Here is a 143,746-nt window from a genome sequence, read left to right on the forward strand (position 1 = left end):
CAGCTATAAAAAGAAGGAAATCTTGCCCTTTGTGACAACAAAAATGGACCCTGAGGGCATTATGCTAAATGAAATGTCAGATAGGAAAATAAATACCATATGATCTCACTTACATGTGGTATCTAAAAGAACAGCAGAACTCATGGATACAGAAAACAGGTAATTGTCAGAGGTAGGTAGTAGAGGGTGGGCAAGATGGGAGAAGGGGGTCAAAAGGTACCAAGATCCAATTATAAAATAAATAGATCATGAGGATGTAGTAAACAGCATGGTGACTATATTTAATAATACTGCATTCTAGGGGTGCCTGGGTGTCTCAGTCGGTTAAGCCTCTGACTTCGGCTCAGGTCATGATCTCAGGGTCCTGGGATGGAGCTGCACATCAGGCTCTCTGCTCAGCAGGGAGTCTGCTTCCTCCTCTCTGCCTACTCGTGATCTCTCTCTCTCTGTCAAATAAAAAAATAAAATCTTTTAAAAAATAATACTGCATTCTATATTTGAAATTTGCTAAAGGAGTATGCCTTAGATGTTTTCATCACAAGTAAAAAAAAAACAAACCTGTGACTAGGTGTGGTAATGTTAAGTACATTGTGGTGATCATTTCACAATCTATGTGAATATCAAATCATTATATTAAACCTCTGAAACTGTTGCATGTCAGTTACATCTCAATTTTAAAAATGTGGTCTGGAAATTAACAAACTGTGAAGGTACAGACACTACCGAAAAGAGTATGTCAGCTTCTTAAACAATTAAACATAGAATTACATACGCTCCAGCAGTTTCGCTTCTTGGGTATATACCAGAAGAATTGAAAGCAGAGAGTTAAACAGATATTCGTACACTTGTGTACATGGCCACATTTCCTATAGCTGAAAGAAGCAATCCAAGTGTCCATTGACAGATGAATAAATAAAATGTGGTAGAAACATAATGAAATATTATTTAGCCTTAAAAAGGAAGGAAAGTGTCATGTGCTACAGTATAGATGAACTCCAAAGACATTATGTTAACTGAAGTAAACCAGCCACCAAAGGATAAATACTGTATAATTCCACATAGATGAAGTACCTAGAAGAGTCAAACTCAGAGGCAGAGAGTAGAATGCTGGTGAGCAGGGAGTGGAGACAAGTGGAAATGGGAGTTGTTTAATGAGTACAGAGTTTCAGTTGGGGAAGATAAAAAAAGTTCTGGAGATGGATGGTGGTGATTACACAATAGAGTGAATGTATTTAATACCACTGAACTGTGCACTTAAAAATGCCAGAAATAATAAATATTATATGTGTATCACTGCAATAAAAAGAATACATAGTGGCAGTAGTGTAGCAAATCCTGGTTCTCAGATCTCCTCCAAGAACACACTGCTGCATACTTCCTAAGGTAGGTGTTCTATCAGGGGTTTGATCCTTCTAAGAGGGACTTCCTTAAGGTTCTCCAAGTGAACAGTGTCGCGATCCTAAGTGTCGTGGTCCTAAGACAAACACAGGGAGAAAAATCAACAAAATCTATAGTTGATTCAAACTAGAGACCAAGTTGGCCTGGTTACTCTGCTGACGACAGTAACTAACACATACAATCCAACTCAGATTCCTCAGATGTATGCATTACAGGGCACAAATTCAACTTAATGCGGTGAAATTCTGCATAATGACTAAATTCTAGGATCTGTAGTGGAATTTTCCAAAATATGTTCTATGGGATATTCTTAGCTGTTACATGAGAAAGAGAATTCTGTTATCAGGTACATTTTGGAAATTCTGGCTTAAACCAGGGTAAACAGCTTCTTTACTGCAAGATTCTAAGAGCCTTTAATATGCGAGCGTGTGACACGGATCTCCAAGGAAGAGGCCTGGAGGATCCTTATACATGTGTCTGCCAAATGGGTTTGGCCACATGTTGCTTTTTCATGATCATATGAGGGACTGACGTTCTATAAACACACTTTGGAAAACTTCCATTTAGAGAAAAGTAATAAAATAGAAGATGAATATAGACTAGACTAAGGGTTGGCAGGCTGTGGTCGTCGGGGCTAATCCACCCAGCTGGGTATTTTTTTCACAGAGCTAAGAATGGTTTGTACGTGTTCAAATGATTACATTTTAAATAGTTATGTAAGTCCTTGCATAACATTCTAGTTTTGACTCTTGGCTCCCAAAGCCTAAAATATTTACTATCTGACTCTTTAAGAAAAGGTTTGCTAACTCCTGTCCTGGGCAATGAAAACATCTGAAGACTGTTCATTCTTTTTACTCTTCATATAAACAATACTACTTAGGATGTGCTATTAGAAGTGCCTACTATGTGGAGGTGTACTTTGTTTCCATTAATCTTCACAGCGGCCTGAGAAAGGCATTGTTGTTCCCATTTTACAGATGAGGATGCTAAGAATCAGAGAGGTCAAGTGCAGATCAGAGCCAGAACTCAAACCTGGGTCTGTTTAACCCCAGAGGCCACGATTGTTCCTTTTTTACAAAACGGGGTCCACCCATCCCAGAGGTGCTTAAAACAAGTCATTGGAGCATAGCTGTATTCAGAACTCTTCTTTTCTACCTGTGTCTCCTGTGTCTCTTTTTCCTATGTGTCTCCTTTACTACTCACACAAAACACTTCCCTTCTGACATTTCTGGTCAGCAAACGTATGGGTTCTTTCCCCACACCAAGCAATTCTCTGCAACACCAGCTGGTGTCCTACAACATAAGTTGATTTTTTTTTTTAAGATTTTATTTATTTATTTGACAGAGAGAGATCACAAGCAGGCAGAGAGGCAGGCAGAGAGAGAGGAGGAAGCAGGCTCCCTGCTGAGCAGAGAGCCCGATGCGGGGCTCGATCCCAGGACTCTGAGATCATGACCTGAGCCAAAGGCAGCGGCTTAACCCACTGAGCCACCCAGGTGCCCCACATAAGTTGATTTTAACACTATCTATCCGGAGATATTATCAGATACCGCGGGTTAAGGATTCAGTCCCACAAGACTATCCCCCACCCCTTCAGAGGCTAACTGCAAGTATTAAGTCCCCAGTTTATCCACGACTTCTGTCTGATTTGGCTACAAATCAGAGGCTTCCACGACCCCCTCCTCAGGTTCAAACAATTTGCTCAAGAGGCTCCCGGAACTCAGGGAAGCACTTACATTGAGCAGTTTACTGTAGGATATGATGAAGGCTACAGAATAACAGCCAGAGGAAGAGACACAGAGGGCGCGAGGTCTGAGCAGGTCCCGAGGGCAGGAGCTCCTGTCCTCTCGGAGTCGGCATGCATTCCCCAAGGGGTGTGAGTGTGTTTGCCAACTTAGAAGCTCTCCGAGCCCCATACTATTGGGATTTTCATGGCCACTGCCTCATGTAGGCACGAACGGTCATGGACTCCATTTTGAGCCGTCTCTCCCGTCTCAAGAGAATGAGGGTGGGCTGGAAATGCCCAGCTTCTGATGGGGGCTTGGTCTTTCTGGTGACCAGCCCCCGCTCCAGGAGCCATCCAGGAGCTCCCCAGAAGCACCTTATTGGAGCAAGAGCTACTCCTGTCACCTAGGAAATTATAGAGGTTTCAGGAGCCTTGTGTCAGGAACTGGGGTCAAAGACCAAATATTAGTACAAAGGATGCTCCTGGAGCTCTTGTCACTCAGGAAATTCTGGACGAGGGTTTCACAAGCTCTGTGCTGGGAACTGGGGGCAGAGACTGATATAAATCCCTTATTATCTCACAGTAGTGAAAAACTACCTTTTTAAATTATGTATTTTTTAGCTTATCTTTCACTTTTAATTATAGTATATATTTTATTATAATATATAAAGACTACTATAATAAATTAGTTAAAATTAGCCTAATCAGTAGCCAATAGGCAGTTTTTAAGGAGCCCAACACAGAGCTTGCCTTTCTCCACACCGGAAGTTAGACCTGAGAGAGACAGAAGGACCTGGGAATTGAAAAACACACTGTCAGCTTTCCTCTTGAGAGAGCATGGGAGAATCTGGCTTAGGTGAGGTGTGGAGCCGTCATGGCTTTCCTCAGCCTGCATCCCAGAATTTGATGTGCTCCCTGAAAAGCACAGGACTCACTCCTTTTGTGGGGGCTCCTTTTACAACTAAGCCTCTCGCTGACTGGGGCCAGGTGGAAGAGGTATTCCCTGAGGACATCTGATCCCAAACTGGAGAGAAGGAGGCATGTGCTATGCTCTACGGTCTCTTGCTCCCCTTGATATCAATCATTGGGGGGAACTGCCTCTTCTCACCTAGGGAGAGAGAAGGCTGGAGTGTTATTCTCGTGGGGCCCCCTTCAAGTAGAAAAGAGCACCAAGCATGGAGGGTAGGAATTTACTACCTAAAAACAGAGTACATGATATATTCATTTAGTAATACGTATGCTTATATACCACATATATCCTACATTTTTAAAAATATTTTTTTATTTATTTGACAGACAGAGATCACAAGTAGACAGAGAGGCAGGCAGAGAGACAGGGGGAAGCAGGCTCCCCACCGAGCAGAGAGCCCGATGTGGGGATTGATCCCAGGACCCTGAGATCATGACCCGAGCGAAAGGCAGAGGCTTTAACCCACTGAGCCACCTAGGCGCCCCGATGCTACATTTTTTTATTGACCAAACTCACTGAAAACTGTTTGATGATGACTATTGTAAACTATACTGTATGAGTGTGGCCAAGTTCCATGCAGTTGAAAGGAAGCCAGATAACATAGTTAATGGTAGGATCTGAGTCTGAATTGGAGGAGAACCTAGGCTTTATTAACTTGCACTGGAATGTTCTGAACACTGCTATTAATTTACAGGTCTCTAAAGGAGAACTTGAGTGGCTCAGTTGGTTATGTGTTCTGCCTTCGGCTCAGGTCATGATCCCAGGGTCCTGGGATCAAGCCCTGCATTGGGCTCCCTGCTCAACAGGGACGTGGTTTCTCTCTCTCCCTCTGCCTTTCACCCCCGCCCCCCGGCTTATGTTCTCCACCCCCCCGCAAAGTCTTTAAAAAATGGTGCTTCATATACTATTATTAGCCATGTCACCATTATTTTTCGGAGCATTTACCGTGTTCCAGGCTACAGACACTCCTATTTCATCCTCAGAATGCTGTAGGTAGATACCTGCATTTTATATATGAAGGCACTATGTACATTTCAGAAAGGTGAAAGCACCACACCAACGTGTCACAGAGCCAGCAGATAGTGTCTGGTCCTAAAGCTGACTCATTTATCCCATACTATGTCCCCTTGCAAATGCTAATCAAAATCTATATCTCATCCTGATATAATTAGCTCCTGGATTCAAAATCTTATTCAAGGGGCGCCTGGGTGGCTCAGTGGGTTAAGCCGCTGCCTTCGGCTCAGGTCATGATCCCAGGGTCCTGGGATCGAGCCCCGCATTGGGCTCTCTGCACAGCAGGGAGCCTGCTTCCCTTCCTCTCTCTGCCTGCCTCTCTGCCTACTTGTGATCTCTGCCTGTCAAATAAATAAATAAAATCTTAAAAAAAAATCTTATTCAAAAAATGATTCCCCTTCCAAACACCTAACTCTATAATTAAGGCAAAAGGTCTAACTTCTGTGGAGTCCAAGCTATCGGTTGGGTACTTAATAGATATTCTCTCTTCAACCTTCACTACAGTTCCAGGTAGGAATTGTTATGCCTGTTTTATGGATGGAAATTAATAGTCTAAGAGATTAAGTTTATCTATAGTCACAGCTAGTAAGAGGTTGAACTTGGATATCTAACTCCAAAACCTGTGACCTTAATAGACCATCACAGCTTCCAAATTTATAATTCCCCCGCCTTTCAGCATTTTTCAAAATGTGTTTTCCAGAACATATATTCATTCATAGATATTCTGAAGTAAGTGTTCTGTGGACACACCGGACATCTCAAAGCTTCACATAATAACATGCAGTGTGAACACCTGAGAGGGGGCTTTTTATAGTGTTCCTCAGACTTGATGGTGAAACCACAGATCATCTAGCAGGAACAGTGTTTCATGTCATAAACTCTGGAAAATGTCAAAGTCTACGATTCAACTCTCCCTTGAATTGTGTCTGAGCCACCATCCTTAGCTGATTCCTTACCCTGATGCCAGCTGTGACTCTGTCCCTCACTGCATATGAAGCACCATTTTGAACACTTAGACTACCCCAGGCAATGTGCTGAGTCTGGCCATTTCTCAAAAGTGGAGTATGCAGACCACTTCCTCACAATGTAGTTTTAAAGGATGCAGATTTTTGCTGATTCTGACTCTCCGGGGTTGCATCCCGAGAGTGTGGACTCTGACAAGCTCCCTGCTAAGTTGTATGGTTACTAAAATTTGAGAGCCGTTGACTGGGAGGCACAGGTTGCAAGATGGTGAGGAACAGCTGGGCCAGATGGATACTAACTAGAGAAGTGATGGACATTAAACACCCTGGGCTAGAAGAGTGGCCCCATGACCTGAGTCTTGGACACACAGATTTACCATGACCCTGGGGTCATGGTAAGGAGAGTGGGAGGGAATGTGTGTGGTGTGTGTGACAGCTGGATTGTGTTCGGCCTGGCATTTCTGAAGCAGTATAATGCGAAAGGCGAACATGTCAGTTCCAACTGAGACCTGAGGGCGATGGGTAAGCAGTCTCTGAGAGTACGTCAGGTTTGGTTCCTGACGGTGGTCCAGTCCCCATCCCTTCCCATCCAGTGAGGGGAGGGGTCAGATGCCCCTGCATGCCTGCCTCACAAATCCCATACCATGACCAGTTGCATTCTTAAGAACGACCACAGTTAGTTTGGAAGATTTGGGAGAAAAGGCTCCCAAGGGATGGGGGGCTGAAGAGAGCATCATGATTCTTCCTTCTTAGGGGACCAGAGATTAATACAGGAATGACCATTATTCTTAAGGTCGGTCAGCTCATTGCATTCTTTGAAAGGGAGGGTGAATATTGAATGTAAATTTCCCCTTTCTATGTTCTTCTGTCCAGAGCCTCTGCTGGTTCTATTCTTCTCTCCCTAGGCAGGTGGGTGGCACTGTCATTTTGTTTAATGATTCACCTGAGGCCAAGGAGGCTCCACATTGGGAGTTGGTGTGGCCTTGCCTCTGCCCTTGGGAAGGTAATAACACATCAGGCAATGCCCTCTAGCTCCCCGGAGCAGATGGTGTGAGCAGTCCCAGCAGCCCAGCCATGGCTGCCCTCCTCCCCCCTACCATATGCTCTAGCCCAGCAGTAGGTAACATCGGTGAGAGGTTCAAGACACCTTAAATGTGTTGTTTTCCATCTTCAGGCACAGAGCTGAGACTATGTGGGAGACACCCCGTGATCTAAGGACGCTTTCCCATAGCTTCTGGATACCGCAATTCAAAGAATCAAGATGCACTAGGACCCAGAGAAGTCACCCCTACTCACCCTGGCTTCTGTTCTTTGAGCCCAAAACTATGCGCCTCTTCTTTAGCCAAACAAATCCATGGACATGGCCTCTTCACAATGAAGCTTGAAACCAGTCAAGCATTTTTATTAAAAAAAAAAAAAAGAAAAAAGAAAAAATCTAATGGTATATAGTCTATACATGCTACAGCTAATCGTTTGCCACCCCTCCCCCCTCACATTATATATCCTCGTGTATTTTTGTGTGTTAACAGGAAACAAAAATCACCACCAGAATTTGCCAGTTTGCCAAGAGGGTATGAGGAGGGCCGTGATATTCGGGGGATCTCCAGCATCACTCTATGAGCAGGCGTGAGGAAGTGGGCCTGTCAGAGCCCCACTGTTATTCCTGGAGGGACACACGAAGTGGCCTAGTGACTTGGTGGTGCTTGGAAGCAGGAAACATAGGGATAGCTAAGGTGACCATAGTTTATCATCTCCCCTGTACAAGTGAAAGGGGCATGATTAACAGTTACAGGGGCACAGAGGCATAGACAGGCACACACAGGGGAAAGAAAATCTATGGACACCTAGTTGTGTCAGAATTGCTTATTGCTCTAACAAGCCTGGTGGTGGCGGTGGGGGGTACCTCTGTCTGTATGTTGACAGAAGGCCTGAAAGTGAAGGCTATTGGCTGTGGCACTGGGTTTGGCCTCCTTGAGGACAACAGAAGTTGAGTCACTTGTCCTGATTTGCGCTGAGAAGCCTACTTTGGAGTAGACGACAGAGACAGGAAGGAAAGAGGGAAAGCCGACACATGATGACAGTAGCACCAGAAACCAGACATTACCCTAAGGAGCTGCATGTTTGAGTCTGTGGGAAGGGTCCTCAGCAGGTGGTCGATGAGCAGGTGAAGACTGTGGAGCCTCTGGGTTTTAACTCTGGGTCTGTCACAGGCTGTGGTCCATCTGTCAGAACCTCAGCCAGGTTAGGAGCAATTCCTCCAGGCTGACGGAGGGCATCCTAAACTCTCAGGTGTCCATGCGAGCCAAGTTCCCACTCCTCCGGGCCAGAGTTTGACACTAGGTCATCTTTGGTCTATCGTACGGTATGGCTGGTTTGCAGCAAAAACTCTGACGGGCCTGGACAACAAAGGGCGAGTGACAAGACTGCTACGCGTGGTTCAGGCTGTTATGTAGCCACTGCCAGTCCAAAGAGAAGGGTGAGACCTCCCAGTGAGCAGCCTGACCCAACCCTGACAGACTTGGGCACAATAAAAGGATGGGAGCCATTCGAAAAATGTTCCTGCTCTTGATGATGTCGAATTATCAGACGATGTCGAGGGCTGGAGCAACTTCTTTATCCCACTCAGTGCTTTGTTCTTGACATAGTCCATGCCTCAGCCTCAGGACCTTCCAAAACGTGGGGAGATTCGGCCCCTGCCCTTTCACGTGGCAAGTCAGTTTTCCTACACTCCACCTGGTACTGAGATCCCCAGTGGGCTCAGACACGTTTTAAGGCCAAAAATTTTGCCTAAGAAATTGGTGACATGGGGAGGCCCTGTGGTGAGGCTTAGAGTGATCACTGGAAACTCGCTAAGGGCTCTAGCAATTCCTCAGTGAGGTAGGGCATTAAAAGTGATTCAAGTCAGAGCCCAGCTCCTCCATCTCAGTCTGGGACAATGATGTAAACCCACGAAAGGGCAGAGATTTTGAGGGAAACATTTTGCGAAGGTCTATTTTGCCAAGTGGTGGATCCTAAAACTCAGATTTTCCAAAGATTTCTTGGCACTATAAGCTGCGGTTTTCACATGCTTACCTTTTGGGCTGGCATTTGGCCTGTGACCTACTGCCATGGGATCATGGGGTGAAGGGAGGAGAAACCTGTCATGGGGGGGGTCACATGCTTCCCTGGAAATGCCATGCACATTTTGCTGCCATTGGCAGAAGAAAAAGCACGGGCACTGGAGAGAAGGCACCCCTGGGTTCAAGTCTCAGCAGAGTCATGATCTGGATGAGACTGGGCACGTGACTTCACTCTGTGAACCTCAACTTTCTCCCCACAGCTCAGGGCTGATCCTAGGCACCTCAGAGGGTTGTCATCAGGGTTAAGTTAGAGGAGGGAGTTGAAACACCAGGGACCTGCCTGGAGCTTGGCATGGGAGTTATAACTGGCCTGGGACATTCTCTGTGGGCATAACCTCAGGGGAGTTTTGTATCGCCTCCATCAGGTTGCTGACAAGATGGCGGCCACAGGGCTGGGTGCTGTGATGCTAAATCATCAGGCCAGGACAGCCAGGGAGAGCCACCGGCCACCAGACACCCATCCCCTTTCTGGTCGCTCGTGCAGGTGCCCACCACGTGGCACACAGAGCCCGAGAGAGGAGTCCTCAGGCCATGGATGCGTCCTGAGCAAAGAACGGTGAACAGAGAGGAATGTGGCTTCAGTACCTTCAGTTCACGTCAGGATAACAATAACAGTAACAATAACAATAATAAAAAGGCAAGTTCTTTCATTTGCAGGAACACTTCTGCCCACAGAAAGGTGGAACTAGTCTATTCCCACTCAGCCGACCTTCAGGAGGAGGGAATGAGGCCAAAGACAAACCCTTTGTGTGGAAGCAGCAAACAAAAACCTCAGCTCGCAGAGCCAGGCAGGGAGCCACACGGGTCCTGGTCTGCCCGGCGCCGAGCACGTGGTAGGTGCTCACAAAATACTTGAAAAGGTCACAGAAAGCAGAGAGTGAATTGCGGGGCGGGGGGGGAGGCTGAGTTCTGTCTTTTTGAAATGTAGTCAAATTCTGCATAACAGTTTCATAAAAGCTGTTTAAGCCAAAGTGGGTCAAAAAACTCTGGAAAACATGCTATGGGCTTCCTTCCAAATGTGGGGATCTTGAAGATGTGGGTGGCCTTCTCCCAGCTTCCATTCTTCCCCCAACTGCCATCCTCCCCCATGGTTCTGGGCACAGGGCCAAGGGGCAAGTGGGCACTGCTAGAGGCACCTCAGGGCCCTGCCCCCCAGGTCCTCAGGGTGGGGTTCACAGACCGACTGAAGGAAGGAATAAAGATGCTCCCATGAAATCAGAGAATGCTCCTCCTCCTGTAGAAGGCTCCAGAGTCCATGTGGCCGTGGGGGGTAGGAAGAGCAGAAAAGGGCTGTGTGCACTGAAATCTTTGGCACTGCAGGCGGACAGTGGGTGTCCAAGGGAAAGCTGGCCCTGTGGTCCCCAAAGCATCATAGCAGATGGTCACTGAATCGGAGATCTCCGAGCTGGGTCCTCTTCTGCAGGGCAGGGTGGGATGAAGAAGAGGTCTGCCCTCTCACCCGCCAGGCAGCCTGGTCCATGGGCAAGAACTCTGGGCTGGGAGCCGGAAACCCTGGGTCCTGATTCTAATTCTGTAATGTCGCTGTGCCTCTATGTGCCTCAGTGAACCGTGTCTGTCCAAATGGAAGCGAGAGGACAGACAGGGAGAGTGCACGCACAAAAAGGAAACAGAGAAAAGTACTCTATGAATGCCAGAGAGCAGGAAGCAGCAAGTCTTTAAGCCATCAGGGCCCCTGGAGGCTGGCATGGGAGACGACCTCAGCTCCACAATTTTATCCTCCAGAGGGGGCACCTGTACAGCAGCAGGAAACAAGGTCCTGTGGCAACCGCCAGAGCTCTGGGCAAACTCCCCCTCTCCCCCCCACCCACCATGGAGGAGAAGCTGTGAAGGGTGCGGGGCAGGCTTCGGTGTGAGCTGCAGTGGGTCGGAGGGGTGGTGGGTGTGGAAGCAGACACTAATGCCCCCTCACCCACACCACAAGCAAGCCATTTGGCCACCTGCTCTTGGCACTTAGCGTCTTCCCTTTCCCTGCCCGGTTAGCCTGCTACTGGAGGAAGGGCACGGGCATGAAAGTCAGGCCAGCTTTAAGTCCTCTTTCCTCTTCTTCCTAATTAGTGTACCCACCCTTGGGCACAGAGTCCGAGGTTCTCTGTCCATCACAGGTGCAATATCCCAAGAGAGGACTGATGTGAGGATGTAATGTCAAGTGCCAAGGACAGAGTCTGGCATCTACTAGCTACCTAGCGAAGGGTTGCTCCCAAGGGGCATGGATTATGAACCGCTCCTTTCAAAGCAACTTTGAGATTCTTGCTCTACAGAGACAAATGTGAAATGGCCCAACGTGGGGTGGAGATTTCTATTTAAAAAGCCCTGTGCAGGACGGTGAAGCATGCTGGGGCTGGAAGCACCCCTCTGGGATCTGTCAGGGTCCCAGAAGATGGGAGGCAGAATGTCTCAGTGGACCTTCGGGCCCACTCCTGGGGCAGCTGCATCTGGCGAACCTGAGAGGCTCATGGGTCCAGAGCCTCAGGGTCCAGAGGAGGACATCTCTCTGGGACTGGCAATGGAGCCAACTTCCAGGGCAGGAATTCTTCCTGGCACCCACCATTTTGGAAACGGAGTAAATAAAGTCCCTGGACTTCTAGAAACATGGAGAAGTTGGAGCCAGCCATCACAGACTGGGTGGGTTACCAGCAATGAGACTGTTTCTGCAGTTTCCAGACAATGGGTTCTGGTCTTGGAGGCCTTGGAGAGTCACGGTCCTGCTGTTAGGTGGCCTACAGAGGGTGGCAATGCCACTGGCCTTAAGGCAGGGATGCTGACTTGGAGAGGAAGCAGGGGGTGTGGCCTCTGAGCCTCCAGGCCATGCTGCAGTGAGGGCGACTGCTCTCCACCCAAGGGAGGGAAGAAACCACAGTGCTCTAGAGTCTTCCTTCCTTTGAAGCTGCATGAAGGGTGATAAATTAAAAACGTGGGTAAAGCCAGCAGAGATGCACGGGATTGCCAGGCAGGGAAGGAGGTGGCTATGGCTTCTTTTTGAGATAGTTGGAAGGAATCCACCCTTCCCAGGAAGGGGCCCCGCTCAGGACTTGGCAGAACCACCAGCCACTGCTGTTCTTTTCCCGGACCTCGAACACCGTCCCCTCCTGGAAGCTGCTGGTATCTCCATCTCCTTCGAAGTTGGCCACCGCCACATATAAAGAGTCCTTCGGGCCATCAGAATTGGGAAAAGGGGTTGCAGCTAGTTTCTCTCTGTTCTCTCCGATCTTGCCCACCATCCGTGGTCCCAGACCACCTCTGCCTCGCATGTCATCTTGGCTGCCTGAGGAGTTAGAAAGAAAAGGTTTGGCTTTAGGAGGGACCAGCAGGGCCCGGCCTGGGGCAGGAGCTGCCTTGCCTTCACTGGCTTCCCGTTGTGGCCCTCTGACCTCTGGGAGGGGCCTGGAGGCTGAAGAGGTTTTCTTAGGGGGTGGTGGTCTCCGGGGCAGGACCACAGGTCTCTGCGGGGGAGCCTCTTGGACAGGGGCGGATGCACTCTTCGGCACCGGATCTGTGGTCTTGGCTGGCCTTGGAGGGGCTCTGCAGGACATCTCCTTTGGGCTGAGCCCATCCTGTCTGCCCGTCCGGTCCTGGGCGTGGCCAGGCCCATCACCTGGGAGGAAACTCCGGCTGAAGGCCACATCTTGGCCCCCGACAGCCTGGGGGCTGCTCTCTCCATCCAGTGAGGGCTTCTCTTGGGACTTGGCGGGCCTCAGCTTGCTCCTGAGGTTGCAGATATCCACTTGGTCTTCGCCCTGAGGTGGCTCTGTCCTCGGGGAAGGAGCTGGCTTGGGCCTAACCTGAGGTTTGGACTTCAAGAAGGGATTCTGGGGCATAACCTCCGGCTTCTCCTCCGGTGGGTCAGCTTTGGACTTGGTGATGGGTCGGAGGTTGGGCTTCTTCACCTCCTTGGCTAAGACCTTGTGGCCACACTCTAGCCCCATCTCATTTTTCAGTTGGAACAACTTGCTTTTGTCAGGTTTGGGCTCTGGCCTCCTGCTGTCCCGGGCCGGGGGCGTGTGTTTGGCTGGAATCATTGGCAAAATCATGCCTGGAGGTTTGGGCGAGGAGCCCCTGAGCTGCTCCATCCTCTGCCGCTCCCTCTCCTGCAGCTCCCCTTCTGACTTGATGATGGATTCTTTCCGGGGAGGGAGGCTGGGCTTCTCCTCCAGGTCGGGGCTTGAGATCTCTTCATAGCCGGCGCATGAGGACATGTCAGAAGACGCCTTCCTCAGGGCCTCCTTGCCGCCCTTCCAGTCTTTGGACCACGGCATCCCGGAGTCCACAGCAGCATGTGGTGCATCGGGCAAGGGCCGGGAGGGGCCGATGGCCTCACTGCCCGTGTTGGTCTCCACGGCTGCTGCATCCCCTGGATGGAGCTGGGTCACCTCGTTGGGCAAGGGAGCCAGAAAGTTGGGTCTTGAGGCATTGCTGGTCTTCTTATACTTGTCAATGAAGGTTGCCGGGGCCCATCCTTCCTTATCTTCAATCTGAATGTACCACCAGCCACTCAAGTTCTTCTCGATTACCTGGAGGGGAGGAAAAAGGAGAACACTTAGTAGCCAAAACCTCAGGGCCAGTGGACCAGAATACTCGGGGAGAACCGAGTATCTAGAATCCTCCTAGAATCTAGAAGTGGGGATTTTTCACTCAGCAGATTCCCAGACAATGGCTGGGGTGGACCATCTCTGAAGACCTTCCCGTGTATTGGAAACAGCTTACGTGGGGGTAGGTTCTTGTCTAATTTTGGATATCCCTCAAAGCAGTCCTGGAGACACAGACTTGGGTACAGGTAATTAATTTGAGAGGTGATTTCAAGAAGCCCAAGTAAGGAAACGGGAAAAGAGAGAGCGAATTCTAAGCTTATTTTCTGACCCATGGGGACTTAATCGACCAGGGACCCTTTAAGACCCAGCAGACTCATCCCAACTGAGGCATTGGGCCATTTACCTCCCAATTCCTAGTCCCTGCCCCTCCACCCCAGGGCTTTTACGCCCCCAGCCTTTCTGGGCAGGTGCCTTCAGGCAGGTGGAGGAGATGATAGGCTGTTGGATGCAGGGACCTGCAGCTGCAGGTCAGCTTGGGTGGGTCGGGATGCAGGGCAGGCCAGCAGCAGGGTCTGCTATGTTTCTAAAGAAGTCCAAGGCAAAATCCACTTAGCCAAAGCTAGCCTTGATCGTGGCTCTTTTGGTTGAGCCCCAGACGACGCATTTGGCTGGTGATCAGAGGCCATGCGGCATGAAAAATGCATACTTTAAAAAAATAATTACTTATTTGAGAGAGAGAGAGAGAGAGATAGCAAGAGATAGCAGGAGCAGGGAGGAGAGGGAGAAGGAAGACTCCCAGCTGAGCAGTGAGCCCAATGTGGGGTTCGATTCCAGGACCCTGGGATCATGAACTGAGCCAAAGACAGACCCTTAACCCACTGAGCCACCCAGGCGCCTCAAAATGCATACCCTTGAACATGGGAGTCACACTCAGCTCGTGTTTAGATAGACAGGAACCCCTGCTGATGAAGGCAGAAGAAATTTTCATCTTCTCTCCTTCTCCCTCTGGGATCTGCCCATTGAATGAACAGTGGGCAGAATCACCCACAAAATTTAAGGTCTCATGTTTCCTGTCTCCTCTTTGTGCCGTACTGTCTGGCTGGATTAACTGAAAGGTGTGTCTGCTGCGTGTTATGGGCTGAACTGTGTCCTCTTCAAATTCCTGTGTTGAAGCCCTAACTCCTATCTTAGAATGTGACGGGATGTGGAGACAGAACCTTTTGAGAGGGAATTAAATCAAAATGAGGTCATATGGGTGGGCCCTTAGCTAACACGACTGATGTGCTTGTAAGAGATCAGGAACCAGAGAACACACACAACAAGAGACGACCACGTGTAAACACAGCAAGAAGGCAGCTGCCTTTAAGCCAAGGACAGAGGTTTCTTGAGAAGATGAACCTGCTGCCACTCTGATCTTGGACTTCCAGCCTCTGAAACTGTGAGGAAATAAATCTGTTGTTTAAACCACCCAGCCTGTGATATTTTGTGATGGCAGCTGGAGCAAACTGATAGGCTGTGATTCCCTGGCAGGCCCTCTGCGTAGGAGATCTTGATGAATGCTTGCTGCCACCTTATGAGATGGGGATTATTGTTCCATTTTATAGATGCAGAACTGAGCCTCAGGACAACTGAGGAACTGGCAGAGGGTCATGAGGAAAGTTAACAGCGGAGGCGGGAGTCAAAGGCAGGTCGGTGGGTTCCAGAGTCTGAGCCTTTACCACTACTCAACTGTGCCTGGGCAAGGGGACCAGCCTGGAGAGGAGCTGTGCTTGAGGTGAGCAAGGGCTGGGGGCGAAGGGGGCCACGGGTGGGGTCCTGCCACCGCCTACCTCTGTCCAGCCCAGCTGGAGAGGGAAGGCAGCAGCAGACCCGGTGCAGGAGACAGAGTCTGGGTTTTGGTTTAGCTCCATCTTTTGTTGCCTGCAGGGCCTTGTGCAAGCCATGGGGCTGAGATTCCGTAGCCAGGGATGGGGAGGCTGGCGAGAACAGTAACACACAGTTGTGGGATTTTCATGATGACCACATAAGCTAATGCAGACAATAGCTCTTGATAAATGCTGCAAGGTAAATGTTCCCTATTATTATATCACAGGGCAGATCAAGGACAAGGCAGGTTGCATGTGACAGGTGTATACTTAATGTGTCCCACTGGTTTCCCAGAAGGGGTGCTGATAAAGGCCAGCCCTTTACGTGACGGTGACCAGTGTCTCACCAACACTCGGTAGCTCCGGTAACAAAGTGATTCTGGGCATACAAGTTACTGTAGGCACAGCCACAAATTCAACAATGCTGTGTATGTGAGAAAACAAAAATAGGACAATAATCACAGTGAAATATATGAAAGGGGATTTGCTGAGCTTACACTCTATGCAAATACTATGGCAGAAGCTCGAAACATTTGTGTTCTTGATCACAATTTCTGGGAGTTTTCGTTTACTACAGAGAAGCCAAGAACGGTTATGAATAAGAGCAAATGCCAAATCATAAGAATGGAGGGGGAAGAAAAGAGCTGGGCTTTAAAACCAGAGACCTGGGTTCAAACTCTAGCTCTACCGCTTACCAGCTGTAGAACCCTGGGCAATGGACCTAACTTCTCTTTGTCTCATGTACATCTGTAAAAGGGGCTAAATGTATCATAGAAGTCTTGGGGCTTCTATGAAGACCAGTTATCAAGCATGTATGGTCCCAGGCACAGAATATCATCATTATCATCAACGTATGTCTGAAACATACAAAGACCAGGCAAGGAGGACCTAAGCTGTTCCTAGTAGCTCCACTGCTAGACCACGGCGGATCCATTAATGAACTCCGAAGGCCAAGATGAGATTGAAATGAACCGGGAATCAAAAGTGGGAAAGAGGAAAATATTAGCAAGTACAGCATGGCTCATGAGAAAAGAATACTTGGTAAAGCCAAAAACTGTAGTGGTAACTACCTCCCATTTGGGTCCCCTGAGCTGCCACTGGCAGAGCCATAGGCTGATGTCATGGAACAATCAGCAGAGAAGTTTCAAGGTTTGGTTAAAAGAATGTTGGGTATGTGAGCTTTTTTATTGGATCAACTTTAGCGAAGAGAGACAGGACACAGAGCTAGAAATAAAAAAAAGGACTGGTTCTCATTGAAGTGGGGAGGGAGCCAGGAGGGAGGCTCAGAAAGCCTCAGGGATCCCCTGAACTCCCTGTGGCATGCAGACTCAGTCCACAGCTTCAGGGCATTGTCCATGACATCCTGGGCTGCCTTGATTTCAGAACATTCTGAGCCAGGGAGTGGTGGTGCCTATCGGCAAATGTTCAGATTGTCAGCATGCATGGAACAATGGTGTGTGTTTGTACAAAATGCTGGAAACTCATTGTCTTAAAGGACAGGGTGGTTTTATTGTGTTTTTCAGTGCTCTGAGGGGGTGGAAAAAAAAACCCAAACCTTCATACTACGCAAACTGGATTTCTGGTTTCAGTGAGAGAGATGGAGTGAACAGCGGCTTCCCCTTTATGAAACACATCCAGGGAAATAAATGAGTACAAAGCCAAGCTCAGAAGGAGGAGGTAGGGTGGGGGGAAGTTAGTGGACCAGGAACTGTGAGGACTCACAGAGGGACAGAAGCAGTAGAGGGAGGCTGTGGCCCACGCCTGTTGCAGGGGTGCCTGCTACAGAAGGTGGAGGAAGGCTGAGGTCCCCCAGACTTTAAAGTGGTGGAACCCGGGGATAGGGAGGTGCAAGACCAAGTGACAGGGAATTAACTGACATACGGCGGCAGAAGCAGCCAGTTGTGGGTGCTCTCATGCACCTGACCCCATTCTTTTGGGACAGGCAGAATAAAGAAGGTGATTTGCTCCCAAGTACATGCAGTGAATATGGGATTATGGATCAGGGACACCCAACCCCGTTCAGTGGCTGGCTCGGAAGTCCCCGCACCTGGTCCTGAGACCCATGGCAGGTGTCCAGCACTTTCCATACATGCCCTGGCTGGGCTGTCTGACTGCTGCCTCGCCTTGCACAGCCCAAGCCGAGTACTAACACCATGAGAAGAACAGAAAGGAACACCAGCACCGTGGCAAAGGACATATAGCTGAGGAAGGAGATAATGGACCCTAATAATAGGAGCTTAAATTCAATGTATTTAGTACAGAAGGTACAGAAGGGCATCGCGTTCCTAAAAGAACAGCTTATGCTGAAACAAGAACAGGCAACCGGAAGAGGAATCGGTAAGAACTCTCAGAAGTGGAAATTACAATTGCGGAGTTAAAATCGGCAACAGACTGAACTGTTAAATGAGCTAGAAGGGGAAGCGGCATGCTCCAGGAATGCAGCACAAAGGCCAAAAGATGGAAAATGTGAAAGGAAAGCTAAGAGATGTGGAGCGCAAGGCCAGAAGGTCGCATAGCCGTGTAATAATAACTGGCCCAGGAGGAAAGAATAGAAAGAGTGAAGGGATGCAATGCTTACAGGGTAAAAGTGGGGAATTATCTGGAAAGATCTCCTGAGGCCAGGATCGTAAAGGCTCACCACATGCCAAGCAGGATAAACAAAAAAGTCACACCGAGACACACTTTAGTGGAATTCCAGCATATTAAAGATAATGAGGAACTCTTGAGAGAATTGGAGAAAGGACAGGTACCGAGCAAGAGAACAAGGATTAGGTAGGTAGCAGCTTTTCAGCCGTGGCACTAGATGTGAGGGGAGAACAGAGGCTGTTCCAAGCGCTGAGGGAAGAGGACTTTCACTTTGGAAGACAAAACCCACAAAGTCACTGAAGAAGGAGGGGAAAACCACACTTACTTCTCATGATGTCAAGAAAGCATGTATGGAGGCACCTGGGTGGCTCAGTCAGTTAAGCATCTGCCTGTGGCTTGGGTCATGATCCCAGGGTTCTGGGACTGAGCCCCACATCGGGCTTCCTGCTCAGTGGGGGGGTCTGCTTCTCCCTCTCCCTCTGCCCTTCCCCTCTATTTGTGCTTTCTCCCTCACTCTCTCTCAAATAAATAAAATCTTATAAAAAAAAAAAAGAAAGAAAGCAAGCATATACAGAAGTCAAGAACTGCCCTCAGGTAAAGACTGAGACATATGGCCCCACACAGAAGCCAGACAGGGCAGGGAAGGGAAACCAGTGTCAATTAGGGGAGGCTTTGCAGAGGAAGCAGGGATTTGAAGAATGAGTTGGATTTTGAGATGCCAAGTTCAGTTCAAAAATTGACCTTGACTGCCTCCTATGAGAAGGTAGGTGGAGTGCTAGGAGCTGGGTTACAGCAAGGTCATTCCTGGCAGGGAGAGTAAGAGAGCTGGGGAAGGGCCAGCTTGACCAGCAGGGATTGCAAAAAAGCAATGGGAACAGGCTTTGGAGGAAGCTCTTCGAGATGAAAAGACATTAAGGAGAAGGCACATGCTTCATGTGAGAATTGGATGTATGAGTTTTACAACAGCAAAATGGGGGACCTGGGTGTAGAATGATCTTATAGCATAAGCAAGATGCCTTGTGAGTTCTCTCTGTAGATTTGAAGTTGGGAAGGTCAGAATGGAAGGAAAATAAAAGGACAAGAGAAACAGATAAGAGGCCTTTTAGAACTTTGTGGGTATTTCTGCTCTCCCCTCAGTCTGTCTACATAGACTGGGATTTGCATTTTATAGAAATTAGTTTGAGAGATTTTTAGCTCAAGCTCTTTAAACATCCCCACAGACAGCCCTCCTTCAATGGGTTGAAAGACAGTTGGCTTGAGGACAAGCTTCTGGAAAGGCCTGGGTGGAATCAGTGGTGGTGAGGCCCAGGATCCGTCTTTAGAAAGCTACCTTCTTCTGGGCTGCCTGCGCTGGTCCCCTGGGGCACGAGGGGAAAGAGAGAGAAAGGCAGGAGGTGTTGGTGCTTTGCAGATCTGGTAGAGAGTGATTCAAGACCCTCAGGGCACACCACATTCACACACTGACACTACTCCTTATTTCCTTCAGTCATACCAACATTTATTCCTACAGCAATGGTTTGCTGAGCGCCTACTGTGGACCGGCCCTGATGCTAGGGCTATGGGTAAGAATGAAGAGGATACTCCCTGGCCTTCTGAATGTTAAGCAGGAGGCTAGCGGGGAGACAGATTTTCATCAGTTCAACAATATTCCTTCCAAACACTGTGCTAGCTGTAAAGATACAGGAGTGAAAACCAGAAATGATCTCTATCCTCCTGGAGCTCCCAAATGTCCGGCAGATAAGTAACAATAGGAATGTGAACATTCCTGGTTCCAAATCTGGAGAAAGACATAGGTTCACATCTTGGCTCTGCCATGTTTTAGCTGTGTGATTTCAGACAGCACCTTTCTTCCTGAGCCAAATCTTCCTCATCCGAAAAATGGGGATTGTCAATGGTCCTGCCTCGCATGAGTAAAAGATTAAGAGAGAGGCTGTGTGTGAAGTGCTGAGTTCACCGTTCCTTACAGGCTCTCCAGGAAACATGGGAGACAGCCTCAAGCTCTAACTCTGTGAGGAAAGAAAAGAACTGGAAGGGCAGGAAGGATTTATGTTGGCCTCTGTGCAGGAACAGAGCAGACGCGCAAAGGAGTGGGAAGAAAAGGAGAGAAAGGAGTACGAAGGGAAGTAGGTGGTGATAAAAACAGAATACGAGGCAGTCACAAAAGATCACATAGTGTAGGATTCCACTTATACGAAATGTCCCAAACAGGCACAGTACTATAGAGACAGAAAGCAGATTAGCAGTTGCCTAGGGCTGGGGCAGGGGGATCGGGAGGGACTGAGGGGAAACAGGAAGTGACAGTAAATGTGTACAGGGTATCTTTTTTGGGCGACAAAAATGTTCTAACACCGAATGTGGTGATGGTTGCACAACTCTGTAAATGTACCAGAAACCACTGGATTGTATAAATCAGTGAATTGTATGGGTGTGAATTATACCTCAGTAAAGCTGTCATAAAGAAGGGAGGGAGGGAGGGAGAGAAGGAAAGTGAGGGAGGGAGGGAGGAAGGAAGGAAGGAAAGAAAGAAAGAGGAAGAAAGAAAGAGAAATAAATAAAGGGAAAGGAAAGAAAAAAGAGAAGAGCAGAGGAGCAGAAAGGAGGGAGGGAGGGAAAGAAGGAAATAAGGAAGGAAGGAAGGAAAGAGAGGAAGGAAGCAAGAAAGAAAAAGAGAAAAGAAAAGGAGGGAGGGGAGAGGAGAGAAAAGGAGAGAAGAGGAAAAAGGAAGAAGGAAGGGATCAGAAGAGAGAAATGAGAGAAGCAGGGATGGTACCACAGCTCGAGAATCACAAGTAGGCAAAGGGACACGAGGTCCACTCACCTCAACCTTCAGACCTGCTTGGAAGCTGATGCCATCAGGGATGGTCGTCTGGAATTCGGCAATGGTGTAATACTCTTCCTCCACTTGGGGTGGAATGGGAGGCTTGGGCAGGTTGAGACCACGAGGCTGGCACAGTTAAACACAGTGCTAAGTCCAGGGTAAATCTGTTACCATTGGCTGAAGGGGGAAGGTGCTAAGGGACTGGGGCACATGAATACCCTTGAGGGGTGCTGCTGGACCCATTTGGATTCTAAGGGACAAAACACAGAGGACTGCTCGGATCCTGATCTCCTGGATGGGTCACTGGCCCGTCAGCTTCAGAGTGAGGAGAACCATGGGACATTTACCTACAGTCATGACAATCTGGGGCAGGCCAAGCGAGGGTTGTGGAAAGAACACAGCTTTGCAGGTCAGACCCATCTGGGCTGGAAATATTGCTTATGTGTGCTGTGCACATTTGGGCAAATCCCTTCCCTTCCGGAGCCTCATTTTCATCTCCTGTAAAATGGAGATCTACTTGGTGGGTCCCTGTAAGCGTTCAGTAAGTCAAGATCATGAAGCACCCAGCACATTGCAGGGTGCCCAGCAGGTGCACAATAAATGGTCAAAGCCTCATTTTTCAATGGTTAGAAAGGTACACGAAGAATTACAAACGGAGTTTGGCAGTAAATGACCAGCATGGTACTACTCACAATATTTGTGCCTCACCCCAGCTTTGGTTTCAAGTCACCCTCTTTGAGAAGACTGATTGACGATAAAGCAAAGTGGGCTCAGGAAGCAGAGAGCACATCCTGAGACTTAACTGTCCCAAAGCCACAGGTAACTTGCGTCCCTCCCCCGCTCCTCTGGGACCCTAGCCTTTCCCCTGTTGCGGGGACCGGCACGTCTATGGCCTGCTTCATGAGGCAGCCATGTGGAGGGGAAAGAGCATCTCTGGAAAGGGCAAGGTGGGAGTGATGGTCCCATTTTAGGTCGGGGGCTGGCTTCCTGGCAGCAACAGTCCACTTACTATGGTCATATCCCGGCGCGGAGGCGGTCTCTGCCTCATCTTGGGTGATCCTACAGAGAGACGAGATTTTATTGCACACACGTGCAGAATGCTATAGCTGTGACTCCTGAGGGGGACACCAGGAGAGATCCGTTCTGTCTTGCAAAGGACCAGGCATCACACTCCGGGCAGGATATTACTGAGCCACTGAGACCCTTCTCATGGGAAGGACCAGCCTGACCGGGAAGGGGCGGCTCAGACTTGGCTCAGGACCCGCAGGACTGCCCATGTGCTGGAGCGATGTGACGCTTTCCAGGGAGGCAGAAAAGCGTAGGCTTCAGTGTAACAAGGGGGTTGGCTTGCCACCAGTCATCTGACTATGACCCACAGGCCCCATTTGTAGAAGGGCGATGATGCTGGCATCCCAGGGTCCGTGGCGGAGGTGAGAGCCAACAGGCACTCGGCACCCAGAGGCTGTGCAATACCAAAAAATTAAACAAATTCGAACTGATGACATCGAGGGTTCTGGAATCGGGCTGCCCTCACTCTGGGTCTCTGGGTCAAGAGGATAACTGCAGTGGTCCAGGATGCCGGCTCAAGGCCGAGCATGGGTCACCCCATGAGCTGGCTCAGCATGGGTCCAGACAGACGGCTAGTTTGGCAGTTGGGATGTGGAGAGGACTACTAATCTCTTAAATGCCTATCTCCTCTGTCTTCTGTTCGAATTCAATAGCAACGGTTCTAGGTGGACACTCTGCTGCCTCCAGAAAGACAGCCTTTCTCAGATTCCCTTGCAGCTGGGTATTGCTAGGTGATGACTCAGTTCTGGCCAGTGGGACATGGCAGAGAGCAAAGTGTGTAGCTTCTGGGTCAAGTCCTCTACTTCTCCCTGCCTTCTTCATTGGCTGGATGAGAGGGGTGCCATCTTGGACCAGAAAGATGACAACACAAGACAGACACCATGTGACAGGACTCCTGCCTGCCGCGGAGGCTCTGCACATAAAGCAGGACCGCTTCGTGAGAAAGACACAAACATCTAAATTATCTGAGCCTCGTTATTGGGGGGGTATGTGTGTGTGGCAGGGGGCGGGGAGTGTCTTTGCCTGAGCATCTGAACCTATATCCTCACAAAGACTTGGGTTTCAGATTCTCATTTGTTCTAGTGTTAATGGGAATCCTCCTGGGTTCTTGCCCATGACAGAACCACAGAGAGCAGGGGCTGGCCAAAATCAACCCCTCCACCCCCATGGCATGTCAATGTTTTTCTTCTGAGAAATCAGCTGAGCAGAGGATTGAGAAATTCTTGAGTTTCAAGAATTCACTGACTTCTAGAAGTTTGCTGAGCCACCAGAAATAGCTGGAGAAGCCTAACCAGGGGGAGGTCAGGGGACTTTCCCAGTAGTCAGATTCCTCCTGGCCCCTGTGACCAGGCCAGGGCCACGTGCCTGAGGCTAGGGTCCTGTGCCGGTCACATACAAAAATAAGGAGCCCGCCTCTTGTGTGTGTCGGGGACATTAAAGAGAAATGTCAACATGGGAAGTGCTAGAAAGGAAGATGGGTAAAGAACTGCGGTTAGAGTGAACTCAACACAAGGTCAACAACTTCTGGCTCTGAAGTGTGTCCATGCAGAGAGGGCACACGTGCTGGAGTCAGGTGGGCCTGGGTTCAAGTCTCAGCCCCACTGTTGACTAGCTGGATGGCCCTGGATAAACCACCTTATGTCTCTGGGGCTAAGGAGACTAATTTTAAGATTCCTGGCACACAGTAGGGCTTGAGGAAAAGTAGCTCCTGCGATCACCATGAGATGGTGGAAAACCATGGTCTAGAATTTCTACCTAAGATGTCTGTGCATGTTTTCCTGTCTACAGGGTGTCGGGCAGCAGGGCTGTTGTGAGGATGAGGGACACCATGTGAAGAGCATGGAGCCTGGCACACAGTAGCCACGCAGCTCCCCGGAGCTTGGCGGGGGGGCAGTCACTCACTCTGTTTGATGTCGCCATCAGGCACTGGGCGGCCTTCAAGCCGGCCGTCCCGTTGGTTGTTGAGCAGCTCCCTGTCCCGGCCCATTGAACTCTGCTGCCGGGAAACGCCATCCAGATCCAGAACGCCGGTGTGGGCGGATGAACCAGGGCCCAGCTTTGGGGGTAAGGGCTCCCCACTGTTCTTCTTCAGGTAGGAGGCTGGGGCCCAGCCCTCTTTGCCCTGGTACCTGGGAGGAGGAAGGATGCTGGACAGGCTGCTCTGCCGGGCCCATGGGAAGAAGCTGTGCTCCAAGTCCCAGATGGCAGGAATGATGGGTCAGAGGCTGGCGCACCCCTTGCTGCCCTCTTGGCATTCAAGGCCTTTCCAACCCGGCCTCTACTGGCATCCTTAGCTTCATCCCTCACAGCAACCTCATGTCCTTCCCACCCCAAAAGGCTTGTAGTCTCCCCAGTACACTACCATCTTTCGTTCCCCCAGCCTCTGCTCTTGGAAATCCTGTGTTTGGAAAGCACCTTCCCTCTCTCCTCCTGCTCTTCTACTTAATGTCATTTCCTTTCTCAAGCCTTTCCTGAGCCTCACAGAGAATGAAGCCCTCCTTCCACGGTGCTCCACTGTCTCCCAAACACACCACCCCCGCCAGCAGCTATGACAAATGGCCACAGTTGGCTATGGCCGTTCTGTGTCCCCAGTGACCTCACACACACACGCTTTGGGCAGAGATGGCACTGGATGGATCACTGTATGGAGAGAGCCTCGGGGCCAGTGAACTGAAGGAAGAAATGAAAGGACGAGTGGACAAAGTCCCCATGGGCCTGGCAAAGGCCAGCAGCCATAAACACCCACTACGCTCACTGTCCAGTTACCGTCACTGTGGTGATGACGACGACGACCATGATAACTGGCACTTAGTGGGCACCTCCTGCGTGCCAGTCTGTTCTAAACACTTTATAGCTGGGACGTATTTCATCCATCCAAGCCTGGCAGGCGGCAGAAATGGATGCAGACCTAGTCTGTGCTCCTAACCTCTGCATGTCACTGCCTCTTCCCAGCAGCCCCAGCTTCCAACACAAAGGCTGGCAAGGGCAGGGCAGACTCCGTTCACACTGGTTAACATGTAGGTTAAATGTGTTCCCTTCACAGGGGAGTGAAGCCTGTCAGGAGCTGGTGCCAGGGCCTGCTCAGAATCAGCTGGCGGTCCCTGAACTGCACAGTGACTGAGACCCTGACACAGGGCTCACTGAATTCCAAAAGGGATTCAGTGAGTGAGATGCTCACTTAATTCTCTGCACGACAGAGCTCAGTGTAACAGCATGACCAGAGGGGTCCATCTGGACCAGAGGAACTCTGGGGCCCACTTGTACCAGCTTGCGATGGTCAGCTGTGTCCATCTCTCCCAAACCCCCAGTTACTGATGCTGCATGGGTGCCCTGAAGTCACCCGATGGGAGCAGTTACGCTATAGAAATTGGCAAACACGCAACTCAAGGGCATCATTCCCTTGGTGTTAACTAGTTACAAGCAACCCACTGGTAGGGCCCACAAAACAGGTGCCCACACCTTTGGGGACGGTTAAGAAGACCTAAATGACTAGAGAGGACATACGGCAAGGCCAAATCTCTTGTCAGGAATCACTTTAAGAATTAAATGACACTGTGTTTCGATAATAAAAAGGTCCTTGATAACTGGAAGCCAATTTCTACGAGAGAAATCTGCAGAATTTGGTGTCTTTCAGTCTTAAAATACCCTCTGAGAGGGAATAAATCTTGTCCTTGCTGGAAACCGTTGTGCTACGTCCCATTCAGGCCCTCAGTACAAGACAGCTGACCATCTGCGGTCATGAAGCTGTAAGCAGAGCTAACACATGGAGGGGAAAGGTCTCTGGGGGAGAAAGGTACTAGTTTAAATCCCGGCTCTGTCCCTTTCTAGCTTCAGTAGAACCTTCAGATGATGGCACGCCTCGGTAACGCCCTACAGCAACCTCATGAGGGACTGGTGAAGCCACACCTGAACTCTAGAGCCACAGAATTCTGGGATAACTAGTTAAGTATCTTATACCATCTATACCTATGTTAGGTGTCACTGTCCCCACTCCTGCTTCAAGCCTCAGTTCCCCAGTTTCCTCTCTCGGGAAGCCTTCCTGACCCCTGGGCTGAGGAGCCCCTCTTCTGGGGTCTGGGTCCCCACACATCCCCATCCTGGAACTAAGCCTGACTTCTGTGCCTCCGCTGTGAACCAGTGTCTTTCTCATCGTTGACTCCCCAACTCCCAGAATAGGGCTTGGCTTGAACACATTCTTGGTGTGTGTGTGTGTGTGTGTGTGTGTTGAATGAACGGACAAAGTGCCACAGGCATGGCCCCCGACAAGAAGTCCTAATGCCCTGCTTCACGTTGCTGACCAGACACCAGGTCTCAGGGACCTCAGGCTTCTTTCCTTGTACTCATTTCTTGCAGCCACAGCCTGCCTACTTAGGGTGACCAAGGAGGGGTGCCCAGGACTTTCATTACCAAAATTGGGAAGTACCATACAGGCCAGAATGAGTTTGCCATCCTACAAACTTGTGGGGTGCTGATTCATCACAGCAGGCAAAAGGGCTGTGACAGAGATCTAGAAAGCTGGTCTCCTGCTTTTACCACCGGACTCCGTGAGGTGAGGGCATGTGATCAGCCCAAGGATGAATTACGGTCCTTGTGGCGTTTCATAATGCACTGGTCTCAGAGCGAGGCTGGGGAGGGAATTACTCACACCGGGCAGCACAGCTTCTCTTTATGAGAATTACGTGGAGGTGGAAACCAGTCTTGGTCAACCAGGTTATGGCCATCTGTGTGTTTGGAGATCTTGCTTATTATAGATTTTTAGAGAAGGATCTGGATAGGGAGGGAGGTCAAAGGACACCAAGAAGCTGGGTGTCTTTTTATGGCTCAGGCGAAAACCTTACCCCATCCATCAGTAATCATTTACAGACCTATGGGCACCCAGAGACCATGTGACCTGAAACCCACCCAGCTGCAGCAGGTACCTGATCTTCCACCAGCCTTCCAGGTTTTTCTGAATGACTTCCACCACGGCCCCTCTCTCTAGATTCATTTCATCCTGGTCACGAGCTGTGTATGGGTAGATAACTGTGTACTTCTCCTCTGTGGGAACAAAGGGATGGGGGGTTAAGTCAAGGATGGTGAGAGTCCTGGGATGCAGATGATCCCAAGGCTGTGATCCACGAGATGCCTTGCGCATCAGAGTTGGATTTCCTCCAGAAATTTCTGGGGACCCTCTAGGCCCTCATTTGGATCTGGACTGCCCTGTCCAAGTAGAACAGGATGCAGGACAAAGGTCAGGTCCCAGTCCTTCTGAAATCCCTCAGTGTCACACATTCATCCTCACCTTCCTCGACCCTGCTTTATGCAGTATTCAGACCCACGGCAACCTCATCCCCTTACCTAGGTTTATTCCCCGCCCCCAACCAGGAATTGCCTTCTAACACAGCATATAATTTCTTATTTATTGTGTTTTGTGTCTGTGTTCCTTGCTAGAATATAAACGCCACGAAGGCAGGGATTTGTGTCTGTCTTGTTCACTCCCCTGCCTCTAGCACTGGGCATGGTCCCAGGAATACTGTGTAACTTCAGTACATTAGTCAATGTTTAGTAAATGAAGGGCCTGGTGAGAGCCACCTTGCTCAAGCCAGAGGGGGTTAACTCATCTGTGGCTGCTCCACAGTTTGGCTGATCGAGGGTCAGGGAGTCAGGGATGAGCCGAATCTCTGGTGGCAGGTTTCAGGCTGAAATCACTATCAAGGAAGCAAGAGCTGGCAATTTTCTTACTTCCTTCTTTCCTCCCTCCCTCCCTCTCTTTCTTTTAAAAAATTTTTAAAAGAAGACTTTATTTATTTGAGAGTAAGAGAGAATGAACAGCGGGAGGAAGAAGCAGACTCCCTGCTGAGCAGGGAGCCTGACATGGGGCTCGATCCCAGGACTCCAAGATCATGACCAGAGATGAAGGCAGATGCTTAACAAACTGAGCCACCCAGGCGCCCCATCTTTATTTTTTAATTAAAAAAAAAATTTATTTATTTATTTATTTGACAGATAGAGATCACAAGTAGTCAGAGAGGCAGGCAGAGAGAGAGAGAGGAGGAAGCAAGCTCCCCAGCGAGCAGAAAGCCCGATGTGGGGCTCGATCCCAGGACCCTGGGATCATGACCTGAGCCGAAGGCAGAGGCTTTAACCCACTGAGCCACCCAGGCGCCCCTTTATTTTTTAATTTTTATAGCAATTTTTGTTACCTAGCTGGTAACTGATCTTCGTTTTTCATTAATTGCTTTCAAGCTCCTGGATCCAACCACGCCTGAAGCTTCAATTTTATTTTTTTAAAGATTTTATTTATTTGACAGACAGAGATCACAAGTAGGCAGAGAGGCAGGCAGAGAGAGAGGAGGAAGCAGGCTCCCCGCTGAGCAGAGAGCCCGATGCGGGGCTCTATCCCAGGACCCTGGGATCATGACCTGAGCCGAAGGCAGAGGCTTTAACCCACTGAGCCACCCAGACGCCCCAAGCTTCAATTTTATTTTTAATGTTTTGGCTTTTTTTGTTGTTGAGATATAATTGACATTTAACACTGTCTTAGTTCTAAGTGTACGACATCATGATTTTATATATGTACATACACACACACGGTAGAATCACTGCCTGCTTCGATTTTCATTAATGTAACTGGGGTCCCTTCTACCTCCCTCTCTGCGGTTCCCGACTCTTTCCCCTCAAAGCCACGGGACCACTGCTCAGGCTCTGCTGGGAGACTGCTCATTGTTACACTGTGGTAGGGCCCTCCAGAGAACAAGAGAAGAGCTCCCGTGCTCCATGCTGTCAGCAGTGGAGAATGAATGAGTGTCCCATGGGACCCTGGTGAGGAGAGAGAAGGGCTTTCCTGTTTTGGTTACATTCTGGCCCCTAGGGAGTGACCGAGCCAGCTGTGGGCTGGCGCTGACGGCCAGTGTGTTGGGGCCGACTCTCCCGCTTTGGGAAAACACCATGGGCTGTCTGTGGCCTGTCCAACTGGTGTCAAGGGAGGCGGTAGACACACAGGGAGTTTATTTATTGATTGATCTAGCCCACTGACCTGCTCTGTGGGGGCCGAGCTGACTCAAGTTACACAGATCCTGTGTACGGCAGTCAGCTGTTTCCCTCACTCATGGTGGCTGCAGGGTAGGGGGTGGGCACTGTGAGGGGTGCCGGGGGGTCATTCAAGCCCGAAGATGCACGGAAGTTCTATTTGGTTGGGTAGGGAAGGGGTGCTGCCTGGATCCGAGACTAAATGCAGGCAGTCCTGTGGGCCCTGGACGCCCGTGGGGCCCGGCCCCATCCTTCATCTGAATTACACAGGGAAAGTCTCTGGCACCAGGAGGCTCTCCCCGGGCTCCATGAAACACTCAGCGGTCCCTAACAAAGCTTAAGGTGGGGGACCAAGCAGACTGCTGGCAGGTGCCTGCTGACGCTGCCTGCTTCTCATCCTCTGCTCTTCCCCTGGCCACTGTGGTGGTGGGTTCCAGGAGAGCATGTGACCCAAGTGGGTCAGTCAGCCCCCGTCCTAGGACTTGTGTTGAGGGAGAAGCACTTCCTTGGGTGGGTATCCCTGAATCCCTGAAAGGGGCCCACAACTGCTGTCATGAGAAAACAGTGTCAGCAAAGCAGAGAGCAGAGCAGAGGTGGGGAGAGTGAGTCCCAGGTGCCGACAATGTTTTCAAGCCTCTGGATCCAGCCATGCCTGAAGCTAGTCCTTCCCCAGACTTTTCAGTGACAAGATGGTGTACTTCCCTTTTTGCTTAAGATAATCTGGCATGGCTTTCTTTCCCTTGTAACGTGTCTGATGAAAGAAAGAGGTCACCGGCTCGGCATTAGATAGGCCCCAGGCATGAGTTTTTCACCTGGGAGACTTTAGAGCCCCAGGCTGAGAAATACTGCCCAGGCCAACATGCCAACACACACACAGTACAGACAAGGTCACTGTTTCTCACATGCAACAGGCACGGGCAGTCCCCAAGCAGGAAGGCACATGCAGATGCAAGGAACCGGCTCCAAACCGACCAGGCAAGAAAGCCCCAAGGTAGGCACCTTGACGCCAGCTGGTAGCATACAAGTCCCCCAGAGTCCGGCGGCGGCCCATGGGCCGGGGCAAAGACCAGTACCTCCATGAGACTGGACAGGCAGCATGTGGAGGTAAAGGACAGAAGGCAGAGGTGAGGACAAAGCACTTCCAGTGTCTGGAGGCAAAAGATACACCGAGTGCACGTTTCCATTTAGGAGTAATTATTTCTGAGCCTATGCCAAGCCCCAGGTGTCTTAAAAGGACCAAGCTCTTGAGTATTAACCTTGGACTTGGGTGTAGAGGCCACCAGTGGACTTAATCCTATTCCTAGCGTGATTTATAAAGAGGCACTAAGAGAAGCCCTTGTGTCAGGGGGAAGAAAAATGTACAGACTCAGGAAAATATAGTATTTCTCCCACCTTCTAGCTGTGTGACCCCAGGCAGGTGTCTCTACCTTTCTGAGCCTATCTCCTCATCTGTAAAATGGGGTTAATCATCAATCCCTTACAGAGTGATGCCTGTAATGATCATCATTAACTGTCTAAGGGAACTAGTTTCCATGTAGTATATCAGAACTCCTGAATCTGAGTTGATTCTTTTAGTTGGCCCAGCCCCTAGTGCCTTGGAGGGCCGCCCCAAAACAGAGCAAATCCACCGACATTTTACTCTGAGGGGTGCTGGCCATAATAAAACTAAATGAAAAACAATTTACACATTTGTTTGCAAACTTTTGGGCACAGAAATATTCCCCTTCTTCTCACCCTCTTTTCTGATAAATACAGACAGTAGTTTTGTGCTTTCCCCAAAACAGTCAGCTAAAAGCCCCAAATGTTCAGCCCTGGGTTAAGACATAGCTATCTATTAACTGTTCCTGGTTATTTATTGCTGAACATTTTGCATGTGGAACCCCATTTAATTAAGAAAAAAAAAAAATCCCATGATATAGATATCATCATCTCCATTTTCAGAGGAGGGGGCTAAGGCAGGGAGAGGTGAAGCTGCTGGTCCACTCTCCCTGCAATGGTGCAGCTGATCCACGTTCAGGTCTGTCTAGCTCTCAAAGCCTTCTGCTTATTAGCTAAGATGAACTTGTCCACTGGTTTCAGGAAAGCTCCTCCTGGGGAAATCAGAGTCGGTCGGGTGATGGTATTTCTGGCATTGCAGGAACCACCCTTTGGGACACCTGGAGGTAAGTTCTCCTGGTAACGGAAGTAAGTGGAAAAGGTCAGCCCTAATCCTGATGCCCAGTCCGGTCACTGAGAAAGCACAGATGTTTCTAGAAAGCTTCAGATGTCTCACAAATGAGATGGAAGGAGCCCCAGCATCTTGGCTATCAGAATAGCTCAAGGGAGGAATGGTGAGGTGCTGACAGTGATCAAGCTGGGGCCCTCCTGGGGTCCCATGGAGGTGTTAGGGTCCCAGCTCCGGCCAGGCTCACCTGGGTTGGCTCCCAAAAACCCTAAGAAAGCGCAGGCTTGCTGTCAGCCCCAAGCCCATGGCCTAGTTTTAGGCCAGCGAGCCACTGAAACTTGGGGGCAGAGGCTGAAGGGCAGGGAGGGTTTGGGTAAGGAGGTCCCCAGGTGGGTGATGACCAGCACAGGTCTCTCTGGCAAGCGCAAGGTTCCAGCTCCTTCCTACCTTCTTCGGGCTGTAGGGAAAACTCATCCTGCACACCATCCTGCCCCTCCAGGCAGGTTGCGGGGACCCAGCCTTGCTCTTCGGCAGTGCTGACAAACCACCAACCTGGGGAAATGAGAGTGCAGACTGAGGTTAGTTGAGCTGGGTGTGAAGCCTGGGGGTCAGAATATAGTAATGTTCAGCCCCTGCATGAGTCAGTGCTCGGGGTAGGGCGAAAGAGACACCATTTTACTGTGGAACACAACTCCCCGTTTTAGCTGCCTGCTAACTGCTCAGGGCAGCCTAAAAGGAAATCCACTCCTGAGTCTGGGACAGGGGACAGAAAGGTCATCCTGAGTGACCAGAGTAAAGAACGTGGCTATCTGCACTAAGGTATGCACTAACTCCTTCACTTGCACTATTTTATCTCATCTTCACATTCTCATCCCCATAGCATAGATGAGGAAACCGAGGCTCCAAGAAGCAAGTAGGCTTGTCCAAGTTCACATGGCTTCGGCAGGAGCTGCAAGGTGCTCTCAGGGCTGTCTGATGTCTGAAGCTGCCGTTCTCATGACTTAGCCGAGACACTGATCTTGCATTTGCTCGTGGCAGGGTCGAGCTGGCTGGAATGTAACTGTTTGAGAAGCCTCTCACCCAGACCCTCAGGCCCTCCTTCTTCTTCTTTTTTTTTTTTTAAGATTTTATTTATTTGACAGACAGAGATCACAAGTAGGCAGTGAGATAGGCAGAGAGAGGGTGGGGGGAAGCAGACTCCTCGCCAAGCAGGGAGCCTGATGCGGGGCTTCATCCCAGGACCCTGGGATCATGACCTGAGCTGAAGGCAGAGGCTTTAACCCACTGAGCCACCCAGGGGCCCCCAGACCGCCCCCAGGCCCTCCTTCTTTTGAGAAAGAGCTTGTACCCCATGGTAGGCAGAATCATGACTTGCCAAAAATGTCCATGTCCTAATCCTCGGAAACTGTGACTATGGTAAATTCTGTGGGACAGAGGAATTAAGGTTGCAGGGGGTGGGATTAAGGTTGTAAAGCAGCCAAGCTAAAATAGGGGGGCTATCTGAGATGACCTGGGTGGGCCCCGTGGAATTAATTACAGGGAGGGCAGAAGAAGAGTCTGGGGAGATGAGGCTGTGGAGGAAAGACAAGAGAGGTGCAGTGCGGCTGGCTCTGAAGACAGAGGCCGGGACCATGAGCCAAGGGGTGCGGTGGCCTCTCGAAACTGGAAAAGGCAAAGAAGCAGATCCTATCCAGAAACCGCAGATGGCAACTCAGCCTTGCCAAAGCCTTGATGTTAGCCCAGTGAGGCCCATTTTGGACTCCTGACCTACAGAACTATAGGATAATTAATTTATGCTGTTTGAAGCCACTAAGTTTGTGGTGACTGGTCACAATGGCAATGGTAAATTGCCACATGGCCCAACAGGTCTGCACGATATCAGTGGAAAAACAGGATCTGGGGGCACCTGGGTGGCTCAGTTGGTTCCTTAGGCACCCGACTCTTGGTTCTGGCTTGGGTTATGTTCTCAGGGTCCTGGGCCTGCACCCCACAGTGGTCTCCACGTTCAGTGGGGAGTCTGCTTGAGATCCTCTCTCTCCCCCTTCTGCCTCTCACCCAGCTCTCATGCATGCATGCTCTCTCTCAAACAAATAAATCTTAAAAAAAAATAGAGAAAAATAGGATCTGCTCCCCAAGATCACACACCTCCAAGACCTAGATACCCCAAAAAAGAAGAGAAGGAAGGGGCAGACTACTGAACAGCCTTCTTGGTCTTAAAGGGAGGCCTTTGCTTTTGACCTCCCTGAGGCAGAAGTCAGCTGCTTTACTCAACTAGATGCTCCTTTGAAATACAAGTTTTGGGAGGGTGCCTGGGGTGGCTCAGCAGGTTAAGCATCTGACTGTCAGTTTCAGTGCAGGTTGTGATCTCAGGGTTGTGGGATCAATCTCTGCCCATGCTCAACAGGGAGTCTGCTTGGGATTCTCTCTCTCTGCTTCTGACCCTGCCCCCAATTCTCTCTCTTTCAAATAAATAAATAAATAAATAAATAAATAAATAAATAAATCTTTAAATAAAATAACAATATAAGATACAAGGTTTGGTGGCTGGGCACCGTGTACGTGTGTATGAGTGAGTGAACAGGGCGGACAAATCAGTGCACATCCAGAAACTGGAAGGTATGTGGTCTGTCTTCCTAAGAACTCCTCTTTGTAGGTATTTGTGTGGGGGTTAAGCAACTGTCGCAATACAACAAAAATGACGGCAGTGTGTGCCACACTGGGTCAGAGCTTCACCCAGACTACTGACCGGCTGGATCCTCCCATAAGCCCTGGGAGGTGCATGTGACCGCCCCATTTTACTGACAAGGAAGCTGAGGCTCTAAAAGAGGCAGGGACTTGATCAAGGTCACAAAGAAAGTGGCAGATCTGGGATTCAGTCCGAGGCTGTCTTAGCCTCCAGGGCTTATTAGCCCTCAACCATCCACACACTAACGCCTCACGGTGCCATGGGGAGGGTCAACTGCCATAGCCAGTTTGGAGGCAGGTCATTAGGCAGTGTCTTCAAATTCAAAATATGTGTGCCTATGGTTCAGTACTGTGTGTCATACCTAACCTAAAGAGGACTCGCCAGTGTGCTCAGATACACTGTTCATGCTACAAAAAAATAAGATTTTTTCAGATCAAAGAATATGCAGATATTGAAGGAAGAAGAGCTAAATGTTGACTAAAAAGCACGTTGCAGACTGAAATGATCAAAATGTACAGAGTGGTACCACTGGGGTTAAAAAAACTACAGAATCCTATCACTACACGCAAACTATCGGGTGTGCATATGGTTATATATCTCTGTATGGGCACACACGTGCACACATGTAGATAGGCCACATACAAACACAGACACATGTAGACATGCATATGCATGAAGACACATACACACATACATATATGTGTATACATTACCAAGAAGGATCCACAGTAAACTGAAAGAAGGTCTACCTGGGGCTTGGAAAGGGGACTAAGGTTGAAGCTAGTGGAAAAAAATAGATTTTAACTTTATCATTAATTTTTTTTAAATTTAATTTTTAAAAAAAGATTTTATTTATTTATTTGAGAGAGTACAAGCTGGAGAGAGAGGCAGAGGGAGAGGAAGAAGCAGACTCCCCGCAGAGCAGAGAGCCCGATGTGGGGCTCAATCCCAGGACCCTGGGATCATGACCTGAGCCGAAGGCAGACGTTTAACTGACCGAGCTGCCCAGGCGCCCCTACCATTAATGTTTTAAGAAGAATGTCCCTACATATTACTTGGATCTGTAAAATATAATTTAAAAAAATTGTTGCCAGTTTGTTGGCCACTGTAAGACATGACCTCCTGCCGGCCCACTTTCCCCCACTGCCTCTGCACATACCAGCCTTATTCTCAACAGCCCATCCTGGCTCCTACTCTTCTCCTGGCAATGTATTCTTCTGGACTTCAGGCTCACAGGCTGCTCAGGGCGGTGGGGGTGACTTCCTTACTAGTCCCTGCGGGGCACCCTAGCCACACCCATAATCTGCATATACTCATTCCCAAGATTTAGATCAGCTGCATATACTTATTCCCAAGAATTAGAGTCACATGGCCTTGGAGCCAGCGGGAACTGGTTTAAAAATTCCAGCTCAGTGGGGAGCCTGGGTGGCTCAGTGGGTTAAAGCCTCTCCCTTCCGCTTGGATCATGATCCCAGGATCCTGGGATCGAGCCCCACATCGGGCTCTCTGCTTGGCAGGGAGCCTGCTTCCTCCTCTCTCTCTCTCTGCCTGATCTCTGCCTGCTTGTGATCTGTCAAATAAATAAATAAAATCTTAAAAAAAAAAAAAAAAAAAAAAAAGAATTCCAGCTCAGTAACTTGTTGTGAGATCTTGGGTGAACGAGCACGGGACCTGGAGTCTTCTTGTTTCTTCAGCTATACAGTGGGGATGGCAGTTGCTATATTAAAGAATTTGGCTGGCTAACGCTGATCTCATGATGAACAGTAACATGATCCAGATGCTGATGCAAACTACTAGCCACTGGGATGTCGCAGAGACTGGCCTGCTAATGATATTATTAGGCAATGTCGCATTTTAGGCACAATAAAGCCAGTGGGTTTTGCTACGTTTTCCTGGAGAGAATCTGCTCATCCCCTACTCCTTGCTCCTTGCCAATGGCTGCTTTGTGGCTAAGGAAGGCAAGAGGAAAGGAAACCCACATTCTTGAGTACCTACTGTGTGCTGGGCCTAGGTGTAGGCACACTCTAGCATCTCATTTAATCCTTGTAACAGCTCTTTGAGGTAGAAGTTTATTCTATTTCTTTAGAAGATTTATTTATTTATTTTTGAGGGAGGAAGGTGGAGGGGCAAAGGGAGAGGGGGAAACAGTCCCAAGCAGACTCCAGGCTGAGCTTGGAGCCTGACGCAGGGCTTGATCCCACAACCGCCAGAGATTGTTCGTTATCTGAGCCAAAACCAAGAGTCAGGCACTCAACCGACGGTGCCCTGAAGCTTCTTCTATTTTGCATACAAGAGAATTGATGGCCAGAGAGAAGCAGCAAGCTGGACTGCTGTGAAATGCAGAGTTCAGATGGAAACGCAGGCTAAGTGTCTGATCATACACCTTCCATCCCAGACCTGGCTGGTGTACATGACCAGGGATCCCTGTGAGGACAGGCGGGCCGAGGAGACAGGCGATGTGTCCGTCCCATCAGAGCCCACAACTGACAGAGCCTTCAGGGCTCCATCCAGGGGAATGCTGGACCCCATGTCTCCAAGTGTTTGGAAACCAGAAGACACGTTCATGCAATGAGACCCTCAGAAAAAAGCAGTAACAGTGAACCCGTAGGGTGCTGGTGCGTTGTGACCAAGTGATGTCCAAGCACTGTGATCCAACGGGGATAGCTTTCTGACAGGGTGTCAGCTGGATCTGTGGAAACTGCCCAGCTCAGACCAGCCATGGCACTTCCTGTGCTTCCACTTTTTGTGTTTCTCTCTTATCCTAGGGGCTCGGTGACCAGGTAGGGCAGGGAGGGAGGTGGCTTTGTTCCCCTACCTGACTCGTTCTTCTCGATGATGTCCACCACCTGCCCCACGCTGAGGCTGATCTCTGAGCTCTCCTGCTTCTGGTAGTCAGCCACTACCACATACTGCTCCAGGACCATGGGGTCCACTGAGGTCAGGTCACCCCCTGTGGATACAAAACCTCATCAGATGTCACCTCTAGCCACCACCCACATGTGAAGGAGCAGGAGCCGGAGGGAGTAGGGTGGGTCAGGAGAACATTTCAAAGACAGAGTTATTACAGGACTTATCTCAAAGGTCCCCTCATCTATTCACTCTTCCTTAATTTGCCCATGCAGCCACCAAAACTGACCACGTGCCTATTCAATGCAGACACTGTGTGAGCCACTGGGGATTCAGAGTTGGTCAAGATTATGGTCCCTGCCCCGAAGCAGCCAACAGCCTAGTAGGAAAATGCTTTCCCTCTTACCAATCTTCCATCCATCCATTCATTCCTCTGCCATTACTCATCCACCAACCAAACATCCACCCATCCCAAGTCACTCATCTATGAATTCAGGATGTCACCAGTGATGCTCCAGACACTCTATTAGATGCTGGGGGCACTAAAGTGAACGGAACAGATGACTCCCAGGCTCAAGTAACTTCACCTCCTTGGGGAGAGAGAAACATGAATAATAATACGTATACAAGATAATGTAAGTATTAGTTTTTGATAGGTGCATTGCTGGAGACAACCAGGATGTTGGACCAAGAACGATCAGGAAAGGGGATGCCACATTCAATGGGGTGGTCAGCAAGACCTGCCTAAGGAGGGGACATGAACAGGAGACATGAGAGAATGCGGAAACAATGATGCAGACCGCCTCTCAGATAGGAAGGGGCCTGGGAGGAGGCCAAGGGGCTGGCGCGAGAGAGGAGAGCAGTCCCGTATGAGGACACACAGGCAGGCATGGTCAGAACAGACAGGTAAGAAGCCTGGATTTTTTTTTTTTTTAAGCCTCGAGTAGAAAGCCACTAGAGGGTGTTAAGAAGGGAATGACAAGTACAGATTTACATCCTCAGAAAGATAATTCTGGCCGCCACATGGAACGCGGATTAGAGGCTGGCAAGTAAGAAAGCAGGAGACTAGATGCAGGTCATGGGGTTGTCAGCTAGGAGATGACGGTGGCTTTGGACCATGGCAGTGGCAGCGGGAAGAGATGGGCATGGACAGGTGCTCCAGGAAAGGCAGTTTCCACGGGATGCGATGTGGATGGTGCCTCCTGGAGTTGTGTGGTCCCAGTGAAACACCAAGACATACCTGATTCATAAAGGAAGATATCCTACGACATAGGTGATGTAAAGGGACATCCGAGTTCAGAAATTCCAAAGAGAAGGAAACAGGCCTTTGAGAGCAGCGGACTGAAGGGGGTGGGAAGGCAGACATTTGTGGCCACAAGGCCCTGGTTTTGTGCAAGTCCTGATTCACAGTATTGCCTCCTATTGTTTCCATAAACAACTGCAATATCCACGAAATCCCACATTTCTGTGTCCAAACAACTCAGTAATGGAGTGGGGTGCCAGGGCCACCTCACCCTGAGCCGATTTTGTGGGTCCCTTCCTGGCTCTGTCGGGTGACGCCTTGTTGGTGGCTTGAACCTGGCCACAGTGGGAGTATTTACACCATCAATATTGGCAAATGCTACAAAGCAGCGCTCTCGATCAGAAAGCTGGTTGTGAAGTTATTTACCAGCACACCAGTGTGCCCCAGCCTCTGGCATCCAGAAGCAGCACAAAAGCCCTTTGTTAGAGCCATGTGCTCTGAATCCCTGATGTGGAAAACCAGAATAGGGCATTGTAGCAGGGTGAAGTGTCACTACTTCTTGGCTCTTCCCAGCTGAGGGTAATGGCGGGAAACAAGAGTCGGGGAGGTCCCAGGGCCACCCTGGGTGCAGAAAGCATGGGAACAGAGAAAGAGAGCAGAGGAGAGTGATGGAGATGTAGACTGAAGGTTTGGGAGCAGGTGGGGAGCGAAGGAGCTTCGCATGAAAGCCATCATACATAACTACACGTCGTACACAAACTATGTCAACACAACCACCCTGGAAGGTGGGTACAGCCACCTCCCTTTTATAGAAGAGAAAAGAGAGGCTCCGAGACATTAAGTGACTTGCCTCGGGTCCCACAGCTGGGTGCTGAGAAAGCTGGACGGGACCCAGGTTCACCCTGAGGTCCGGCTCAGAGGCTCTCCAGTGTGATGGGGGCATGGTGCAGGCAGATGAGGAAAGAAAAGGTGCTAGGGAAGGAAGGGTCGTCTGAGGTCCGCTTTCCTTCCTTCCCTGTGCATCGCCAGGAACATCCTCCTAGGACCAATCAGGCTGGGTCTGATTTCCTTGTGTCGTTCTGGGCTATCTTCTCTCCTCCAGCACTTCCCCCAAGGTCAGGCTGCTAGGCTGACGCCCTCCCGGCCTCCAGCACGACAGTGCGCCCCAGCCAGCCCAGCCGCCGGAGCCTGTCAATAGTAGCCTTTGAGCAGGCTTGTTACTGCCTCTCCCACTGCCACCAGGAGATTGGAAGCTCCCGACAGCAGAAGTCTCGACAGTATCTTGGACCACCGGGCACTCTGCCCACAGAGGTCCTATCAGATGAGGGAGTGGAGACAGACACTGGCTTGCTGGAGGCTCCTGGCCACTGCAAGCTGGGGACAATTTCCCCAGAGGATACAACAGGTAGAGACCAGAGTCCATAGCTTTTATCCCAGGATACAGCCTGCCTTAGGGATCACAACCCCAGGAATGCAGCTACCCTTCCGACCTGGGGCTCAGGTGTGCTGTATCCAGGCAACTGTGCTTCCCTGGCTCTCAACCTGACAGGAAGAACTGGAGAGATGGGAGAAAAGCAGCCACTACACAGTCAGACTGGAACCTGTGCCCGCTGCCCAGGTGAATTCTCAGAGATGTGTCCAAGTCTTCGCCGCAGGAGGTCCGGGAGTGTTGTGCTCCTGCCTGGGGGTTCTCTGCTGCCACTTGGAGGCAGGTCTGGATTCTTTCTCATCCAGCCATAGGTTTGATGGGAGCGTACTTTCTTTTTAGCACCCGGTCCCCTGACTTGACTCACATCCTCATGGAGCTCCATCCTCTGCACCAGGGTCTGAGAGAGGATTCTTCGGGATGGTGATGGTGGGGGAAACGATGCGTGTAACTGGTCTCTATCCTGCCCCTCTGTTTCTGACTCCATAGTGTAGAGTGCTCACTCCAAAAATGCTTCTGTGATCATGCTGCTCACTGCTCAGCATCTGCTATGGCTCCCAATTGCCCTCAGGTTCTCTACAATCAACTCTGCTGGCCTTAATGGCCTTGTCTTTTGGCTACCCCATCCCTGTTGTACCTATAAAACCTCATGAAGGTGCCTTTGCATGGGCTGTTTTCCCTGCTCGGGATGCCTTCTTCTCTCCCCTGCATTCAAATGGGAACCACCTATTCTTAGCCTCCTAACTGGTTTCCTGCCCCAGCCTTGACCACTATAATCTGTTCCTGACACAGCAGCCACAGTGATCCTTTGAAAAGATGTGTTAGATCACATTCCTCAAAGCTCACAACCCTGTAATGGCCTCCACCTCACTCAGGAAAAACCCAGGGGCCTATGGGGTCCTGCCCAATCCCTCTGATTATCTTTTCTACGCTCCCCCGTGTGACACAGGTAAATGCATGGTTTAGGTTCCTGCTCAAATGGCATCTCATCAAGATCTCTGATCACCTTGCACTGCTTCACCTAGTTTTTTTTTTTTTTTTTTTTTTTTTTTTTAAAGATTCACATACGTTTAATGTATATAAAGGCAAGGAAAGGACAGTCCCGAATTCAGGAGCAATATTCTGTACAACTCATATGGTGGGGCTGAGTACCTCACCTAGTTTTATTTCAACACAGTGTTTAAAAAAAATCATAGATTCTGTGTAATTACTTGTTTCCTTTTTGTCTATTTTTCTACTCTAGAACATAAGCCCCATGAATGCAGGGACTCAGTCTCCTGTTTACTGTTGGATTCCCTGTCTAAAGGCTCACGGGCCCACGGTCTGGTTCAGTGCAAGGGGAATTAGGAAAAGATTTTTTTTTTTTTTTAAAGTAGGCTCTATGCCCAGTGTGGAGCCCAATGCGGGACTTGAACTCATGACCCTGAGATCAAGAGTTGGATGCCTAACTGACTGAGCCATCCAGGCACTCCAGGAAACCTTCTGTATTTTTAAAAGGGTTGTAAAGGAGAGAGGCAAAGGAAAAATTATTATTATTGACAGGGCCCGCAAACCCTGAAATATTTACTATCTGGCCCATAAGAGAAAATGTTTGCCACCCCCTGGTCTAGAACGTCATGGTACCTACTAGACTCAATAAATATCTGAAGGAAAAAAAAAAGAATATTCTAAAAGTCACCTTTAAAGGACTTCCTACTCCAGAAATAAACTAAAATGCCTTCCTTTAGAGCACTTACCACATTTTATTTTGTTTACCCATCTATTTCTCCTACCAGACTGTGGGGATACTTGCCACATCTTGTTCAGCTTTGTGTTCCCCAGGGGCTTAGAGAGAGCACTGTCAGGCATACAGTAGGTACTTAATAAACACTTAATCAATAACTGTGTCTGCCTCATTCACTCAGCACTTAGTATACACTCAATGGGTATTTGTGGAGTGAACGGACAAAGGGAAACTTCTAGAAACTCTTCTGCTGTGCACGACTTCAGGACTCCTCCTAAGAGCACACAATGCTGACAGTTATGGCAAGCCTGGTCATCTCACCAGCAATTGAAGACGACGACTCCTTGCCTTTAAGCAGGAACAGAGCTTTGATGGAGTCAGGATCCAGTTAAGTCTGGTGACTTGGTCCAGAAAGCTCACTGTTGCCACGCAGTCGAACAACACTGATGGCAGTACATTTGGACCACAACCAATTTTCAGGATTTTGTTCAATGGACTGATCTATTCATTTCTGTGCCAACTCTCCCAATCAGGCTGCCAAGGGGATGTGGGAGAATGAAGAGCAGTGAAAGAATCAGAAAATCACAGGACTCACTGCAAACGAGACACCAATCCAGGCAAATGCGGAGGTCAGGGAGCAAGGTTTAGCACTCTGGGCCGGCAGGAGCAGATCTGCTACTGGGCACAGGGCTCCGGCTGGCACTTTCTCCAAGACTTGCTAGGGGCCACGCCTGCGTCTAACCTCTCCTCCTTGTTTTTCTAGGACAGCAGCTTTTACACTGGAGTTCCTGTCGTTAAGTGGTTGGAAGAGAGTGCTTGGGGCTGCTTTTCCAGCACCAGTTCTTCTGCCTTCATTTTTCCCAGAGCCCTCAGTTTATGAAAACGTCATTCCTTTGATTGACCAGGATTCTCAAACTAGCTTCAGGCCAGTTAGGTGCTAGGTGGAGACACCTACTGGTGGACTGTGATATTGCGCCCAAGCTCTACAATGCAGAGTAATAGCAACTTAGAAGTTGACACAGATAGCTAAGTACTAGGAGCTGCAAGCTTGAAATCTAAGTGTTCCTCTATAAGGAACGTCATTCTTGTGGTCCAGCAGGAAGGAGAGAAGAAACAGGTCAACATAGAGGTTTGACAGTGGAAGGGTGATTTCAATACCGAGGAAGTGCCGTAAAATATTCTCAGGTACACTGCCCGAGATACCATAGAACTTCCTAACTGGAATGTTTTGATTCATGGTGACATGTCTTGAATTTTAATGGTAACTGCCATGCACTGCATTTTGTCCCTCCAAAATTCATATGCTGAAGGCTTAACTCTCATAGGATGGCATTTGGAGGCAGGCCTCTGGGAGGTAATTAGGTTCAGATGAGGTCAGGAGGGTGGGGCCCCCATGATGGGGACAGTGCCCTTACTAGAAAAGACACCAGAGAGCTTGTTCTTGCTCTCTCTCTTTCTGCCATGGGAGGACACAGTGAGGAGGCAGCAGTCGAGGGCTCTTGGCAGAACCTGATGGTGCTGGCCCTTGATCTCAGACATCCAGGCTCCGTATTTGTGAGGAAATAAGTTTCTGTTGTTTAAGCCACTCAGTCAATAGTATTTTCCTTATGGCAGCCCAAGCCAGACTAATACAGTGAGTAATGGTAAAGTGGGATTTTCTTTCCCAAAATTCACTATACTGCTAGTCTTGCTGAAAAAGCCAGGAAATCAGAGAATATTGCAATAAGGGTAGGAAAATCAAGAAGAAAGATGCTCTTTAAATAATCAGATGACCTCTTAAATTTGGTGGGAGGATTTTTTCCTGCCGGATGAACAGAAGTTGATTCCACATTAGCCAAAGTCTGCAGAGGCCAGCCAGCCGGCCATGACTAGCAAATTCTGGAAAGAGATGAGCTTTCTCCAATTCAGAGTTCTGGCACAGAAATCTCAGAGTTTGGGCTGTCAATCTGAAATCCCTTTCACAGTCAATCAAGAAGACTAGTTCTAACATAAAGGAAGTGTTCAAAGGTCAGATAAGAAACTAAGGCTAATCCCAGCATGGGTCGTTAGCCTAAATGAAGAAAGATGCTATTTTCCATTCAGCTGAACTATAAATAAATCCATCCCCATCATTGCAGGTGAATGATGTAACAGCCGTCACCACAAATTAGAGCCTCTTCTCTTTTCCAGACCAGTCCTCTCATCAAGCCTGTTCTGACCAGACATTTTGGTTTTTGCAAACCAGAGCTGTCTCTCTCCTCTCCTCCTTTAGCCGTTCCCTTCAGGAATGTCTGCACACTCAAAGCCAGAAACTCTGTGACCAGCCCAAGAGTGGCTGTTGCTCTTCTCCTCTCTGTTCTTTTCTAAGAAACATATCATTACGCTCAGAGCTCAAGGACCATCTGCAGCTCTAACAGGATGCCGTGGTTCTGGTCAGTACCTATTAAACCCAGAAGTGGAGCTATAAACAGACTGGTTGGGGAAAGGCGGGCATTCGTTCCAGATGCCAGGCCTTGAGGGAAAGAGACCCAGTTTCTCTCCACTCTTCCTTGCAAGAACGGCCTGGGCCCTGTAAAGCTGACCACAGCCCTTGTACCCAGGGGGCAGTTAAAGGGACCAGAGCCGTTGAATTTGGACAGGGACACCCATGTTGCTTTGAATTAATGGTGGCAGTATAGAGACAGCAGTATACACGGAGCACTTAAAATATGCCAAGCATTGTTCCAAATGCTTTATACATATTACTATAAATCCTACAATGACCCACCAGGACAGGTTACTATTATTATCCCCATTTTACAGATAAGGGAACTGAGGGGCCATGAGAGGAGGCATTCTTTTTCACGTCCGGAATCTCTGCTTGGCCCCTCTCTCCCTATATCGTTATCAATGCCCTCAATCTTCCTAGATGTCCTAGAGGCATAAAAGAACTTAGACTTCTGGAAGCTCTGAAGACCATGCTGGCTCCAGGTGTGGGGGTCATGGGCAGGGGACTCTGCAGATATCGGAGCAGGGGTGAGGTAGGGCAGGTAATCCTGGGTCGCTAGAAGAAATGGTCAGACTGTTGTGAATCTAAAGTTATCAACCCCAGGCCTGCAAGGACTGAGTCACCCCTTTGTGCACACCCGAATCCCCACCTTCTCTTTCTCTAGAGGGAAGAACTGTGACTTCCAGGGAGGAGAAGGGAGGCTGGGAAGGGAGGGAACCGAAGCTCGGCAGAAGGGAGTGAATGCCGGAGGTGCTGGGAAGAGCGGCTGTTTCTGCCCAGAACAGTGTCCAAGTAACAGAAAAACAGAGGCTAGGCCGCCCGCCTGTGCGGCTCTCCTCGACCCCCAACCGTCCTCTCTGGGGAAAGCTCCCGCTCACTCTGCAAGACCCAGCATCCCTTCTTTTTGACCCCTTCTACACCTGGGAAGAATGCTCTCAGGTGTGAGGCACCCTATTTCTGTACTTAACCCCCTATAGGTGGTTGGGGGTGTTGGGCTCCCCTACTCCTCTGAGACAGTTGCAGGGAAAGACAGCAGGTCTTATCCAGTCTGTAACTTTTTGGTATAGGATGTAGCAACCTCCAATTCTTTTCTTTCTTTCTTTCTTTCTTTTTTTTTTTTCCTGGGGTGGGGGTGGGTAAGCAGGGTGGAGTATCAACCAATCAATCAGGCATCAACCCATCCATCCATCCATCCACCCACCCACCCACCAGTCACATGCTGTATCCCTTCGGCAGTGCCCAGGGCCCGGCGATCACAGGTGCTCAGCAGGGGTATGTTGAACATTGAATGAATGAAAATGGAAAATATTCTTACCAGATTTCTTTTTCCCAACATGCTCCCTGCACAGGAAAGAAGGGGGTGGGAGAGAATGATGAGTTAGTACCGACCTGAGTTACTCCATTAGGAACAGGAAATTCTCCATCCCAGAACATCGCCAGTGAATACAATCAGAGGCAGCCTCAGGGACCCAGACTTTGAAAAAGGAAGAATTCCTCTTCATTTGCTCCTTTTGTCCTGTAAGTGTTCTGGTGCCCAGGAGACCAGCCTCTCTACTCTTATTTGCAGAGTAGGGGGCCCTAGGGAGGGGCTGAGGTTGGGGATGCAGTATGAAAACAACGTTAGGCCCCCATGTGGCACTGAGCCAGATGCCACCTCATGAGGCCCAGCAGAGGCCCTGCCCCGCTTCTTAGGGCTGCCCTGTGCTGTACTCATGGAGCAGAAAGCTTTTGGGGGTACGTGGTAAGCAGAACGCAGGAAAACTGGGTAGAAGTCTGGAAATCAATGAAAAAAAAAAACACATCTCTCTTGCGGTGACATAGAGAACACTGCTGTGGGCTAGAATTCATACAGAAGAATGAGTAATGACTCCCTTGTATTTGTCAACCACATTGGAATTTATACATGCAACTGCATTACCGATACAATATTACAGATCAAGGATTACAGAATACTTTCAGGTAAATTATCCCATTAGTAAAAAGGTTTCCTATATCATAAAGGGAAAAGGGAGGCAACAGGATAGTTGGGTTGAGACAGATGTCATGGCAGCAGTAACATCAGCTAATAATTACTAGATGTTATTACCCCGTGCCAGTATCTTGCTAGGTACTTTTAGTTCACTCATTTAATAGTCATAATAACCCTTGGAAATAAGTAGTCTTTTAATGCTCATTTTCTAGATGAGGAAAAGGAGGCCCAGAGAGGTTAGGTAACTTCTCTAAGGCCACACAGCTAGCAAGTAACAACAAGCTGAACCCAGATCCACCTAATTTTTAAAAAATTGAGCTATAATTCACACACCATAAAATTCATTCTTCTGAAGTGTAGAGTTCACTGGTTTTTAAGATATTCACAAGGTTGTGTAATCATCACCATCATCTAATTCCAGAAAATATTCATCATTCCAAAGAGAAACCCTGGACCTATGAACAGTCACTCGCTGTTCCCACTCCTCCCAACTGCTGGCAAATGCGAATTGGTGCTTGCTGTCTCTAGTGACTTGTCTACGCTGGACATTTTATATGAATGGGATCATACAGTACGAGGCTTTTTGTGACTGGCTTTTTTCAGGTGGCCGGTTTTCAAGGGCCTGACACCTTGTACCGTGGATGAGTATTTTATTCCTTCTCATGGCAAATAAAATCCTGGTGTGTGTGTGGGTAAACCACACTTCGCTGATGTGTTCATCAGCTGACAGGCCCTGGGTTGTTTCCATGTTTTGGCTCTTACGAACCATGCTTCTGGGAACATTTGTACACAGCCTTCTGTGTGGACGTATACTTTCATTTCTCTTGGTTCTAAGCTAGAATGGAACGTCAGGTCACATGGTAACTCTAGGTCTCACCGTTTGAGGAACCACCAGGCCGCCCCCCACGGCAGCTGCACCGTCGTACGGGCCCGCCCACAGTGCACACAGATGCCAGTTCCTTCATGTCTTCCACAGCCCTCTCTGCTATCTGCTTTTTGGTTCCAGCCATTCTAGTGGCTGTGGTTTGGATTCGCATTTCCTGGTGACTAAGGATGCTGGGCCGCTTCTCCTCTTCTCTACGTATTGGCCATTTGTGTATCTTCTTAGGAGAAGTGTCAAATTCAATCTGATTTTCCAGTCTGACTTTTTCACCATTGGGTAATGACCCTGTCTCTGTCACTGTGGGCCTTGAAGGAGAGGGTGAGGAGGCTAAGCCAATCCCTGAGAAAGGGGCTGCGCTCCCGTGCATCTGGGAGGAGCAGCAGGGCCTGGCCCCGGAGCTGGGCTGCGCTGCTCCGTCGTGCTGTCCCTGGGCTGCGAGCATGACCTCTCAAGTGCTGAGACCTTGAGTAGGTCATGTCACTCATTCATTCATATCCTTCAAGAACAACTTTACCCTTGTGGGCAAGGCCCCACCCCAAGGGCACCCAGACTCCTGCTTTTAGCACTCTCCACGCGTGCCTGGGAGGTAGAGGCATGTAAGGGATTTCAGTAGTGACCCTGGATCAGCTTCCTTCCTCGGTGAGGGCCACGTGGAGCAAGACCCCACAAGGGCTCAATCAGGATGGTCAAGTTTAATTTTTACTTTACTTTTGCTCCTCCTCTTGGAACCGGCCCAGAAGCAGGCACGGCCATGAGGGCACGTTCTGGGGAAGTCCACACACCAACTTACTCTTTGGGTGGATTCAGGTCCTCGGGTCTTGTCTCAAAGAACTGCAGGACCTCATCACACTGAGAGATGTAGGGGGGCAGCTGGATCAGGGCCTGGAGAAGAGACACGAATGAGTCCAAAGGAAGGAAAGGGGTATCAGGAATGGCATGAGTCAGGACTGCTCAAACCTGGGTATGATCAGAATCACGTGGGGGGCTTGTGACACCAGACAGCTGGGTCCTACCCCCAGATGCTCTGATTCAGTAGATCTGGGGTAGGGTCTGAGAATGTGCTGCTTTGGGGACACACACACATGCATGTGTGCACACACACTGTGTACACACACACACACACACACACATGCACATACATGTTATGGGCATAGCTGAGCAAATAATATGTATACATTTATCTAAAACATGAAACTGGGGACTTCATGCATGTCGTTATTCTGCTATGACTTCACATCGACTTGATGCTGAGTGTATCTACTGCCCAAATGCGTCATACATTACTGACCCAGCTGCCTACTGGTGAACACTAAGCTGGTTTCCAACACGCCTGCACGCGTGTCTTAAGTCACAGATCTGCCGTGTTACAGCGAGGGTGCTGCTTTATGACTTGGGTATAGGTTAGAAGTTCCAGGTTACTGAACATTTGGCATCTGTCATTGCCCCAGTCCATATTAATTTGCCACCCTAGCTCATCAGTTAAAGGAGCCTCAAATGTCTGCCAGCAGGTTGGATAAGGAGCAGGTGGAGGGCACAAAGGGGACCAGGCATTCGTTGTGCCCATTCAGCTCCCAAAGGGTATCCATTCAGTGATTCAACAGACACGATCTCTAGGTCGACATGTCCAATACGAAAGGATGGGACGCACCCCCAACTGGAAAGGATAAGAAACTATGACAACGCTCCATCATGAATAAAGAGCTCAGTGCAACCGATCTTTATTTAAGCCCCTTCTGGCCCAGGTCCCGAGGATGCAGATCGCGGGGCAGGATGTTACATCACGCACACATGCACAGATGTAAACAGCACGTGCAATTCTGCCAGCCATTTCAGCCCACCAGGGCATGTTCCCGAGGGACGCAGGACTCTGCTCCTCTCCACAGAAGGCCTCGTTCCTGCGTGCCTCTCATGTGCCTCCTGCAGATGCTGAGTGAGTTGGGAGTGGAGATAAACACGTCCTCTATTTTCTATATAACAAGCCCCTAAAAGCTCACCTCCCATTCATCCCCTGCAAAGTGATACTCCATCCCTGACACAAGGCTGGGCTGGACTAACGGAGAGACAGATGGGAGTCTCCACTTGTACCTTCCTCTGGGCTTCGGGGGTATTTCGATTTATTTTTCTGATTTTTGAAAAGTTTTAACTGTGGTAAAATACACAAAAAACCTGCCATCTTGATCATTCTTTTTAAGTAGGTTCCATGCCCTACGCGGGGCTCAAACTCATGACCTGGAGACCCAGAGTCCTATGCTCTACCGACTGAGCCAGCTAGATGCACCATCATCTTAAGTATTTTTAAGCGCACCGTTCAGTGGCATTAAGTACATTCGCCTGGTTATGCAACCATCCCCCATCTTCCATCCCCAGAATGCTTTGTTTTGCAGAACTGAAGCCCTGTACCTATTAAGTAGTTCCCCCTTCCTCCAGCTCCTGGCAACCATTCTATTTTCTGTCTGTATGATTCTGATGACTCTAAGCACCTTGTCTAAGTGGTATCATACAGTATTTGTCCTTTTGTGCTGGGCTGCTTTTATTTAGCTAATGGTCTCAAGGTTCATCTATGTCGTAGCAGGTGCTGGACTTTCCTTCCTTTTCAAGGCTGAATAATATTCCACTGTATGGATAGGCCACGTTCTGTTTACTCATTCACCCACTGATGTCACCTGGGTAGCTGACGCTATATAGCCTTTGAGTCCGGCTCAGGCTTTCAGCCAAATGCCTAGGTTTGAGCTGTCTCAGATCTAAAGAAGAAGATGTGAGGTGGGTAGACATGTTTTAGTAGGGTGACCTCCCTAGTCACTGTCCAAGCTCTACCTTCTGGGGTGAAGGGCCTGCTATTGTGTGGCTCGCTGATTTAATTAGCCTCGACGTACCTCCTCTTCTGCAGCCAATCCCCAGGGACTGATCTTTTCCAGGCTGGAGGCAGAGAGCCCAAGAGGGAGAGAGCAGGCACTTCCCTCCCCTGCCTTTGGCTTCTGACCTCCTTCTCTTTCTGGTTTGGAGGATTCATTCTGCTTGGGATGAGCTGCTGTGTTGGGGGGCCCCTTGGGTCTCTCCTTCCTCTGAAATCCCGCAGCTCATACAGTCAGAACCACATAATGAAAGAGCTGATTATATGCTGGACCGTGGTGCGTCCTGGCTGCTTTGTGCGCAGAAATCTTGTGGCTGCCCCCAGACTGCAATAACACCATTCCCTTATGTCGGCTCAGCACTCGACGGCTCCCGAAACGCCCTCGTCTGTGTCATTCCATGTAATGCTGGGAGGGCTGGCCCATTTCAGAGATGGGGAAACAGAAGCTCTGGTGAAGTAGGTAGGATTGGAGAGCCCAGGGCTGGCCGACTCCAGCTCCTCGACCCTGAATCCACAGAGGGCATGGCTATGTGGCTCTTCCCCTGCACCTTCCCTATAGGTCTAGAAAGTGCTGGGGATTCTCTGATAACCTGTTTAGTGTATTCACTGGATCAATACCGTGAGGGAAATGCTAGGTGTGGCCACATGGCCCTTTCTGGGGGGAGCAGAGTAGGCCCTGAGGTGGCCACAGCCTCCACCTATGGTGGGCCTCCCAGGGTGATCCCTGATGAAATGAGCAGAGGCTCTGAAAGAACCAGTGAGGGAAGGGACAACGAGGCCCACGGAAACCTCCTGACAATGCCAAGTTCCCTTCTGGTTTTGAGCAATTCCTAGGAAGTAAAAGCCAAACCCCCAAACCATCAAATACAGCCAAGCTCCTAATAAAAGGCGGCACCCAACACTTTGATGTTTGCCCCTTTCATTTTGGAAGGACAGGCTAACAGTAAAAACGTGACCTGGGGCACAGAAATAATTCTGCTTCTGAAATACTCCAGAATTGTCTTGTGTTCGGTCAGTGAAAACAAAGAACCACAGTTCCAGGAAAACTCATTTCTACCCTGGATAGAATCCTGGCCCTGTGGATAGATGTGGCTGGTCGATAGCAGGGACGAGAGGAGAGGTGAGCAGAACGAGTCCCGTTTGCTGAGAGTCATGATAAAAGGTCAGATGGACCCAGCTCTTGATTCTAGCTCTGGCCATGTCCCATCACCTCTCTGAGCCTCAGTTTGCTCATCTGTAAAATGGAAATCACAAACACCCCCTTGGAAGGTCGTGCTACCGAATGAGTGAGGAAGTGGCTTTAAGGTTTCCATCATACACTAACTGCTTGACAACATTAACTCTCTGCCTCTCAGTATTGTATCAATTAAGTACGGTTGAATGGTAGTTCCCGGTGGTGATTCTAGAGCTAGCAAGACAGACTTGTTAGATAACAATGCCTTGCCTAGTGAGGGGGTTGAGTTTTCTCAGTTCTTTCAGTCCCCTTGAACTTCAAACTGAATGTCCCAGAGAATGACCACTTCTCTCTCTTTCTATTTTTAAAATTTTATTTTGGTGTGATAAGAACACTCACGAGATCTATCCTTGGGACAAATTTTAAGTACGTGATACCGTATGGCTGGGTGTCGTACTGGGGATCTCTAGAGCTTACTCCTTTTGCTTGACTGAAACTTCACGCCCATCAGTTAGTAGCTCTGCATTTTTCTGTCCCTCCATTGCCTGGCAACTACCAATTTGCTCTGTGCTTCTGAGTTGGACGATTTCAGATCACGGAGGTGGAATCATGTAGGATTTTATCTTTTTGCGACTGGCTTATTTCGTTTCCCACGGCATCCTTAGGTTCACCCATACTGTGATGTATGTCTGAATATCCTTTTTGAAGGTGGACTAGTATTCTGTCCTATGTATCTATGACCTTAGGTTGTTTCCACCACTCGGTTCCCACACCAGACTACATTATTACTGTAACTTTGTAACAGGTCTAGTGAAGCAGAAAGTTTCTTCCTGGTGCTGCCACCAGCATGGGAGTGCTAATCTCTCTTCCAGATCCCTGACTTCAATTTCTTTGGCTGTATACCCAGAAGTGGGATTGCCGGATCATATGACAGCACTATTTTTAATTTTTTGAAGAACTTCCATACTGTTTTTCATAGCAGCTGCATTTCGCATTCCCACCAACAGTGTGCAAGTGTTCCAATTTCTCCATATCCTTACCAACACTTGTTTTTTGTTTTTGTTTTGTAATAGCCATCCTGACGTTGTGGTTCTGATATCCATTTCCCTGATGATGAGTGACATTAAGCAGTTTTTCATATACCAGTTGATTATTTGTGTATCTTCTTTGGAGAAATGTCTATTTAAGGTCTTAGCCCATTTTAAAATCAGGTTATTAGCTTTTTTACGATTGAGATATATGGGTTCTTTATATATTTTGAAGATTGACCCCTTGACAGATAGATGAATTGCAAATATTTTCTCCCATTTTGTTTGTTGCTTTTTTTACTCTGTTGATTATTTCCTTTGTTTTGTAGCCTTTTAGTTTGATGTAGTCCCATTTATTTATTTTTATTTTTGTTGCCTCTGCTTTTGGTATTACATCCACAAAATCACTGCCAAGAGCCCTCAAATAAATCCACACATACGGGCAACTGGTCTTTGAAGAAGGCTCCCAGAACATACAATGAGGAAGGGAGAGTTTCTTCAACAGATGGTGCTGGGAGAACAACATCCACATGCAAAAGAATGACACTGGGTCCTTATCTTATACCACATGCAAAAATCCACTCCAAATGGATTAAAGAGTTTAACATAAGACCTAAAACGGGGAAATTCCTGGAAGAAAAAGCTTTCCTTCCTAACTTGCCTCTTAAGAGCAGGACGAGGTTGGGGGGCCTGGGTGGCTCAGTCAGTTGAGCATCCAACTACTGGTTTTGGCTCAGGACATGACTTTATGGGTCATGGGATCGAGCCCCGTGTGGGGCTCCGTGCTCAGAAAAGGATCTGCTTGAAGATTCTTTCCCTCTGCCCCTCCCCCAGCCCTCACTGGCATATGTTCTCTCTAAAATAAATAAATAAATAAGCCTTTAAAAAGAAAAAAGAAAAAAGAAAAAAAAAAGAGCAGGACCAGGCAGTGAGGGGCCTTGGGTAGGCAGGCAACGGCAGCTGGCTAGATTTAAAGACCTATCCTTTGCTGCTATTGTTTCATTGCTCTTACTTTTATCTTTATGGCAAGTTTTAGCAATTTCATATTATGGTGTATTGTAAAATTTCCTCCAAAGAGTATATTTTTAAGAAGTTAAAAAAGTGAGTTAATTTTAAAAATAATAATGATAATAATAATAATAACAACAATACAGGTGGTAGTATACAGTAAAAATCTTGACAGGAGGTGTCTGGTAAACTCTGCCATTAGACTGCCTGTCATTTACTTTAAAATACTACAGTATGGGCAAACACACTCATGTGTTTGTCTGTCTGTGTGTTTATGTGTGTATGTTAGATTTAAGTTACACCCCAATAACGGTTAGTAAAAATCTGAATCTTCATCAAAAATGAACACTTCAGCAAGTAAAGAGCTCTACTCACAAGTCCTCACTCTAGAAAAGGCTACTTCATGGCTTCAGTTTTCTTGACCTCTGACCAACACCACAGCCTTTATTTACCATCACGACAGTTGTTAGAAATGATACTCTTTACTGGCGAAATGAGGGATGCTCTAGAAATATTCTCAGCTACTCTGGTCCTTGCATAAAAAGAATGTGGCAAATCCATCCTCCAAAATAGTGCACTGGGTCTAGGATTCTGAGTCCTCTGTGTTCTGTCTCTTCTAGGGGATTTTACTGTCAGACCAGGGGGGGATTAGCTGATCCTGGCACTGGGCTATCATTCCATTTGTCTTGAGGAAATGTCCATGCAAAGTGGTGTCAGACCGACAGCTGGTATTTCAGTAAGCTTACAGAACAACTTGAGAGGCTGTTTAGGGAGCTGCTTGATAATAAATGCTTGTATATGTGGCAGAATTTGGCCCAGTCCTGTTTTCACTGTGTTCTTCAATGAACAGAGTCTTAAATTTAATGTAGTCAAATAAATCTGTCTTTTTATGGTTGGTACTTTGTATCTTTAAAAATCTCTCTATACCTAGAGATTATAAAGTACCCCCCACCCCGTTTTTATCTTCTAAAACCTTTTATACTATTGCCTCTTACATTTAAGTCTTTAATTTCCTTGGAAATGATTACATGTGTGGTGTGAGGCAGGGGTTAGCTATCTTTTGTTTTGTTTTGTTTTGCTTTGTTTTTTCCCATAAGGATTCCCACTTACTGAGGAATCCACCCTTTCCTCAATGACCTGCAAGGCTGCTTTTGCCAATATTAAAGTGTCCAAAAACACACAGGTCTGTTTCTGGCTTCTCTATTTTGTTCTAATGGTCTGCCTATTGTTGTGCCAACACCATATTATGTTAATTACTGTAACTTTATAACAGATCTAATAGAGTAGAAAGTTTCTTCCTAGTTGGAATTAGATTTGGGATACCCACAGCCTTTGTCTATCTTTACCTATTGGAGATTACCAATTTCTACTAAAATAAAGCTAATAGTTATAGATTAAATTGGCTTAAGTCAGCTCACAACAATGTTAATAACAGATACTCAAATGTTTAGTAAGTCTGTGTAGTCTGTAAAAGATTTTGCAGACTTTGTGAATGATGGTTTCATCTCCTTCCAGGAGGGCAGTTACCTTGAAGCCAGGCTGGGGAATTTGGCCAACCCAAACCCCAAAATATCTGTTCTGCTCCTTATGATGCATTAATAGTAGGGAGTGGTAACTTCCATATGGCTCACATGACATAAGCCATTTCTTCCCTATGGCAAATCCAGAATCCAGGTGAATTCATGATCTCTATACCATTCCAAGCAGCAGCCAGATGCAGGGAGCTGCTATCTCTTTTTATTCCAGGATTTTTTAAAAAAACATTTATTTATTCATTTTGGGCATAGGGAAAGAGAGAGAACTTTGTTGGGCCTCTGTTTCCTCGTCTACACAATGGGAATAATAAAACCTATTTCTTAAGGTTGTTGGAGGGGTGAAATGAGGTCATGTCTGGCAAGAAGACAGGAGTGATCAGGAGTGATTTTTCTGCCCACGTGATGTCTCCTGCCAAGACAAGGGTCATCTATCCCCACACCGCATGCCCCCCTTTATATTTTTTTTAAAGATGTATTGAAGTATAATTTATGTATCATAAAACCCACCCATTAGAAGGATACAATTCAATGACATTTAGTAAATTATAGAGTTGTGCAGCCATCACCGCAATCTAGTTTTAGAACTTTTCCATCACCTCAAAAATTTCCCCCACCTAATGTGTGGTCCATCTCTGCCTGCACTGTCCTCAGGCCTCGGAAACCACTGATCTGCTCTCCGTCTCTATAAAGTTGCCTTTTCTGCACATTTCATGTAGATAGAATCATGCAACACGTCGTCTTTTGTATCTGGCTTCTTTCAGCATCATGGGTTTGAGATTCATCCAACTTGCAGCATTTATCAGGATTTCACTGCATTTTATTGTTGAAAAATATTTCATTGTATGCAGAGTCCACATTTTCTTTATCTATGTACCTGATGATGGACATCTGGATTGCTTCCAGTTTTTGGCTATTATGAACTGGTACTACTACAAACATATACATCCAAGTCTTTGTGTGGACATGTTTTCAATTCTCTGGATACCTAAGAGTGGCCACATGGTCAATTTCACTTGTGGAAGAAAGTGCTTTAGTTTTCCCAAATGGCTTCCTATCATGTATCCCCACCAGAATGTCCTATCATGTGTCCAGGTTCTCCATATCCTCACCAGCTCTTGGTTTTGCTGTCTTGTGGATGGATTATAGCCATTCCCATGGCTTTGCAGATTTCTCATTGCTTAATGATTAATGAAGATGAACACCTTTTCACAGCCTTAATAACCATCATGCATCTTCTTGGGTGAAATTTCTACTCAAATCTTTTTTGTCTATTTTAATTTTTATTTATTTATTTTTTAAAGATTTTATTTATTTATTTGACTGAGAAAGACACAGCGAGAGAGGGAACAGAAATGGGGGTGGGGGAAGGGGGGAAAGCGGGCTTCCTGCTGAGCAGAGAGCCTGATGTGGGGCTTGATCCCAGGACCCTGGGATCATGACCTGAGCTGAAGGCAGATGCTTAACTGACTGAGCCACCCAGACACCCCTTTTGTCTGTTTTAAAACTGGGTCATCTTTATGGTTGAGTTTTAAGAGTTCTTTATATAGGTTCAATACAAGTCCCTTGTCAGAGATATGATTTACAAATATTTTCTCCTAATCTGTGACATATTTTTTCATTTTCTTCATGTGATTTTTTTTAATTTTTTTTTATTTTTTAAAGATTTTATTTATTTATCTGACAGACAGAGATCACAAGTAGGCAGAGAGGCAGGCAGAGAGAGAGGAAGGGAAACAGGCTCCCTGCTGAGCAGAGAGCCCGATGCGGGACTCGATCCCAGGACCCTGAGATCATGACCTGAGCCGAAGGCAACGGCTTAACCCACTGAGCCACCCAGGCGCCCTCATGTGATGTTTTTGAAGTACAGAGTTCAGAAGTTTAATGAAGCCCAGTTGATCAATTTTTCTCTTTTCGTGTCCTGTCTAGGAACTCTCTGCCTAAATCATGATCATGAAGATTTTCGTCTATGTTTTCTTCTAGAAGTTTTATAATTTTAGCTCTTATGTTTAGGTCTGTGATCCATTTTGAGTTGATTTTTGTGCACAGTATGAGGTAGGGATCCAACTTAATTTTTTTCCTTTTGGCGTATGGATGTTCTATTATCCCACACTGTTAAAAAGATTATCCTTTTCTTACTGAATTTCTTGGCACTACTGCTGAAAATCAATTGACCATAAGTTTCACAAAAGTTTATTTCGAGGATCTCATTTCTGTCCCACTGATTTATGTGCCTGCCCTTATGCCAGTTCCACACTGTCTTGATTACCGTAGCTTTTGTAGAAGTTTTGAAATGGGTACTACAAGCTTCTAATTTTATTCTTCTTTTTCATAATTATTTTGGCTATTTTGGGTTCCTTGCATTTCTCCACACAGTTTAGGATCAGCTTGTTAATTTCTACAAAAAAGCTTACTAGGATTTTGACAGAGATTATATAGAGATCAACTGGGGAAAAACTGCCATTTTATTTTATTTTGTATCTTTTTTGTTACTGTTTGTCATTGGGCTTTTTTGTTTGTTTTTGTTTTTTCTTTTTATATTTCCAACCCTGTCCTTTGCCCATTTTCCCTGTATGGTTGTCTTTTTCACATCAATTTCTACAATTTCTACAAATTCCAAGTATATATAATACACACACACACACACACACACACATTTTTCTCATTAAGAAATTAATCCTGACCCCCAAATTCTAATTTATTCTCCTAGATTTTTTAAAGTTTTTCTTTAAGTTCCAGTTAGTGAACATTCAGTGTAATATTAATTTTAGGGTAACATGAGCACTTCCCTATGCAGCACTTCCATACATTACCTGGTGCTCATCGCAGCAAGTGTGCTCCTTAACCCCCATCACTATTTCACCCGTCCCCCAACCTCTTTGCCTTTGGTAACCATCAGTTTGTTCTCTGTAGTTAAGAGTCTGTTTCTTGGTTTGCCTTTCTGTCTCCCCCTCCATTGCTGGTTTGTTTTGTTTTCTTAAATTCCACGTATGAGTGAAATCATACGGTATTTGTCTTTCTCTGACTGACTTGTTTCACTTAGTGTAATACCCTCCAGTTCCATCCGTGTCATTGCAAATGGCAAGATTTCATTCTTGTTGATGGCTGAGTAGTGAGAATTGCCATTTTAACATTGTTGAGTCTTCTAGTCCATGGGTATGGAATGTCTCTCCATTACTTCAGAGCTGGTTTAATTTCTTTCAACCGTGTATTGTAGTTTCAATGTATAAACCTTGTACTTCTCAAATTCATTCCTAAGTATTTTACTCTTTTTGATTTTATTGTGAGTAGAATGATTAATTTCATTTTTGGATTGTTCATGCTTAGTCTTTAGAGGTTCAACTGATTGTTTTTTATAAGGAAAGAGTTTTATTTATTTATCTATTTATTTATTCAAGTAGGCTCCATGCCCAGTATGGGGCTTGAACTCATGACCCTGAGATCAAGAGTCTCACCTTTCACCGAAGGAGCCAGCCAGGTGCCTCCACAGTTGATTTTTTTATATTGATCTTGTATCCTATGATCTTACTAAACTTGTTTATTAGTTCTAGTAGTTTTTTTTTCTTGTGGATCCCTTATGATTTTCTACAACAGAATCATATCATCTGTGAATCAAGGCAGTTTTATTTCTTCCTTTCCAAACTGTATGCCTTTTATTTTCTTTTTTGCCTGCTTACGCTGGCTAGAACCTCCAGGAAAATGTAAGACAGAAGTGAGAAGAACAAATATACTTGCTCTGTTTCCAGTCTCTGGGAGAGAGAGCACTGGCTGCCCCACTGTTAAGGCATTTCTTGCTATTTCCACCCTTTTCAATCAGAACTATTAGTGATTTTAAGTTCAAGAAATAAATACTTAAGATAAGGGAACCTAAACAAAGGAAAAGCATGCTTCTTTCTCAACCACAGCCACAAATCAAAGGAGATCTAAGCAAAAGGCAGGCCCCTTGTGGTTTAGAACATTCAAGGGATTGGAAGCCAGCTGCCCTGTCCAATGACAGGGACTGAGTAACTTCTGGAATATTAACACTCAGCGGAACACTACGCAGTCATTTAAGGTAGGCTCAAGAAGATGTTTTTATACCATTGGGAAATTCTTATATCACAATATTAAAAAAGAAAGAGCCACAAAAATAACACATATGGGGTGGTGTCAACACCATGAAGAAATGCACATAGAGAGAAAAACTAGAAACGTAGAAACCTTAATAATTTTTGCCTCTGAGGACTCATAGGTGGTTGATTTTCTGATTTTACGTTTCTTTTAGCTGCGAATTGCTCACAATGACTATTTCTGTAGCCAGAAAGGGAAAAGAAGAAAAGAAACAACTCAAAGGAAGACACGAGACACAGGGAAGTGTTAGCATTTCTTAGACTTACCTTACAGTACTCATCAATCGGTATGAGGCGTTTGACGGCCACGTCCCGGATATGGCTCCTTCGGAAGAGAATTTTGCCTGAAGAGGAGGAGAGCACACACTGTATTGTAAGGGGGTGATGGTAAGTTCTCAGCAAACCTGGAGGGTGTGGATGTGGCTGCCTGTGGTATGTCTGAGTGGTACCCAAATTCCTGGTTTCCATTAATATCCCCTGCTGGATGGCCACAGGGCCTGGAGGACCCCATGCATGGCCCTCCAAAGACTTGTTCACAGCTCAAGTACAAGGGCTTGAGGGAGTGGAGCCCAGGAGGCAAATTTTGGTGAGATGAGAGAGGCTGGATAAATCCTGGGAAAGGAGGGGGCTCCTACCAGATGAAGAAGAAAGGTTAGATCTGATGATCAAACTCTTGGGTTCTCAGATGGAGTAAGCAGTAGAAGGACAATGATATGTTGCACCTAACAGCTCAACCTCCTTTTCTCCTCTGTCCTATGCCTAGTCTGGTCTTACGTTCCGCAAATACCCCACAGTCTTTCATTATTCTGTGCCTTCCCTCTGTCTGGATTACCTTCTTATCCAGCTTCACCCACCATCCCAGTTGAGAAACTTTGACCTACTTCAAATGGATTAAGAGTTCCTGTCTCTTTCTGATCACACACACTGTCGATTTAGAGCTTCCTCTTTCCTCCTAGTCCGGGGACTCTGTACACACAGGATTTGACCGGACCTTGATCAATTTCGTACCCTCACCACACGGCACTCATACCTGATGCATGTATAAAGGTGGATTTCACTTGCCAAGATGACAAATCCTTCCAATCTCTTCCTCAAATCAGCTGTTTGTAACAGAAGGGATCCAAGACTTCCTCCCTCACTGAAAATTAACCAAGACTGCATCTACTGCTTGCTTGGTGATATCCTGAGCACTGGATGTGGTACCAGAGCTTCCAGTGGAACGTGTGGGCAGGTCACGCACAAAGACAAGTATAAAAACAATGCCACTGATGATCCAAGATGCTAAAATGCTCAGGTTTGTTTAAAGCAGATTGGTAAGCTCCCATGAGTCTAACAGGGGAGAGTCATGGGCAGATGGTGGCCAGGAGGATGCACTGACCAATAAGATAGCTTGGCCTCATCGTTCTGGACCTGTGGCACAGGCAGGGGGCAGGCAAAGTCAGAAATAAGACATGGGGGGGGGGCCAAGGAGGTGGGGGATGGAGGCAAGCCCCTCTGCCAAGCTTATGCAGAGTGCAGGAGGTATCCAGGGGGAGGTCAAAGAGGAGGGCACAGGGAGACCACAGCTTTTCCAATAGCAGAGCATGGAGAGCTATGAAGAGCTTCCCCTACTTCTGCTCAGAGGAGGCAGGTCAAGGAGAGGAATTTCGGTCACAAGCCTGGCAGGGCAAGGAGAGGTCAACCAGTGCTCCTGCATGGCTCTGGGGGGCTGCAATGTCCACAGATAGAGCTTGGGTGAGCAGGAACAGAATGGCAGGAAAGGTCCAAAGGAGTCTGTGTAAGACAGAATTGAAAGGGATGATGGGAAACAGCTTATTGACTCCAAGATTTGCAATGCAAGCTGGTAAGGGAGATTTGCACCCAAAAAGCCAAAGGGGTTAACCTAACGTTTAAAATAATCTGACCACGGGCTCTTGGGCAAAAGGGCACAATTAGGAAATTAGGTAGATATGGTCAACCTAATGTTGAAGTTTTTTTTTTCCTGCTTAACTTCTTCCACTTGAAAGAAAACAATAACCCACAGTGAGATAAAATGCATATTCCTCAAATTCTTTAATAACAGGGAGTCTCCTTTGTTTATTATGGTGCTTGTTTTAATTTTGCTTATAAGTCAGTCAAATTTCTGACACACCATGTTTATTAGAAAATAAAAATCTAGAACAAAATGCATCACAGGTTTCAAAGTGCTTGTCTCCAAGTGGTGGAAGACAGAGCCTTTTTGTTTTCTTCTTTGACTTTCCCCAAATTTCCTACCATAAACATATATTGCTTCTGAAATCAGAAAATGTTCATGCTGTTTCCCATTAAAAAAGCAAATTACGCAGCCTAGTGGGGAGGGTTTACAACCTGGTGTCCTTGCTTTTATTCAGTCGATAGGTGCAGTCTCTCTGTGAGCCCTCAATGGGCCAGGGCAGAGGGCCTGCCCTCTAGGCACGGACAGTCCGTGTTTCCCAACAGGGAGGGACCCTGTTGACGTTCTGGGTGGGGCAGTCCTTCCCTGTGTGGGAGTGTCCCCCACCCTTCAGGATGCTTAGCATCCGTGGCCCATCCCTATCCCACCCCCAGTCATTGTGATAATCAAATTACCACCCTCGTGGGTGGAACCTTTAGCAGTTTAGAACACCGCCCCCCCCCCCCCCCCCCCGCAAGGAGAATCCTGAGGCTTTAGGAAAAATAAGGAATGCCTGCCTGAAGAGAAACCTCCCACAGTAGATGCTTCCTGCCGCTAATCTGTTTCTCAGAACTGGAGAGGAGTCCCTACCAAAACCATTTTGGTCCCATTATGATATAATGTCCCCTTCTCTAAATCAGAGGAAGGGTGGGGAGTGGGGTGTTCAGGCTTCTTACTGGGGAGGTTGTGACCCAACTCTAACAATTCACAATAGGCACGATGCAGGCACCCGCCCGTGGGAACAGTACAGGCTGGTCCTGGAGTCACCACTGACAGAGAGAATTTTCTCAAGGCCCAGCCTGCAGGGGCTGAGAGAGAAGGATGGAGAACTCCCGTACCTTCAAGGTCTCCTGAGGGTGTGACAGGACAACAAAAGCACCACTTTTCTCTCCGCGGGGCCCCAGTGGGAGAGGAGTCTCTGGGCATATGGCAGGTGCCCTGCCAGCAAGGGGGACAGGAAGACTTGTGGTGGCACCTGCTGGGGAGGCCACAGGCGCTGAACTCAGCCAATCCAGGGTGACTGTGCTGCCTTGGGAAATGCATTTACCTCCCAGAGCCTTGGTCTCCTCATCTGTAAAATGGGAGAACAGCCTGTATCTGTTAGAAGTAACTTCCATGACTCATCCAGCACAGGGCTTGGCCCTTCCTAGGTGCTCAAAAAAGAGTAATCACTTAATTTTTGAAACCAGTTAGATGATACTGCCTCATACTCCTCAGTTAAGGGCCCGTGTTCTTTCCTCGGCCTGGCTGGTTTCTTAAGGCCTGCCTCTGATAGGCTAATTCATCACCCGTCGCTGCAGACCTGGAAGCCAGCTCAGGCCCTAGGCTGTTGGGTAGAACCATGCGGCCAGTACCTCCTTGGCCGGGGGCTCTGAATGCAATGCCAATGGGGGCAATGGTCCCTTATCTGAGCCTGATGGGTTTCTGTGTGAGTTGTGGGGAAGGAGGGTGAGCTCCAGCCTTCCTGGAGCAGAAAGGGTGCTTGGTGGAGTGCACAGGCTTTGGTGGGAACGGGCAGGCTTTTGTTTTCCACAGTGGTGGAAGGCCAAACTGTAAGTCTTATTTTTCAAGCCGCATCCTCTGCCAAGTTGGCTTCCCCAGCTTTTGCTGGGATGGAAAATTGTACAGGGCTGTTCCCCCTCCCCCTGCCTTTGTGCTAACAAGAGACTTGCTTTTCTTCTGCTGACGCGGCAGTCTTGGCAGAAAATGGACCCCTAGGAGAGGGGACATGCCGCCTGTGTATCCCTGCCCTTGGCCTTGGCCTCAAGGAAAAGTGAAGTGGTGAGCCACGAAGGGACGCTCCTGGGGTCCTGGGGCCTGACCACACCTCTCTGAGCAGCAAGTGGGTGCCCTAAGCAGGAAAAAATGGGGCTGAGTCTCTGAGAACAGCATTTTCATAAATTTGTGGGTGGAAAAAGGATTCTGTAACGACGAAAGCTTTCAGGGCCTTGGGAGAGGGTCAGCTCAAGTTCTTCCCTGTCCTGGGAAGTTTTTTCACAGCTGGTTGTTGCCTTTCATCCAGTAAAGAGTTATAACTCACTGCTTTCCTTTCCTTCCTGGAAGAAAAAAGCCTACATTTGGAGTCCAGTTCAACTTGAATATTCAGACAGATCATTTATTTAAGTAGGACTCTAAAATATGAATACCAAGAAATTCCCAAGGGACGTCCCACGATCCTGTTTCTGACTTTTGCAGAGAGCCCACTATGTAACCAGGGAGAGCTTTGTAAAGCAGGAGTCATTGTCCCATTTACAGATGGAGAAACTGAGGCTCGGGGGCAGAGGGCTATCATCTGTGTGAAGTCACAGAACTGGGTCCGTTTAACTTCAAATCCCATGCTCTGGAGCACTACGAGTTGGCTGCTGCGTTGGCACACTGGGTTTTCTCCAACTGGAGACAAAAATTCCAGTGTGATTGCACACTTTCTCCGTGGAAGAACTAAAAACATTAGCTTTTTTAGGCAAATGATTCTCCCAGTAGATGAGGCCTGGCAAACACATCTACCCTGTCTCTAAGTCCACTCTGTGATACTAATATCTGGAGGAACCACTTGACTGCTGACTGCAGAACCCTGGAGTAGGGAGGGGAGGGTGGGCTCCTGAGGGACCCAGGGAGTCTCCCTCCTCTCTGGCCTGCTCCCTTGTCTGCAAAATAAAAAAGATCTAAAGGGCCCTTCCAGCTCTAAATATTTGTGGTTTTGGTGACTGTCAATTTGCTGATTATCTGTATATAAAAATAATAGTAAGTGCTTGATTGCTGCTAGTTATGTGCTACTTAGCACTTAGCTAATCCTCACAACAACTTTATTATTTAAGTATCACTATTATCTCCAATTTGTAAATGAAGAATGAAACTCTGTGCTTAAATAATTCACTGAAGGTAACAGTGGATGAACGGAGGCGTTGGCATTTGAACTGGGGCCATTTGACTTCAGGCATGGATTTTGGAGCCAGCCAAAGCTGTGTTTGAAGCCCAGCTCTGCTATTTGTGCAAATGATCATCATTTCTCTGAGCCTCAATTTCCTCACCTGCAAAATGGGCACAGGGTTATTCTGAAGCCTAAACAAGGTGATGAATGTAAAGCACTTAGCCCCATGACTGGCCTACAGTAGACATACTTAATACTATTCCTAAAGGAATTTTTTTTTGGGGGGAAAGGAACACTTCATGTCTAAGGGCAGGGATCAACCATGAGTGTGTTAACTCCTACACAGTGCCTGGAGCTCAGCAGGTGCTTGGTCACTGTGGCAGACAGGTAGGCAGAATTTCTAAAATGGGCCCTCAAAGATGTCCATCCTTATCCCCAGAGCCCCAGAGCCCCAGAGCCTGTGCATATGATGAGATCTCACTCCTAGGCTCTTGTAGAGCATATGCTACAGTTCACTTTAAGAGAGGGAAATTATCCTGGATTAGCTAGGTAGGTATAACATAATGCATGAGTCCTTAAAAGCAAACAGCCTTCTCCAACAGGTGGCAGCAGAAGGGGAAGTCAGAGAGATATCAAAGCATGGGAAAGGTTCAATGCCCCAGTGCCAGCTAGAAGATGGATAAGGAATGCAGGCAGCTTCTGGAAGCTGAGGGGTCCCTGGCTGAGAGCAAGCAAGGAAACCCGTATTCTATTTCCATAGCTGCAAGGAATTGAATTCTGCCAACAACCTGAATGAGGCTGGAAGTGGATTTTTCTCTAATCCTGTAGATAAGAGCCCAGCCTGGCCAAGATGATGACTTCTGCCTTAGGAGACTCTAACCAGAGAACCCAGCAGCACCTGCCTGAACTTCCTGTGAGGTAATAAATGAGGGTAGTTTTAAGTTGCCAAATTGGTGTGAATTCACACCATGCCAATAGCAAAGTCATACTGTAGCCAAACAAAGATGCCACACACTACAAAAGCTTTATGAGCTCTAATTATTCCCACTGTAGAGACAGAAAAACTGAGGATCCTGGAGCTGAAGTATCCTGCCTCAGTAGATGGTGTAGCGTCTAACCCCACAGCCCATATCCTTAGGCACTAATTTCTACAAATGACTGGGACTCTGGTCATTAGGACACTGTCCCAGGAAGCTGAGCTGAGAGATGTGGGGGTTGTCCTGGATCCCCCAGAGCTCCTTCTGACAGCATGTGTCTCACCCACCTGGCAGAAAGGGAATGATCCGCTGTTTGGGATCCTTCTGTCCTCCTTCCATGGGAAATTTGTCCAACATCTGCATCTAAACAGGGGGAGAATAGCAAAAATGGAAGCCTTTAATATGATAAATGCATCTCTGACATTTTAAGGGAATTATGTGAAATACGTGACTTGATATACAAAGGCTTGCTGTGTTCAGCTTTTCAGAAACCCAGACTAATGGGGAAGGCAATGTCAGTGGGATGAAGGATCTCTGTGAAAACAATTCTCTGTCCACAGCCGCCGTATCAGTGAAGGCTCAGAGCTGGGAGAGACCATTCTCAGTTTTCCTGGGGGTCTCCAAATACAGGACCGGAAACGGGAACAACACCCCCAGAGCCACCAGAATTCCACTGACAGCAGGTCAATCTGTTTCCTAAGAATTGCAGGTTTTGTTGGGTAACAAATCACTGAGACTCAGGCTGGTTAGGTCTAGGTCTGTGAGATGATTACACTTCCCTGCCATGCTAAGATTCCGCAGTTGGTCCAAAAGATAGATCTGGGCCCCGTTCTGTGCTAGGCACATGGGGTTCGGAGATGAAAAGACTCGTAGTTCAGAGAGACTGAAAAGGAAACTGATTCTTACAGGGTGGTGTAGGAAGCACCTTCAGAGGTAGGTGTAGGCTGCTGTGGAAGTGAGAAAGGACAGGGGCAGAGTCCCCAGACTGGAAACCTTTACTAGTGTGATAACGCCTCTCTGATTTGATGGACAAAATCCCAAGGACCTGTTGTTTGTGGTCTTGAGGAATTGACAGACCTTGGGTCTCATCTCTAAATAGGCCCTGTGTTCAGGGGAGACCGACGTGCAGTGTTACTTTATGGATTAAAGCAGGACCGTGGCAATGATGGAGGCTGTCATCAGAATTCTGGCTCTTTTCCTGAACACACCGTAGATCTGTACTTCCCCACCTCCTGGCGGTGGGATGGGGCCAGTTACATGTGAGCAGAAGAGATATGTGTGACTTTGGGGTGGGAGAGTCATGAGTGGTGTGTGATTCATTACCTCCACTTCTTTCTGCCATGTGACTGGCCATGGCAGACAGTGGTGTGTCTCTGTGTGTGTGACAGTGTGTGTTCTCCGCCCCTGTGGGTCCAGAGGCCCCAACAAGCTCCGACGGACATGCAGCCCAAGTAAGAGACGGGCTCTTATTGTACAGAGAGGCTCTCTGTCACGGCAGCATAACCACCCTACGGGCACCTAGGCCCGAGATTCCAGCAGAGGGAAAGGGACCCTTGAGCCCCCCGCGAGATGGCTGGAATGTAACAAGCCTGTTCATCATTTCTCCTCCAGGAGAAAGAAATTCAAGATGCCCCTCTGGTAGAAGGAAAGAAAGTCTGAAGCAGCGTGGCTTGTGCGCAGGGAGGGGGAGGAGAGGCTGGAAGGGCAAGAGAAACATGTTATCTGTGCCAGGCACGGACCAGACTCTTTAGACACATGCTCTCACTAAATCTTCTGAATACTCCTTCAAGGTGGACACGATTAGCCAGGAAACTGGAGCCCAGAGAGGGAAGAAATCTGCCATGGGCTTGCAGCCAGCAGGCGATGCGGCCAGGGGTGGAAGCCCGTGCCTTCCCTGCCGTCACACCACCAGCCTTGATGACACAGCAGAGACAATGATAATGGATTGCTCTGTGGGCCTGGGAGGCGAGTTGGGGCTCCTTGCCCCACTGGTGCTGTCCTCTGTGATGCCCCTGCGTAGGCCGGTCTGCCTTGGCCTGCCCGGCACCCTGCAGAGCAGCCCAGAGGTCACGGTCTGATCTGTGGTTTCCTGTTGGCCCTACTCTGTGCTGTGTGGCAATGGGACATGTTTGGGACATCATGGGACATGTTTGGTCCACCATCATTCAGCAACTGGAGAGCCCATAGCAGGCCTGTGGGCAAAGGCAGGCTGCTTTCTTTGCATCCAGGAGCTTTCCGATGCCGGCACAAAGTAGACACTCAGCAAAAACTGACAGAGGCGACGAGTGGAACACTGTGGGGGACAGCTTCACCTGTTTGCTAAGTGCCCTAGTTAATATTATTCGTATCACTAATATTAAACACTAACTAGTCACCACGACTAACAGCTGTTTGGCAGTTTACGGTCAGTACACCTTTCCACGCATGACTTGATCTGACCTTCGCAGTAACTCTGTGATACCAATGTTTGCTCCCCATGTCCCAGAAAGGAGAAACTGGGGAGCAGAGATGGACAGCTGCCTGACGTCGCCCAGCTGAGTGACGGTCCGGCTAGTTCCGGTACCTTGGAAGGCAGCTATGCTTACCACTATACCACCAACGCTAGTTCAGGTACCTTAATTGAGATCCCACTCTCTTTCCCTAAGATCACTCTGAAGGGCGGCTTTGGAGTGTCACGCAAGTGTGAAAAATCAGCCCGAGATGAAGTAAGTGGAATATTTTGTGCACAGGTGAACAGCATGCTTTCTTTAGAAAAGTGGGGTGATCAATCGGTCTCAGCTACAGAGTCTTTCAGAGAGGATAGGTTTTGCCTAACGCCGTCTTTTTTTGGTCCTTCTCAGTTTTATTTGTCAGGACGATGCTGGAACACCGATAAAGGGAACTCTGGAGAAAAGAATGGCATGTGCCAGTAATCCATCCACCCGTTCCCTTCCTGGCTTCCTTCTGTGCCTGTCGGAAGGAGCAACAGGCCTCCCCAGCGCTGCCTGTGGTCTCTGACAGCACGCCTTAGGAAGTTACTCTCTCATCCTTTGTCCTGACTTGCTTTTACCCGGACGAGCGTGGCCCAAAGAGCTGAAGTGTCCCACCCCACAAATGTCATTTATTAATTTGAGGCGGTAGATCTGGGTTTCACGCTGTGAAGTCTAAGCACAGATTGTACCCTGGGGACCAGGCAGTCCCGGAATTACATTCTGATGCTTCCTCGGGCCCGCTGCCATGTCAGGGGCCAGCCTCCCGGCCCAGGGAGCCCAAGTCAGCACTGGGGAAGGAGGACCGCGGACTGCTTTACCATATTGACCATTCTGACCACACAACGAGTGGCATTAAGCACATTCACACTGCTGTGCAACCATCACCACCATCCATCTCCAGAACCTCCTCGTCATCCAAAACTGAAACTGTCCCCATTGAATACGAACTCCTTATTCTCCACCCCAAGCCCCTGGGAACAACCACTGCCCTTTCCATCTGTACAGATCTCCCTGTTCTCGGTGCTGCATGTCACGGAATCGCGCAATGTCCGTCCTTCGGTGTTTGGCTTATTTCGCTCAGTACCATGTCCTCAAGTTTCATCCACGTTGGAGCAGAGGTCAGAATGTCCTTTCTTTTTAAGGCTGAATAACATTCCATCACAAGGCTGTGTTTCAAGGTTAGCAAAGTCCTCAGACTATCCAAGTGCCCTCGGGAGTCAGAGCTTGGCTATCCAACAGAACTTTCTGCAGTAATGGCAGAGCTCTGTGTCCGTATGGCCCTTACTGCAGCCACTAGCCCTAGATGGAGCTCCAAGGCTGAGCGCTTGAAACATGGCTCCAGAGACTGGAGAATCAAACTTTTAATTTCATTTAATTCTTATTAATTTAAATAGCCTCACATGACCAGTGCCATCATCATAGACGGTGCAGGGCTGGACTAGAACACCCACCCTCCTCATTTAGCCATATCCAATTTTAGTTTGCTTTATCACCCTGCCAATGGGAACGACAATCTAAGAGGACTATGGGCAAGCAGAGATCAGAGCCTGTGAGCTAGTTTGCTCTTGGTCTTAGTGTGTCCAGGCTCATAGCCTACAAACTGCTTCTATCCAGAGAGCTGTTGTACTTAGCACCCACAGGCCACATTCCAGACACTCCATGGGAACCCCCAGACCCAGGCGGTCTGCAGCAACAGGAGCAGATGCATGCCGGGCTGAGGCCCAGTGCAGACTGCTCTCCTGGGAAACTAGAAAATCCATGCCCTGCCCCCCAGATAATAAAAGGAAGTGGTGCTCGAGGTGAGGAGGACTGGAAACTGAGGAGGAAAGTGAGTCAGTCTGGGCGATGTGAAGGGAGAGGGAGCCACGTCAAGTGGCCATACTGCAGGCCTCCAAGGGGGAAGAGAGAACACTCCATCAGCAGTTTTCAACACATCAGCTTGTGGCGGAGAGAAAGAAGACACACTGTCCAAGGAAAACAGTGTGGAAGCTGGCGTGGAGGGCCACACGTGGTTTGTGTTAGTGGCAGACTGGACTTGGAGGGGTTTACTCCCTTAGGATCACAAAGCCTCCTGTCCCAGAAGAGCCAGAGCAGGCTGTGGAGACCGCCGTGTGCAGGGTCGCTGGGAAGCCACGTGGTCCTCGAACAGGACACAATGACATACCCGGACCCGCTGGACATGGCTCGCTGTCTTTGGAGATTTTGTCCCCTCGAGGAGCTGGTCTGGCTAAATATTAGCATGGTCTGGAGTCCTGGTGGACATGCCACGTGGGGCCCACCTCCCCACCTTGCTCTTCTTCCTGCGGCCCCTTTTGTCCAGGTCAGCGTTTTCTTAGTCTGACTTCCTTATCAGTCTGCCTGCCCTTTGGCCTGCCCCAGTACCTCCTCACTGGTAGGTGCTGGGTCCCTGGCATAAAACTGTGCAAAGAAAGAATGAATGAATGAGTTAAAAAAAAAAAGTGGTTATCTGGTTTGGTCAGCCATGGAAAGTCCTCCCTTATTCTGTGGTCTAGGAGAGGAGACATTAGGAGAAAGGTTCTAGGGGCAGCGACAGGACCCCTGGCCTGGGATTCAGAGCCAACTGACCAACACAATGTTGTTCCTTTCCATTTCAGAAATAAAAAACTGCTGACCATGTGGGAAAGGGCTGTCTCAGCTACTCGGCACCGGGATGGCCACAGCTTTTCAGATGGCAGAGAAGGATGACTCCATCAAGCGTGTACAACATGTGGGAGGCCCTGCAATTTCAGAAGACAGTATCTGTGTGTCTGAGGACCCAGCCTTTGCTATCCAGTACTTCGATAAATACAGATAAATACAGCTGGTGGATTCTGAGGCCAGTTTTTGCCTAGGATCTTGCTGGGCAGCCTTCCCGGCTAGGCCAGGTCCGCCTGGTGAGTGGGAGCCCTTTAGTTCTGCCACCCCTGTACCTGCCCCCAGAAAAGATGAGGAGACACTTTCCCTTTCCTTTGGCCTCTGGGGTGGAGCATGGGGGCTTTTGGGCAGACATTTGCCAAAGCTCAGAAGGGCAGTTGGGGCCGTCAAACTCCTGGAGAGGGGACAGGTCGGTCACGTCTCAACCCCTGTGGGAAACAAATGACTTCTGCTGTGTGTCTTGGGACAGCCGCTCCCATCTCTGGGATGAGCTGTGCCTCAGAAACAACTCTCCCGGCAAGCCCCTGTCCCTAGGAATAGCCCTCTCTGGGTCCTCACAGATGGAAAGTTCTCCCACTTCTCCTCCGAGCTCCGTGCTGGGCAGTGACCCAGCTGGCTCTGTGTCCCCCACCACGGGAATTCTGCCAGATGCCCAGCTAGAAATCCTGCCTCTATACCTTTGCACACGTGGCTTCCTCTTCAGGTAAAGCCCTCCTCTATCCTGCCAACAGGTCGGCTCCTTACTTTTTGTAAAGGCCCTGCTCAGATGTCAGCTCCTCCAGGAAGCGAGCTCTGCCTAAGGACCCCTGGCTGGGACAGAGGTCCCTCTCTGCACACCTGGGGTCTGGCTCAGGTCTGGCTCAGCACATAGCTAACTTTGCCTTCTGTGAGGGCTTCCTCGGCTCTGCGGAAGACCATGACGCTGGCCTGGGGGGGACACACTGAACCCCCGGGAAAACTCAGAGGGCAAAGGTTGCATGGCGTGGTGTAGAGTGGACCCCTCTCCCATCTGAGGCCTGTTTGTGCCGGGCCTGTGTTGTGCTGGGAGCAGCCCTCTGCAGGACAGGCTCTAGCTGCATCTTAGTGGGAGTGCCAGATAGGCCTCTGAAGGCCAGCTCTAGGCAGAACTCGGAGGCAAACCTGGCTTTGAAAAGACAGATATAAACGCAATACTGGGCCTCAAGGAGGCTGGGGGGCTCAGTGGTTAGGAGCACGGGTTTCAGACTCAGCCACACCTGGGCCTGAATCACAGCCATGCTGCTTCTGGGCACAGGACTGTGCCTCTCTGAGCTTCTGCTTCCTTGTCTGTGACTTCAGGACTAAATGAGATGGCACAGAAAGTGGGCACATGGCGCATTTCAGCAAATGCTCACTGACCCCATCACAGTGTCACTCTACCAAACCCCATTTCCACCAGGCACTGCCCTCAGCGCTCTGCGCGTTTTGGCCATCGCCGTGCCCTGCTCAGATGCTCAGATGCCAGCTCTCTCTGGCACGCTGATGGACTCTCCAGCATGGGCCCCGGCTAGGGCAGAAAGGGAGGTTCAGAGAGGCTGAGTGGCCTGCCCAAAGCTACACAGCTGGTAACACAGCGCTGGGACCAGATACCAGGTCTTGCCATTCCAAGCCCAGGGCTCTATAGCCTGCACCCTAGTATGAATGAGATACGAGGTCAGAGATCCACTAGAAAGTGGCAGGCATGACGATTAGGGTCTGGCTGTTCTAAGCAGAAGAGGGTCAGGAAATCACACTGGAAGGTGGACTGTCATAAAGGGGACCTTCTTGCTGGTGACTGTGAGTCTCTTTTCCCACAAAGGAGCCTGAGTCATGCTCCTCCTTTCTACCCCAGGCAGCCTCTCTGCAGACTGTTTCCTCTACCGGAATGTCCTGCCCCGACCAAGAGGAGCATATGTTGTTTTCTGTCATGTACAGGTTATCCCCCCTCTGTGGCAGCAGCTGTCTGATTCCTTCAGGGGAATCTTCTACTCCTTGGTTAGTCTACACACATTCTACTCCAGTCCCTAGGGTGGCCCTGACCGGTCCAGCCACTGGCCTAAGATGAACCAATGAGACTTGTGCTTAAAGTGTTGGGGGTGTTCTTTTTCCTGAAGCCACTGAGCTGACCTGTGGGATACAGCTTGGAGCTGCGACCACCTCTGAATCACCCATCACCCTGCTTGGGCACGAAGAACGTGGAGAACTGGAGGAAGGCAGGTCCTCACTGACACTTTTGCTCCTAGATCCAGCCACACCTGAAGCCAAGAACACTTAGATGTCTCAGTTACATTCAGCTAATCAATGCTCTTTTTGAGTAATCCATTTTGACTGGGTTTCTGTCATCTGCAACTAAAACAGTACTGACTAAACCAAGATCTCACAGTCAGTAAGTGGCAACATTTGGATGGAAGCCCAGGATCTTAACCACTCTATTAAACTGGCACCGTCTCTTCCTCTAATCTTTACGCTAGTTCCCAGCAGCAACCCACGCCCATCAATAATCCCAACAGCTGACATTTGTTCAGGGCTCGACAGCCCAGAAACTGCTCACACATATCATCACTTTTAAAAAAAAAAAGCAACTGAGATATACCTCAAATACCATAAAATTCACCCTTTTAAACTACACAATCCAGTGGTTTTTAGTATATTCATAAGGCTGTGCAAACATGATCATCAATTCCAGAACATTTTCATCACCCCTAAAAGATACCCAGTACTGACAAAGACCCTCTTTCCCTTTCCCCCTCCTCCCAGCTCCTGGCAATCACTAATCTGCTGTCTCTGTGCTCTACCCCTTCTGGACACACATCACCTCTCTTAAGACCACATAAACCTTGTGAAGGAGCCACTAGAGAGAGGGCACTAGAAGCACAGTGGCTAAGAGTGTGGTATCTCGTATCACCCGCCTAGTTTTAAATCCAAGTTCTGATATTCACTAGCTGTGTGACCTTGTGCAAATGACTTAACTTTTCTGAGCCTAAGATTCTTCATCTATGTAATTTAATAAGTTTAACATGAGGATTAAAGGAGTCAATATATTGAGATGCTGAGCAGTCAGCGGTCCAGAAATGCTGTTGTCATTTCTATTGTCATTACCTCACGTTCCTGATGAGGATAGTCAGGCAACAAAGGGGTTAAGGGGTGTGCCAAAGGCCACACAGCACAGGTGGCTGGGCCCCAAGTCTCCTGACTGAGTCCTCTGCGTTTTCCATTACGCCACACTGGCCTAGCTGTTCCTCCACGAAAGCTTGGCCCTCCCCATACTCTTCTGTGCCAAGATACTTTTGAAAGAGCCGAGGCTACTCTCCAGACAGGAGGAAGGGGAGGGTGGGATCATGAAATCATCTTACTTCAGGGGGTCACAGCCCCATACAGGCGGGCCTCCCGGACTCGTCCTTGGGAACAGCTGACTTTGGCTGGTGGGGTCTGCCCTACTCTCTGCCAGATACCCTCTCTGGGATGTGGGGGGTGGGCAGCCGGCCATTTCTAGGACAGCAGGACCCTCTGGAATTCCGTGACTTTCCCACTCCAGCCACCCATCTGGGACTCTTTAAAGCTGGCTGAACCACTGCCTTTAGACTAGCAGGGAGGGGAGCCTGAGGCAGCTGTTTCTGTGATAGCAAACCCCCAATTATTGCCCATTATGCTGAGTGGGGAAGAAAACCTCACTTTTAAGTTCTGGTAGAAATAAGAAAGTTAAGTCAGAACAGGAGAGTTGAGGGAGGACAGGCTTTGGGCCAGGGAGACTCGCGATCACGCGCTGGCTCAAGCCGTTCCAAATGATGTCACCTCGGGCAAGTCTCATCTGAACAGAGGGACAGCTAGTGACAGCTAATGTGCTTACTGAGTGAGGCACATCTCAATTAACTGTCACCATGAATGCACGAGAAAGTGTTTTCACTTTTAACATGCAGATGGGGAGACTGAGTCTCAGAAACACACAGAGGGGATACCAAGCAGAGATCTGAAAGGCAAGCTGATGTTTGAACCCAGTCTGTCTAGGTCTAAAGCCCTGGATATGCTGCCTCATGGGCTGCAGAATAGCAATTAACATTTCCATATGTGCTTCCAGAAGCTTCTCCCCACCCCGTCCTCGTCCAACCTCCTCCTCCAGATGATGCTATACCAAACGCCCCGACCTCTCTGGCCACAAGCTGACAGGCTCGGAGGTGGACCCAGAACCCTTGGGACAATCAGATTCTCTCTTCTGGAGACTGGACCCAGCACCTAGAAACGCCGGTGTGTTGACGACAGGGAAGGACATTTCAACTTGGGGACTGCGGTGCTGTCCGGGGGATACAGGCTAATGGGTCCGGGGAGGAAGCTGGTCCGGAGAGGCTAGCAGGAAAACAAAGTAGGCTCAGTGGGAGACCCTGGGGCCATAGTGATAGATGGCTGGGGAGCTGCTGGGCCTCTGAGGGCCATTCAGTTGCTAGTTCCTTGGCCCCCAAGAGGCCGGCTGCCTTTCCTGCTCTGGGCTCTGTGGGGCACAGCTGCCTCCTCCCATAAATCTCCCCTACCCCTCTCTTCCTGGGTAAGCTGCTCAGCGGGTGTTTGCTGTGTGATGTCCATAATCTGCAGGCTAGCAATCCTGACTGTAGCAGTTTCACTGTTCTCTGCCCCCTGTTATCCTTCTGGAGGTAACAGGCAGGCAAGAGGCTTCTGGAAGCAAAATACAGGCAGTCCTCCCTACACAGACATGCCGTGTGTGAAAAGTCAGTCTAGTAACTTGTAGAAGTGTTTACCCAACAATCAATCTCTGAACTGAACACCCGCTGTAATAGCTCTGCACAGAGGTAAGAGGGGAGTAGGGCATCTAGGTAAGAGGGTGTCTTGGTCATTCTCAGACAGGGCTATACTTCCTGTTCATGGCATTTAAGGGCACTGGGAGTCTTCTTCCTTGCCTTTCCCCTAGGGTTCAGTCCCTTCCTGGCCCCTAAGCTGCTCCTGCTAAGTCTGTTTTAGATAGTATCTTAGCATCTTTAACATATAGCCTGTGTATGTACATGCTTGCTGTGGACCAGAAGGAAAATGTAATTTACATATGGTACTGTTTGACTTTGTTGCGTTTTGTGAACACAGAATACCACTCACAAGTCCAGCGCATTTTAATGACTAGGTAACTGGTGTTTCAGTTAGTTCCCCTTACGCAGTACCTCTTGGCATCTGGTTCCACAGGCGCTTGAGATTGTTTTACTGATATCGGGGAAACTGGTTAAGAGCACGTTATTATCTCGCCTCCCACTTTAAAATAAGGAAATACAGATTCTGGAAATTCCTTATCCAGCATTTTTAGGAATGGATTAGGTCCCTACGAACAAGGCTGCCTGTGGTTAATATCACCCAAGCTTCCAAGAGAACATGTGAGGCCAAGACATGGGATGGTATGCAGAGGACACTGTGTTCACTGGGACTTCTGGGAAGCGACCTTTCACTTCTTCCCGCTGAGAGTAAGCCCAGAGCATTTTGTAACCCCGTGGGATCTGAGGATAAAGCCAATACCGTGAATGTAGGAATGCAGGATGAGTGGAAGGAGCTGGGTGCAGTGGTACTGTGAAAAACCTGGATCAAGCTATGCCTGAAGCCAGGAAGATTTTTCCCCTCCTGGGATAGTCAAGGGTGTGTTCCACAGTTTTGTGTCATTCTTGCACAAGGATCATGTTAATTTCTACATCATTCTGATTTCAGTACCCGGGCTGCTGAAGTGAGCACACGGACATTTTCAAATCTAAGAAATAAAAAAGAATACTATGTGTCTGCTACAGATGAGGGTCTAGGTTCTGATGTCAAAATGGAAAGTTAGCCCAATTAAACTTCTTCCTACACCACAGCTCACCAAATCCTTACCTGGAGGTCAAAGAACTTGCTGTAGCGCCGGTAAATGGCCTCTGTGGAGCCGCTGGACCAGGTAACCCGGATGATATAGACCTACAGAGGGGGAGAGAGGAGAGGGGCATTAACACCAAGGGAGCCCTCCATCTCCAGGGCTCTGGAGCAAGACAAAGGGTTGAGTCAGAAAGACCTGGGTACCAGCCAAATGGCTTTGGACAAGTCACTCACTCTCTCTGGGCCTTAGTGTCCTCCCCAATAATGTGGGTATAACCGCCACCTCTGAGAGCTATGCAAAGGATTAAGTGAAATCAAGAACGGGAAAGCATTAGCACCCAGCTCATCTCAGGAGATGGTGTTCTTTACAGCACTGTAGAGATTTCTTGCTTTCCACTCAATCCAGAGAGCCCCGGGGCAGGATCTTTTTCCAGTCATTCTTAGAACTCTGCCTTGTGTCAGAAGCCACTGAGACCAGCGGCTCTTGGGCCGCTTCTACTTTTCATAAGCGAAGCCACCACGCCACTTCACCAAGCAGGCCCTGGGCCAGGTCCCTTCTCTCTCCAAGTGCCAGTTTCTGCATCTGTGAATTGGGCTGACAGCACCTGCTTCACGTGACAGTGTGAGGATTTCACGTGTCTGAGAACAGTGAAGCACTTTATAAGCAACGGGGCCATGCTTCCAGCCTTTGTCGCAGGTCACGGCCCACACAGAACACAATGGACAATGACAAATTTGGGCAAAGTGAGGTGGCAGGAGTCAGAGGCAGGGTCTAGTGACCCTGCACAACACCTGGACACTGGGGTTAAGAAATCAGCACGTGCATAACCCTTTCCTGACTTGCACAAACAATCTGTGGTTGCAGGGTAGTTGACAATGAAAAAGTACGTATGTGAAAGCTCTCTGGAGGGGCGCCTGGGTGGCTCAGTGGGTTAAAGCCTCTGCCTTTGGCTCAGGTCACGGTCGCAGGGTCATGGGATGGAGCCCTGCATCGGGCTCTCTGCTTGGCGGGGAGCCTGCTTCCCTCTCTCTCTCTGCCTACTTGTGATTTGTCTGTCAAATAAATAAATAAAACTTAAAAAAAAAAAAGCTCTCTGGAAACACAGAAATGCTGTATAAACATGAGGGGCTCAGTGTTGTCAGAGGCCATGAGCTGAGGGTTGGCTGGAAGGACAGGGGCATACATACATGAAGAAAACCTCCTTCCCCACAGCTCCTTAGATACAGAGGTGGGTGCCATTCATTATCCATGGTGATTGGTTGAGAAATGAGCATGTGACCTATGCTGAACCAATTAGAGCCAGTAAGAGTCAGCTCTGGGGCTTTTGCTCCAACCCCTGAGAAAGTCAAGCTCTCTTCTTTGAAGTGGCTGGGCTATTAGGACCGGGACCTGGAGCTGCTGGAGGATCATCTCATCACCGCTTGGAAGGAGCTTGCCCGAGAAGGAGGCCAGCATCAGTAGATTCCTGTAACACGGTCTGACCCGGAGATCCAGCTCTGCCTGCAGCTCAATCTACTCCTCGTCTGTCACGTTTCCCGAGCCAGTACATCTTGGGCCGAACCTGCCTTCTCAAATTATTCTTGAAGCCAGCTTATGCTGGGTTTCTGACACATGTACTTTGGTCCTGACTGCTGCGGGATGGGAGGTAGGAGAGAGCTCTCTGAAGCCTAGGGTCATCGTGGTACACTTCAAAGGACCTGGAAACTTCATTAGGAAACTTTCCACAAAGTTGTTCCACAAAGCGGAACAACTCTGTGGGGGCTGGGGCCAGAGACCAGGGTGACGGTCAGGGACTTGCGGAAAAAGGTTCGCCAGGTGAGGAGAGATGAATAAGGGGAAGATAATTCGGCTAAGATGGGAAGTGCCCTTGAGTGCCAAGCGAAGTCCACCAGGAATGACCTCTCCAAATCCAACATGCATTTTACTTCCGAGAAGCATGACAGAGAGGAAGAAACGTGGGCTCTAGAGTCAAGAAGCTCTAGACTCACACAATTTCCTAACCCTCAAAGCCACAGCTTCCTTAACTGTAAAATGGGGTCAGCAAGTCCATCTCACACAGAGTTGTAAAGATTATTAGAGGCCAAGCTCTGAGTTCTTTGCCTGGCAGAAAGGAAAAGATCAAGAACTTTCAGTATCCTGCACTCTGATTCTCCAATGCCTGCCCCACCCCTGTTCATCCAAACAGGCTAGTTTAACGTCAGGGATCTGGGCATCTCAGCCCATCCCCCGCCCTTGTTTATGCTCCCCAGTCCTGGGGCCCTCATGGAACAGGTCAAGGCATCCTTTGGGAATCATCTTGGAAAAGTGTTTTTCTGACAAAAAAAGAACTCTGTCTCTAAAGCCACCTGAGTAGTTACCAGTTTTATTAAAAAGACTTCAATTCTGCTTCAGCAAGACTCCGGCACAGGGATTTTGAATGGCTCCCATCTGTCATTCATTCATTCACTGTACAACATTTATTAAGTACCTGTTGTGTGCCAGGCACCTTGCTGGGTGCTGGGACACAATGAGGAGCAAAAGCGAACTAGACCTTGCCCTTGGAGATGGGAAGATGGGCAACAGACCAGCAGACAAGCAAGTATGTACATAGCTGGAAGTTACATTCAGTGGTCAGGAAGGCCCCCAGCGTCTGCTGTGAGCACGAGATAGGGGAAAGTGGGGCAGCTGGGTGTCCTTGGAAGGGAAGGCCTATCTGAGGAAGCAAGCACTGAGCCGAGACCTGAAGGACGAGGAGCTGGCCAGAAGAGTGGAGAACAGTGTATTCAGGCAGAGAAAGGACGAGTAACGATATGGAGGCCAGGAAAGGCCGGACATGTCTGAGGTGCAGGAAGAGTGTCACAGCAAGCAGAGCTAGGGGAGGAGGGAGGCAGGGGCTGGGAGGCAGGCAGCGGTGGCATTATGAGGGACTTGCAGGCCACGGGGAGGAGATGGGATTTTGTTCTATTAAAGAGTTTCAAGGGATAGGGGTGTGTGGCATGATTTAATATATGTGTTTAAAAATTTTTCTTATATATCCTTCTGGCCACTGTATGAAAAATGGTTTGACGAGGAGCAGGGACACCACTCAGGAGGCTTTTCCATCACTGAAAGGGACTCAGTTAATCCAATGGCCCCAACTTCCGGATGGGTAAATTGAGGCCCAGAGAGGACCATACCAACAGTCCTGTCACTGGGGGATGCTTACGTGAAGTCTGGATAACTGTCAAGAATAATGTTAACATGGATTAAAAGACAAAGGAAAAAAAAAAACCTGATCATCAAAGTGTCATTGTTTTCCTAAAGCCAACAAAAAAAGCGTTCCCATAAATGGAAAACAAAATCCTGCTTACACAATTCATTCTAGAGCTCTTGTTTATAGTTTTTAAAGTTCTGTACATATGGTACAAGGACTCTGCAGCAGTCCTAATTGGTTTATTGGAATCAAGCTCTGAACACAATTTGGTGCCTGCATTTTTAGGCACAGATCTAACTTTTAATGAGAATTGTCCCAATGCAGGGCTTTGGCCTTCCCCAGGGTTTAGGGGCGGGTGAAAGGGCACACCCACCGGGTTCTGACACCCGCCCTGCTGCTGGGGGAGACTCAGAGGCACCAACCTCTCTGGCCACAGTGTTCTTGTCTCTAAAACAGGGTGAGTAATTTCCCTTGAGGATTCTCTGCAACCACTGATGCACGTGGGGCCTTGCCCAACGCCTGGCGCACAAGAGGTATGCACAGCCAGTTCCTCCCGCAGAGGAGCTGATCAATATGCCTGCTTTTCTGGTATTCCCTTTCTTGTCTTGGTGACAGGGCCTAATTTCCTTTGGAATGTCATCCCTCTCCCTTCCCTAGTCTTTGTGATAGGAAGTGGTGTTGCGGCTCTGGCCAACCAGACTGTTGCCTGTCCCTGGCCACAACAATGGGTCAGGGACCGGCACATGACCCAAGCCAGGCCAATGAGACTCAACTCTGGGACTTTTGATGGCATGGTCAAGGAAGAGCCGCCTTTCCCCACCGCGATGGTTGACTGGGGGGAGAACTGTGTGGAAAGCATCTGTCACACAGAAGCAAGCAGCCAAGAGGGAGAGAAAAAGCCCGAGTCCTGTGACATCATTTGGACCCCTAGATCCAGAATCCTGGCCATTTCATGGCCCCAAGTCAAAACCTTCCCTCTCTGGTTTAAGCCAGTTTTAGTGTCTGTTACTTGCCACCAAAGCAGTCTGAACACATCTGACCTTGACTTTTTTTTTTTTAATTTTAAAAAGACTTATTTATTTATTTGTCAGGGAGAGAAATAGAGAGCACATAAGCAGGGGGAGTAGCAGGCAGAGGGAAAAGCAGACTCCCAGCTAAGCAGGGAGGCTGATGTGGGGCTCCATCCCAGGACCCCAGGATCACGACCTGAGCCGAAGGCAGACGCTTAACGACTGAGCCGCCCAGGAGTCCTAGGGTGAATGTACTTAATGCCACTGACCTGAACACTTAAAAATGGCTGCAATGGTAACATTTATGTTACCATATATATATGTTATATATATTTTATCACATTTAAAATAACTTTAAACAAAAGTAGATTTCCTGCAGAGGTCTCTGTAGTCCATGCCATGTTACCCTGGAAATGACACTGAACCTTTCTCCATGGAATAGCCCTCAAAACATGTGAATGTCCAAGGAAAATTTATGTACAGATGTATTAAAAAAAAAAAAAAAGACTCAAAACTCAACAGTAAAGAAACAACCAACATGATCACAAGATGGACAAGAAATCTGAACAGACCCTTCATCAAAAAGGACACACAGATGGCAAATAAGTACACGAGATGTTCTACATCATTAGCCATTAGAGAAAGACAGACTGAAACCACGATGAGGTATCACCATGCATCTATTAGAATGGCTGGAAGAAAAAATATCAACAAACCAACAAAAACTGGTGCTGACCAAAATGTGTTGTCTCCGGAACTCTTAGCCATTGGTGTGAAAACAAGATGGCACCGCACCCCCTGGAGGGATGCGGAACTACTGGGTGAAAGGTCATTGATAAGGAGAGCCACCCCATGTGAGAGTATCACCCCATGGATCACTTCCTCAGCAAAGGAAAAAATGCACCTTTTCAATGCAGATCTCGTGGTTAAACTGTAATGAGGTGATCGCAAGCGGACACCCCGAGGGGATGCAATATGAAACATACAAAATCTTCTGTTGAGTATTGTCGCCAAAACGTTTAACCTGAATCTTAAGCCTCTTGACCTACGTTCCAACTTATAAGAAAGTAAAGGAGAAAGAGGAACAAGCTAAATGACACTATAAGGAAACAATCAGGCGAATTCAAAATGTGGGATATTCCCTAAGTCTAACAACAGGGCATAGTTCGAATGCTTCCTCTTCCAGAAAGTCCTCTCTGACTGTTCCCTTCCTACCAGTGTTAGATTGGGTCTCCCTGGCACCCACTTCCCAATCACAAAGTCAGTTATACTTTACTGCCATCGCTAGGTGTCTGCTTTCCCACGGGGTTCTAAAGTTTTGTGAGAGGAGAGACCGTGCCTATAGTCTTTGCTGACTGCTGTATGTCCAGTGCAGAGCATGATGGAAAAAATCTATGCTTCGTGGAAAAATCAGAAAGGAACTGAGATGCTAGAAGGTCAAGCTCTCACAGATGGCAATGCCTATCCGAGGCAGGCCTGAGGTCGGCGGGAAGGGTGCCTAGCTCAGCTGTGTCTCTCGGTTAGTCCCACAGGCTTGCCTCTCCTCTCAGCTCTGTGCCCTGCTTCGCAACCCCTCCCACTGGCATGTGTGCTTGAAGCAGAGTCTCAGGGAGCAGTAGGGACTCCTTCCCTCTGGGAAAGAAGGAACATAGCCCGCACTGTGGTGTCTGAAGGCTCTGGAAGATTTCTTCCTGCTCCCTCACAGGAGGCCCTGAATCACAATTAGCCATCACAGAATCCCTTCTTACTCAACCTCAGCAGCCAGGCCTGCGTGATTTACAAAGCCCAGCCTTCCCAAGCCTGGCTTCCCCTGCGACTGTGTCATCAGGGCCAGAAGTACTGGGTTTCCTCACTTCCTCTAAGTCAGTCCAGAGATGAATGGCTGGACGGAAGGGCTGAGGGGTGGGCTCTGCTATGACCAGGGTGCTTAGAGTAGAGGTGGGCAGATGGCGGGGCTGCGGCGTCTCCCAAGTTTCCAGGGGCCTGCAGGCTAGGTGAACACCTCTCACAATCTCCTAGCCAGGCATGTTGGCGCACAAGTGCTGTGGCCCGACTGAGGTCACAAGGTCGGAAGTTCAGAATGAGGACTGTGAGCCAGGCTCCCTCTAGCCCCGACGGCCTTGCTGCAGTGAGGACCCAACAGCTGGACTGTGGTCTGTAGGCAGATGCAAGCTCGTTCTTCTGTCTTTGAGAGCCCACCAGGAGGCTGTGGAGTCCAGGGGTTAAGAGAGCCTTGAGTCACCTCTGCTTTTGTCTCAACTAGCTGCATGGTCTTGGGAAAGTGGTTTAAACTCTCTGTGACTCAGCTTCCTCCTTATGAAAAACAGGGATCATAATAGTATCAACCTCAGAGTTGGGGTGATGATTCCGTGAGAATGTGACTACAGAGTGCCTCGCATGGGGCCTGCATGAGGTATAAGCGATCATTATCCTCCTCACTGTGAGCCAAACACGGGCGTAAAGCTGAGACCTGGTCTCTGCTCGCTGCCTCTTGGACGCTTCTCCCATAACCCACTCACCTTGCCCCATTCCTCCATCCCCAGGGCCCTGCCTCTTTCGTGGTCTTCTCCAGGCCCCACAGGGGTCAGAGGGACTGCCCTGCCTGGCCTGGGAACAGGCTCAGCTCACCTGAGCCAGGGGCGCACATTTCTGAGCTGTCAGAGGAGTCAGGGCCCTGTCCCCTCTGCGTGAGTGTCTGTGGGGAAGGCCCTGCCCCCTCCCACCCCCATCCCTGGGCCTCAGCCTCAGTGGAGGGGAGCTCTGTGTCTAGCTCAAATGCAGCGTCGCCACATAGCCGTGAGCCTGCCTGGGGCCAGGCCTTCATCTACCCTGGCCTGTCCTCTACCAAGGCTTGAAGACTGTTCCAGAGCCCTAGGTCAGTGTGACCTTGCAGGAGGTGCCCCACAGAGGACAAAGAACCCATCAAGTCATGGACAGTGGAAGGTGTGGCCGGGGCCACAGTAACCCCTGTCCTCTGACGACTACCTTGTCCTGAGGTCTCCAAAAGCTACTTTTCTCAACTTGGACTGGTTTCAGATGATAGAAAAGGGAAAAAGAAAAAAAAAAGTCCTCTGGCAGATGCTGAGAGTCCTTCTTGGACCCTGTACTTGAGAAGTGCCACCTGTCCTGCCCATCTCACGGCCACAATGACTGCTCCAGGCGGGCCAGTCGGCTTCTCTCAGGAACCCGGAATCAGACCAGATGTCAGCTCCAGCCACAGCTGCCTCCACACTTGGTGACAGACATCTGGTGCGCAGACAGGGACAAACGAAGGAGAGGAGCAGAGAGGAGAGGCAGGGAGAGCCCTGCTCGGCCCCTGCCCGCCCAAGGTTTTCATGACGTGTGACAGGGACCTGGGTCTTCCAGTTAATTCCCCTTTTGGCATAAAGAGGGTTTTTATGCAACTGAAAGGATACTAGGACATGGGGAGGAAAGTTCGGGCACTATCTTAGGTGAAAAGAATAGGGGAAAAAAGGTAACGTCAATCGCACTATGTGTGTGTGTGTGTGAGAGCATGTACATACATCATTTCTGGTAGTTATGCTCTAGAAAGTCTTTATGAACACTGATTTAGCAGATGCAGAACCACTGTTCCTGGAGGAAACACAAGGTTAGGGTCCTTCAAATCCCCGGTCACAAGATTTTCATGAACGGACCCGTAGATAGCTTGGCTGTTCATGCATAAAGTCACCTTGTTCAATGTGTATTGTTGATGCATTAACATCTAGCTCCGGCCTGCAACACTGTACCTCACACCTAAACTCCTCTAACACATGTGTCTTCCCCGTGACAAGGTTTTCCTGAGTCCGGAACGCCACACGGCACTTCAGCATGAGGCGTGGGGTCATTTCAAACAGTGAAATAACCAACAGAGAGTACCAAAAAAAAGAAGAAAAAAAAGAGAAAAGTAGCACTGAAGGGATCATGAGAAAGACTTATTTCGAGGGTCAGAGCTGAAAGCAGAAGGCAGAGTGTTGCCTTGCTGGGCCTCAGCTGGGCACATGCACAGGGGGTGACACAATGCGTTTTGCTGCTCTGCACACGCCCATGTCTATGAGTGGCCATGAAGTGCTTCGAGTATTGAAGTTGGATCACAAATCTTAGCAAGCAGGCGAATCCCCAAATATGGAATTTACAAATGCAGCAGATTCACTGTACAGTACATAAACGTGTGTGTGTGTTGCGTGTAGAAACCAGTGAGATATATAGAATATATACCAGATATAGGGTTTGTAGGCATATGTAGGACTTCCTAAATTCTGTTTTTGATGCTTTCTTGTATTTTTCAGATTTTCAGAAAAAAAAGATGCTGTTACCCCAGGAGGACAGAAGAAAAGGGTCTGTGGCCCACTTTCTTGTCTTGAGCCTCAGGATGGCATCTTCTCTGGGTCCAGATACAGCTGATGGCCCAGGTGGGAGTGTGGGGGTGGGAGGAAGCTTGGAGTTGGCAGATGGGGCCCTAGTTCTGTGATTTCAGGTAAGCCCTCTGCATCCTTGAGCCTTTGTTCTCTGAAAAATGGGGATAAAAATAGATGTTTTCCAACCTTATGGGCACTGTAAGAGCAAATAAGTTTTTTTTTTTTTTTTTTAAAGCTCCAGAAATGGAATCTATGTTGGCTGGAATCTCAGCTGTGGCCGGCGCTTGAGGGAGGGTGCTCAAAGGAGGGTGTTTGATGTGTGCTTCCTAAGTCCTCCACCCTCACCTCCCTTGGCACCTCCGGCCCATGGGGGTGGAAGCTCCCAGGGCCTGGAGGGTCCCCATTAACTATGCAGAAATTTAGGTCTCAGTTCCAAGTGACAACAGCCAAGGGGTCAGTTTGTCCATGAATAAAGATTTACATCAGAACAAAGCTGAGAGTCCCTTAAAACATGCCAGGAGCTGGGTCTGGGCAAAGCTAAGTGGTGGGCCTAAAACAGGCCAAGTGCCTCTGTAGCTCCCAGTGCCCCAATAAACTGACATCCCTATCCCTCCAGACCCAGGGGCCAGATCTCCACCCAGAGCTGCAGCTCTTGCAAGGGCCTCGGCGTTCCATCCGTAACAGCTGCTGCCCCGCCTCGCGAGAGCTGTGATCTCATGCATTCTCATCATATGAACTTGAAAGCACAAGAAGGTGTTTCTGCCCTATGAATAAAATCTCTGAGGCTCGGGGGAATGTCCTCCAATATCACTTTGCTTTGCAAATCTATTTAGTGGGATTTTCTAGCATTGGCAGAGCTCAGCTGAGAGTCCTAGCCGACACTATGTAGGAGGGGAGAGGCTGCTGCCCTAGTCCAGACAGAGCAATTACAACTTGGTTTGGGTTGCAATAGCCAGAGCTTTAATTTTGGGGGAAAGATTGTGGGTGTAGGTGGGGAAGGGTCTGGTCCAAGGGCTTTTCAAAGTAACAGTGTTTCCCAAGGTATGCAGGAACTCGGGCTACACGGGCTGGTGTGAGCTGATACACAATCTCAGCACTAATCTCAGGGAACCCCAGAGAGAGATAGTTCATCTCTGCCATTCCCTTCCCTTTGGAAGTTTGGCGATAATGGCTTTTGAACACTCTCTCCAACAATGTGCTGGTCTCTTTTCTTGAAGAGGAGACAGAAGACCTCAGGACAGGCAACACTAGCTAGGAAGAATTTGAACACATTGATTCTTCTCTTCCTTTCTATTTAGTTTCCTTCTATTTCTAGCAAGTGCTACTGGTTTTCCATTTATGGGAGACAGCGGAAGCGTCACCTTTAAAAATAATGTAAGTTAAAAAATGGAGTCAATCCGAAGAAGAATACTGAGTTAAGAACATGTAGCACAGGGAGTGGTGGATGTGGGAGGATGGAGAATGAGGGCAGTACTGTTCCAGTGGAATCCCTTGCCATTCTCACTCTGTCTGGACTTCTTTTGTTTGCCGGCCAAGGAGCCTACAATACTTCTCAAATGGGAAGCCCTCTCCTGGGTCCACAATGCAGATGGGCTGTCTGGAATGGCCAGGGAGATGGAAGAAAATATCTAAAGAGAGGGCACCAGCGGGGCAGAGGGGACTGAGGCTGAGCCCACAGAGGCTGTGAGAAAGGCACATTAGCGAGACAGATCTGTGATCCATTAGCAATGCCTGCCATGGACACAGGGATTGTAGGATGTGTGCTGCATACTCAGCATCCCTAATCTGGATCAACCCCTCCATTTACAAATGGGGATACTGATGGGCCAACAGGTGCAGCAACCTGCCAAGGGTTACACTCTCAGCCATGGACTCTTTCCACTTCCAAGGCACTGTTCAAATTTCTACACAAGATCCTCTGGCCCCTCTGGGCCTCCCGCACAATGACTTGTCCAGAGAACTTTAGAACTGATGAAGCCAGTGGTCAGATTGGCCGGCAAGAAGTCCCTGGATCCTGGTGTGGTTGCTGGGACTCCAGGCTCTCCACCCTAGTTTCCATTAGGCAGCACCACTCAGGCTCTCCTATATAGAGAGGAACCCAGCAGCCACTGGCCCAACCACCAGACCCTGGGGGCCCATGCTGCCACCAGCAACATCGGTGCAGGTTCCAACAGGGCCTGGGCTCTTCCGCTGCCCACAGTCCCCCTTTGCCTGCTTCAGGCTGACAGCAGGGGGTTCTAAGACTTGCAAATATTTGAAAACCCTGCTCCAGACCATCCCTTACTTTATAGTTGGGGTTATGAGGTCAGAGAGGGGAAGGGACTTGCTCAAGGCATGCAGAGAGCAGACAGGAGGGTTGGAACCGGACCAGGGGTCCTCCTGGGAGGTGCTAAGGATGCAGGAGTTTTGTTCCAAAATGCAATTCCTCAGATCTGAGGAGTAGCAGAGCCCTTTTTAACAGAGGGAGGTAAACCCTCCTCTTATGCAGCACACTGAGGGGCTTGGGCTTCTGTTCATGGGCCACAGAGCTTCTGCAGCGAGTCCTGAGCCCAGGATAACATAAGCGGTCCTGTGCCACAACCTTAAATACAAAAACACGTGCAGCCCTCAAATCAGGCAGTGGCGCTAGTTCAAGTCCCAGATGAGCCTACTTCCGGCCGAGAAAGCTCCCAAGAATACGTCTAAGGACGCAGACCTTGGCTCAAGAAACCAACTTTAAAAGATGGTGCTACCCCCTCCCCCATTAGGTTCCCATACTAACTGGGTCTCAGGGCTGGCGGATCCTGGGGATGGCCTGGCAGTGACTGGCTGCACTCCAGAGCCAGCTCTCTGGCAGTACGCTGCCCTGGTCTGAGCTGGAGGAGCCCAGGGCAAGGGGGGTGGGAAGCAGGGAGGGAGAGAAGGAGAGAAGGGTGGAGGAGAGAGGGAGGGAAGAGAGGCACTTGGATGGACTCCGAGGGCTTAACTAATGGGAAACATGATTCTGCTGTTCCCCGTGGAGACCACGAGTTCCCTCCGGTTCCGATCTGTTGGCTCTCCCCAGCTGTCTGCCCAACATCTGGCCTATGTAGGTCAGCACTCCCAACCTCCTTTTGCAATCGCAATACCCTGCACTTTGTCTGTATTGCCTAACACCCCAGAGCAGCATCGCGGGCCACCGGAAGGGCTGAAGACCGGGTATTTATCTTTTCAGAGAGAGTACATTAAGTTTATTCCTGCAGAAATGCTGCTATAGTGTCGCGATGGTTTGGAGACCCTGGAGGTGATAGCAGGGTGTCACAGCGGGGCAGGACCAGGGTGAGTGGGGGCCCATGCCTTGCGACACAGTGTGCAATCCTCAGCAGCGGCCTGCTGGGAAGGTGGGGCCGCCCCCAGGGCAGAGGAGGAAACCCCAGCCCAGAGTGGTGACCTGGCCTGCAGCTGGGAAGAGCCGGTGACATCAGATGGAATCCCAGCCCCCTCAGCCTCTGAGGTCGCATGTCCTCCTAGCTTCCCAAGGCCAGGCCTCAGGTGTCCTGGGCCCCAGGCCAGAACTTTCCAATCCTCACATCAGTGTCAGGAAGCACCAAGCCCAGGTTTCGCAGCTAAGTGGCACACTGGGGGTGGCCGGCTGCCGATTTTCCTTTTTATCCCCCCTTCAATCTTTTCAATTAAGTGAATGCCTGGAAAAGGGCCCAAATACAAGAGCTGGAGGCGCTGGATGCAGGTAGGATGCTCTGGTTTAGGGCTGTGTTCCCACCGCTGCTCGTCCATAGGGCACGCAGTGAGCCTGCAGGGGGAGCCGAGGGCCTCTGACTCCCCATGGGCAGGGGGGTGCCAGGCTGGCGCCAGGATCTCACTGTGTCTCTCTCCCCTGCTCCCAACCCTTCAGTCCACTTATCCACTCAGGCATTCCATAAATAGGACAGAGTGCCTACTGTGGACCAGGTATCCTTCCAAGGGCTGGGCTCTGGCCATGGAGGAGACGGAAGCCCCCGCCCTTCTGGAGCTTTCCGCCTTGTCAAGGAAGGCAACAACAGCGTGCTAGGGTGCTTAGGGGACTGCCTCCTGCTCTGACCCAGCCAGGCTCTCCCTTGCCTCCTGGCCCTGCATGTGCCATGGCCTTCAGCAGGGACATCTCTCCCTTTGCTTGGCTAGCAACTCTATTTCTCAGACATCAGCTTAGGAAGCCTTTGGAGACCCTGGATCCGGCTCTGTTCCCATTCTGTGGGTTCCCACAGCCGCTGGGGCTGCCCTCTCTCAGTACACGTGCCTCTGAGTGTGCTGTTCTGTCACTCCCGCTCCCCCGGGAGGACTGAAGGGGCAGGGGTCATGTCCCTCTGGGGCACCATGCTTCTGCCAGTGCCTGCTGACATTAGGCTCCTGGGAAATGTCTGGTGAAGGACAAAAGGCAGAAGGACAGACAGGCAGGCACGCAAGGAGACAAAAAGCCAAGACAGGGCGACACAGTCATAAATCAAGGTGACCTCACTCAAGGCTCTCCGTGTCTGGAGAGTAACAGTGCCCTTGAAATGGCTTAATGGACAGCTCAACTGCCAAGGGTACTAGAGACAGAACCAGCTTTGCGACCGAGGAGACCGCAGGCATGGGGCCCGACCCTGGAAGAGAAGTCCACATCTCACCCCCAGGCTTCTCGCAACAGGCGACAGAGAGAAACAGAACATCACAGGAGCGAGTTCAACTACAAGTGGAGGCATCGTCCCGCTGCCTTCAAGAGCCAGGACAGCCTGAGGGAATTCTCTGGAGGGGCCGGGGGGATGATGGAACTGTTCTGTATCCTGTCTGTGGTGGTGGTCCCAAGAACCCACCTACGCATAAAGACTCAGAATGCTATACCAAAAAAGGGAATTTTACTGCCGACAACTAAAATGTAAAAAAATAATAAACACGCACACACCAATAACTCCTTCATGTTATTAAAAAACAGACGGGCACTGGCTTTAGAGTACCAGGCATGAATCTTGGCTCTATAGCTTGAAGCTGTTGTGTGACTTTGTAAGTCAATGCAGGGCTCCGAGCCTCCACTTTTTCATCTACAAAATGGAGAGAATAGTACCTACTTTTTCAGGTTGCCCAAGGATTATGGGAACTAATGCATGACAGGTGCTTGGCACACTGCCTGACTAGAGGCGGCTTCCAGCACCATCACTGATAACCCCATTACACAGATGAGGCATGGGAGGCTCAGACAGCCTGTCTCCCCTGGACCAACTCAAATCTTTCGAGGTGAGCTATGTTGAAAGGAAAAGTCAGGAAGATCATGCTGTGCCCACACAGAGCTGCCCACCCTTGGAGCCTGTCTTTTTGTCACTGCCAGAGTCTCATCCAGATGGGTGGGCAGCAGGAGCCATTTCCAAGCTGGCCGGGCTACCTCAATTCTTCTAGACTGAGACACAGAACTGGTGGAAATGCTTGCTGGTCCGGGTGTGCGGCTCCAGCCGGGGCCTCGGCTGCCAACACACGTCCTCACACACATCTGGCCTGAAGCAGCATGGGGAACTTTCCAATGGCAAGCAGAGGTGCTGGCAGCTGGAGCCCCAGCTTGCTGAAACCAACCTGAAGGCTGGCTTTCTAGGAAAGCCTCCAGGGCAGGCACTTAGGGCTTCTGGAGCTCTCCACGGCTGCCAGGCCTCAGAGGAGCCTGGGGCCGTGCAGGAAACAGCTGAGAGATTTCAAGTTGGGGCCTCTCCTGCAGGGACAGGGCTGCCTAAAGAGAATTGGGCAGCCAACATGAGCACCCACTATGTGCGAGGCAGAGGGACAGGAGGGATAAAACCCAAGTAATGAAAAACAATCAAAATGGGCCACACTTACTGGGCTGATCAGGGACTATGCCTAGTACTTAATTTATGTTATGTCATGAGATCTGGAGACTCGGAAGGTGTCAAATGCTTACCTCCACTCTGTGACAGAGTCAAGATCTAAACCCTGGCTGTGTGACATGGGAGGAAATCTCAGGATGTGTGCTCAGAGGGGCCTCAGCTCTTACCTAATGGGTCCAGCACAGTGCCTGACACATAGGGGATCTCGATAGAGAAGACATTAGTAGAATCCTCTCATGGCCACAGACCCCCTAAGAAGCACTCTCTAGTCACTGTGGGGGCACAGAAGGGACGAGGGATCATTCTGCAGGGGGAGCTCAGAGAGGCTCTCCAGATGAAAGAAACGACTGCTCTGGATCTCAAGGGACAAGTAGTTTTCTGAATGAGGACCAACACCTAATGACCACTTACTAAATCCCCAGCCCTCTGCTCTCTGGAAACCCTGATGAGCAAACCCTACTATCCACCCAATTTCACAGTGGAGAAAATTGATATTCAGACAGGTTAGACTACCAGCTCAAAGCCATGCAGCTGGTTATGGAGGAGACCAGAATTTGAACCCAAATTTGTTTTTACTTCAGAATGCCCAATCCTAACCAAGAAGACCAGGTGAAAAGTGAGTGTTGCGGACTGGAAGCAAGTGTGGTCACGTCCCCTGGCTCCCAGGAACAGCAGAGCTGAGAATCCCGCCTCGACCACTTACCAGCCAGAGGACTTCGGGCAATAACTCTCTGTCTGGAAAGTAAATGAGGCCACACGTGGGAAGCCAAAGATAGCACTGCGAGCAGTAGGTGCTCTCTGATGCACAGGAGAGATGAGCTCACAAATGCGTGCGCGGCCCCGACCACCCTTACTGTCCCTGACAGGTTCTCAAACCCGGCTGTGGCGTACGTTTGGGGTGCTTGTTAAAACTTCAGAGTTTGACCCTAGCTGGCCCCTCCCACTGTCTGGGCTTAAACCCTGGCCCTGTGACTTCCTAGCTGAATGGGCCAGGGCAGGTCCTATCTCAGCCCGCTTCTCCATCTGTAAAACGGGAGTAATCAAAGTGCCTACCTCACGGGGTGATGGGAAGGATCAGATGATTCAGTGCATGCAAAGCTCCAAGCATAGCACCAGGTACATAGTAGCCACTCAATAAAGAACGGTCCTTGTTCCATTTCCCCCAACCTGGAGTCAGTGGGTACAAAGATAATGTATGCAGAAGCCTGGCTATTCTTGATCCTACCAGGCAGAGATCAGAAGATCCCAAAAGTCTGGGACCTTCTAAAGCAAGGTCAAATGGACGTTGGACCTCCAAGATAGGAGGGAGCTCAGTGGAGAAGGAGGTAGGGGCCAGGGTGGCCGGAAAGATATAGGGGAGAGGCCAGAGCGAGGAGTCCAGTAGCCGTTCTCGTCCTGGGTTCTCTCTTCCCCGCTGGTTTTGCTGCCTTCTTACCGGCTATCTCCTCCACCACACGGCCTCAGCTCAGGCCTGGGCCACTGCACTTTGGATGCCAGTGGCTGTTCCTGCAAGTCCTCTTGCCCCTCTGCTCACCCTAACAGGGATATTTCTAGAACACAGATTCTGACTGGATTCCCTTCCTCCTTGGTCTCTCAGTGGTTCCCTCTTAATGAAAAACAACAAAACAACGCTGATTCACATTTAATGAGCACTTCCTTACTCCTGGCGATGCTGATGGTCCTTATTCCCTACGGGGTGGGACTTGTCACCCCCATTTTATGGATGGGGTAATTGGGTCTGGAGAAGCCGATGGCCTTATTTAGTTCAGGCCAACACAGTCACCAGCCTGGGTTTCTACAACAGTTCCCTCTCTGGCCTCCTGCCTCTAGTGGCCATCTTGGCTCTGCCTTGGTGGGGCTGTGGACAAGGACTAGACCAGGAGACAGTGGGCCTGGATCAAGAGCCTAGATGCCAGGACCGGGATTTAACAAGTAAACAGGAGGACTCAGGAAGAACACTCCCAAAGTTTAGAAAGATAACTGACACAAATCCTTCCTGTCACCCTCCAGTCCCCCAACCAAAGCTAAAGATACTGTAGCAGAAAACTGTAGAAGCTGAGACTGTCTAAAGAGGGTCAGAAATGTGGGGTTCCAAAGAGCCTCTCAGGCAGTCTCAGTCTACAGCTGCCAGCTGCTGGGCCAGGGGGCCCCAGGAAATGCTGGGAGCTCTCCCTGCCATGAGGTGAGGCCATGCCACACAGAACAGGCAGCCCGGCCTCAAGACAGCAAGTGCCAACTGCACAGACTCTGAGTTTGACAGACATGTGTTCCAATCCTGGCCACACCATGTCCTCAAGCAAGCTACTCGAGAGCCTCAGTTTCCCTATCTGTGAGACAGGGATGCTATAACAGTTATTTCCTGTCTCTCAGGGCCGGTGTAATGTATAAATGGGATAATGTCTATAAGATGCCTGGTCTCATGGTAGACATTAATTCCCTTCCACGTAAGCAGACTGTGTGCCTTAGGCCCAAATCAAATCCAGATCATTAGGGTGAACCAAGTGAAACTTTTATTTATGTGGGTAAAAAGTTGATAATTTCATATGGTTCAACCTACTAGCATCCCAGAGGGCTGGAGGATTCCTTCTGCTTCCAGTGGACTAGACTAAGAATTGCAGTTACTTTTCTTGTGAGTGTTTACTTGGTCTCATGTATGGAACGAGGCCTCCATTTATAGACGAAGAAGATCTGGAGGTTCTGAGAGGTTAAGTAACCCACCCAGAATTGCGTAACTAGAAAGTGACACATCTAGGATTTGCATCCAGGTCTGGCTGCCTCCAAAGCGTGTGCCTTAACAATTATGACACAATGCTCAGTCTGATGCCAACAGGAGTCATCACGAGGAATCTGACCATCTCAGCTGATCGATGTCAGCATCTATCACCCTAGAATCACGGGAACATAGAACTGAGGGGCCCAGGCAGTCATGGCTTCATTCAAGGAACACACTTGGCATCTGTTCCGAGTCAGGTCCTGGACTATGAGGGATTCGGGCCTGATGGGAGAAAAGAAGACAAGCCAGCAGACGACTAGTCCCAATGTGTAGGCACTGCTATGCGGCTGGTCCACTGGGAGGCTCTGTATCAAAGCTGGGTGCTTGGCAGGGTGCCAGGAGAACTAACCTAAGATACACCCCAAACAACTGCCCCCTACCCCAAAGCCCAGCCTCATCTTGTCCTACGGGGCACGGGAACACAGAGGAGAAAAGAACTTGAGAATGTGGAGGGACTGAGCTCTCAGACCTTCAGGGTGGCCACCTAGAAGAGGTGTCATAAGGGGAGAGGGACTCCTGCACCAGATAAAGTAGGGCGATGGCAGAAGCAGGTTCCAGCTTTGTACAGCCAAGGAGCCCCTTTTCCTGTGGAACCTGTATGCAGTTCCTAATGGTCAGGTTCCGAGAGTATCCTTGGCCAGGTCTGGGCCCACGCCCTCCTGGGCCCCTCATCTATGGGAGGAGACCATTCCGCCCAGCCTCAATTTGAGCTCCTATGTGGACTTTTCTGACAGCTTCTCGTGCTTCCCATACAAGTCATTGAGACAGGGAAAAACAGAGCAGGGGAAGCAGGCTCCCCTCCTTCTCCCTCCCTCCTGGAACCTCTCCTGCCTCTACCATACTATACTGTCCTCTCCTCTCTAGAGAAACAAAGAGGGGTAATACACAAAAATGTAATGCAATATGAAGCGGAATAAAATTCCTCATAGCACCCAACGGTCCAGGTGTACTTCCTACGAGGCTGCACTGAATCGCTGTTTCCATTCTGCAGCGCAGCAGGTAAGGCCGAGGGAAGTCTCGGGGTTAGTTCAGCCCAGCTGGCACTAAGCCGTCTGACGGCAAAGTCTGAGGTCTTAAAATTGTCCACGTTTCCACCACCAGAAACAATGTTTGGGGCTCTTCCCTAGACCCCTTTTTACACATTCAAGTACTTTCCGAAATCAAGATCACATTGCATACATAATTTGCCTTTTTCACTTGCATTATAGGGTGAGCATTTCTCATTCATTAATAATTCTTTGAAAAAACCATTTTGAGAGGACCCTTAACGGTCCACTGAAGGCCATGTATCATTTATCTAATCATACCTCCAGTGAGAAACATCAAAGTTATTTTCAACGTTGTTTTAATTACTGCACTGCTAAATATCCAAACATCTAAATCTTCTGGGAAAAGTGCTTTAAATCACAGGGAATGCATCCCGGGCTGGTCCATTTAGAGGATGTTTCTCAATATGTGGTCATACCAGACCACCTGAGTCCTATCATTTGAGATGTTTATCCTCGCAAGTAATGGTGATAGAGATGATGGTAAAGATAATACTAATGGAGAACTATCTAGCATCTTCATATGCCAGGCACTGCTCTAAAGCCTTTGTGAAATAATCCACAGTGGGTACTATTCTTACTCTCATTTTTTAAAAAAAGATTTTATTTATTGTCTGACAGAGATCACAAGTAGGCAGAGGGACAGGCAGAGCTAGAAGGAAGCAGGCTCCCCGCCGAGCAGAGAGCCCAACATGGGGCTCGATCCCAGGATCATGACCCGAGCCAAAGGCAGAGGCTTTAACGCACTGAGCCACCCAGGTGCCCCTCTTACTCTCATTTTTATAGAGGAAGAAACTGAGGCACAGAGAAGTTAAGATGCTCACTCCAGGTCATATAGCTGGTAACCGGCAGAGCTGGTCAAACCCATGCCACCTGCCTTCCAAACCCGAAGTTGGAAACTTCTACCCAGAAGTCTTTCACTCTCTGTTTTTTTGTTTGTTTCTTTTCTTTTTCTTTTCTTTTTTTTTTTTTTTTTTTGTGCCACAGACCCCTTTGACAATCTCACAAAACCTACAGACCACTTCTTTTTTTTTTTTATTTGACAGAGAGAGAGAGATCACAAGTAGGCAGAGAGAGAGGGGGAAGCAGGCTCCCTGCTGAGCAGAGAGCCCGATGCGGGACTCGATCCCAGGACCTGAGATCATGACCCGAGCTGAGAGCAGAGGCTTAACCCACTGAGCCACTCAGGCACCCCTACAGACCACTTCTCAGAATGATTTCAAATTAATAAAATAAAGCACACAGGGTTCCAAAGGAAACAGTATACTGAATTATAATAAAAAGGTTTCAAAACACAAAATGGTGAATATATGTACCCCTTTATTTATGCTATAATTGAAATCTAGTGGTAGATTGAGTAAAACCACAATTCTGAACTAGCAAATCATCTACTTACTACCAGCAGATGATAAATGATCTTTGGGGACCACACAACAGCTGTAAGGTGATATGAAAATATAATGGAATTTTTTTTTTAAATTCTATTTCGGTAACACTTAGTGTAGTATTGGTTTCAGGGGTAGAGTTTAGTGAATCATTAGTTGCATAGAACACCCAGAGTGCAACACACCAAGTGCTCTCCTTAATGCCCGTCACCCACCCCGCCTCCCCTCCAGCAACAGGGGAATTTCTACTGGTGACAGAGTCCCAGGTATTGCTACTATCATTGAGGGTTGGTGCTGTCATTCACTATAGAAGGCAGTGCTAGATAGGGTTGGAGGTTGATGAAAATAAAGATGAACTTTTCCCCTTCCAAGTTCAGGGCCCTCTGAATTCTGTGTTGAGAACTCCTCTGCTAGTCAGCCTTCCCCCTCCAGAGCACACCTCTCGGTCCCAATGAGGAAGGGGCCATCCAGGCCTCAGACCCTCTCCTGGCCCCACACCAGGCTCCATCATGGCCCTAAGGCTGTGAGGATGTGTTCTAAACAGATGGTGACCTCCATGGGGACAAAAGCTGTCTGGGTATCTTAGCCTCTCTCCGGCTCCGGAGAGGCAGGGCAGACAATAAACCCACATCTGTGCAGCAGACTGCCAGCCAAGGGTGGCCCGAAGCCAAAGGCTGCTGATTCACACCTTGGCTGGGGAGGAGGAAATGGTGACGCCACTGCGTGGGTTTCTAGCTTTCTTTGCCAATGCAGTGGGCAGGGGGTCCGTACAATTCTGCTTAATTAAGCAGACTAGAAAATATTATCCTTGTGTACTTTAAGGCAATGTTTCCCTTCATCTGTGGGGAGAGAACTGACTATACCCTTATATAGTCAATGACAGGCACAGAGCTGAGTGTGATCCTAGGCAAATTATTCCACCTTCCCAAGCCTCAGTTTCCACATTTGTGAAATGGGCTAATAATAGTATCCATGTAGTAGACATCAACTGTTCCCACCTGCCCCTTTTTCTAGCAACAGTACCTTAATCTCCTCCAATGACTCTCTGACTGCTACTTGCAATTCAGGGGGACTACGTATCCCAATATCCAGCCGTTGCCTGGCCAAAGGATGGTCAGGTGATCTGGCTGGGCCAGTTGGACTCTCTCTTTCTGGAACGGGGCTCTTGGGTGGCCAAAGGTCTGAGGGATGGAGCAGCTGCCCGCCTCTAGTGATGCTCTGATGCCCCCTGGCAGCTCCTCCTCCCCGGGGGGCCCCAGCTGGCCAGGTCCTTTCCCCACGCGTTCTGCCGGAGCCATCTTTCCATACATTCCTGACAGCCTAAGTTAGCCAGGTTCATTTCTGCCATTTGCATCTCACAGAAGTGCCGAGTGGATTCAGTGACATAAAGTATGAAAAGCCTTGGGCACCTAAGAAGCACTCAGATAAATGATACCCATTCTATAAAAAGAATAAAAAATTATTATTAAGTCTTGAGAACAAAACAAGTCTGGAGTTATTTAATCTTTCCCAAACTTTGGAATCCCTACTGGCTCTTGCAACTCTCTCTAATATTTACCTCCCCACCCTCCTGCCAGACTTCACCTTCATGATGTGCACATAGCCGCCCTGTCCACAGGTGCTCTCTCTCCCTGCCATCTCCCATGTTTTGTTTGTGCTCTGCCCCCTCCATTCTCCCGTGGAAGGCCTTTCTACCCACCCAGCCAGCAGCAGTGCCCCTGGGTATCAGCTCCTCAGCTATTCCAGTGATTTCCTCTTGGACACCTCGGAGCCCGAGCCCTGGCCCCCCACCCATGTGTCCTGGGGCTGTGCCCATCTTGAGGGTGGGGTTCGTGCCTTCTATTCTTCTGTGGTTATTAGCCCATTCAGGAGTCCCTGGGTCCTTCTGGCCCCCACCTGCCAAGCTTCATCTGCATCACTCAAATCTCTTCTGCTTCTTTCAAACACACCACATACCGCACCACATACCGGGGTTTCCACTTCTTTGCTTTCCTGTTCTCTGCCTGAAATTCCCTTCCCTTTCTCCACTTGCGGCATCCCTCCCCAGCTTTGTGATCAGCCTTGGGTCACCTGCGCCATGCTGCCTTGTCCAAGTCCAAGTTTCCCAGAACCCAAGTGCACAGGCCTCTGCTTATTCCCCCAAGTTCCAGACTAGCTCTGAAACACCCCGTCTGCCTGTCTCTCTTAGGACACTGACCTCCTTCAAGCTTGAATTCCTGGTTTGTGTATCTGTAGATCATCCCTGCACTTCAAAGTGCCTGGCCCCCGGAGGGAACTGTATTTGTTCAGTGAATTCTCAAGAAATGTTATCACTATTACAAAGTCCAAAGGTTCTTAGCTTTTTTTTTTTTTTAAAGCGGTGGTTTTTGTAGATTTGCCAAAGTACAGGATACCTGGTAAAATCTGAATTTCAAATAAACAAGGAATAATTTTGTAGTCTAAGTATGTCCCAAATATCCCAAGTGTATCTGAAATTCAAATTTAACTGGGCATCCTGTTAACTTTGGTAAATCTGGCAACCCTCAGCCCTGGGACAGCCTGACATAGGCCCGCAGAAGCAGACGGCAGAGCTCTGCTCCCCTGCACACAATAGATGCACCACTAGTCCCTTCTCCCTTCACTTCCTGAAGAAGGCCCTGGGCTTGGGCTTGGGCTCACGGCCCACCTGCAGGTTTGCATCTGAGCCAGCAAGTACGGGAGTACGGGAGGAAAACACCCCACGGTTTGGAGAAGGGGTGGAGGAATGATGGACATGTGACAAACCCATGGTTTGGAGAAGGGGTGGAGGAATGATGGACATGTGACAAAGGTTGGACCTGTGAGCTCCCGGGAGGGAGGAGTGAGCCACACTAGCCCCTGCCCACCCGCTGCTGTGAGATGCTGAGCTTCCTGAGTCTATCACATCAGCCAGTCCCCATGTCATGGCAGGGGGCAGTGAGGCCACCTCCACCCAGCATCTGGCTAACTCCACTGACAAAAGTTCTGGGGAGGGGACCATAGGGCCCCAGTTTCTGGGCATTACCCTGGGGCCAGGAAGCTCCAAGGACAACTGTCCCAGCAGCACTGTCCTCAGGCATTCTGCATCAAAGCTCATTTAATTTGCAAAGCCACCAAAGCCACGTACTTCCCAGAGGAGAAGGCTCAGGGCCAACAGCGAGTGAATGACAGAATCAGACTGGAACCTGGCCTCCAAGTGCAGAAGCCACACTCACAGCCCTGTAGCCACAAGGCCTTCTTAATAAGCCTCATCTTCTATCCTTCGGCCAGGGACGGGTGCCCACGACTCACTGCTGCGCCCACCAGGTTGACATGGTACTCGGCCAGTGGCTCTCCTTCCTGCAGCTGCAGTGACCCACACAGCTGGCCTTCATCTCCAAAGGGAGGGAAAAAACTGAGTCACACCAAGCAAGACCGCTCCCCCTTCCACAGCCCTTTCTTCCAGGGAGAGAGCATACACCATTTGCGATCAGGATATGAGTGTCCTAGATGTTCAGAAGCACCATGAATGGTGCCATTGGTCCCCTAGTACTTTTCCAGCAGTGTGATAGCCAGCTGGCCTTCAGCTGACCCCGTGCACCTCAGGGTAGGTTAACAGTGACCACCTGAACACCCAGGGAGTGGGGCGCGGGGTGAACCTCTCATCTGGATGGCCTTTCTTGTGCCCTGTGACCTCGGAGCCCACCGCAGAACTCCGGCCCACAATTCTTTCCAACCCTCTTCTGCAGCAGGCAGGCGTTAGGGGAGGGGGACCTGGACCCGCTGAGCAAGCAGCATTTTAACTCGGAAAGCATCTGCTCCGGCCTTCCCTCGAGGTATTTTAAACTCATTTCTTTCCACTTCTTGGGCTCTCATGCTGGAAAGCCACATCCAGAGACCTCCCTCTGCAGTGGGAGTGGGAAAAGAGGCTTGGAGGCCAACGCCTACCTCGCGAGGACAGGCTCTCTGAAGAGCTGGAGAATCCCACTGCTTTGGGACGGGACAGGGCAGCAGGATGTGGGAACCTGGCTGGAGCCACCCACAGCTTGGCACGGCTTCTTTTTGAAAACGAGCATTTGCTGTTTTGTTTTTTTTTTTTAAATTTTCACTGAAAACAGGAATCTGTGTTCACTGCAGAACATTTGGAAAACAGAAAAGCACAGACGAGCAAAAAAAAAAAAAAAAAAGAAAAAGAAAGACTATATTTTATCAGCTATATTTCTGTGCTTACACAGACACATATTTTCCTCCTTCATTTGTAATCAGGTGGGAATCAGCCTGAGCATGTTATTTTGCAAACAGCTTTTACTATTTAATATTCCCATGACAGAAGACAGAAGACATTTTTACCATCTTGATAGTACCCTCGTATGTGGTTAGAGTACATTTCATTTATCTTGTTCTCCACTGAAGGGTGTTTAAGTGGTTACAGACTTCTTACTATCATAAATGATACTATGTTTGTATGTTCCTAATATAGCTCGCAATGACGGAACCCTGTCTATATGCTGGGCTCATTTAATCCCCCCAATAGTCCTATGAAATTGGAACTGTTACTATTCCCGTTTTATAGAGGTGCAGAGAGGATAGATAAGCCACTCCTCTGAAGTCACACTGCTGGTTGGTGGCAGAGCAGGGATTTGAACCCACACCGTCTGGTGTGCTTTCTTCGCTCACCAGAAGCATGGAATGACACAGATTCAAAGTCGGAACTACAGTGACCCGTAAGTAACCGGAAGCTATGATAGCTCCATTTGCCTTTATCCTGAGCCTGTGTGGAAGCCCAAAGCATAAGGAGCAGGCTGAGATCTCCTGCTGAGGATGACCCATCTGGCTCCTTGCATCCCAAGGCCAGAGCCATAAGGGTGGTGCCTGATAAGGTCCACTGCTTTTCAGTCAAGAAAGCAACAGTCCTTAAAAAAAAACCAACCTACCCAAGGGGCCTTAATGCCTACCTAATGCACTATTTCTCTGGGACGAAGATGGGGTGTGTGACAAGAACCCATCTTCAGGGGAGACAGGAAGTCTCCATCGTGCTGGAGGGCTCATGCCCGAGGCTGCTGGGTGTCCAGCCTGGGGCTGGCAGCCCAAGCGTGCCTCTTGAACAAAGGAATTTGGAAAACACAGAGCATGGCCTCACAGCAGCAGGTTGGGAAGAGGCACAGATTTGGATGGTGGCTATTATTATTGTCCATGTTATTTTTCATGACTACTACCATTGATTAAGTGCCTTAAATACACGATGCATCAGGCTGAATATTGTGCGACAGGAGTTCATCTTCACAATTGCCCTACACTCGTCCGTAACTTCTAGTACACACTCCTGCCCTCTTTTTATAGAACGTCAGGTAGTTCGCCAACAAGGTCGCCCAGCTCAAAAGTGCTTCAGCGGGACTCAAAGTCGGGAATGTTCAGCACGAAAGAAGTGTGCTAGTAGCTGGCGTCCATCCCTCCCGCAGAAGGCACTGAGTGTCTACATTATCTGTAAACCACACAACACTACTTCCTCTCAGGTGGAAGACGCTGTACTCATTCTACAGATGCAGAAACTAAGGCTAGCAGTGGCGTCGGCCAAGGCCATGTGTATCCCCAACATCCACGTTTGTTGCCCTGCCCTGCGTGTTCCTACAAAAGAAGGGGGGCCAGGTAACCAGGGGCTGGACACAGAACGCAGCTAATTTGGGCAGCAGATGCATGCTTTGTGCCAGACCACTGAGCCTGCCTGCCAGAGGCCTCCTATAGACTGAGATGAGAATACTGGTCACACCTAATAAGGGTGTGATCTACCCGGCAAAACCCAACAGCTCAGAATGGCAACCCTAGGCTTCTAGTGCCTGGCAAATGGAGAAAGGTTTCAAGACTGGTGGCATGGCATTTGCCACCCCATCACTCCAGGGGGGCATCAACTTAGAGCTTCCTGGGGTGAGAATGATGAGGGGTATGGCTGCCTGCATCCAGGCTGAGGGAGCAGTGAGATGAGGGCAGGGCCAAGAGGGGGAAACTGGGGTCTAGAAGGTAAGTGACACACCCGAGGTTGCCTGGCACAGGGGTGGGATCATAGGGCTACCGGGCTGCCACCTGTCCTACACCACATGTGCATCTGGCTCAGTCACCATGTGGCCGCTCCTTGCTGTGTGACCTCAGGTACAAGCCTTCCCCTCTCTGAGCCTCCAGTAGCAAGGGGAGAACGGGAACGCCACGGTAACTACCTGAAGGATTAGGATCTTGCCTATATAAAATCACACCATTTACTAGAAGACAAATAACTCAATATATTGAGAAAGGAGCAGAAGATCAAACAGGCAATTCACAGAAGAGGAAATGTAAATGGTCGACAGAGGCAGGAGAAGATGCTCAACTTGCCGGTGAGCAGGGAGACGGGAACAGCGCCGTGCGATCCTATTCTGCGCCTAGCGGATTGGCTTGAGCTATAAAGTCTGACCATGTGGGGTGCTGGAAAGGACACACAGCAAAGGGGTGCACAGACACTGCTCTGGGGGATATAAGTGTCCCAGTGACCCCACCTCGGGTGCACAAGCAGGAAGCAGCTGCACGGACCTGCACTGCTGGGACACTCTAGGAGTCCCCACCAGGAGCTCGAAGAAACAGTGCTCTAGTCAAGCGGAATATTAAACAGCAGTTAAAATCAACTGGGGCCACATGTATCAGCATCGATCTCAAAAGGGCAATGTTTATGTAGTTCTAAAACATTCATGCAAGATTTGGGCCAGTGTTAAAAAGGGAAAAACATTAAAAGGTGCACAGGGCTGGGGGGCAGGAAGGGGACTGACTGCAGACAAATCCCGGGGACCTTTTTGGGGGTGATGCAAACATTATAAAACCACATTACAGTAGTGGCCTCATGGCTCTATAAATTCACTAAAACAATCAGCAAACCATACACTTAAAACGAGTGAATTCTATGGCTTATAAATTATACCTCAATAAAGCTGTGAGAGGCAAAAAAAAATCCTATCTAACAGACCTAATAGTCTATTGTTTTAATAAGATTTGAGAAAGGAGAGAGAGAGAGAGCTGGAGAGAGAGAGCACAAGCAGGGGGAAGAGCAGAGGGAGAGGGAGAAGCAGACTCCCCGCAGAGCAAGCAGCCTGACTGATGCGGGATTCGATCCCATGACCCTGGATCATGAACCTGAGCCAAAGGCAAGATGCTTCACTGACTAATCCACCCAGCTGCCCCACTAACAGTCTATTTTTTAAAAGGACACAGGAATGATAAATGCCAACTGCAGGACACCAGTTCATTTTGGGGAGAGGGAGAGTTAGGGAGGGTATATAAGGGTTTTGTTTCTGCTATGTTTCTTAAAAACCAAAAATAACGATATGAAACAGCCAAATATGAAGATCTGACAGAGCCGCCCGGTAGAGAGTTATTTCATCTTATATATTTGTCTATTTGAAATAGTGTATTAAAAAGTACCTATTTTTAAAAAAAGATTTTATTTATTTATTTGACAGAGATCACAAGTAGGCAGAGAGAGACGGAGAAGCAGGCTCCCTGCTGAGCAGACAGCCCGATGTGGGGGCTCGATCCCAGGACCCTGGGATCATGAACCTGAGCCAAAGGCAGAGGCTTTAACCCACTGAGCCACCCAAGTGCCCCAAAAAGTACCTATTTTTAAAGGACTGTTGTGAGGACTCACTATACAGAGTTTCATCCAGTGCCTGGCCCACTAGAGGTGATCAGATTTCAGCTATTATGACTGCTGCTTTAACTACTACCACCACCACCTTACTCCTCTTAACATCTGAAGATCTCAAGGCAGAGAAAGACAGCACCTCCTGGTTCTTGCAGACAGGGACTCTCTTCTGAATCCAAGGCTTCTGTATATCCCACTCCAGTGCAAGAAATGGGGTGATCCTGCAAAACCTCCAGGGAACACTTCCTCCTCCTCTCAAGTCAGAAGATAACCCAGACAGGGAGGGTCTCCCCAGGGCATCACCCTAGAAAGTCCCCTTTCCATTCATTCCGAAAGCCCTGGGCTCTGGGCAAGGAGATTTGCTAGCACAGAAGGGGAGCAGCTCCCTAAGCCTTAACTCTCTCAGCCTCTGACAGAGGGAGGCAGTTCCAGGGGAGCCTCTCTGAATCACAGTATCATTGATATTATCATCCACAACAATCCCTACCCAACGGTCGGGATCTCAGAGGTCCTGGGGGTTTCTGTCCCTACATTCTCCAGACTGGGCCTATGGCTCTGCCCCTGGGCCCACTGATGATATCTGTGCCCACAGGTAATAGGAGGGTAGGGCGGGGCAGGGCTGATCATGGAGCATTTCAGATGTCATTTTGGTGGACCTAGTGACCCAGCCCTGGGCTCAGGGGCAGTTCTCCACGACATCAGCAGTACCTGTGACCATTCCTTCCAAGGCAACTGGGTGGCAAACAGGTGGTGGCCAAGGTAGCTGCAAATGGGGGAGGAGGTGGTGGAAAATTAGGGGGTGTGGCTAACAGAATTCTCTAACTGATTTGTATATTCTAACACAGAGTTAGGTTGAGGCAGGAGGTGGTGGGGGTGGGGGGTGAGATTATAAACTCCTACGAGACATGTCAGGAGATGTTTTTGGTTGTCACAATTTGGGAGGGGGACACTACTGGCACCTAGTGGGTAGAAGACAAAGAGGTGTTGCTAAACCTCCTACAATGCTCAGGACAGCCCCCCCACAACAAAGAAGGATCTGGCTCAAACTGTCAACAGTATTGAGGTTGAGAAATTCTGTCCCAGAGAGAAGGAACAGTATTTACAACTTGCAGATTGTAGAAGATGGGGGTTCAGAGAGCTGGATCGACCAGCCTAAGGTCACACACACAGTAAAGCTCAGACTGTCCCAACTCCCCTTGCCATGCTTTCTCTCCAGGGTGGCTGGGTCAGGTTCAGAGAGGAGGACACCAAATGGGATAAAAGCCTAGGCCCACACCAACAGCAGCCTCTGTGCCCATTTATTCCAGAGTGATGGGGTCCATGTCTTGAGAACAGGAGAGGGAGGCGCTGGTACTTTCCGCTGGGTTCGCGTCCCCTGCCATCACGGCACTACATCTGCCCTGTTTCTGTGGACGACTCAGGCTTCACTTTAGCTCACTGCCTCTCTTCATCCGGTGAGCCAAAAGCTTGGTTACCAGGAAGGGAGCCACCTTGAGTCACAAGAGTGACTAAACCCACATGCAGAAAAACAAGTTTTTGGTGAAATCCCTCCACACATGACTTTGGCACATTCCCAATCAGAGTGACATGGACACCACAGAGCAGGGAGGCAGGCTCACAAAGCTATGGCACACCAGCCCAGATGTCACATGGTTCCTCCCCTTAGGAAATGGGCACCATCACCCCCCAGGTACAGATGAGAAAACTGAGTCTCAGAGAAGCTACACGGCCACCACGTGGAGACCAAGATTTGAACCCAAATCTGTATTTTTAACTTGTCTCAAGGGGCCCCTAAAAAGTGATGGAAAGCTAAGCAAGATGTCCCTTAAAGCTGCAGAAACTTCAAAAAGCTGGCGGGGATGGATCTGACTGAGCAGAGGATGAAAAGCTTAGTCAGGGGGGTCACCAATGATGGCAGACTTCCTGGTTCTTAAGGGGACTCTGCTTAAGGAAATTAGGAAGGTATGGATCTAGGAATGGGTGTGCTCTAGTGGAACACCATTTTTGGGGATCCAACAGACTTGGACTGACGTCCCTTGCTCTGCCCGTGACTGTGACCTCAGGCATAGGACCTCACCTTTCTGAGCCTCAATCTCCTCATCTGTCAAACGGGCTCAAGAACTTCATGCATATGAACCTCATATGCATGTGCTGGGAGCAGAGAGGAGAGAGTGACTGGATGCTGATGCCTGGTTTGTGGTGACTGTGTCTATTCTGGTTCTGCCAGCTCACAGATTGGGTGGGAGGCAGCATGGAGAATTTTAGACTTTCTCTTGTTGCCATGTTGGTGAAAACTGTCTTCATACCCAAAAGGCAACTCAGTTACACACTCAACAAGCTCAAACAAGAAACCAAGATTTGGCAGTATTTGAAGCAGTTAACCAAAAAAAAAAAAAAAAAAAAGACAATTCAGCTCCGCTCTGGAATCAAGGGAAACTTCACTCTATTTAAAGATGCCACAGGTCCAGGAAATAGCTTCCCACCGCCTGGCTGAGGGCTGAGTAACTGGCTGCCTCAGCCAATAACAATAGCGACTCACACAGCACACCCTTTCTAGAGGAGAGTCAGAGTGGATTCCGGCTATCTCCTTTCAGGATTTTATAGGCTATTCACGGAGGGCATGTAGATCTGCTTTACAAGAACGAGCCTCTTAAGAAAATAGATCCAGAGAAGACTTGCAGGGAGGCCAAGGAGCTGAATTTAGCCAGCCAACGCCCTTTGCTAGTCATTGTTCTACACTTCTTTGTTAGGATTTTTTCCCTCCCTCTTGCTCTTTTTTCCTTCCTGGTTAACTTCTCTGCAGCTAGGCGCTGCCACTGTCCCCCCTCACCACCACGGACACCACAGCCCCCTTCCCTCCAGGAAGAAGGCCTCCCCAAGGCCTCACTCAGGCCCAATATCTCACAGACACAGAACCCCTCCACCCAAAACCTCTGAGGTGATCCCAGGGCCCCTTGAGCCCAGATTCAGGTACCTAGACTGCTGCAGAATCCATTTCCCATCTCGGGGTCACCGCCTGCCCTGGCACACCTTCCAGAGGCAGGGAAGGCCTGAATGCAGCTCCACGTTCTAGAACCTGCAGCTTTCTTGAGCCTCAGGCTTCCCATCTGCAAAATGAGGCTGCTGGCCCATTTTCACCAGCTCTAAACAAGATTCTCATTTTACACTGGGAGGTACCAGGAGAAAACTTTCCTACATTTTTAAACAGAAGTTATTGGAAAAAGAGGGCAGGGACTTTTTTTTTTTTTTTTTTTTAAACCTTTTCACGGTGCAGGCTCTCAAAGGAGCCATTCTCAGAGATGGCTCCGGCTGGATCCTCTGAAAGAACAGAGCCAAACTTGGCGATCCCCAGAGGGGTTACCTGTGGCTAGGCACTGCGGGTCTGAGTGCCTCTGGACAAGGAGGAACCCATCGGGCAGTCTGAGAACTGGAGCTTCTCTCTGTATCTCTCCTCCCCCCTTCCCCCCTTTCTGTCTCTCCGTCCCCTACATTGGCTGGGGCCAGACTTTTCCACAGACGGGCAGGAGGAGTTGGGGGGAGGATAAGGGGGAGACGGAAAGGAGAGGGGCGAGCAGGGGCGCGAGGCGGGAGGACGGGAAGGAGGGGAGGAGAACCGGGCAAAAGAGAGGAGGGGGAGGGGGAGGAGCTGGGAGAGACCCGGGCACGCAGCATTAGGGCCAAGGGGGGAGAGAAGGGGAGGGTGGGGGAAGAGCAGACGGTTCGGAAGTTTTCAGAACCCAGGGGCTTTCGGTCGCCCCCGGCGGGGCACGGACTCGAGGGGGCGTGGGGGCCGCGCGGCACTCACATAATGCTTGTTGGGCACCCGCCGCTTCTGCACGTCCAGCACCTTCACCTCCACGATGCTGCGCCGCGGCGGCATGGCCGTCCTCCGCGGGGCCGAGCGCGGGTGCGGGGGGCGCGCTGCGGCGGGCGGAAAGCAGGGGGGCCGAGCGCTCTCGAGAGCCCCGGCAGATCACGGGCCGAGCACGAGCCGCTGCCGCCGCCGCCGCCCTTCGCTCCGCGCGCCCTCGGGCCGGGCCTGCCGCCGTCGCCCGCCCCCGGCCCGCCCCCGGGCCCGCCCCCCGCGCCACCGCCCCGCCCCCCTTAAAGGGCCCGGCCCCGTTCCCGCCTCCGGCGCGCGGACCCGGCTGGCCCACGTCCGGCCTTCGCCGCGCCTTTGTCCCGGCGCCCTGCCCCAGCGTCCGGGGGAGGGGACAGGCGCGCATCCGCCGGCCAGTCACTGACTGATCGGTGGATTCATTCCCGCACTCGTTCAGCTCAGGAGCCGCGGTCCAGCGCCGGATCTCAGGGCCGGGCTCCCGGGTTCAAATTCCGACTCTGCCGCTATTCCGCAGCTTTGGGCAAGTTGCTTCACCTCTCCCGGCTCAGTTCTTTCATCAGTAGAACAGGTCTTGTACGACCACCTGCCAACCAGGACTGTCCTCCCCACGTGAAGATGCATGTGAAGCCATTGGCAATGTCTGCCCACTGTATAAAATGCTGGCAGTTTTAAACTCAGACCCAAGCCTTGGGGATTCAGGGAGTAGCCAGAGGCCAGGAGCTTCCTTTGCTAGGTGTACACTCAGAGATGGGGAGAGAGGAAGATAAAAATCTCAACAAATGCAAGTACAATATAATTGCAACAACAGTAGCAGGGCACCATAATAGGGTGTCGGATGGGAGCATGGGGCAGAGGTGTGCTTGGAACAGAGGCCACTGATTCCCAAACGTGGAGCTCTTCCTCCATGCCGAGGCACTGCCTTCTGCTTTTCTGAAATGTTCCTTTTGAACCGTCAAGACAACTCTGGGACGAAAAGGTGGTTGGCCCATACTACAGATGGGGGTGCCTGAGAACAGCCTCCAGACTCACAGAACTGGTGGGAAGAACCCATCCCTGTGTGGCTCTGGGCATATTTCACCAGCTAAGGTGGCTGGGGCTGTTTCACATTTCTTGATTTAGTGACTCCTAGCCCTGACTTAGCCCTGGTTTGGCTCAGAGTCATTTTCAGGTGACCGCTGAACCAATGTCTGAACAAATGTACACATCAGTGCATGGATAGGAGCCTGGCCAATGCTGTCACACTAGGAACAACACTAGTCATTTGTCCAACAAACTGCATCACTCCCCTCCAGGCCGGAAAGAGCCGAGGCTCCTTCCCACCCTGGATCCCAGGTCGTCCTTTGAAAGACCAAAAGGGTCCTCTAGGGGAGGGTGCTTCCCAGCAGCCCTGGCCAGGTTCTTGGATAGCAGGGTGTTGACCACTTTGGAGCCACCCATCCATTTGCCCCTCCAACTTCGTTGCCAGGTTTTACCGCCCTGCTCTGGCTCCAGAGGATGGCCTGTGTGGATTTCACTGATGGGCTCCCTGTACTCAGCTTCCTGTTGGGCTTGGCCCATGGGAAGCCCCAGCAGGAGACTGAGGGCAGAAGAAGAGAGATGTCTCGGTCTAATTTCCTGAGTTCTCTTCCTGCAGGGTTGTGCTTACCAAAGGTGGCCTTCCACATACCTTCTCCCTCAGGATTCCTGGAACCACCTTTTTTCCACTAAGGGTGTTAACAGTCCTGCTGTTGCAAAGCCTGGGTACTGCATCACCCCCACCCCCCCCGCCGGGGTTCCCCAAGCCCTGCTCACACCTTTGTAAGTGGACTCTAGTAAACTTCCCTGGTCCCCTGGTTTGAGAGAGGCATCTGTTTTATACCAGGACACTCACTGATAACGTTTCTGTAAGTTACGTTCTTCTGAAGAACCACTGTAAGTCAAGTTACTTGGAAATGTCCAGTATGTGGAAGGCCTGGGTTTTCTGTTCCTTTTACCTCGTCCTCTGAATGAGCCAAGCCTTCCTAATAAGGCAGAACCACAGAAGGCCGACACTAGAGGAAATCTGTGAATCAGCCAGCTTCCTCGGTTTTCCCAGAAAGGCTATGCAATCTGGCCGAGTTGTACATGGAGTGGCCAAGTTGGGGCTTCAGCTGTCCTGGGCTCGCCTCTTCTGTGGCAGGTCTGGCCCGGGTAGACAGACTTTCCTCTCATCTGCCTGCAGCAGAAAATGCAATGCTTGCATCTTTCCATGCTTTTCCTTTATCTTTGTCTTCCTTTTTACTGTAATAAAACACACATGACATAAAACTCACCATTTTAACCATTTGTAAGTGTATAGTTCTGGGGCATTAAGTACATTTGTGTTGTTGTGCAATCATCACCAACATCCATCTATAGGACTTTTTTTAATCCTCCCATATTGAAACTCTGTATCCTTTAAGCAATAACTCCCCATACCTCCTTCCCCAGTGGCTGGCAACCAACATTTACCAAGTATGTGACCTTGGGCAAGTCATGTGACTTCTGTGTACCCTATCTCCTGATGTATAAGATGGGAAAGGAATAGTCAATGACCTCATTGTCTTGTTCTAGAGTCTAAATGAGATAATACACATAAAGTACATGCATTTTTGTTATTTTTCTATTAGCCGATCTGAGACAGCTAAACATCTCCCTTTAAGTGCAAATCTCATGTACACATAAAGTACATGCATTTTTGTTATTTTTCTATTAGCTGATCTGAGACAGCTAAACATCTCCCTTTAAGTGAAAAATCTCAAACCTAATTTTAATACTGATTCTCCATTAATTAGTATTAAACATCTACTCCTTCCCAGTCCTGATCCTTTTTTAGCCCCTGATTTTGTGTCCAGTCACAGCTCCCACCAGTTGCCTCTGTTTTCCCCACATGTCCAAAATAGATATGACTTGTGATCTCTAGAAGGATGTATATTCTGTTTTTTCCTACGGGTATACCTTAGTGTAAGTGATTCATTTCCCCACCTTGCTAGTGACCTCTTATTCAACCTTCAAAGCCCAGCTTGGATATCACTTCCTCCAGGAAGCCCTGCATCCCAGATATATAATTGCTTCTTCATCCCCCCCTCCTGCTATCACTGTGTCTTGTCACAGCCATTATTGACTTCAATTAGAGCTGATTCCCTTGCCAGACTCTGAGCCCCCAAGGAGTTGGAATGGGTCTTATTTGTCTTAAGTCCCACAGCATCTGGCACAGACTATCATTGAGAGGCCCTGAGGAGATGCCTATGGGAATGAATGAATCCATCCCCATCTCCTTAACTTGAACCTAAGTTCTCTCCAGGGCTGGGCTTGCTTTTGTCCCTACCCGCTCCCCAGAGACCTCTTCACACCAAGCTTCACTGTGTTCACACTCCTGGGAGCACTGGCATGTCCCCTGATTGGGCTGTGAAGAGAACAGGGCAGAGGAAAAGGTAAATTTGCTGCCTTAGCTGACTTTATTCTTCTAAATTTCTGTCCTAGAAGTGCATTCTGCAAGCTTGGGAGCTGCAGACCATAGAAAATCAATGCCAAAGCTGATGGACCGCAGAATTCCATATGGCTGGTTTATATGGGAGGAGGGCTACCCATCCAAGGGGCACTGAGTCCATCATCCTGATTCAGGTTCTGGTCTTTTTGTGATTTTTGATGTCTGCCTGACTGTCAGGCTGTACTTCTCCCAAATCCAATGTCCCCAGGATGGACAGCCAGGCCCGGAGAGCTGAGGCCCTGATCTTTCTCTTCTTCTCTTCATCAGCTGTCTACATGGAATCAGGCCTTTTCCAGAACAAAGGCAGGGAGGGGACTTTGAAAGAGAGTCTTCCCTCCAGGGCTGTTGCCTGCCTGACTGACACAGCAAGATGCTCACCATGAACACAGCTGAACCTACAAATGCTCAGCAGTGGGGCACTTGTGGTCCCGTGAAATAGATCATAGGCTACAAGGAAGTGGGCCTTAGAGCAAAGTTCCAGGGGCCCAGGCTGCAGGGCAGAGCTTTGGGGTTTGGGAGGAGCTTGAGTAAAGTTACATTTTAGGAGCGGGAAGAAGGAAAGCACAGCTTCTTTGCATCTTCTCCCTTTTCCTGGCTGCCATAATTATCTTCCTCCTAAAAGGAAGCTCTGTCCATAATCCTCGCCTGCTCAGAAACCCTCACTGGCTCCCACTGCTCATCGATATTCATGTGCTAGAGATCGGCATTCAAGTCCTCCACCACCTGGGTCCTTTAGTGCTGCTTTCAGCCCTACATACTCTGTGCTTCTAAATTGTGCCTATACCTGTCCTTCCCTCACTTTGTAAAGGGATGTGTGTAAAGGGATGGATGTGTGTCTGATCAACTACCAGGAGCTATGTACAGCACCAGACATTCCACACCCATTTCTCGATCTAATTTATCCAAGAAACCCACAGTGTGTGTTATTTTTCCCATTTTCAAGTGAGAAAAGCAAAGTTCAGAGAAGTTGCCTAGTAGCATAGCACAGAAAAGTGAGGAAGCTTGGATCTGAACTCAGACCTGTTGGGTGCCTGACCCATGTTCCTTCCAGAAGCAGGATGCCACTTGAGGACAGGACGGATGTTTTCTTAATGTTTGTATCCACTCCTCTTCATTAAGTAGATGCTTTTCTGCTACAGATGGAATGTTTGTGTCCCCAAATCCGTGTTGCATTCTAATTCCCAATTTGAGGTTGTTTGGAGGTGGGAGTCTCTAGGATTAGGTCATAAGGGTGGAGGTTAATGAATGAGCCCTTATGAAAGAGGTTCCAGAGACCTCCCTCACCTCTTCTGCCATGTGGGGACACAGTGAGAAGGCAGCTGTTTGTGAACCAGGAAGTGGGCTCTCACCAGACTCCAAATCAGCACCTTGGGCTTGGAATTCCTAGCTCCCAGAACTGTGAGAAATAACTTTCTGTTTTTATAAGCCAGCCAGTCTGTAATATTGTTATTGTAGCCCAAACGGACTGACACTTTCCATTCTCTGTCTCCAGCTAGATGGGTCTTTAGAAATGACAAGTTAGGGGCACCTGGATGGCTCAGTGGGTTGGGCCCCTGCCTTTGGCTCTGATCATGGTCTCAGGGTCCTGGGATCGAGTCCTGCATTGGGCTCTCTGCTCAGTGGGGAGCCTGCTTCCTCCTCTCTCTCTGCCTGCCTCTCTGCCTACTTGTGATTTCTCTCTCTCTCTCTGTCAAATAAATAAAATCTTAAAAAAAAAAAAAGACAAGTTAGATAATATCTATAAAGGCCAATGCCATGCAATAGCCAAGCCCCAGCAGGGTCTGACTTCTGCTGCCCTCTGGGCCTCATGAGGCCCAGTGGGCCTCTAGCCACTCCTCTCCAGTCACTCTGGCATTCTCTCCATTTCTAGAATGTCCACCATTTTGCACATGTTGTTCCCTCTTCCTGGAAGGCTTTCCCCTCAACTGGTCCATTCCTGTCCTTTAGGCTTTAGTTTAAATATCCTCTCTTCTGAGACCTTCCCTAAAGCAACCCCCCTTATCTGTCTCCCATGTGCATCTCCTTCATAGCACTTATCACTGTTGCATGCTTTTATTGATCTGTCAATAGAACACTGGCATCCTGAGGTCAGTTCAGTCTGTCTCCTTAGCTCTCCTAAGCAACGCAGCACAGCGCTCATGGGCTTGCAGTAAGTAAACATCGGTTGAATAAATGGATGGCTTTCCTCTCCACGAGAAAGGCAGGGCCTCTTCTTCCCCACCGTGTCTGGACCCCTGGCACGGCTCAGCAAATGTTTGTTGAAGGCATGAATGGATGAACGAACGGATGTGTGTGAAAGATCACGTTGATTGCTAAAAGGGTTTGGGCCACATTTTAGGTTAATAGGCACTGACGCCAGAGACCTCAGAGGGAACCAAGCCTGGTGACTCTCATCTTGTTCACAGAGCCTAGAGAAACTCGCAGAAAGTAATTAAAACGTAGAGGTCACCTGTCCTCGAAGAGCTTCCCCAGATCAGACTGGGTGCATTTCCTCATTCAGCCACTGGGTGGCAGCCAGCTTGTCACTGCAGCCAGGGCGCCCCCACACTCTGGCCCCAGGAGCAAAAATTTTACCTTTGATCATCCTCCGTGCTTCTCACACCCCACATCGCCATCTGAGTCTAACTGCTTGGTTACCCTATAAGTTTGTTGCGCTGAATATGAAGGTTGCGGTTCAGCCTTTTAAAGTGTGTGGGAGCATGATCCCAAAGTACAGGTAGCCTGGGGAACCTAGTTATGTATTCACTCGTATTTATTGCTTGTATACAAGCATTTATCACTTGCATATCACTTGTACTTAATGGGTTCCTAATATGTGCCAGGTATTTCCTGAGCTGCTCGGGACTATACAGGTAAAGATCCTTTTTCTTGTGATACTCACGTTCTAGCAGTAAACATAAGAAATAGGATAATTGTATTGCATGTTAGAAGGCATAAAGTGTTAGGAGCAAAATAAAAGTAGTGCAGGCTAATGGGGACTTGGAGGCTGGGGGTCAGGAAAACAGGAAACAATTTTCAATAGGGTGCAACCTGTAGACTTTATTGAGGGGGTGACTTTGTGTACAAACTTGAAGGTGAGGCAGTAAGCCATGCCTGTGCCTGGGGGAAGAACTTTACAGAAGGAGGAAACAGCCAGTGCAAAGGCAGGAGCATGGCTGGCATGTCTAAGAACAGAATGGAAGTCAGAGTTGTTGGAGGGGAGCAGGGAAAGGGAAGAGAAACAGGACACACGGGGTCACAGAGGTAATGGGGTACTGACTTCCAGAGGGCCTTATAGGGACCGTGGAATGCTGGCTTTGACCCTGAGGGGCAGCGTGATCTGACGTATGTCTTACAGAGATTGCTCTGTTGCTAGCACGAGAATAGATTCTAGCTCTCCTGGACACGTGCTTGGATTGCAGTCTTCCATCCGCTATTCAGGGTGGGTTATGTGTCTTGCTTGACCATTGACATGTGAACAGAAGCAAAGTGTTATCACTTCCAGGCAGAAGGGCCAATAAGCAAGTTCACCCTTACTCTGTGCCTGGCAACGCTCCAGAGGGTGGGTGCTCTGTCAGCTTGGATCCTGGAGAGACCATGATGATGCTACGGTCTGAATGTGACCCCCGCCCCCCACATTCACAGGTGAAAAACTAGCCCCCAAGGTGATGATATTAGGAAGGGGGGCCTTTGAGAGGCAGAACTTTCATGAATGGGATTAGTGCCCTTGTAAAAGAGACCCAAGAGAGCTCCCTTGTCCCTTCCACCATGTGAAGTCACAACGGAAGCCTTCAACTGTGCTGGCACCCTGATCTCAGACTCTCAGCCTCCAGAACTGTGAGAAATCAATTTGTTGTTTATAAGCCTCCCTATCGATTGTATTTTGTTACAGTAGCCCAACTGGGCCAAGACAGATGAGCAGAGCCCTTCTCCATATCTGTGCTGAATGTGAGTGTGAAGCAAAACCATTGTTGGTTAAGTGGCTGGGCTGTTTGGTGTTCTTTGTTACTGCAGCATAACCTGGTCTATCCTGACTGTTGCTAGGAGCCAGGGGTGATGGGGAAGACTTGCTAGGAGGTCACTGTAATTATCCAGATGAGAGATGATGGTGGCCCAGTCTGGAGCACTGGCAGTGGAGATGTTGAGAATGGTGGATTCTGGATATGGTGAATTTTATCCCGTTGGGTGCTGGATATTTTTTATGTTCCTATAAATATTGTTGAACTTTGTTCTGGGATGCAGTTAAGTTATATGGAAACAGTCTGATCCTTTCAGAGCTTTATAAGGAAATAGCAGAGCTGCATTTAATCTAGGGTTAATTTTTCCCCACTACTGGCAAGATCCTCCTCAGATACCTAAATGATGCCCAGAGGTCATGTGGAAACAGTCAACAAAATCAAAAGACAACTGACTGAATGGGAGAAGATATTGCAAATAGCATATCCGATAAAGGGCTAGTATCCAAAATCTATAAAGAACTTATCAAACTCAAAACCCAAAAAATAATCCAATCAAGAAATGGGCAGAAGACATGAACATTTCTCCAAAGAAGACATACAAATGGCCAACAGACACATGAAAAAGTGCTCAACATCACTCAGCATCAGGGAAATACAAATCAAAACCACAATAAGATACCACTTTGCACCAGTCAGAATGACTAAAATTAACAAGTCAGGAAATGACAGATGTTGGTGAGGATGCGGAGAAAGGGGAACCCTCCTACACTATTGCTGGGAATGCAAGCTGGTGCAGCCACTCTGGAAAACAGCATGGAGGCTCCTCAAAAAGTTGAAAATAGAGCTACCCTATGACCCAACAATCACACTACTGAGTATTTACCCTAAAGATACAAATGTAGTGATCTGAAGGGGCACGTGCACCTGAATGTTTATAGCAGCAATGTCCACAATAGCCAAACTATGGAAAGAACCTAGATGTCCATCAACAGGTGAATGGATAAAGAAGATGTGGTATTTATATACAATGGAATACTATGCAGCCATCAAAACCCCCGAAATCTTGCCATTTGCTATGGAGTGGATGGAACTAGAGGGTACTATGCTAAGTGAAATAAGTCAATCAGAGAAAGACAATTATCATATGATCTCTCTGACATGAAGAATTTGAGAAACAAGACAGAAGATCATAGGGGAAAGGAGGGAAAAATGAAAAAAGATGAAACCAGAGAGGGAGACAAACCATATGTGACTCTTAATCACTGGACACAAACTGAGGGTTGCTGGAGGAGAAGGGGGTTGGAGGGATGGGGTAGCTGAGTGATGGACATTGGGGAAGGTATGTGCTGTGGTGAGTGCTGTGAATTGTGTAAGACTGATGAATCACAGATCTGTACCCCTGAAGCAAATAATACATTATATGTTTAAAAAATATATATATATATATATATATAAAGAAATGGGTGGGAAACTCACTGTGAGGTTTTCTGCTCTTGCTGTTAGAGAAAGGCCCTACTCCTACCCCTGAGTGAGCTCTGGGCACCTTTGCCTCTAACCTTTGAAGATAGTGCTTCGCCCGGCCTTGGGTAGTTTCCTCACAGGCATGTGCTGATAAAGTATCAACGGAAGACTCAAAGTGGACCATCTGGATCTCTGGAGAATTCTGAGAATCTTCCTTCTCCCCAGTACTTTGCCCTAAAAACTCTAGCTGCCTTGGCTTCCCTATAATCCCAGCTTCTCTGCAACTCATGGAGGCTGCTGAGGTTTTTCCTCCTTGAGCTGTGGTTGGGGCATCATGGGGCTTCCCTCAATTGTTCCTTGCCTCCCTGGAGTCACTGTCCTTTGTTGCTGATGGCCAATATCTCAACTGCATTGTTTCATACATCTCATCCCACTTTCGAGTTATTGCAGATGGGAAGCTAAATCTGGTCTCTGTTCGTTCATCTTGACCGGAAGCCCTGTATTGAATTTTGATACTGAAACCATGCAAAGGATTGCCCATCATTCGTGAAACAATGCTATAGAAGGCAGGAGAAATTGGCTCATCTCTTCATACGGTTGAAATCCATTTCAAAGCAATGAGAGGTGCATATGACCTACTGGCAGCCTAACTTTCATCTTTTGGTAGGACATCAAATGATGCAGTCTGCAGTAATTAATGGCATTTTGGAGTTGATAAAACATTACATTTCACCATCTACGTCTGAGGATTCCAGCATGTGGAATCCTATTGGACCATTTCTGTGGTTTGTTGTTTCTAGTTTATTTTTGACTTGTCTCCTCATATCTTCATTTTTTTCCCTAGACGTTTTATCTGAGAAAGTATCTATAGAAATAGTCTGAGGCCTAACATGATATTAGCTTCATTCATAAAGGACTTTAGGGTTCCAGGCTTAGTCCTGCCAAGTCAGGCTGTAGTCTATTCCATGGCTGGCTTCCTTCTGATCCATGCTTATTCCTAGAAGGGAGCCTATCAGAATTCCAGCCCAAAGGTGTTTTACGAAGATCCCTACCTTTGTCAGGGATTCTAAGTTGTGCCTACATAGCACCCTGGACATGACGAGAGTGCGGTTTAACCTCTCGATTGGTCACATGGCAAATACTCCAGAATAAAACTAGCCCTGATTTCTTTGGTCACCAACTTGGGCTCCTGGCCCAGGACACATATATTTATTACATCTTTGATGCTTTTTGGGAGATTTAAAAATATTTCAAACTTGAAAAAACTTATATTACTATTAACCTGCCATTAATATCACATTTGCATTTTGTTAATTTGCTTATTTATACAAAGATTATATTGCTCTTGCCTTGGGCCAGGCATTTTTTTTTTTTTATTAACACATAATGTATTATTTGCCCCAGGAGTACAGGTCTGTGAATCATCACGCTTACACACTTCACAGCACTCACCATAGCACATACCCTCCCCAATGTCCATAATCCAACCACCCTCTCCACACCCCCTCATCCCCCAGAAACCCACAGTTTGTTTCCCGAGATTAAGAGTCTCTTATGGTTTATCGCCCTCCCTGGTTCCATCTTGTTTCATTTTTTTCCCTACCTCCCACCACCCCCCTCCCTGCCTCTCAAATTCCTCATATCAGAGATAGCATACGATATTTGTCTTTCTTTGACTTATTTCACTCAGCATAATACACTCTAGTTCCATCCATGTCGTTGCAAATGACAAGATTTCGGTTTTCTGATGGCTGCATAGTATTCCATTGTATATATGAACCACATCTTCTTTATCTATTCATCTGTTGATGGGCATCTAGGTTCTTTGCATAGTTTGGCTACTGTGGTAATTGCTGCTGTAAACATTCGGGTGCACGTGCCCCTTCAGATCACTACATTTGTGGCTTTAGGGTAAATATCCAGTAGTGCGATTACTGGGTCGTAGGGTAGCTCTATTTACAAGTTTTCGAGGAACCTCCATGCTGTTTTCCAGAGTGGCTGCACCAGCTTGCATTCCCAGCAATAGTGTAGGAGGGTTCCCCTTTCTCCGCATCCTCGCCAACATCTGTCATTTCCTGACTTGTTAATTTTAGCCATTATGACTGGTGTGAGGTGGTATCTCACTGTGGTTTTGAGTTGTATTTCCCTGATGCTGAGTGATGTGGAGCACTTTTCTGTGTGTCTGTGGGCCAGGCACCTCTAAGCAATATCTATATACAAGTCAATCCTCACAGCAGGACTATGGGGTAGACACTGTTTTTGTTCCCATTTTGCAGACAAAGAAATTGAAGTATAGAAAGATTTGATGACTTAAGGTCTCACAGTTGATGAGTGGCAGACCCAGAATTTGAACCGAAGCTGTCTGTCTGCAGAGTTCCTGTGATCATGTCCATGGCTGGATGTGACTTTGTGGCTACCAAGGTGACTAGTGTTTGAAGGGACCAGCTGACTGCTGGCTGCCCTGAGAAGGTCATGTTTAAATGGAGAACTGACAGATAAGCAGGACTTACCTAATCAGAGGACTGGGTGGCAGACCACAGGTCCAGAGATGGAACTTTCAAGGAATGGTAGGAAGGCATTTGAGATGCTTTCCCTCCCTTCTCTCAGAAGGATGACTCCTCCCTTGGGTCTGGGGGATCAAGCAGCCAGTCACCTGAAGCTCTGAGTACTTGGTGATGCATCTTTGAATGGCTCCCTTCCTGCCCCTCCCTCCTGCTCCCTGAATCCAGGTCTCCAGTGAAGTGCCTCCCTTGGCCTCAAGCTCTGCTTGAGGACCCCAGGCTGGACGAAGGGGTCCATTCTGGAACAGGGAGGCGACATCTCTGACTGGGGCACTGAATGGCGGCCAATCATGTGAAATGAAAGAAAAGGGTCAGACAGACCTCCGGAAAGAAGCAGCAATGGGAAGTGAACACAGAGTCCTGGCTTCCTTTCAGGCCTGGCTTCAGAGTCTTCTGGAAGCCTGACTTATCTCTGTCCTGTAGTTAATCAAGACACCTGGTGTTCCCTTAGTCCCCCTTTGTACTTAATCCAATGTAGTAGGTATGAAACTCAGGCCACAGATGCTAGGTATCCAAGAAAGACCTAATTTCTTAATTTTCTGAAATCAACTAATTATTGATGGTCTCTAACTTGGTGGGGGTTGGGTGAATTAATCTCAGCCGCTCTCGAGGCAACCCCTTCCCTAGGCTCTAATGGGCAGCTTCTTCTCAGCCGTCGTATCCAGCCATTCTTGTGAAGCTGCTCATGGCTCTAGCCCACTTGATCCTTTCATGTCCCCTGCTTAGCACGTCCACACTCTGCTGGGGGTATAGGATCTCTGGGGGCCCTTAGAGGACACTGAAGGCCAGGGTCCACCCTCTCTGGAGTCTCTGAGTCTAATCCCCAGTGTCTCTGAAGAACACCCATCTCTCCTCAAGGTGGAGCTCAAGAAGAGAACACAGATCCCTTCCACAGACCCTCTTGCTCCTCCCAAGCCAGGGAGGGAGGATGGGGGCGGGGAGGAGGGCTCCTTTTGCCCTGCGGGAAATCCCTTGGTGATACCCACCAGCCAGAGAGCCCAGGCACATACCTGTGGGCAAACAGAGTTGGCTGTATCACCTGTCACCATCAAGCGGGACACACACCATGGGGAGCTGTGGCACCCGGGTAAGAGAGGTTAGGGGGGCTTATTAGAGAGCCAGGGTCTATATTGGGGACATGGGGGTTTGTTTTGGATCGGGTGCTGTTGGGAAGTGGGCTCATTAGGTGATTGGGTAATACTTTGCTCCTAGGAGGTGGTAGTCACTCAGGTGAGGTGGGAGGGGATGATTTCTCATTTAAGGGATAGCTTGAGAGTCTCTATTTTTATCTCTGCTTGGGTGTGGCCTTTCTGGTTCCATTTTGTCACCATCACAGAACATTCTTATGTGACACTGGTGTTCTGGGAGTTTCTGTGTGTTCAGGACGGACCAGCACACCTTGGCTGGGAGCAGGGGACCATCAGAACCGCTTCTTTCTTTTTTCATCCTCTTCTTCAAATCTGTTCTCATTAGGGGAACTCTGTTCTTCCTTGGGTTTGGGAAGGAAACAGCCCTGCTTCAAATCTCCTAAGAGGCAGGGAAGTCCGGAGCGTACCATCTGCTTGAATTAGAGAAAGGAAGCATGTTTATAGGTAGGAAGGAGGAATTCATTTGTAGACATGTGTTTCTGGCCTCATGGGCTTGAGGTTTCTGCTGAGTCAAACCAGGGTCCTAATGGCAGGAAGGGGGTTCATGCTTTATAGAACCAAAGTTCAGAGAAAGAAAATGTGGGGTCTGAGGCATATAGCCAGCAGGGCTTAGTAAGCATGGATTCTCAAAAATAGTTATTTAGTTGTAGACAGTCATTTGATATTGAGAAAGAGGTAGAATTTGCATTGATGATATGAGTCCTAGGCCTTTATGTGCTGGAAAACATTGCAGCAAAATAGATAAAGCAGAATAGAAAGACATAGAAAGAAACCCAGGACAGGAGGGTCATGTAATAACATCCATCTCTACCTTTGATGGCTCAAATAGACAAAAAATACCCACAGACACAGAACAGTGATTCTTGACCTTTTTGGAGCATCTAATGAGCTCAATAAACCCTTGCTTCAGAAAAATGCACTTCTGTAGGTACACTGGTATTTTTCATGTAACGTTGGGGGGGGTTCTTTACATCTCCCAGGAGCTCTATGAGTCCCTGATAGGGAAGACTTCAATCATAAAACAGCCTGAGTTTAGCAATCAGACTTAAATTTGAATCTCAGCTCCACACCTCTCATTTTGTGACCTTAAACAAGTTATCGAACCCCTCTAAGCCCTAGTTTCCCCATCAGGAAGTGAGGATCACAATAGACATTTCTTGCAGGGGGGTTTACATGAGCAAACAGGTGCAAGGGCGTGGCACAGAGCCTGGCACATGGCAAGCACTCCATGAAGGATGGCTCTTACTACTGGTAGCATGGACATACATGGAACTTTCTACTTTGCAAATGAAGAATATATCTTCTTTACGTTGCCATGCACCAACTACAAAAATGGATCCTACCTGAAGCTACTAAGAACTGTTAAGTTAGGGGGTGCCTGGGTGGCTCAGTTGGTTAAGTGACTGACTTCGGCTCAGGTCATGATCCTGGAATCCTTGGGATCGAGTTGCTGCATCAGGCTCTCTGTTCTGTAAGAGTCTGGTTCTCCCTCTGACCCTCCCCCATCTCATGTGCGCGCTCTCTCTCTCTCTCTCTCTCATTCTCTCTCTCAAAGTCTTAAAAAAAAAAAAAGAACAGTTAAATTAAACACAAAAGGCGGAAACCATATTGTCCATATTGTTTGCCCACAAGGCAATAAAACAAAGACATAAAGAACACTAATTTAAACTAAAAGAAAAAAACTGAAAATACTTAGAAATAGGAAAAACAATAACAGAAACCATTGTCCTGAATAGATCTTGGACCCAGAAAAACATGAACTAAATGTGCCCTTATCATGATTGAGAAGCTGTCAGCTTTTCTGTGGGAAGGTAACTCAGTTTCCTGGTGTCTGGCGGCCTCTGGGCCACGTTCCTTTCTCAGCAGAGCTAGACGCAGGCAGTGGAGGTTCCTGCAGGTACGGAGAGGCGTGGGAAGACCTGTGAACCAAGGCCAGGGCAGACGAGCTGCCTGGGAGGGGAGCCAGGACCCACGATGACTTTGACTGTGGCAGTGGCCCTGGGTGTGAAGTTAATCACAAGGGAAATGGATTCAGGAAGATAGAAGCTTTACAAATGGATGCATCAAATGGCACTGGGGACTACTGGGAAGTACCGCACAGAATGGAGATGAGTATTTGTTGCTTTAAACTAAACAGGCAAGGAAGCTGAAGTGCAGTCTATCAAGATTCTGAATGGAAAACAAGTAAAAATAATACAGAAAACGGAAGAAAAAGAATTCATATGTTATGGAGTAAGAAAGGAAAAAGGAACAACTCAGGGAGAGAAGGATTAAGAACTGAGCTGTACTTAAAAACCAACTAGTGCAGGGAGGGGCTGGAAGGAATGGGAGGAAGAGCTCCAAGATGGATGGCTCTAGGTGAGAAGATTTTAAATCAAGAGGGAGTTAGATCTGTCCGGCATTCCTGAGGTTTCTGCTCTGACAGAAGATGAACAACGGAAGACCATTTTTTGGTAACTATCCCTTGTGAATTAGTAGGCTGAACGTGAAAAGGAAGCAAGGTAATGAAGGCAATGGTGATAGGTGATTGCTGTGCATTTGGTCCAGGGAGGGGTCCTGAGCCTTGGAGAGTGGACTGGGGGAAAAGGTAAGGTGTGATCACAGACAAAGATGAATGGAGTTTTGCAAGAAGGCAGAATGGTCTAAGTGAGGAACTTTTCACCCTTCATTAAAGCACTGTGAGGGGCACCTGGGTGGCTCAGTGGGTTGGGCCTCTGCCTTCGGCTCGGGTCATGATCCCAGAATCCTGGGATTGAGCCCCGCGTCGGGCTCTCTGCTCAGTGGGGAGCCTGCTTCCCTTCCTCTCTCTCTCTGCCTACTTGTGATCTCTGTCTGTCAAATAAATAAATAAATAAAGCACTGTGAGATTAGGGGTATCTGGAGGGGCTCAGGAGGTAGCCGTCTGCCTTTGGCTCAGGTCATAACCCTGAGGTCCTGAGATCAAGTCCCTGCTCAGTGGGGAGCCTGCTTATCCCTCTCCCTCTGCCCCCCCATCACTTGTGCTCTCTCTTGTTCTTTCTCTCTCAAATAAGTAAATAAAATATTTTAAAAAAAGAACTGAGATTAAATTTAAAACAAATCATTGCAGGGCAAAGAGCATCACCAAGCCTATTACGTATTCCAGGTGATTATGGAAAAATCATGCTTGATATGAAGATGGAAAGAGGTGCCAACTTAAATAACAAGCATGCAGTGACTATTGTAGTATTCATTTAACAGCCAACATTAACTGCGTGCTTTCCACGTCCCAGGCACTGCGGTCATAAGGACAGCTAGTATTCACCTTACACCTTCTGAGCTCTGGTCTAATTTCTGTACATATACTAGTTTATTTAATGCTTGGAGCAACACTGAGAGGGAGGTGCTATTGTTTTTCCCATTTTACAGATGAGAAAACTGAGGCACAAAGGAATTTAGTAATTTCACAAGGTGAAGCCAGGACTACGGTGAGCTGAGTGAAACCCTCACCTCAGATGCAAAATTGAAAGGGAGATGTGTGTGTGCCAAACCCTTAGTAATAAAGGTAAATAATATGTTCATGAACTATTTATTAGAAAACAAAATCAATGCAAAAAATAGGATGAGGGAAGTACCAGAATCTTAAATAAAGGCAGGATCCACAAGGTCACATAGCTTCTAAGAAGCAGAGTCAGGACGCGAACCCACGCAGCTGGCTGGCGAATTCATGCTACTGTCTACACCCCACTGCATTCAGAATCGACCAGCGGGCCACATCTGCCTTTTCCACTATTCCCTGCTCAGGGTCTTGCCCAAGCCTGGCATAGGAGGTCTGTAGTGGGTCTGCAGTTAATGCTTGTTGAAGAATGTGAAATGAAGACATGGGACCTGTTCTTAGAAGCACCCATACTCTCCCAGCACGTGCCTGTCCCAGGATCATGCTAAGGACCTGGTGTGTGTGTGTCACAGACACTACACGTACCTTATATGGCACTCCCGTTAAAATTAATATATCCGGAAAAAGGCTATATATAGTTAAGGATAAGGCACGGGCAGCGGGAGCACAGGGTTAGGAAGGATGACTTCAGTCCTGTAAGGCCCATGGCGGGCTTTAAGAGGGGGTGACATTTGAGCTGGGCCTTCAGGAGATGAAGGATTTCTTCAGACAGAGAAGGGGGGACGCTGCCCGGGAGATGTGGCTGAATACTCATGCACTGTTCAGTCAAGAAAGCCGGTCTGCAGCGTCATGTTCATACTGTGATTGCATCGACATGGAGAGATGTTTTCCAGTGTACACATGCTGCGCGCATGCGTGGGAAGGGCCTGGGGGGATGCACAGCAAACTCTGGGCGTGGCTGCACGAGGGTGTGGGAGCCTGGGGAACTGTCGAGAGAGTATTCAGCCTTATTTACAGGTTCTGCTTTTTCCTTTTTCTTTTATTTTTTTTTAAGATTTTATTTACTTATTTGACAAACCGAGATCACAAGCAGGCAGAGAGGCAGGGAGAGAGAGGAGGAAGCAGGCTTCCCACTGAGCGGAGAGCCCGATGCGGGGCTCCATCCCAGGACCCTGGGATCATGACCTGAGCCGAAGGCAGAGGCTTTAATCCACTGAGCCACCCAGGCGCCCCTCCTTTTTCTTTAAAGACTTATTTATTTGAGAGAGAGAGTGAGAGAGCATAAGCAGAGATGGGGGAGAGGTAGAGGGAGACACAGACTCCCTGTTGAGCAGGGAGCCCAAATCAGGGCTCAGTCCCAGGACCCTGGGGATCGTGACCTGAGCGGATGGCAGACGCTTAACGACGGAGCCACCCAGGCGCCCCCAGGCTTTGTTTTTAAAGCACAAGAAGAGAGCTATTATTGCTTGTGTAATTAAAAATTAATTTTTCAAATAGATTGAGGAGGATCTCTAGGAACCATATGGAGTAGTTTCCAAGATGTTTTCTTAAGTGAATAAAAAAAAAAGTGCAAAAAAAGTATTTACAGTATGCGATCTTTTTGTAAGAAAAAGAAATAAGAACATGCATACCTATCTACATGGACTTGTCCTTATTTGTTTTGTAAAAATGGAACATGGGAAGAGTAAGGCAGAAATAACAAAAATGAGAAAAGAAAAGAAAAAAGAAAAACCCCAAATAATGAAAACAGTCACCTATGGGAGTAAGTGTGAATGAAGCAGAAAAGATAGGGATGGAAGAGTCAGTACCTTTTTATAGTTTTTTACTTTTTAGCCATGTAAGTAGTTTACCCTATCAAAAAATAAATAACAAGGATGGTGAAAGCAAATTTAAAACTGAATGCAGAGAGAAGCAAATGAACCTTTCTATCAGATTAGTGATAACTGTACGGACAATGAAAGCAATTGCAGGGGTGTGACTCCATACTCTTAGATACAGTGAAAGGATGAAAAGAACCTCAAACAGATCACGACCTTTACTCAGTAGGGTTTCTGTGGTTGGTGCTGGGCATGGCAATGATGTGGTAATTTGTGTACTGTGGGATGGGGTTATCTATTGATGCTATTGCTAGCCAGTGTTCTCCCTCTGCAAGAAGGAAGATGCAGATACGGTATGGGGGTGGGGAAGTGCAGAAGAAACCTGTAGTGAACGTGAACTTGAATGGGAACAATCATAAACTAATAACTCACGCCAAACTAAAGCAGCGGTGAGCACCACTATCCCCCAGACCTTGGTTTCTAAATACAGCATGAGAAGCTCCTGGATGGAATGGCTGATTCCCAGGTTGGGGCAGGGAGAGTATGAAGGACTCTGGGGCACAGGAAAGTACTCAAGGATTGATGGGGACAAGAATAAAGGACAAGGAGGGCATGTGAGTCTGCTCAAGGGGCACCCACTGGCCAATTTGGGGGTGGTTTAGACATCAAAAGAAGAGCAATGAGAATGGATTATAATATATTGAATTTTAAAAATTCATGAATTTATAATGATACTGAGGAAGAAGAAAGAGAGTTCTCTTTTACAATAAAGTGTCTCATAATACATTTAGGAGGGATGAAAGAAGTAGAAAACCACCATCTTGTAATGGGTAATTGATTCAGGCAAAGACCATGAATGAATACTAAAACCAATAGAGCAGAATATTCACATGGTCTTGAAGAACTGCTCCACATGTTACTTACCGATTACAGCAAAGGGGTACAATGGAGAAAATTGGCAGACATTACCTTCACTGAGTATTGTACAGCCATTGAGTTGGCTCTGTTCAGATCTTCCTTCAAGAGGACCCCCTGTGGGGAGCGTATCTAGCCTTGGCTGCCACACCTTTGGACCCTCCAGTGGTCCACTCAGGCCATGTTTCCCTGGGGCTGCTACCAGCCAGGACATAACACTGTGAGGGTCTGAGAACCAGACCTTTTCTGCCTTCTGTGGGATGTCCCCACCGAGAAACTTTGCCTTTAGGACTCCCCTTAGGTCTAGCCAAGGACTTTTTTTTTTTTTTTTTTAGATTTTTTTTTTTTTTTTTATTTGACAGACAAAGATCACAAGCAGGCAGAGAGGCAGGCAGAGAGAGAGGAGGAAGCAGGCTCCCCGCTGAGCAGAGAGCCTGATGTGGGGCTCCATCCCAGGACCCTGGGATCATGACCTGAGCTGAAGGCAGAGGCTTTAACCCACTGAGCCACCCAGGCGCCCCTAGCCAAGGACTTTTATTTAAAGAAAGAGCAGGGACACCCGGGTGGTTCAGTTGGTTAAGTGTCTGCCTTCGGCTCAGTTCATGATCCTAGATCCTAGGATTGAGTCCCATATCAGTCTCCTTGCTCAACAGGGAGACTTTTCCCTCTGCCTGCTGCTCCCCCTGCTTGTTTCCCCCCCTGACAAAGAAATAAATGAAATATTAAAAACAAAGAACAGCAAAGACAATCCTAAAATTTCTGTGGAATCACAAAAGACCCCAAATAACCAAAGCAATCTTGAGAAAGAAGAACAAAGCTGGAGGCAACACACTCCCTGATTTCAAACTATATGACAATGTTATAGTAACTGAAACAGTATGGTACTAGCATAGAAACAGACACATAGACCAATGGGACGGAATTGAGAGCCTAGAAATAAATCCACGCATATACACTCAGCTAAAGTTTGGCAAGGGAGCCAAGAATAGTCAATGGAGAAAAGACAGTCTCTTCAGTAAATGCTGCCAGGAAAACTGGATATTCACAAGCGAAAGAATGAAAGTGGATGCCTGTCTTATCATTTACCAAATTAACTACTCAAAATGAATTAAAGACTTCCATGTAAGACCTGAAATTATAAAGCTTCTAGAAGAAAACATAGGGAGAAATCTCTCTGACATCGATCTTGGCAATAAGCTTCTAGATACGACACTAAAAGCATGTGTAAGAAAACCAAAGACAAACAAGTAGGCTACATCAAACTAAAAAGCTTCTGCATGACAGAAAAAATAATCAATAGAATGAAAAGGCAAATTATAGAATGGGAGAAAATATGTGCAAGCCATCTACCTGATAAGGGGTTAATATCCAACATATATAAGGAACTCATACAGCTCAATAGCCGAAAACAAATAATCCAATTTAAAAATGCGCAAAGGAGCTGAATAGACATTTTCCCACAGAAGACATACAAACGGCCAACAGGTACATGAAAAGGTACTTAACATCCCTGATCACCAGGGAAATGCAAGTCAAAATTGCAACGGGATATCACCTCACACTCCTTAGAATGTCCATTATCCAAAGGACAAGGTGTGACAGGTATCGGAGAGGATGTGGAGAAAAGGAAACCCTTGTGCACTGTTGGTGGGAATGCATATTGGTGCAGCCACTATGGGAAAGAGTATAGAGGGTCCTCAAAAAATTAAAAATGGAACTACCGTATGACCCAGCAGTTCTGCTTCTGTACATGGAGCCAAAGGAAATGCCACTACTGTCTTGAGATCGCAGTACCCTCATGTTTATCGTAGCATTATTCACTGCAGCCAAGACACGGAAACAACCTGCTTATTGAGATGGATGAATGGATAAAGAAGGTGAGATATACCTATATATCTCTATGTACATACATATATATGGTGTAGTTATGAGGTATACACACATATACACACACCAACAGGAATACGATTCAGCCATAAAAAAGTAGGACATCTTGCCCTTTGTGATAGTGTAAATTGAACTCAGGGGCATTATGCTACGTGAATTAAGTCAAGACAGAGAACGACAAATACTGTAGGATTTCACTTGTGCATGGAATCTAAAAATCTGAATTCATAGAATCAGAGACTAGATTGGTGATTGTGAGGGACTCGCAGGTGGGGCAAATGGATGTAAGTGATTAAAAGGCAGGTATAAGATGGGTAAGTCCGAAGCTGCCGCATTAGGGGTCATTGGCTCACAGCAGCCATGGGAAACCGACATGATCCCCTATTCCCCCTATGACAGATGAGGGAATGGAGACTAACTTACAAAGGTTATCCTACCGGCTCAACCAGTGTATTGGTCAGAATGGGCTAAGGTACGCTGTGGTTAACAATCAAACCTAGATCTCACCAACAAGGATTCTCAGCGATTTTCTGGGGCTGCTCTTCTCCACGGGGTGGCTCAGTGATTGGGCAAACTGGATCCTAAGTCTTTTCTTAATCCCCACGTGAGGTTTTGTTGGTGGCCACGGAAGGGAAGCCAGGTAACGAGAGAATTGCCTGTGGGCGTTTCACAGTCTGAAGGTTACCTCTGACATTTCCATTCCCGTGTCGCTGGCCAGGACGGTCATGTGATTCTGCCTCACGGCAGGGGGCTCAGGACTGTACGGCAGGAAATGGAGCAGTTGATGAGTAATCCTATCCTCACCATAACCAGGAATGGCGGAACTGAAATTTAATCCGAATAACAATAGCTAGCATTTAGATAGCACCTTCTATGAGCCAGGCCCTATCCTAGGTGTTGGGCATGTATCATTCTAAACAACCTTGTGACAAAGGTACTGTTGTCCTTATTTTAAAGATGAGGAAAATGAGGCCCAGGAAGATTTGATAACTGGACCAAGGTCACACAGGTGGTAAGTGGCAGAGCTGGGACTTAGAACCTCTCTCTTAGCCACCATGCTGTCCGGATACTAAGGGCAGCCTGACTGCTGACAGGGAGGGATGTCCAGCCTGGCCAGGGCAGTGAGAGCCAGGGGCTGTGACTTGTGGAGGACCATGAAGCAGCGGAAGCCACACCATCAAGGCCCTGCAGGGGGCTGGGACTTGGATCTGAAGACCACTGTGGGGACCCCAGGGATGCTGTGCTGGGAGGCACACTTAGAGTTGCATTTCTGCAGTCTGAAATGGAAAGCAGATTGGAATGGGGACTGGCAAGAGGAAGTGCTATTGTTCAGGACAGAATGGGGGCACCTAATTGAAGATACATCCTGGGTGGGGGGAATGGAGGATAAGGAGGGACTTCCAGGTCCAGAGCTTGTTCATTGTCCCGGTCCCCGTCCCTGGCTCTGGCAGGGAGTTCGCAGCCACCTTCTCAAATGAACTGAATTCCAGTGGAGTCAGCGGGGCTGGCTAAGGGCTTGGATGAGAGGGTGGGGTGCAGGGAGAGGGAAGAATGGTGCACGAACCCGTGGTGTCCAGAGGTTCATCTCTGGAATGGGAGTCGGGAGCTGTGACCCCAGGATGGTTGACTGTGACAATGAGTGCTCCTCTGAGAGGCTGCAGAGTTGGGAGGTTACATGCACGGGCTTTGAGCCCAGCTTACTTCTGTGTAACCCTGAGTAGTTTAATTACCCCGTGTGCCTTTCGTATACACTGGAATACAAATAGCATTTACTTCAGGGGGTATCATGAGGGTTAAATGAGTTAGTTTGGGGAACAGCGCTACAACAGTATAGGGCGTGACATGCAGTGAGCATGTGGTAAGTGTTGGCAGCTCTTATCATAAGGGAGCCACGCTGCCTGGGACGCAGATGATGCTCAGTATATATTATTTCCACTCTTTTCCTTTCTCCTTCCCCAGCTGGCAAATACAGCTTGGACTTTGACCTTGGTTCTGCTACTGAATAACTGTGTGACCTTGGTCAGACCACCAAACTTTGGGGAGCCTCAGTTTTCTCTTCTGTAAAACAGGAATGCAAAGGGTTACTGAGGATTAAATGGGATGGCCTATGAAGAGAGCTTGGCACACAGTAGGTGCACATTAAAAGGTAGCTTTTTCTATTATCTCAGCTTGGGGCCCTTGGGGCTCTTGGCTCTTAAATCATGAGTTATGTAATCCTGACTTCCGCCAGAAGGGGGCACTCACCGCTTGGTTATTCCTTATGTGCTCACAGAGGACCTCCTCCAGCATGGGGCTGACTCACCACCAGAGGGCTTTGTCACTTCTCTTAAAAGCAGCCTCGGGTGGACTGAGTCCTGGACGAAAGGCAAACCCATCAGACTCTAATTTGTTTCTCAGTCGATTGTTTCCTCATCTAAAATGAGAGGTCAGATAGCCTGTCGCTCTAAGCTCCGTAGGGCTGAGACCGGAACATCCATGGCAAGTGCCCTGCTGGGTCCCACCTAGTCCGCTAGAGAGAACATGCCCCAGGCACACAGGTGAGCCCCTGCTGGACCCACCAGGGGAAAGGGGAGGCCTCTGGTGGCCGAGCTGTGCTAGAAAGGCATAGCCAAAGATGTGTACTCAGCCCATTCATTCGCCTTCTGTTGCATGAGCCCCCACAGATGCGGGAAGTGCAGGAAATGATTCAGCTCTGGCTTTTGTAAGTGGGTTTTCACTCATTCACAATTTATGATGGTTTCACACAGGGGGCTGGGATGACGCTTATTGTTACTCTGCAAGGCTCACTTCTGCAAGAGGCAGGGATGGGGAGGGAAGGGTGCTTCTTCTATGGGTCCTACCTGCCCAGCAAAATGCTAAGGGCCTTGCGAGGGTCAGAGGGAGAGAGTGACTTGCCCAAAGTCACACAGCTAGAGGGGGCAAACTGGATTCAGACCCTGGCTGTTGGGCTCCACAAAACCTTGATGTGTCCCCATTCCCCATTCAGTCCCAAATTGGCAGCCTTAGTGGGGGGTCAGCGCTGGGCCCAGGCCTCTGTCAGTGTCTCTGGAAGACCCAGGGATAGCGGCCAGTCTTGCTGGCAAGATGAGGCACATTTGTTGCTATTATTATTTATTACCACCTTCTGAAACCCTGATCTGAAGAGAGAACCAGGAAGCAGGAAGAGGAGCAGGGCCTCTCCTACCCCTTCCAAACTGCTGATTAAAAGAAAAGAAATTTTCCTTCAATAGTTCAGTTTGGGCCTCTTAAAACCATTCTCTTTTAATTTGTGTAACTAAATATACCTTTGTGGGAACATTTGCACAGATTCTTGGTTGTCTTGTCATTTTTTTCCCCCCAGTGACTGGTGTTGTGGCCAGAGCCTGGGCTGGAGTTACACTGACCTAGTTTTCAATTCTGACTCTGTTGCCAAACAAGCTGTGTGACCTTGGACAAGTAGCTTAACCTCTCTGTCTTATCTCCTTCGTCTGTGAAATAGAAAATTAGAGTATCTTTCTCACAAGGTTTTTTGGAGAACTTTCAAAGTACACTTTTCCTAAGGAAACATTTCAAACCTGGGGAAGAATACAAATAAAAACATTGGAATAATAGAATCTGAAATCCCTTGGGCACAACTTGCAGCTGTAATAGCCTTCGACTTCTGGCCTCTCTTGTTTCATTAATTCTCTCACCATCCCTGCCCCCTTCCCATCGGATTACTTTGAAGCAATACCTAACCATCACGGCATTTTATTTGTAGTGTCTATTGCAATATATATCTGTAAAAGATAAGCCCTCTATTTTAAAATGTAACTTCAGAGAGGTTTTATGGAGCCTTTTCTCTGTGGCCAGGATTTTCCGTAAAATTTCCCCAATGTGATGTAACTCCCATATCCTGCCATTAGAACTCTTCAAGAATAATTATAACAAACTTTCCAAATACTTTTACTTACGGACTCTTGCTGGATTTTTTAAAACACAACCCCATCCAGTATTAGACCATGAGTCTACTGTGTTGTGCACTATCGCAATTATATCTCTGGTGATCATTCACTGAGGAGGAGTACTTACTGATCTATATGTTTTTACAACCTTTTGAGGCAAGAATGACTTTTCCCTCAAGAATGAGGGGAAAAGGGGCGCCTGGGTGGCTCAGTGGGTTAAAGCCTCTGCTTTCGGCTCAGGTCATGATCCCAGTGTCCTGGGATCGAGCCCCGCATCGGTCTCCTTGCTCAGCAGGGAGCCTGCTTCTCTCTCTGCTTCTGCCTGCTGCTCTGCCTGCTTGTGTTCTCCCTCTCTCTCTCTCTCTCTCTGACCAATAAATAAATAAATAAAAATAAAAAACAAACAAACAATAATCTTTAAATAAATAAATAAATAAAACTTTATTTAAAAAAAAAAAAAAAGAATGAGGGAAAAAGAGGCACAGAGAGCTGGAGGATTGTCCCAGGTCACACAGCAGTAAACGACAGAGGTAGTTTGAAACTAAAACCTGCCTGACTCCAGAGCCCAAGCATTTTTCCTCTGTCTCAGGCTGTTATCTTGGGAATTCCGGTTGGCTTCTCTGTTTTGATTATAAATTCTTTCAGGTAAGTGCTCCTTAGACTTCCTTTCCACAGTCCCCAGCCGTTTAATGATTAACTAATAGTCCCAAGTAATCCCTGCAAATTGGTGTGCTAGTGCCAAGCTTATCATCCCACCACCATCAGCACTGGTTTGCACCAACAAGTGCTTGTGAAAAATCTCCACATATGCCTGTACTCAGACCCATGGAAGGTACTTGACACAGTCTCTGCCCTCAAAGTTGCTTATGCAGTCTGCCAGGTGTCAATTTGAACATAACGGCAACAAGGTAGGAAAATGGTTAGGTATCTTACTGCCTCTGGAGATGATTTCTTATCTGTCTGGGTGGCTGCGTACTCCATGTGAAGGCCAAGATGTGGGTATGAGCTCAACGAATATTTACCTGTGCCCACTTTGGGCCATGGGCAGTACTGGGATCTGGAGAGATAGTAGGAAATACGGCAATGAGGCAGACAGACAATAATATAGACAAACAGAAAATATACAGCAAATGAAGAAATCCACATGATATTTCAAGATCATGGTAATTGCGAGAAGGAAATAAGAAGGTCGATGTAACAGAAAGTAAAGGGGTCGGGGAAACTACTTCAGAAGACATCTCTAGAAAAGTGACATCTGAGCTGGGACCTGACTGCTGAGCCAGAGGCAGCCAAGTAAAAAGCCACAGAAGCCTCATTCCAGGCAGAGGGAACTGAACACACAAAGGCCCAAACACGAGGTGGAGCCTGTTCTGCTCTCATTCTGCCTCACTGCCCAGAGCTCAGAGGACTCTTTCTTTTCTGTAGGAGGCAGGAAAAGCTTTCTCAAGAGGCTCTCAATTTCCTTTGGCCGGGACTGGGTCATCTGCATGTTCTACACCAATTCCAGACAAGGAGTTGGGATTACCTGATTAACTCCAATCAGTCCATTTCTCTCCTTGGAGCTATGGAGGGATCATCCGATTGAAACTGGAGTTTCAATATCAAGGAGGGGGAGGAGGAAAGGTTATTACGTGGTGTGATGGCCTCCAAGGTGTCCCCAGCCTTCCCACCTGCTGGTGTTCCCACTCTTGGGCAGCCTCCTCTCCCATGGTCCTGCTGGTCTGTGTGACCAACGTTAGAGAAAACCGTGGTTTCACTCCTGGCTGGTCTATTGGTCGCTTGCACACTCTTTCCTTCTCCTGGATCACTAGCTCTGGGGAGCAGCCCACGGAACCAAGAGCTGAAGTCTCTGGCCAGCAGCCACGTGCGTGTGCTCGGAAGCGGACACCCTATCCCTCCAGAGACTCAAGCCCAGGAGAGGCCCGGGGCTGGCAGCTCTGCTGCTCTTGACCTTTGGAAAGTCTGTGAGGTCATCAGTGTTATTGTAGACTGCTGAGTTTTGGGGATAATTTGTTATGTCGGTAGATAACTGACCCACAGCCAGGGCACAAGGGGGTTACTGCCGGGCCCTCACCCTGGGGCTCTCGTCCTCTGGCCTGTGAATCACAGAGCGTCGTCTCCTAATCTTGGGTGTCTCTTCCCCACTACATGCTTGTGAATGCCTTGATCCATCACTTCCTTATGCTCAGGGTCAGAGCGAGTGTGCGCATGTGTGTGCGTGAGTGTGCGTGTGTGTGCGCGTGTGCGCACGCGCATGTGTGGTGCAGGTGAGTGGCCAGTCTTGTCCTTCAAGGCTCCTTCTGGCTGGACTCAGGCGTGGTTTGTTGCCAATGTGTGTCCCTGCTCTGGCATGGGTCTGGACACAGAGCGGCCTCAGAGAATACGAGGAAACCCATGAGATATACAGGCTGCTGGGGCAGCTGCAAACTTGGCTGCCGTGACAGTCATGACATGAGCACTCAGAGCAGCCTGGGCCCTGCAGAGGAGCGGGGAGGGGAGGTTTGGCAGGCGTTTCTCTGGGAACTGGCTTGGGGAGGCGAAAGGCAGTTTCTGTTGCCACCGTCTTGGAAAGAGGGCACCCAGAGCACGGGGTGGGGCTGTGGGGGGCAGATGAGTGCCCAGGCACAAAGCCTTCCCACTTCTGTGTCCTCAGTGGTATCTCACCATAACTCCTCCAAGTCTGCCTTTTGTTTCCTGAATACCTACTATGTGTCAGTCTCTTGGCTGGACATTTTTTCTGCCCAGCTCTAGTCTATAAGCTTCACAACAATAGATGCTGTGGTTGCCTTGTCAATAATGGAGTGCCCGGCATGTAGTAGGCACGTGATGCATATTTTCGGAGTGAATGAATGAATGAGTGAATGGGTGACTCTTGCTGACTCCTCACATAGAAGATAAAATGTTAGCCATGGGAAAAATTAGGCAAAGAAAGGGTAGGTGGGAGGATGGGTAGAATGGAAAGAATATTCCAGGCACAGAAAAGAGCATGTGCAAAGGTCCTGGGGTGAGACAAAGATTGTGCCTTTTTGGCTCCATACATAGCTCTTCCATTACATCCTATGGTCCTCTGGGGTAAGTCTTTTTGTTATCACCATTCTCAATTTGAAAAGTTCTGAGTGTCTTAGTTTGAGGAACAGGCTGCTTGGGCCTGGCTCTGCCACTACGTAGCTGTGCTTACCTGGGGTGCTTGCCTCAGTCTCATCTGCTAAATGGGGGTGATAGTGGAACCTACCTCATAGGGTTCTTGCATTACTCAATAAGCTTATGGATGTGAAGTACTTAGCCTATGTCAGGTATTATCTGGTGGGGAACAGAGCTGTGCAGAGGCAAACCCAATCTGGGTACCTTGGGAGGCAGCCCTCCTGGGGCACAGCCAGGACAAGGGGAGGGTTGACCTCCCCTGTTGGAAGTGGGACACGCAGTTAGGCCCGTTTGAGGCCCCCTCTTCTAACTCAGTCCCCCAGTTCTCTGCACTGATCAGAAAAGACTTTTGGTGCAAAGGATTTGTCCTTGGCTTGAGGCCCCTAACTTCTGAGAGCTGGAGACGATGTGCAGGGCCCATTGTCCCCACTTCCAGACAGCTCCAGACAAAACCAAGCACGACTGCTTCAGAAGAGCACAGGAGTGAGACGAACCTACTATTTTAAGGCAGTGGCGGCGGGAGCTTGGAGGGTGCTGTGTGTGTTTTCTTCTCACAGGCTCATCGGAGGAGCTGGAGCCAGCCTGAAAAGCCAGGCAGCCGGGGAAGGAGAGGGGACACCCCCCTCCAACCTTCCACTGGCTTGGCTGACTCATAGACAGACCCCGAGAAAGCCAAGGTCAACAGACAGACCCTGAGAAAGTCAAGGTCGAAGAGGAAACCAGGCATAGCAGGGAGACTCTCAACGAGGGCAGAGAAAATGTTTGAAATCACAGACTGTGCCACTGCCCTTAGAGATCATTGAGGCTGATGTCTCCATTTTACAGATGCAGAAACTGAGGCACAGAGGTGTGGGGGGGCAGGTGAGAAGCACAGGTTCCTTTTCTTTGTAAATTGATATGTCTTTTGTTTTAAATATCACCACATTAAATAGTTAAATAATGCACGGCATCTTGGTACTATGGTCCTTTGTGGCATTTAAAAAGAACAAAACAGATCTGGGTGAGCTGACTTAGAGCTCTTAAATTTGTTAACAGAAAAAAAAGTTACAGAAGAAAAGGTACAGATGTTGCTATTGACTGAGAAACAAAGCCAAACCAGGATGACAGATTTCAATACATCCATGTATTGAAAGTTCTCAGGCAAGTTCTGGAAGGATGATCAGCAGGTCAAATAGGATAGCCACTTTCCATGGGGACTGGATGGGGAGTGTGGGGTAAAGGCAGCCTCAATTTCACTGGGATTGTTTGGATTTTTAAAAGAATATTTTCATACATTTTTGGTGCAATTAAAACACAGAATACAAAATATTGTTTAAAAAATTGTCAAAGGCTTGTTTGGCCTTGGGCTCAGATTTGTCCAGAAAACATTTCTCTTCTGGGTGTCAGACCAAATGAAACCCTGACCTCTGCTCTCTGAAGCTTTATCCCCCCCACACCCCACCATGTGTGAGATTTAGTAAAATACAGAAAAATGATGAAAACGTTAATTAAAAGTCTCTCACCCACTCCCTTTGCCTGAAGGCCGTGAGAAGATGGGAAGATGCTTTTTCTCAGGATGCCTCAGGCTTCCAGGAAATTCCCAGGCCCTGGGGGCAAGGCTGCCGGGGGTGGGGGGGGGGAGTGCGCCCCCAACGGGGTCGTTAGAAGTGGAGGGGGGGGAGCCCCTGGGCTCTATCTCCTGCCTGCTCTGGGTTTCCTCCATCCTCTGCCTTGAGATGAGCAGTCAGCACCCTGGATGCTCTTCCCAGAGAGAGCCAGTTATCATGACTTCACTAAGTTCATGCATTTGATTTTTTTAAAGTTGATTTTTAGGAGCATAAATCAAATGAGAGTACATTTTCCTCTGGGGTCGAGTACTATAGATGAGGCTCAAGTTCCTTTGAACAGCCCCCCATCTCTGAGATATCCATGGTTAGGAGTTGGGCATGGATCCTTAGAGGGCGTCCCACTCTGCCTTTCTATCTAGTTATTGGTACTCGAGAAACTATATATGGCACTGCTGTTGCTGGTGTGTGTGTGTGTGTGTGTGTGTGTGTGTATGGTTGTGAAGCATCACCAGAGGAGGCTATGCCCATTGGGTAGCTATCGGGTGATGTCATGAGACTGACACCCTGAGGCGACACGCTTTGGTCCTGTTCCTCCTTTGCCCACTGCCTGGTGCCCAGTAGGTGTTCATAAGGGCCCCTCGCCTTTAAACTCAGACATTGTTTCATGGCTGGGCACTTGGGGGCCACCTCCAAAGCCCCAACCTGGCCCATGTTTCCAGCAGTGCCTTGAGAGGAAGGCTTGTGGGTGTCCAGACTGGGGAGCGGCCATGCTGCTGGTGGGAGGACAGCTCAGAAGGTCTGAGCTTGCCCCGGGCCTTTGGGGGAGAACATGTAATAGTGGAGCACAATCTGTGGAAAAGCGGGATCTGTGGAAAGTGGGAAAGAAAAGGACTGGGGCCCTTCAGAGGGGCCTTGAGGACATGTAGCAGTTTCGAGGTAGGGGTACAGACAGGGCCCTGAGGGTGCTCTGTGGGAAAGCCTGTGCTGCGGGCTCGGGTCATGACCACCGGGAGGCTGGAAGAGGAGGCCATCAGATGTCTGGACTATGTCAGAGAAGTTGATCTGGAGGCCACTCTGGAGCAGCCTCTGGGAGGGAAAAAGAGACATCCTTTCCATAGGAAGTAGGCCCTTGACCAGAAATAGGACAACCCACTTCCCTTATTTCTGTAAGATGAATAATCAGATTAACTAGGTCCAAGTCCTGGCTGGGCCACTTTCCAACTCTACATTTTGGGATAAGTCCCCTCTTGGGGCTTCACTTTCCCCACTTGCCCGACCATGTTCTGTCCCTAACACATTGTATGTTCTCAACTAGCTTCAGGTTATATTTACAGAGATGGGGGGGGGGGCGGTGCACTACTGTGTGTAGGATCGTGGTGCTGAGCTTCTGGAATAAACTTCAGTTGGATAAACATATACTGATGGTCAGCCGGATGCCAGGATCAGTTAGGATTCTAGGGTTGCAAGCAACAGAAGAGAAACTCCCATAATGGAATAGCCCCAGGGTAGCTCAACCCAACACTTCTTGGTTTCTTTCCATCTATTGTGGACCAGCTCCTTCAGTGAGGCCTCTCTCCTCAGGCAGCCCTTCCATCTGTGGTCCCAAGATAGCTGCCAGAAGCACCCAAAGTTACATCTTCCTCATTCACATCCCACAGGGAAGGACAAGCATCTATCTGTTCCAGCATTTTCAAGACAACCTTGGAATTCATTCCAATAGGTCATCTTGGGTCAGGTCTATGGACACCTTAAGTGGACAGGCTGGTCGCAGGTCAACCCTGGTATGGGGTCAGTCAGCTTCTCTGACTGCCACATGGACTGAGGGTTGGGGAGGAGGCTGGGTGGCAAAACCCCAGTGCCTCTGAGGCAACTGGAGCATTAAGTCTTTGCTCTGGGCTGGTAAGGTTGAAAGATGGAGGGCATTTGAGCAGAATGTAGGCTCCTGAGTGTATGGACCTGGAGGTGCCCAGGTCCATACACTCAGGAGCTGGAAGGACAGGTGCAACACCATAGTGCCTTAAAAATCACCCTCTGAGGATCGTAGCTTCTAGAACCTGGATTCCCAAACAAACAACAAGATCTATGATTTCATGAATGAGGAGACAAGAAAGTCATGACCTGCTTGATCACACAGAAGCTCTGTGGCAGAGCTGAGGGGGAGAATTTAGGAATTTTGGATTTGGAGAATTTAGGATTTTTGACTCCCAAGGGAGTACTCAGTCAGGTGTGTGATTCATTGCACCAAAAGTCACATTCCTGGGGTTGGAGGGTTGGAGGTGGTGAGTAAATGATCCTAAATGCAGGTGAGGAGGGGCTGTACTGTGGGGGCTCACCCTGGGATGTCTTTTCATGGTCCTAGTGGGCTGGGGGAGGGAGGGTGCCTGGAGCAGACTGGGCCCTCTCTTGTCTAATGTGTCTCCAGACCCTGGCTTGATAGACTTCTGTTTATTTCCCTGGTGGGGAATCCTGGAAGCTCTCCCCGATTCCTGGTGTTGTCTCTCTGGTGTCATGGAAAGAATATGGACGCAATGCCAGACACACCCATCTCTTGCTGTTCCATGTGGCCTTGGGCAGGTTACTTCACTTCTCTGATGCCTCCTCCGCTGTGTAACAAGATCAACCACCCCTATCTCTCCAGAGGAATGTGGGGAAGGAATGAGATAAGACTCATGACATGTCATAAGGGCATAATGCCTGCCCTTGGCCAATTCACGGCCCCCAGTGTATGGTCCAGTGTGCATGGACCCCAGCGGAACACAGCCAGTCCACTCCTGGGCATTATTCTTGCCCTCAGGGTAGCACTAGGCTTAGTATCAGCACTGGGTCTAAAGATTCTGAGGGAGGAATGGGGGTTCTGGCTGGCATCTGCAGGTGAGATGAAATTGCTTCTAGAATGATCTAGGCCAGCTTGGGTATGCTGGTCGTGCCCACTGACCGCCCACACTCCCCAGCCCTGCCTCTGGGGCTCTGAGGGGAGGCCTCCGGCCACCCGCCAAGATGAGCTGCAGGGTTAAGATTGGGTGACTCATCCACAGAGAGGAAGGCCAAGTCAGGGGATCTAAACAAGACAGAGAAAGACTTCTTTTTCCCCCAGTGATTATGAGGAGCTTCAAGAGGGACCCACGCATCATCAATTATTCATGGGGCCTGAAGGAAGCCATGCAAAAAGCCCAGCTGGGAAGCAGGGTGGGGTGAAGGAGTAAGAAGTGGGAGATACTTCACCCCGCCCCAGGTTGGGATAAGCTTAGCTGGAGCATTCTGGGTGACATGCGCTGGCTTCCTAGAGGATTTGCCCCAGGAGGGACAAGTGGTAGCAGGCCTTTCACAACTGCCATGTGGTGGCAGTCCCACTCTGCTGGGTCTCAGGGGTGGTTAGCCCCATTGCACAGTTGAGCAAATGAGGGGCAGAGAGATGAAGTGACTTGTCCAAGATCACACTGCTGTGAAGTGACCACACTAGAAATGAATGAAAGGGACTTGCTCTTATGAAAGGGGATATCAATGTTTTTTAGCATCTGCTATGTGCCAGGCACTGTTCTAGAGGCTGGGGTACAGCAGCAAATGAAGCAAAGTCTCTACTCATGGGGGTTGTATTTTATTTGTGAGATGACATGCAACAAGCAAGCAGTAAAGGAATGCAGGAAATAATTTTAAGGTTAAGTTCTATGAAGAAAACAAGTGGGTGAACAAATAGAATGAGAGATAGCATGGTATGCAGGGACAGCCTGCCATTTCAGATAGAGTGACCAGGGAAGGCCTTTCTGAGGAAGTGACATTAAAGCTGAAGCCTGAATAAAGCAAGGAAATGAACCCTGCAAAGATCCAGAAAATCATGCCATATCGGAGAAATAGCAAGTGCAAAGGCCCTGGGGCTGGGAACTTGATGTGTTCAAAACACTACAAGAATGCTGGTGTGGGGTAATAAGGGAAGGGTGGTAGAAGAAGGGGTCTGAGGGGAATAGGGGCTAGAATAGGAAGGACCTCAGAGGCCAAGGTAGGGAGAGATCCTTATGGAGGAACATGAGACCCCTGAGTGGGAAATTCCTACTGTGCACATCTGGTTTCCTTTCCTCCTGAGTCAGGTCAGTCCAGGCTTCCCGGCCTCCTCCCCCTCGGAAGCACCACACAGGAACAAGGAACACTCACTCGGCCTGCAGGAGACGAGGATTTGGAGTGCATAAGTGTGTCGTCACACATCAGAAGAGCTTCTCTGCCTCACCCCTACCCTTGTTTTAGCATGGCTGCCTAGTGGCAGGCCTGAAAGATGCGCACATTATCTTGTTGAATGTATGCTTCGAGGCAACCCTGGGAAGCGGTATCCCTCCCTATGTTGCAGATCGGAACACTGAAGCTCAGTGAGGATGGACTCACTCAAGGTCACAAGGCTGGAAATGGAGCTGATTTGAGCCCAGGCATCACTTAACCCAGGGCAGGTCTTTGAAGATCCCGACTCCTCTGCTTCTGGGAGCCCTTCCATACCAGAAGCCCCACAACCCCTCCCTGCAGAGGCAGAGATACGCTCACTTACATCTCTAACTTCCCTCTCTCGGGCTTCGTCCGAGATGGATGTCCAGACCCTGGACATTCCATTACCATTAGCATTATCAGCCTCTGATAGGGAACCACAAACCCTGCTGACCAGGGAATTTCTGGTGAGAGACGCCATCCCAGGGCGTTCCCGACCCGTTGTTAGGTGAACAACTATGAGAATGGAAAGGAGGGATTCTCTTACAGTGGGAATGAGGTTGGAGCCTTGTAGAAGTAGGTGCAAAAGTTTTAAAATGTTCCCTTATCCTTTGGGCCATGGAGAAATTCCACTTCTTGAAACGTATCCAGGGGAAATCACAGGATATGTGAAAAAATACATGTACACACAGTGGGGGACACATGGTGTGGACAAACCAGCCATTTCTTACCTCTGCCCATTCCAGCTGGTTGGTGTCCAAGACCAGACCATCATAGTTGTTAGACATTTTGAAAGTCACTCCTGTACCTAAAGATGTCAACAGGGAGAATGTCAAGAGGGAGAAACTGGAAACAACCTAAGTATCCAACAAGGGGGGATCAGTTAAATTAATGAGTGGTACATTAATTCATAGACTACTGTGTACATATTAAAAGTTATGCTTCTAAAGAATATATAAGGTTACAGGAAAATAATTATAACCCATAGTTAAAAGAAACAGTGTTACAAAACAGCATGTTCCTAGTCCAGAAGATACAATATAAATTTTCTGATTTTGGTGACTTGGAAAACCGAGGGGACACTTCTCCTTCACACCACAATCAAAGAAACATCTAGAAGTGCTGGGTAGAAATAAAACAAAGGTATTGAAAACACTTGGCTGGACTTCAAATAAAGAGAAATCCCCGCTGGGGTGGTAGACAGGCAGAACCAAGATAGTCAGCAAGGCATCGCCTTTGGACTACAGACGCTCAGGTTGTTCACGAAGTTTTTTCAGAGCGTTTAAATGTGTGTGCAGTCTGTCCAGACAGAGAATGTTCAAGAGAACGGCTGCTCCATCAGTCTGGCTCCCCGAGTGAAGACGCACAGAAAGGATTTCTCAACTGATTCCTGACAGATCTGGAGTAGAAGAAACAAACCTTTGTTGTGTTAAGCTACTGAAAGTTTGGGCTTATTACTGTGCTATAACCTTGCCTTTCCCAACTGCCATAGCCCCCCAGGTGGGGCTTAGGGAGACCTCACCCAAAATATGGTCTCAAATTCAGGCTCTGGGTGGAAACGAAAAAAAGTACCTCTTGGGAATTTGACATCTCAAGCCTGTACCAGGCAAATGAGTAGAGATTGAGTTTACACTGTTATAGACCAAGAAAACATTGTAAGGGATCGGTCAGGACTAGCAAACACTCAGGCACACCAGAAAGAATAGATGTAAAGCTGTTTTTCAAAGACATTTCTCCAACCCAGGGCACATGAGACCCCTACAGGAATTACAGCCCTTGGAAAAGATGGGCTTCCTGTAAAGAAAATGACAAACTACACTGGAATATGATCAACCATAGGGGAGAGTCAGTGAACAGAATAAGTCAGGAGGATAGTCTCCCAATACTACGGGGAGTAGGACAGTCAGAAACGGCCTGACATGTATACTTTCTTTTACAAAGAGGATTGAAAAATGTAGCCTTCAATTATTTTATGTAACAGAATTAAGAGCATGAAGTTAAAGACGTGGTGAACTCCTTTGATCAACTTTTAGCCTGAAAACATTAATCCACCTACCCTATGATTCATACATTACCAGGGATCTATAACTTCCTGACATTTCTATTTAAGTCTTCAGATTTGTACTACTTGTAATATTCTTTTCATATTCATGCAAAAATCTCTCTTGTGAGAACTAACCAAACACATGTATCTGAGGGTTCACATGTGTTTGCAGCAAACATCTAGATATATGAACACATCACTGTGTATATATATGTGAGTATATATGTAAATGTGTGTGTGTGTGTGTGTAGACACTGACAAATAATACTTGCACAATATTGTGACATTTTTAACAATCGTGTGTAGCTAATACACACTTTACAAATGATTTAAGATGGTGACCTTGAGAATAAAAGAGAAACCATAAGGGGAAAAAAAAAAAACAACAACCCAAGATACCCTGAAAACACAGCCATCTGCATAGGAATAAGGCAGGAAATAAATATATTTTAATTTGAATATTCTCTCTGGGTGATGGGAAAACAGGTGATTTTAATTTTCTTCTTTGATTTTCTTTAATGCTCAAATTTTCTATTATGACTAAAATTGATTTTTTTTCTGTTTGCATTAAAAACTAACTTTGTTTAGTTTAGCCATGCGGGTAACACATAGTTACAATTAAAATAAAATGATACAATTAAAAAGAAGTTAAGGTAAAATATAGTTAAGAAAACAAAATTACTTCTGTACTTAGGATGAATAACTTTTTTAAAATGCAGGATATTACCTGTTCATTTTCCAGTGGGTATATTATAATTTTTGGAAGGGGATTGAGGGAGATGCTCCTTGGCTTAAGCCAGGCTCTGGCTCCTCAACAGGGACCTCCTTTGTTTTGGGGGCTCTGGAGAGTGGGCAGTTAGGGACCCAAAGCAGGAGACTTGCCTGTGGGATCCCACACCTCCTGCATGTTCCAATAGGAACACAGGATTTGGGTCACATCATGTTTTGAGGGTTCCTTAGCTTACTTATTTAGACAAAATCAAGCAATACCAGTTTATTGTAGAAAATGTGGAAACTGACAAAACCCATAAAGATGACACCAAGAATGGCAGAGGCCACACCATCCAGTGTTGCTCAATTTCTCATACATGTACCCAGTGGCCTGCTTTGTGCCAGGCATAAGAGGGAATATACAAAGAGTGTGAGACTAAGTTCTAGCCTCAAGGATCTTCTCGCCGGCTTGGGAGAAGCAGTCTACCCTTCTGGTTGCAAGCAACAGAAGCAGACGGTCCGAATTCAACATGAAGAAAGGTACTGGAAGAATACGGTGTGGCTTCCAGACTTCACCGAGAAGCCAGAGGCTTCAGCAAGGGCAGGGGCTCTGGGGATCCAGGCAGCAGAAGTAAACAGGCACTTTTCCAGAAACGAGTCAGCAACATAGTCATATGCACAGTGCCCCTCTGCTAGAGACTAGGGTGTGAGGGGTCTGGTTGGGTCAGGGGAGAGTGAGGCACCTTGATCGAGAGCCCCACTGGACTGGATGTATGAGGGGGCCTACCCCCACAGGAAACCAGGCTGCTGATTCCAGGAGGAGGGGAAAGTAGAGATGGGAAGATCACACCACAGCTTCTCCCACCTGGGTCTGAATCCAGGCTGTCTCAGTAGCCACGTGGTCCAGGCAGGTTGCTCAGTCCCGTGGGCCCCTCTCTTATCTCTTAAAACGGGTATGATGACACATAGGTTGCAATGAGGAAGACATGAAGTACAGTCCGTCAGCTTGTGCCATGAATTGAGCCCAAGATAAATGGTATATTGGAATCCTAGCGTTGATTTGGAACAATGGGAGAGGAACCCCTAAACCTGGGCTGAGTTTCACACTAGAGGTCTGAAGACCACAGCTGCCTCAAGATCCAGCCATTTCTCAGCTGCAAGAGCTCAAACGAGTCACATTCCCTCCTTGGGCCTCAGTTTCTGTATCTGAAATGTGGTGATAATCTGTGCCGCCAGCCTTACAAGGTGGCTGTGAGGATCCAAAGAGAAGAACGGCTTTGTGAATGGTGTTGGATGGGAGGTGAGTATCTCAGGGGAGAGGAAAGAGAAGAACATGCCTTGTAGGAGTGCCAGCAGGAGCAAGAAACAGAGGCAAGAATGCACCAGCTCCTACCCCCAGATTGGCTAATATGCTAATAACGGT

The 143,746-nt window shown here is 48.6% G+C and overlaps 1 protein-coding gene across 2 annotated transcripts; it reads right to left on the reverse strand.

Moving 5' to 3' along the window:
• Positions 1 to 11,671: 11,671 nt before the first annotated feature.
• On the reverse strand, positions 11,672 to 106,365 carry SH3PXD2B (SH3 and PX domains 2B). Of its 2 annotated transcripts, XM_032851816.1 has the most exons (14): positions 106,168 to 106,365; positions 75,181 to 75,261; positions 64,495 to 64,570; positions 58,459 to 58,535; positions 47,280 to 47,371; positions 44,953 to 44,978; positions 36,747 to 36,881; positions 31,693 to 31,797; positions 30,081 to 30,164; positions 26,993 to 27,110; positions 23,976 to 24,202; positions 22,015 to 22,064; positions 21,006 to 21,131; positions 11,672 to 13,718 (listed from the first exon to the last, which is right to left on the reverse strand). In XM_032851816.1, exons 1-14 carry the CDS (start codon positions 106,240 to 106,242, stop codon positions 12,174 to 12,176), a joined length of 2,817 nt encoding a protein of 938 aa, XP_032707707.1. In that variant the 5' UTR covers positions 106,243 to 106,365; the 3' UTR covers positions 11,672 to 12,173. The 2 variants fall into 2 exon arrangements, with proteins under 2 accessions (XP_032707707.1, XP_032707708.1); XM_032851817.1 differs by lacking the exon at positions 30,081 to 30,164.
• Between the last annotated feature and the right edge of the window lie 37,381 nt (positions 106,366 to 143,746).

The sequence above is a fragment of the Lontra canadensis genome, unplaced genomic scaffold (assembly GCF_010015895.1).
Source record: "Lontra canadensis isolate GAN:19392208 unplaced genomic scaffold, GSC_riverotter_1.0 scaffold5, whole genome shotgun sequence".
Classification (NCBI taxonomy): Eukaryota; Metazoa; Chordata; class Mammalia; order Carnivora; family Mustelidae; genus Lontra; species Lontra canadensis.

Bases quoted from the DNA above. Each gene is read 5' to 3' on its own strand.
- SH3PXD2B (XM_032851816.1), bottom strand. From the start codon at position 106,242: ATGCCGCCGCGGCGCAGCATCGTGGAGGTGAAGGTGCTGGACGTGCAG. The intron at 47,372-58,458 runs GTAAGTCTAAGA...TCTCTTCTCCAG, and splicing joins CGATTGATGAGTACTGTAAG to GCCCTGATCCAGCTGCCCCC. The intron at 31,798-36,746 runs GTAGGGGAACAA...TCATTTCCCCAG, and splicing joins CATCGAGAAGAACGAGTCAG to GTTGGTGGTTTGTCAGCACT.